At 41.4% G+C, this 144,179-nt stretch overlaps 1 protein-coding gene and 1 pseudogene across 2 annotated transcripts; one reads left to right on the top strand and one right to left on the bottom strand.

The window, feature by feature from the left end:
* Positions 1-40,996: 40,996 nt before the first annotated feature.
* RALA (RAS like proto-oncogene A) lies at positions 40,997-110,725 on the bottom strand. 2 transcript variants are annotated; one of them, XM_046670070.1, is made up of 6 exons: positions 110,550-110,725; positions 90,994-91,081; positions 57,069-57,221; positions 54,686-54,894; positions 48,981-49,155; positions 40,997-41,182 (listed from the first exon to the last, which is right to left on the bottom strand). In XM_046670070.1, exons 3-6 carry the CDS (start codon positions 57,180-57,182, stop codon positions 41,060-41,062), a joined length of 621 nt encoding a protein of 206 aa, XP_046526026.1. In that variant the 5' UTR covers positions 57,183-57,221; positions 90,994-91,081; positions 110,550-110,725; the 3' UTR covers positions 40,997-41,059. The 2 variants fall into 2 exon arrangements, with proteins under 2 accessions (XP_046526026.1, XP_046526025.1); XM_046670069.1 differs by lacking the exon at positions 90,994-91,081.
* LOC124243295 (cell division control protein 42 homolog) lies at positions 76,596-79,033 on the top strand (annotated as a pseudogene).
* Positions 110,726-144,179: the final 33,454 nt, after the last annotated feature.

The raw sequence follows: 144,179 nt of genomic DNA, 5'->3' as shown, positions 1-144,179 counted from the left end.
GACAAGGAAAATGTACAACTTTTCTTCTGACAAGAGGAAGAAAGGAAACTATAAGAGGAAAGCTACAAAAAGATGCATAAACAGAAAAGTTTAGTGATGAATTCGCTTCAAAAAGCACAGGGAATAATTTGGATGCCTGTGATATTCTCGGCCATCTGTGATATTCTTGGTCAGTCAAAGGTAAGGGTACCTGCTTGATGAGTGGCAGGTCAGGGGCGTAAATGGTATTCAACTGTTGGAACTGATGTGATGGAGACATTTGATAAAATCAACCAGAGATGAGATGTGGTAATATTCCAAGAATGTGCAGCAAAATTAAACATAATTGTTTTTAATCATCGTTTTATTCATAACTTGAAGTCATTATTTACTTGTGTTGCTTTACCTTTTTCCAGAAAGAGAAGACAGAGAGTGAAGATAGTGGATAGACGAGAAGCACTGTGGTCAAGAATTGATGTAGTGAGGATTGTGGGCTGTCTGGATGGGCACTGTTGAAATGCTCTAGGAAAGCTCTGAATCGGTCTCACAAGACAGTGGAAGAGTCACAGGGTATAATGAAAGGGTGTATGCTCCAAATGTAAAGCAGGCTCATAAAACATTCTCTGAGAACCAATGAATTGCTATTTGACAGGTGGATAAAAGGTGGTGGATAGCGTCTCAGAAATAAAACTGAATAATTAATGAGTGTGCCACCCTAAGCGGGCTCACTTTCAAACTGGCTTCAAATATATGAAACATGCCATATGTTAGTACTAACACGGCGTGCTAGCATAAGTACTACTGCTGGTCATTACAAAACACAGTTAGTGATGAATAAAGAGAATTCTCTCAAAATACAACTTTCTGCATCATGAGGTCACTTATACTAGGGAATCTTTTATCTAAACTAAAGAAAATGAATATTACATGTTTGATAAAACTGTGCATTCTGTATTTACATTATTATCTATATACTATACATATATAAAAACAACGTTATGGGGAAACCCTTTGACTACCAAGGAAAACAGTAAAACTTAAACTTCATAACCCTTTCCATACTTAAATTGGCTCTTAACATGTTCACATATTATTTAAAGAGATTAATTAATGAAAATGCTTCCCCTTTGAAACATATCTTTCGAATTGAGACTAAAGTAGTTGATATTTAGTAATGTGATTCAAATTTATTCCACGCTGGTTTTCCAGAGGAGATTATTTTTGGACCAACTTTCCAATTAAGCCTTGAAGTACATGGTGGGCAATTTGTACATGGGGAAATCATGCCATGTGAAATCCGTGCTCTGAAAATGGCTATGCTAGTGTTGGCCTGTACAGTGACGGCACGGCCTTCAACAGAGTGTCTGACAGACGTCGATGCAGTAGTTTATTTAATCAGTTGATCACAGGCATGTGGTTCTAACGACAAACTCAACGTAGCCAACTGCACTCTACCATGGAGCACAGCTTCACTTTCTGTAAGAATTTTAATATTTCATATCATCTTGAACGACTTGGAAATGCCTCAATTTGGAGTCAAATTATAACTACTCAGTTATTTTTAAATGACTTTTTATTCACCAAAAGATAGCTATGTGTAAATTACCTGTCTGAAAAAAATTAATAATAAAGGAATATGGAGAGAATCATTGTTCAATTATATTGGTTCTAAAGTGGACTAATCCTTGTAAAAGAAAAATAAAATTACTAAGATATATCAGGAGCAATATTTAATCTTTTTTACAATTCTAATCTCTAAAGTTGAATTAAGACATTATTTAAGAATTGGACTTTCCAAACCCCAAAGAATCCATTGGAAAACACTTAGAAGTAATCAACAACTACAGCAAAGTTGCAGGGTATAAAATCAATTTGCATAAATCAGTAGCATTTCTATATTCTAATAACGAACTAACAGAAAAAGAACTCAAGAACACAATACCATTCACAATCGCAACAAAAAGAATAAAATACCTCCGGGTAAATTTAACTAAGGAAGTGAAGGACCTATACAACGAAAATTACAAGGCCTTTCTGAGAGAATTGGATGACGACATAAGGAGATGGACATTCCATGCACATGGATTAGAAGAATAAACATAGTTAAAATGTCCATTCTACCTAAAGCAATCTACAGATTCAATGCCATTCCAATCAGAATCCCAATGACATTCTTTACAGAAATAGAACAAAGGATTCTTTGTTCATATGGGGCAACAAAAGACCCTGAATTGCTAAAGCAATCCTGAGAAAAAAGAACAAAACGGGAGGCATCACAATCCCTGACTTCAAAACATACTACAAAGCTACAGTAATCAAAACAGCATGGTACTGGTACAAAAACAGGTGCATAGATCAATGGAACAGAATTGAAAGCCCAGAAATAAAACCACACATCTATGGACAGCTTATCTTCAACAAAGGAGCTGAGGGCAAACAATGGAGAAAAGAAAGTCTCTTCAACAAATGGTGCTGGGAAAACTGGAAAGCCATATGTAAAAGAGTGAAAAGTGACCATTCTTTTTCACCATTCACCAAAATAAACTCAAAATGGATCAAAGACCTAAAGGTGAGACCTGAAACCATAAGGCTTCTAGAAGAAAACATAGGCAGTACACTCTTTGACATCAGTATTAAAAGGATCTTTTCAGACACCATGTCTTCTCAGACAAGGGAAACAATAGAAAGAATAAACAAATGGGACTTCATCAGACTAAAGAGCTTCTTCAAGGCAAATGAAAACAGGATTGAAACAAAAAAACAACCCACTAACTGGGAAAAAATATTTGCAAGTCATATATCTGACAAAGGCTTAATATCCATAATATATAAAGAACTCTCACAACTCAACAACAAAAAATCAAACAACCCGATCAAAAAATGGGCTGGAGACATGAACAGACATTTCTCCAAAGAAGATATATGGATGGCCAATAGGCACATGAAAAGATATTCATCATCGCTGATCATCAGGGAAATGCAAATCAAAACTACACTAAGATATCACCTTACACCCATTAGAATGACAAAAATATCTAAAACTAATAGTAACAAATGTTGGAGAGGTTGTGGAGAAAAAGGAACCTTCATACACTGCTGGTGGGAATGCAAACTGGTGCAGCCACTATGGAAAACAGTATGGAGTATGCACAAAAAATTAAAAATAGAATTACCATACAATCCAGCCATTCCACTACGGGGTATCTATCCAAAGAGCTTGAAGCCAGCAATCCCAAAAGTCCTATGCACCCCTATGTTCATTGCAGCATTATTTACAATAGCCAAGACATGGAAGCAACCTAAGTGCCCATCAACAGATGAATGGATAAAGAAGATGTGGTATATATATATATATAATGGAACACTACTCAGCTGTAAAACAGAACAAAATCATTCCATTTGCAATAACATGGATGGACCTTGAGGGAATTATGTTAAGTGAAATAAGCCAGTTAGAGAAGGATAATCTCTGTATGACTCCACTCGTATGAGGAATTTAAAAATGTGGACAAAGAGAACAGATTATTGGCTACCAGGGGAAAGGTGGGGTCGGGGGTGGGCACAAAGGGTGAAGTGGTGCACCTACAACACGAATGACAAACATTAATGTACAACTGAAATTTCACAAGATTGTAACCTATCAACTCAATAAAAAAAAAAAAGAATTAGACTTTCTAGATTTAAGTTGCATAATGAAACCAAAGCAAGACAATTTGAAAGAATTCGGTTTTTAAAATACTTATTTGAGTAAAACAACGTTTGACTAAAAGAATGAGGAAAAGCTCTTTTGGTCTAATGCATAGCTTCCTTAGTCAATAATTGTGAACTGGGATAAACACAGTCTTAAATATCATACAGGTGACTCACAGCCTTATATTTAACTGTACGTTCACTATACATTTAGTCTCTAGCAAATGCTTTTGTTCACAGAACCCCACATCATTTTAACCCATGTAGGAATAAGGCCAGAACAACCTAGTGTAGACCGATGTTGGTCTAAAATGAAACTGTGATTTATTAATTACATAAAATTCTTTTCAGCAAAGGCACTTGGCATCCTGCTTCATACATCTCCTATGGGATGTATCTCATACAAGTTTACCAAATTTGAAAGACTAATAAGAGATTACTTAAAATAGATTTGAGAAAGTGAGTTTATACTGCAATATTTCTATAATTTGGAGCAAATATTATGAATATCTTACATTCCAAGTAATTACGAAATTACATCATTTTTCTTTCCCCTATATTTTGCAACTTTTCCATTCAGAAATATATACATATATTGAGTTGAAGGCAAAAGTCTATACATTAAGTAACTTGGCTGGAAGGAATCAAGTGTAAATATTTTGTGTTTAAAAGTCTTAAAACTTTTTTATGGCTGTTGATGATATTTCCAAGTTTTTACTCTAAAATACAGTTTTAAGAAATCTTTGACACTGACACCAAAACTAAGAATGGAAAATTGTTAGACTTACCTCTGTTATCCTCCCTCTGTTCAAATAAGTACAGACGGAGCTGAGGCGCCACTCCCACAAACATGCAAATGGGTGTGGCTGGAAGTCTGAATCACCTGGCCCAAGGGCCCACAGCCACGCTAGAAGCAGATGCGAATGAGCAGTCAGTAACCCAACGGCTTTCTTCCTCTTTCTAAGTATTACCGTGATGCTCTGCTGCACATTTTCCTTTCTGCTCGAATGTTTTTGTTCTTGTTAGGAGATAATATGAAAACAACATGGTGAGGCTGGCCCCGTGGCGAGTGGTTAAGTTCTCACGCTCCCCTGCAGGCGGCCCAGTGTTTCGTTGGTTCGATTCCTGGGCGCGGAGCTGGGACTGCTCCTCAAACCACGCTGAGGCAGCGTCCCACATGCCACAACTAGAAGGACCCACAACGAAGAATATACAACTATGTACCGGGGGGCTTTGGGGAGAAAAAGGGAAAAAAAATCTTAAAAAAAAAAGAAAACAACATGGTTTATTCCATTGGTTTGTTTCAGGAGAAAGGTAGTCCAATTTAGATAATGAGTAAAATGATATGTCTCCCTCATTTCAATATTTTATATACTGTGTAAGTTTTTATGTTCTGAAAATTTATGAACTTACTCTTTCCCTGAGGAAGTTTAGAAATTGAGAAGTATACCAAATTGTTTCCTCGAAACATTATCCACATACGCGTTCTATAAACATGCTTCGAATGAAATTGTGCTCGGACAGAGTCCATATTGTCATCAGAACACAATGGGAAACACGACCGACCTTTACAGTTGGTGAATAAAACAAATCTGAAACAAAATGCCAGCATTGTGCTTTCTATGAAAAATCATGCAATCATTATCTCTCTGCCCTTGGTTCCCTAAAATACTTTTCTCTCCCCCAAAATCTCCTTTCTCACCTGCTCCCAGTCCAACCAATGGAAAGGGTGTCAAATATTCACTCAATGAAATGCAAAATAATTATTGTAATTCTAAGTTGACGATGACCTTGCAGAAGTCCATAAACACGGTCAGCACCAAACACAGATGTCTGTGACTGAATTAATCACTGCATGTTCTGCATCTGCTGGGCTCGCTGTCCTTTGCTGACCACACATTAATTAAGCCTGAGATGGACTGTTGTTTCCTTAACAAACTCGTTTTTCTCACAAAGAACGTTAAAAATAATGTTATAAATTAGAGGCATATTTTTTTATAAAGGAAGATATCAAAAGGTAGCAATTGTTTCCCCATGGGTGATCAGACAGCACATATACACATACATATATATATATTTTTTCTTTTTCACGAGGAAGATTTTGCCCAGAGTTAACATCCATTGCCAATCCTCCTCTTTTTTTGCTTGAGGAAGATTAGGCCTGAGCTAACATCTGTGTCAATCTTCCTCTATTTTGTATGCAAGATGCCTCCACAGCACGGCTGATGAGTGGAGCAGGTCCACACCCAGGATCCGAACCCACAGACCCCAGGCCACAAAGCAGAGCGCACAGAACTTTAACCACTTGTCCATGGGGCTGGCCCCCAGCATATTTTTTTTTCTCTTCAAGCACCATATATTTTACTATATTTTTATAGTGCACATTTATTATTTACAGGATTAGAAAAGTAAAAAAACCACTTTGTTAAAATAGAAGTTAAATTTAAAGTCAATATTATTTTATATTTTCTCATCATTTTCTCCTCTTATATTCATTGTTACTTGCCAGCAAATATACACTTTTTTCCTATGTAGTAATTTTATACATATGTTTCTATTATGGAGTTTTATAATCAAATAATCAATCATTAACACTGTTGTCAAAGAAATTAATCCTTATAGACCAGACTATACACTTTATTTTTATTTTAAGACATTAAGGAGTTTTGTTAACTATATAGTGTCCCTGTATCATGGCCCTGCTTATAGAAGTACCTGAAAATTGACTACATAAACGGAGATGATAACGTGTTTCTCTGGACGAAAAGCACAGATGAAGTATGGTGTATATGCCATATGTCTATGTTAAGGGTATCTGTGAGCAATGAGACTTGTGTTTATTTTTTTCACATTCAAGTTTAGTCATTCTGAGATTCTGTATACAATATTTTCCCACAAGACATGAATTCAGTCCAGTTCTGTTAATGATAGGTTATGCCCGTCTTAAGTTTTGTAGATATTGATATTGGTAAAAAGAAAAGAAGTCACTAATAGCTCTTTTATATTTCAAATACAATTCATGTCCATCCAGAAGCCACGAATGTGACCTTATTTGAAAATAGGGTCTTTGCAGATGTAATCAGGTTAAGACAAAGTCATATTGGATTAGGGTGGGCCCTAGATTCAACTATTGGCGTCCTTATAAGGAGAGGGAAATTTGGAGACAGAGATACGAGACACTGACACAGAGACAAGAAGGGCATGTGACCTTGGAGGGGAGGTGGCAGTGGTGTAGCTGCAAGTGAGGAAGCCCAGGGATTGCCAGCAACCAGCAGAAGCCAGAAGAAGCAAGTGCTCTCCCGGACAGGTTTCAGAGGGAGCTGGCCCTGCCGACGTCTTGATTTCAGACTTGTGCCTCCAGAACTGGGAGAGAATAAACTATTGTTCTAAGCCATCTGGTTTGTGGCACTTTGTTACTGTAGCCCTAGAAAACTAACACAGCATCTTGAAAAAGCTTCCATTGGAGAAAAGCCAGTGCCACTAATTCTGAATAGCTCTTAGATATCTCTAGGCCTGAGGGTGTGTGTTGGCTGGAAACACGGCCCTGTGGCAGTGACCATTAATTAAAGGTGTCCGTTTTAAAAAGATAACAGTGAAAACCCATGCCACTTAAGTCAGGGAGGGCTCATAGGTATAAGCTGTGTTTTCTGACCCAGGCCGTGGGGTCCAACTTCCTGGAGAGAGCCATTCTCCCCACACAATTTCAGGAGGCCCCAGAGTGCGCCCTGACTGGGGTGAGGCGACGGGGGCAGCGTGAGTGCTTCCCTGAATGCTGTGCCCAGGGCTTGGCCTGAGTGCACACCTGCCCCAGGGTGCTCACAAGTGTGCCCGAACAAAAAGACGTATTTGGAAACCATGCCAAAGATGCCCCGGATGAGGCTTCCCTGGTGGGCACACGGAACCTGCGTTTCATGACGCTCCAGCTGACGCTGAGGAGGAACCAGGTGAGGGGGGCAGGAAGTCTGTCACAGCCAGGTCCAGAAATGTGACTCAAAATGTTTCTCTTTTGCCTTATACCTGCTTCATTCCTGTGGGTTTAACAAGCAAACACTCCAAGGAAAGTTAACACAGCGTCATACTTTGTAGCAGGAGAGTGTTGAGGATCTAGGGGCAAGGAGAAGTTGAAAAGGAGGAACAAATGCATTGAAGACTGAAGGATAAGAAAGGTAAAAGAATGAATAAGATTCCATTTATATTAAATGTCCAGAGTAGGCAAATCCGTAGAGACCAAAAGTAGATTAGTATTTGCCAGGGGTTGGGGAGAGAAGAGAATGGGGAGTGAGCACTTAATGGGTACAAGGTTTCCTTTTGAGGAGACGATAAAGTTCTGGAATCTTCAGTAGGTGAATGGATAAATAAACTGTGGTCCATCCAGACAATGGAATATTATTCAGCACTGAAGAGAAATGAGCTATCAAGCTATGAAAGGACATGAAGGAAGCTTAAATGCATATTACTGAGTGAAAGAAGCCAATCTGAAAAGGTGACATACTTGATAAGTCCAACAATATGACATGCTGCAAACGGCAAAACTACGGAGACATAATAAAGATCAGAGGTTGCCAGGGGTTAGGGAGGAGAGAGAGATGAATGGGTGAAGCACAAAGGACTTTTAGGGCTGCGAGGCTGCTCTGTATGATAATGGAATGGTGGATACACATCATTATAAATTTGCTCAAACTCACAGAATGTGCAACACCAAGAGCGAACCCTAATGTAAGTATGGACTAGGCGGGTCAAACGCCCTGGTAAACTATTAAACAAACTGAAACCAGAGTCAATGCACTGGAACCCCAGAAAATGAAATTGAAGAACAAACAGCCAATCAGGCCATGCCAAATAAGGCAACCGCTCAAGCTGAAGCCAATCAAATAATTGCTTTGCTTTGCTTCTGCTTCATCTCTAGGAAAACTTTCTCCCAGCTCCTGTTGGTGGAGGCTGCGAAGTACTTTTGCTTTGGTACTGCCCAATGCAAACTGATGTTTGCTCAAATAAACCCTTCAAAATTTTAACATGCCTTTCTTTGGCTTTTAACAATCACCCTGTGCTGGGTGCGCACATCACAGTTGGGAGGTACAGCTCTAAGACATCCTCCAGTTCCAGGATGCCGTGAGGAAAGTGACCAGACAATCAACAGAAGGCTCAGAAGAAGTCCCAGGTTGTTAATTAGGTATCCTGAGCCCACAAACACTTTCTCAGCCAGCCCACTGAGAGGTGGCACTTTTTTTTTTTTTTTTGCACTTGGTCTTCTTTTTTTTACTTTACAATTTATTTTAGAGAGATTTCCACATCAGCACATTCTTAATGACTGCATTACAGTCTTATAGCGGTACAGTTAGTTTGCTATAAATAATGTGAATTTGTTCCAGTGCAATTGACACATTAAAGACCGCTCTGAGCATAATGGGAGTTTCACATTTGCTCATGAGTGATTTCTTTGGCAGGAAATGCTGAGTGAACTCAGAAAACGGCACCCTGCTAAACTGAGCCATGGAAGGGATCCACAAACCTCACACAGGTACGCACCTCAAACCTCCTCCAGGGACCACGGCTGACTGCCGTGTCAGGAGCCACATCCCTGCAGGAGATGTGACACTTTTAAAGAAACGATTCCACTCCAGGAAGAAGAGCTCCACCCAATCTGCATCTCACTTTTGCAAACTAAATGCCTGAGCCGCTTTTTTGGGTGGCTCGTTCCAAAACACTGGAAGAGCAAAGTCACAGATAGTTAAGACATTTACAAAGACATTAAAGCTTCTCAAATTCAAGAGAATCGCATTTCCTCCTGCCATTGCAAAGATTCAGAACACTTACGTGGGAGGATCTGATTAACACAACGGGAGAAAAAGAGTGACGAAACTGTGTTGCCAGGAGGTGGCGCCTGGCGTGCAGCTGGGAACCTAGCAACCCAGAAGTAGTCTTCTGGAAAAGCGAGGCTGGTGAGACGTGGCCTTCCGGAGAAGTGAGGTTTCCCCCACGATGCTGGCAGCGGAGACCGAGGGCCGAGGGGAAGGGGGGAGGTCTTAGTGGCCCAACACCAAACCAGAAAACTGAAGAATGACTTTTTTCCATCTCCCCATTCACTCCTCGACATAATTTAGTGGTTCTCAAACTCCTTGGGGTACACCAGAGTCACCCCAGAGGTGTTGAAAATGTAAATGTGACGACGGGCTCCAACTCAAAATTCAGATCTACAGTCTGCTTTATAAGAAGCATTCCAGGGGATCCTGAAGTGATGTGGTTCTGTCACAGCCATGATTATTCTAGGCGATGCAAGCACATTTTGCAACTCTAGGTTTGAGCACAATAATAACTGACGTTGACTCTCACCTCTCAGTTTACAAAGGGCTTTCGCATCTAAGGTCTTATTTGAGACTCAGAATTACCCCTTTGTAGAGTTGGAAACTGAGGAGTCAGGCCAGCCTGCAACCAGAGCATCCTGCTTCCGATCCCACGCCCTTTGCTCAGCCCTTGCATCCTCTCCAGGGCCCCAGGGCAAAGCGAGACCCGGCACGGGTTCCTTAGTGGTTCTCAGAACGTGAGAATCAGATCACTGGGGAAGCGTTACAAGTCAATTTGGAAGCCCCACCACACACCTCTGGACTCAGAGATTCTGGAGTGGGGCCCAAGAATCTGTGTTTAGCAGGCCTCCCCAGGCGATGCTGAAGCTTGAGAACCACTGGGTTTCCTCAGCCAGACCCTAAAAGCTACTGGCGTCCTCAGTGTCCAGATCTCCACCCCGCTGAGCAGCCAGCAGTTGGAGAAATCCTGGAGGCTGGAGTGGGGTGGGGGGCGGGCAAGGGCAGGCCTGTTTCCAAACCTTTTCCTCTAGTCAAACATAAACCAGTGCCTCGGGGCCTGCCTGTTTTTTCCGCTTCTCCTCGTGGCCACCCTCTGACCATATTTCCACCCTTCTTCCCAGGAAGTTTATCTGATAAAGCTAATCAGAGGCTGCCTGGTTCTCAGCCCCACCCCATCCCTACCGCAGGCCATCTGGATGCCGCTGACCTTCAGCCCCAGCTTCAGCTCAGGTCCTGGCACAAGCCAGGCCTCACCCAGAAGGCTGGAAGGAGCACCAGCCCCCACTCCAGCAACTACATCCTCTTTGTCTTGCCTGGGTCCTGCTGCTGGCTCCCGCAGACTTCTAATCTTGGCTCTTGAAAGCTGAGAACTCCCTGCCCACCCCACCCCCTCCAAACACGGAGATATCTGACACCTTGTCTTGCCTGCTGAGCCAGGCTCAAATAGCTCCTTTGTGATGGCTCTCCCAGTACCCACCCCACCCCCTTTCCAGGGAAAGTGAGCCAGCTCTTGCTCCGAGCACCTTGAACTTCCCTCAAGGGCTTTTCCTCACTGTATTACAGATCTGTTTACTGTCTTGAAATCTTTTCTGGACTCCCAGTGTCTGTGTCTGTTTCTGGCCCAAAGGAGGGCATCAGTAAACGTTCTGTAGATGGAGCGAGTTGTTTGATTTCCTCCTCACCACAGGCTGCCACCCGTGTTCCGTGCTTCAGGCATCTGGGCACCTCCGAGGTGGAACAGCAATGTGGGCGCTCAAAGAACTAGGGTGGCGGAGACATGGGGGTGAACAGAGCACAGATGCTCACCTCCTGGGTCCCTCCTGTATTAGGCTGAACAGTTTAGACTCTCCCCTTCGCTCTCTACTCCTTTTCCCTTTGGGGACCATCACAGCATCCCTGGACCCTTGCTCTCCAACTCTAGGCTTGCAAGCCTTGCCCACTGTTGAGGTAGCTGACCCCAAGCAGGTTCTCAATAAGGAGAACACATCATTTATTCCCCACGTTGCGGCACGCTGCAGAGTGAAAGGGGCAGTATTAGCAATGACACCTTGATACTGGGCATAAATGGGGAGTGTAGTCACCCGTCTCTGAGCCCCATACTTGGCTGGGCCACTCAAGCTCAGGTGCTGGGTTGGCCAGGCTGGGCCCAGGTGAAAGCTGGACTGGGGGTGGGGAAAGGGGCCTCATGCGGAGGCAGACAGTATTTTCCCACGGAAACTGGTGCCGAATTTTGAACTGTGGGCAGCTCGGCTCTGAAAAAATTAAATTTCAAAGGTCTTGTTTGACCTCCAGCGGCCTCTACTTTCTCAATGGGCCACTCCTCAGCGCCCCTTATCTCCTGTTTCCCCAGATGCTCGGGGACCCCAGGATGTCCCCTGACCTAATTATAACCCCCACCCTGAGTAACTCTTCAGTTGAAAAGCATTTTCACACGCTTATCTCTTTTGGGCCACACAGTGGCCTTCTGGGAGGGGAGCTCTTGGAATGACCGGGTGTCTGTCACAGGAACACAGGACACAGCAGAGTGTGAATAAAGGAATTCTGTGTGTATAAACATACACTCTCCCCCACTGGGCGGTCTTGCACGTGATAAGCAGAATGCTCATCATTTACTATCCAACTGCATCAAACTAAAGGGTCAAGTTATTCCCACGACAAAAGGATTCCCCATATTTCAAAAGGGTTCTTTTAAGAAGCAGGTTCCCATGTGTATACTTACAGACAGTGAAACGCTTAACAGAGGCAGAAACCAAAAGCTGAAGTATTCCAACTTGGTGCTTATTAGATCTATTTAAAAATTAAGATAAAGTTAATGTGCAGTTATGATGCTAAAAAAACGTATTTTCATGTGTTTCATTTCATATGTTTATCTTTAAAAGGCCATTTCACCAGTAATGTGTTTGACTTTACTAGGTAGGAAGCTAAAATGCCAGATGCCCAGCTTAATATTGGACCCAGGGAGAGTCAGGGGACTGGCCCTCGTTCACACAGCTAGAAGGAGGCAGACCTGGGGTCCCACTCAGTCTCCCCAGGCCCACGGGGTCTCTCAGCCAGGGCTGCCCGACCACCCACCTCCAGCCTCCAGCCCATCATAGCCACGGCCACTGCGGCCAGAGCGGGAAGAGCACTGTCTCAGCAGATGATCCTGCAGGCACTTCCCCACGCATGACTGGAGGCTCATCTCAGGGCACGCCCCTCACTCACTACATCGGCCGCGCATCTTTCCCTTCTCTGAATGCGCTAAGCGCCTTCACACCGCAGAGCCTTTCCCCAAGTGGTTCCGCAGCCCCAGAAGTTCTTGCTGCTCTTGCTGGATTATCTGCTCACTCTCTCTGTATATATATATATATATATACACACACATGCTTTTTAAGATCATCTGCCTGGCTTACGACTCTCCTCAGCGCTTAGTGGTACCTACGAAATGAGCCAGCCTTCAGGTGCTCTTCCCTGTCAGCCCGCAGAGAAACTTCTGCAGCGACTCCTGGACTGGGAAAGCTTCCAACACCACCATGCAATCTGGGATTTCTCCAGAATTCTGTCATCTTTGTACCACCATGAAATCAAAAGCCAAGGGTACACGTTACTAAGCAACGAAGAACATTCCAAACAATTGTTTACAAACAAAAGAGACAAGTATAATTTCTGCAAGATACTGACTTTCCAAACAGCTCATTTATTTCTTTTGCACAGTGTCATTTAAAGACTTCCTGGGAGAAGATCCTATTCACAAAAGGAACTGAAGATCTAAACTACCGAGGAAGAAACTTAAAAATAAATGTGCAAAAATGATATGAAGAAAACTATAAAACTTTGCCAAGAAACATAAAGATTGTAATAAATACTGAATGAGAATTCTCAAAATTAAGATATTAAATTAACCTACATGTTTTGCGCTATACTAATCAAAACACTAACACTAACTTTTCTGAGATGTTTACCAAATGATACTGAAGTACATCTATACATAAGAATAACATGTAAAGATAGCCCAAAGATTCTGAAAAGGAGAAATAATAAAAGGGGGACATGCCCCCTCCAAACATTAAAAGACATGCACAAGAATGGTCATTGTAGGATTGTTGATTATAGCCAAAAATTAGGTAAAATCTAAATGCCCATCAACTATAGAATGGATAAATAAATTGTTGTATATTCATAAAATGATCTATACAGCAATAAAGAATGAACTCCAATAGATAAAACAATGAGTGAAATAAGCCAGTCATCAAAGAGTGCATACTATATGACCTATTTACATACAAAGTTCAAAAACAGGCAAAAAAAATCAAGGAAGATGGAAACCGGAAGAGAGGCTACCTTTGGGTGAAGTAATGACTGGTGGGCACACACAAGAGGCTTCTGGTGTGTTGGTTACACGTGAATGTTCACTTTTTAAAAATTCAATACCTATTAGAATTGACCAAAAATGCACCAATGAAAATGCATGAGCTACCGCTATACTCAGCAGCATGAATAAGTTCACAAAGACAGTACTGAGTGAAAGAAATCAAACACAAATGAGTGCCCGCTGTATGACTGATTCCTTTTATGTAATGCTAAGAGGCAGTCAAAATCAACCGATGAGGTCAAACGTCAGAAGAGTGGCCATGTCAGGAAAGGTGACAGCAGTGAGGTTGGGAGGAGGCATGAGAGCGGTTCTGGGTGTTCCTATTTTTCTATTTTGTGATCCGCGTGGTATTTACACAAGTGGGCTCCCTTTGTGATAGTTGGTCAAACTGTCCACTCATAATTTGCGCGCTTTCTGTGTATAAGATGTACTTTAATCTAAAAGTCTGTTCTTTAAAAAGATACATGCATTCCCTTTAACTTTGTAGTTTCACTTTTAGGATTTTTTTTTTCTAAGGAAACAATAATAAAAGCACCCAACGACGTACTGAAGCGCTGTTTATAATAAATAAAAATTAGAAATAAGCTAAGTGTCTATGGAGAGGTTGTGGAGAAAAAGGAACCCTCATACACTGCTGGTGGGAATGCAAACTGGTGCAGCCACTATGGAAAACAGTATGGAGATTCCTCAAAAGATTAAAAATAGAACTACCATACGATCCAGCCATCCTACTACTGGGTATTTATCCAAAGAGCTTGAAGTCAGCAATCCCAAAAGTCCTATGCACCCCAATGTTTATTGCAGCACTGTTTACAATAGCCAAGACGTGGAAGCAACCTAAGTGCCCAGCAACAGACGAATGGATAAAGAAGATGTGGTATATATATACAATGGAATACTACTCAGCTGCAAAACAGAACAAAATCATTCCATTTGCAATAACATGGATGGACCTTGAGAGAATTATGTTAAGTGAAATAAGCCAGCGAGAGAAGGATAATCTGTGTATGACTCCACTCATATGATGAATTTAAAATTATGGACTAAGAACAGTTTAGTGGATATCAGGGGAAAGGTGGGGTGGGGGGTGGGTACAAAGGGTGAAGTGGTGCACCTACAACATGACTGACAAACATTAATGTACAATTGAAATTTCACAAGATTGTAACCTATCAATAACTCAATAATAAAAAAAAAAGAAATAACCTAAGTGTCTAATGATAGGGGAACAGATGAATAATTTAGGAGACGTACATACACTGAGACACCATCCAGCCAACTGTGGATGATCTCGATCATAAATCCATCTAGATTTACGGACCTAGAAGGCTCAGAGGACAAAAGAAGGTTAAATACATTGATGTTTTCAAATATAACACCAACATGTTTTGTATAGTAACTTTGGATGGGAGATTCCATACGATTGTTTTTCTCTTTGCTTCTATATATTTTCCAACTTGTCTATAAAACCCATATCTTTCCATACATTTAGTCATTTTATTCCCATTAAGACAGCCCAGCTATTGGGAAACAGAAGAATTGCCTCCCCTAAGAACTTATACTCTGTGGACAGACCCAGAATGCTGTTCCAGCCCCCACGACACAGCAGCCATGTTACTCTGGAGGTGTAACCTCAATTTAAGAGCTTCCTTTTCCAGACCAATAAAAATGAAGATAATTAACATTTAGAGAATTTAAATGATTCAACATATGTAAAGCATTGATCATTGACTAACACACAAAAAACACCAATAAATATCACTGCTCAGCTTTTGATATATTCAGGGAACTTAATTTCAGAATTTGGATTTCAGATATAACAAATCCTTGCAAAAGATGCCCAGTGTTCCAGAGGATTAGAAAATAGCCTACAGTCTCTCTTGTTCTCATGAAACATTTGTTTTTCCTTGTGTCAGTTGCTTTTGACCAAAATTCTTGATAGTTCCTGGGCCTTTTTCCTTCCGGGGGACAAAAGAAATGGCATTGCTGGGGGAGAGCAGAAGATTCTCTAACCCTGTCAGCAGGCGGAGCAGGTGCACTTGTGCTCCGAGTTTGACATCTGAAGGGTCCACACTCCAAGGGGCTAAGGAGACGCTCTGGTGATGCAGCAGCCCTGACTCCAGAATCCCTGGAGAGCAGCAGGTGGGCGCCTTTGCTGTCTTCTATTCAGGATAGATAACCTCACACAGACAGGGCAGGCCACGCCCAACTGTCCCTGGCCCTAAGTTTCAGCCTCCGAAGTGTCCTTTTTCCAATAAGCTAAACCAGGTGGATGGGCCATAAGTATAAGCACAGCATTTGGTTGGTACAGAGAGACCTGGGGTCCCCCCAAACGTCACTCTATGCCCCAACATGTTAAGACGTGCCTTCCCCAACATGACAAGTGCTAGTTCAAACCACCATGTCTTGCTGACGTTCCAAAGGAGGAAAATGCAATGATCAGAAGTTTGCCAGAACGTGAGCACGTTAGCACATGAGAACTACATAACTTACGAAACAGAAGTTCACTTGTCCTGTGACAGTGTAAACATTGCAATTTTTTAAATTAAGATAGGAACTAAAAACAAAGTAAACTGTGAACACCTTCATATGAAGAGACCACACTGGCGGGAGATGTGTGTGAAAACTCTTGCTATTTTATCCACTGAAACAGCCACCCCACTTCCTCTCCTCTCCAAGCAACAGCAGTAACTGCTAAGACATAGCACTTAGTCACCCTTCGCATACAGTAACTCCCAGCACTCCTCATGGGGCTGGTAGCATTTTTATCACCAATTTTCAGATGAGGAAACTGAGGTTGCCAACCAATCAGACTGGGCAGCGCAAGCCTTGCTGCTCCTCTTTGTCATCATCCGGCTCTTTCAGTGGCTTTTGTGGTCTGCTGAAGGACCAGTCTCCCCTGTGCAGGCCTCTTGGTGATGAGATCAGGGCTGCCAGACTTTGATCCACCCCAGAGATGGCTTCCTGCCACCAGTCAAGATTGGTGGTGCTGGGGTATCCATAGTTGTCTAGGGCTGCTGTCACTGAGATTGCTGTCAACACTGCCAGTCAGATTGCCAATCCAGGTGATGTGCGACCCAGGTGGAGACTCACTTCATTGTGCCCTGAGGCTACTCCTGCCAGCCTGCTAGGAGGCGACACTGATGATGCTCGACTTCAGATCTAACAATGATTCTCAACTTTGGCTGCAGTTGGAATCCTTGGGGAACTTTATTTTATGTTATTTACTTTATTGATGTCGTATCGGTTTATGACATTGTGTAATTTCAGGTGTACATTAATATAAGTGTCTTATAGATTTCCTCATGCTCACCACCAATAGTCTAGTTTTTATCCCTCACCATATATATGTGCCCCCTTACCCCTTTGGCACACTCTCCCCTTCCCCTCTGGTAACCACTAGTCTCTTCTCTTCATCTGTGTGTTTATTTATCTTCCACATATGAGTGAAATCATACAGCATTTGTCTTTCTCTCTCTGGCTTATTTTGCTTAACACAATACCCTCAAGGTCCATCCATGTTGCAAATGGGACAATTTTATCTTTTTTATGGCTGAGTAGTATTCCGTTGTGTGTATATATCACATCTTCTTTATCCATTCCTCTGTTGATGGGCACTTGGGTTGCTTCCATGTCTTGGCTATTGTGAATAATGCTGCAGTGAACATACGGGTATGTAGATCTCTTTGTATTGTTGATTTCATGTTCTTTGGATAAATATCTAGTAGTGGAATAGCTGGAGTATATGGTATTTCTATTTTTAATTTTTTGAGAAATCTCCATACTGCTCTCCACAGTGGCTGCACCAGTCAGCATTCTCATCAACAGTGTATGAACATTCCCTTTTCTCCACATCTTCTCCAACACTTATTATCTCTCATCTTGTTAATTAAAGCCATTCTGAGGAGTGTGAGGTGACACCTCATTGTAGTCTTGATGTGCATTTCACTGTTATTACTGACGCTGAACATTTTTTCTTGTGCCTGTTGGCCATCTGTATATCTTCTTTGGAAAAAAGTCTGTTCATATCCTCTGCCCATGTTTTGATCGGGCTGTTTGTCATTTTGTTGTTGAGTTGTATAAGTTCTCTAAATATTTTGGAGATTAATCCCTTGTCAGATATATGATATGTAAATGTTTTCTCCCAGTTGGTGAGTTGTCTTTTTGTTTTGTTTATGATTTACTTTGCCTTGCAACCTCAGTTTCCTTACCTGAAAATCGGTGATAAAAATACTACCAGCCTCATAAGGAGTGATGGGAGTTACTGTATATGAAGGGTTACTAACTGGTATATGTTAGCAGTTACTGTTGTTGCTTGGAGAGGAGAGGAAATGGGGTGGCTGTTTCAGTGGATAAAATAGCAAGAGTTTGCATACACATCTTCTCCTGCCAGTGTGGCCTCTTCATATGAAGGTGTTCACGGTTTACTTTGTTTTTAGTTCCTATCTTAATTTAAAAAATTGCAATGTTTACACTGTCACAAGACAAATGAACTTCTGTTTTGTAAGTTATGTAGTTCTCATGTACTAACGTGCTCACGTTCTGGCAAACTTCTGGCATTTTCCTCCTTTGGAACGTCGGCAAGACATGGCAGTTTAAACTAGCACTTGTCATGTTGAATACTGTGAGAAGGATAGGTATTAAATCTTCATTGAATGTTTGGTAGAATTCTCCAAAAAAGTCATCTGGTCCCAGACTTTTGATTTTTAGGAGGTTTTGATTACTGTTTCAATCTCTTTACTTGTAATTGGTCTATTCAGATTCTCTGCTGCTTCTTGATTCAGTTTTGGGAGGTTATATGAGTCTAAGGATTTATCCATTCCTTCCAGGTTATCCAATTTGTTGGCGTATGGTTTTTCATAGTATTCTCTTATAATTCTTTGTATTTCTGTGGTATTCATTGTAATCGCTCCTCTTTCATTTTTAATTTTATTTATTTGAGGCTCCTCTCTCTTTTTTTGTAGTGGGTCTGGCTAAGGATTTGTCAATTTGTTTATCTTCTCAAAGAACCAGCTCTTAGTTTCATTGATCATTTCTACTGTTTTTTGGTTTGTTTGTTTTCTATTTCATTTATTTCTGCTCTAATTTTTATTATTTCCCTCCTTCTGCTGACTTTGGGCTTTGTTTGTTCTTCTTTTTCTAGTCCTGTTAGGTGTAGTTTAAGATTGCTCTTTGAGATTTTTCTCGTTTGTTAAGGTGGTCCTGTATTGCTATGAATTTCCCTCTTAGGATTGCTTTTGCTGCATCCCATGGGAGTTGGTATGATGTATTTTCATTTTCATTTGTCTCCAGATATTTATTGGTTTCTCCTTTAATTTCTTCATTGATTCAATGGTTGTTCAGTAGCATATTGTTTAGTCTTCCAGCTATTTTCTTGGAGTTGGTTTCTAGTTTCATGGTGTTATGGTCAGAAAAGATGCTTAATACGATTTCAATCTTCCTAAACTTATCCAGGCTTGCATTGTTTCCCAACATATGCTCTGTCTTTGAGAATGTTCCATGTGTATTTGAGAAGAATGTGTATCCTGCTGTTTTGGGATGGAGTGTTCTATATATATCTATTAAGTTCATCTGGCCTAGTTTTTCACTTAATTCCACTATTTCCTTTTGACTTTCTCTCTGGATGATCTATCCATTGATGTGAGTGGGGTGTTGAGGTCATCTACTATTATTGTATTGCTGTCAATTTCTCCATTTAGGTCTGTTAATAGTTGCTTTATGTACTTTGGTGCTCCTGAGTTTGGTGCATATATATTTATAAGTGTTGTATCCTCTTGGTGGAATATCCTTTTTATCATTATATACTGACCCTATTTGTCTCTCATTGCTTTTTTTATCTTGAAGTCTACTTTGTCTGATATAAGTAAGGCAACACCTGCTTTCTTTTGCTTGCCATTTGTGTGGAGTATCGTCTTCCATCCCTTCACTCTCAGCCTGTGTTTGTCTTTAGAGCTGAGATGTGTTTCCTGGAGGCAGCATATTGTGGGGTCTCATTTTTAAATCCTGCCAGACACTCTGTGTCTTTTGATTGGAGAATTCAATCCATTTACATTTAGAGTGATTTTTGATATATGAGGGCTTAATGCTGCCATTTTATCTCTTGTTTTAATCATCTGCTCTGATTTTTTGTTTAGTGGTTACCATAAGGTTTGTATAAAAGGTCTCATAGATAATATAGTCCATTTTCTGATAGCCTCTTATTTCCATTAGCATAAGTAAGTTCTATGTCTTTCTTTTTCCCCTTCTGAGTTATTGTTGTCACAAATTGTTCTTTTCTGTGTTGTGACTAAATTGAAGTGTTTGTAGTTATTTTTGATGCTTTCCTTTCCTTTGTCTTTTATCTCATAATTAAGCATTTACTGACCTATTCTGATAAAGAGCTGCAATTTTCTGATTCTGTCTGTCTGTTTATGTCCTTGCTCAAGGTTTTGTGAACCTTTGCGTTTTCATTTCAGATGGGAGGGCTCCTTTCAATGTTTCTTGTAGGGTCAGTCTAGTGGTGACAAACTCTCTCAGCTTTTGTTTATCTGGGAAAGCTTTTATTTCTCCATTGTATCTGAAGGATAGCTTTGCCAGTTAGAGTATTCTTGGCTGGAATTTTTTGTCTTTCAGTATTTTGAGTATATCATTCTATTCTCTCCTAGTCTGTAAGGTTTGTGCTGAGAAATCCACTGAAAGCTTTGTAGGACCTCCTTTGTAGATTATTTTCTTCTGCCTTGCTCAGTGGATACTATTTAATTTTCTTTGTCATTGACTTTTGCCAGTTTTAGTAGTATATGCCTTGGAGAGGGTCTTTTTGTGTTGATATAATTAGTTCTATTGGCTTCATGTACTTGTAAATCCAGTTCTTGCCTGAGGTTTGGGAAGTTGTCAGTTATTATTTCTTTGAACAAGCTCTCTGCTCCTTTCTCCTTCTCTTCTCCCTCTTGAGTACCTATAATCCTTACGTTGCTTTTCCTAATTGAGTCAGATATTTCTTGAAGAATTTCTTCATCTTTTAAAAAATTTTAGTTCTCTGTCCTCCTCCATCTTAAGCATGTCTATATTTCTATCCTCTAAATCACTAATTCTGTCCTCTATAATGTCAGCTCTATTTTTTATGGATTCTACATTATCCTTTTATCTCATTAATTGTGTTCTTCATATCCAGATTTCTGTTTGGTTTTTCTTTTCAGAATTTCAATCTCTTTGGTGAAGTATTCCTTCTGTCCATTGACTTTATTCCTGAGCTCATTGAACTGTCTTTCTGAGTTTCCTTGTAATTTGTTGAGTTTCTTTATGACAACTATTTTGAATTCTCTGTCATTTAGATTGCAAATTTCTGTGACTTCAGGATTGGTTTCGGAGACTTGTCATTCTCCTTCTTCTCTGAAGTGTTAATGTAGTTCTTCATGGTGTTTGATGAATCCATCCTTTGCTGGCACATTTGTGGGAGTATCAGGTCACAGAGCCCACCTGCCAGCACTGGGGGCGGGGGGGGGGGGCAGGAGCTGTGTTTTCTGATCCCACCCCATCTGCTGGAAGTTGTGCAGGTGGGGCTGCTCTGAATTTGCCCAGGCTAGCCACAGCCACTCTGCACTCTGCACTCACATGTGCAGGGCCTCTGTGCTGAGTGGGCAGGTGGCTTGGGCACCAGAGGTTGGGTCTCTGTGTTCAGCAGGGGACCTGCTTAGCTGCTGTGTGCTAGGTGGGAGGGGTGCCTATGCAAAGGCTGACCCAACCGCTACTTGGTGGGTCCTGTGGGCTGCTGTGCTCTGTGGCGGGGGCACCTTCTAAGTGGGTGAGGTCCCTTCTCAACTGTGCTGTGCTAAGGTGGGGGTGCCCAGACAGGGGCTGAGCCACTGTCATTTGGTGTAGTGCATTTCCATAGGTGGGGCCTTGGTGGCAATTTGGGTGCTTCTGTAGGCCAGATTGCAACTCCAAAAGCATTCACGCAGGCCAGGCTGTCCCCATCTCCTCTTACAGTCATGCATGGCTGCTGTGTGAGGATCCCTGAACTGGCTCACTACTGCCAGGGAGAGAGAAGGGTGTGCTTGCTTAGTTCCACTGCCTCCTGGGGATCCGGTCCACCCGCTTTTTGATGTATAGCTGTGTGGATCTCTCAGAAGTCCTGTTACGCTGTGCAGGGAATCCTCTGCTGGTTAATGAATGTCCATTTAGTTATAACTTAAAGGGGAGAGACAGAGGGAATGATTCAGTCCACCACGATGCTGATGTCACTCTCACGTGGGGAACTTATAAGACTCCGTTGCCCAGGCTACACCCTGGACCAATTGTATCAGAATCTCTGGGGGTGGGGCCCAGGCATCAGTATTTTTAAAACTCCCAGCCGAGGTAAGGTTGAGAACCACTCTTAGCTGTCTGTCATTGGAAATGGGGTCTTCATGGAAACAGTCTTCAAACTGAACAGTTAGCAAACCCAACACCAGGCTATGATCTGGCCTTACTTCTTTTCAGTTTGTTAATTAAAAGTCTAAAACTTCTAAATGGACTGGATTCTATTTTCCTGTTACAGAGAACAGAAAGATAAGCATTCTGTAATAAACATATGGTTTGTGTTATTCCTTCAAACTAGGAGGGCCTGAATAAAAGATAATGCTGTCTGCTAGGTAGTCATTACCAGAAAAAGCAGTCACAGATTGATTATTTTTTTATTTAACAAATATTTATTGAGCATCTATTCTATACTTGATACTGGGGAAGACAGACAGACAGACAGTTATAGTTCAGCATGATTTCTATGATGGAGAGGAATTCTGTGGAAACCATAGAAGCAATTCTTGCCAAAGACAAAATCTGGACAAGTAAGGAGACTAATTTTATTCAGTCTATTGCACTAGGGAAAGCCTCTCAGATCTGAAGATTGGACTGTCTGGGCATGGCAGTTATGCCTTAGACATTTATAGGGAGGAGTAGATAGGCTACAGGTGTGGGAGATCTACATTTGGGATTGTTTTTCAACCAGAAAAGTCTCAGTCAGTCAGCTGAACAGGAAATGTTTATCTCTGTGTCTAGGTAGTTTCAAGGGTATGAACAGTCCTAATCTTAGCTAATCACTCACGAGACAAAGAACAGGGCTTTAGCCAGAGTGGAAGGGTCTGTGTCTGGCTTGTCACTCCTCAGCAAGATTTTGTGTATATGTACAAGTGCTTTCCCTTTCTTTTTTAAATTTCTAAAATTTGGGGGCCCACCATGTTGATTAAGTTCACACGCTCTAATTCAGCAGCCTGGGGTTCGAAGGTTTAGATCCTGGGTGTGGACCTACACACTACTCACCATAAAGCCATGCTATGTTGGCATCCCACATACAAAATAGAGGAAGATTGGCACAAATATTAGCTCAGGGACAATCTTCCTCGAGCAAAAAGAGGAAGATTGACAACAGATGTTAGCTCAGGGCCAATCTTTTTCACCAAAAATAATAATAATAATAAAATGAAATAAAAAATAAATGGGTAAAATTTCAAATATATGCAAAAGTAGAGAGAATAGTATAATGAATCCTCATACAACAATCCTCCAATTTAAATAGTATCAAAATTTGGCCACTTGACAATTTACCCTTCTTTTCTTTTCTTTTTTTTTTTTTTAAAGATTTTATTTTTTCCTTTTTCTCCCCAAACCCCCCTGGTACATAGTTGTATATTCTTCGTTGTGGGTCCTTCTAGTTGTGGCATGTGGGACGCTGCCTCAGTGTGGTTTGATGAGCAGTGCCATGTCTGCACCCAGGAACTGAACCAACGAAACACTGGGCTGCCTGCAGCAGAGCGCGCGAACTTAACCGCTCGGCCACGGGGCCAGTCCCTATCCTTCTTTTCTTTTTTTCTTTCAAGTATTTTGTTTTATTTTTTTATTTTTATTTTATTTTTTTGAGGAAGATTAGCCCTGAGCTAATGTCTGCTGCCAATCCTCCTCTTTTTGCTGAGGAAGACTGGCCCTGAGCTAACATCTGTGCCCATCCTCCTCTACTTTATTTGTGGGACGCCTACCACAGCATGGTTTGCCAAGCAGTGCCATGTCCACACCGAGGATCTGAACCGGTGAACCCTGGGCCACCAAAGCAGAATGTGCGCACTGAACTGCTGCATCACCGGGCCGGTCCCTCTTTCAAGTATTTTAAAACAAATCTTAGACATTGTGTTGCTTCACTCCTACATCCTTTGATATGCATCTGTAAATAACAACCAGTTCTTGAGGTTCAGGAAGGTTTCCTAGAGGAAGCGACGTCTAAGCTGAGATCAGAAGGACGGACAGCAAATAACCTGGTGAAAACATCAGCAGCAGGGTTGGAACAGGAGCAGGGCATGTTCTAGACAGAGGGAAGAGCATGTGCAAAGGCTTCAAGGTACATTTTGAGGAGAAAGGGATCCATGAGAGAGGAGTGGGAAGACACAACCTGCGGCCCTTTCATAAACGCTTTTGTGAGCCTGGGGTTCCAGAAGACCTAAATTAACTAGAGAAGTGAGAAAGGAGAAAACAGCATATCAAAAACTTTCTCTAGCCCACCCATGTGGACTCCTCTTGGACCAAGCCTTCACTGCTCTGGGGTTCACTTTCAGTTCTTCCCTGAGGTGGAACATAGAGTCTAGTGGGTCTCAAGGTCTCATCAGAACAAGCGAAATGTATATTTCAGGGGCTGGGTTCTCTCGCAGAGCATCCTCCATTCCTGCTGGCAGGGGTAGGCTGGTTCCTGCCTGGTCCAGCCCCTCCACCCCCAGGCTGTTAGATCAGAAGCAGGAGCTTGTCTTTCACTGGTTTATTCCTTCTGAGACCTACTCAGAGAAGTGGAGAGATCCACATTCTTGAATGAAAGATGAAGACATTACACAATACACAGCTGAGTGCACAGGTCAGGAGAGATCTGAGCTGGCAACAGAGATTTGGGAACGATCTGCAGAGATGGCACTTGAGGTGAGAAGTGAGCCAGTACCCAAAGGGATGCCAAGATTTAAGTGCCTGGCAGAGGAGTCATGTTGCATCTTGATATTATTTCCCTAAGCTCCATAATTGCCCCTGGGTCCTTATTAGTTTTTTTTGCACTAAACTGTGTTCCTATAGTAAAAACTACTAAACTCTTAATTCTGGCAAAGTTTTGTGCCCTTGTCTTGGCGGATAGTGAGGACAGGAGGAAACTAGGAGAGAAGGTCCCATTCTAGAGCAGGTTGGGGTACAGAGCTCAAGGAGGGGATAGTGAAGTGACAACGATGAGAGAGAAGCTAGGTGAGTCCCTGGGAATTACAGTAAGGGGGAAGGGAAGGGGAGAAGTGCAGAGGAAGCCAGACAGGCCAAAGGGGGAAACAGAACAAGCATGGGGACCCAACACAGAACACACATTTAATAAGAATTCATTTTCTTTATCAAAAATTAATTAAAGACATTATAATGATCTTTTATTAAGTGCTAGGCAGTTGGAACCCTTGCTATGTTTTTTCACCTAGGGACACCCCACTGAAGAGGGGTCCAGAGTGTTCCATCTACAAATGAGGAAATTGAGGCTCTGAAAGAGCACTTGATGTCTTGCTGGTTAGACGCGCTGGAAATGATCTATGTTCTGACTTGGCCACTTCCTAACTGTGGGACCTGGGGCAGCTCCCTTCATCTTGAGTCCCTCACAGACACCTGGCAGTTGAGAGACCCTAGGCTTGGAACCACAGGCCCAAAGGGGCTCTAATGCCCCTGGAATCCTGCTCCCGCGTTCCAAGTCTCAACATCCATATTTTACAGTTCAGGAAACTGAGGCCAGAGGCAAGGCCAGATCTAGAATCCAGGATCCTGGTTAAGAACCTGTTACCGAACCCTAGGTTCATTTTTGCCCACTGAACAGAAAGACGGCGAAAGCCAAACAGCAAGACGGTGAGACTGCAGCAGAGAGAGGGTTTAATCACAAGGCAGCCAAGCGAGGAAGTGAGAGAGTGTCTCAAATCCACTTCCCCGAAAACAGGGACTCAGGGATATTTATGGGGTAGAGGGGCAAGACGGTCTGAAATGCGGAGATAGATGATTGGAGGTGAGGTAACTGATCTGCCCAAGCCTAGTCAGAGTCCACGCCTCTTCAAAGGATGCACGTTCACAAGATGGCGTGTTAGCATGATCTGAGGGTGGAGTTTTTAGCTTCTTGACATCAAAAGGTCACTTATCCGACATCTGCGTGGGCCCAGTTGATGGGCCGGTGGTCTCCACCGGCCTAAAGTGCACAAGGGGTTCTAACTCCTGAAGAACAGCTCACACACCCATTACCATGATGACCCAGGCTCCAGGGAGAAGTTATCTACAGGAGCCTAGTGGGCTAAACAGCACAGTTAACAATGGGTGGGTAAACAGCTAAAAGCTATAATCAGTAACTGCAAAAAGGAAAAACCTTTAGTTCCTAACTACTTAATCATCACCGGCTAACTGCCAGTTTCAAACGTCTCATTGTGAAGCTAAGCTGCTTGCGGAGTATCGCGGACAGCGCTTTCTCTCCAGTTCTACATTAAAAACAAAATGAAAAAAAAAAACAAAAAAACATGCAGAGACTAATCCAAGTCCGTGATGTAAAAAACAAAGCTAGATGCCACCAGATTCGCAGTTCTGATGGAGGCTGAGCGCCGGCCTTCCCTCTGGCCGCTGCTGCGGGGCGAGTCGGGAGCAGAGACAACCCGGTTTCCGGTTTCCAGGCACAACGGATGCAGCCCCCTGTGCCCTGGGGGATCCCCTCTCCTAGAGCAGGCTGGAGGAGGCCCACGGGCGCCCCCACATCAGCCAGCTTGCAGTCGCCAAGGAAACCGCCTCCCTGGTCTCCAGGGACCGCAGCTCTCCCTTCTTCCTACGCAAGGGCGGGAGCAAATGCCCACCAATGAGATAGCGGGAATCCCGTGACGTCGACAGTATCTGGGCGGGGCTCGAGGACTTGGCAGAGAGCGGAGAGCCACGCCTGGAGCCTCCCGGCCTGGGCTGGGAAGCAGGGTGCCGGGTGGGGAGCAAGCTGGGGACCGGAGACACAGCTTCCTCCCCTCCTGGGTACCCCACAGGCACTCCGTCTCATGTTCTCCCCAAATTCACCTCTCCCCCGACCCCCACCTACTTCTCCTGAATTCGGATTCAACGCCAGCAGCAGCGTCTGCTCCGGGAGTGGGCCCGCTGGGTGGGGGAGGGCGGAAGGGGAGCGGGCTGTCAGGGAGGCCTCGCCAGGAGCCTGGCGCTGACTTTTGATTCTGCTTGGAGAGGCTGAGGGGTTCGGGCAGCGATGGGAGGTAAGGGCGAGAGGACTTTTCCTGATGGAGCGGGGAGGGGGAGAGAAATGACACCCTGGAGTGTACTCCACTGAGGTGTGCGTCGGGGAGGGCAGGCTGGTTAGAGCCCAGGCTTAGGGAGCCTGACTCCAGCCCGACTCCACTTCCTCCTGCTGGAGATGGCCAGCAACAGAGGCCAGGCTGGACGTTCCTAGCTGACAGGCATCTGCTCGCTGGCGTTTGTGGATGGGGAGTGTCTTTGTCAAGGATTCTTTGGGCCCAGATGGCCCAAGTGTTTTTGCTCGGGCAGCGATAGAACCTGGCTCAGGCTCTCAGCTCCGCTTGGGGAGGCTCCCTGGGAGGAAGTCATTCCTCCTTCCCTTCATTTCCTTTCCTTTCCTTTCCCAGTATGTGTTAAGGGCTGACTCTGAGCCAGGCCCTGTTCGGAGCGCTGGGGATACGGTACGGAATAAGACGACAAGCTTCCAGCCCTCAAGGCGATTGTGGTCTAGGAAGGAGTCAAACCCGAATTCTAGACTCTGCACCCCAGCCTCTGCTCTGCAAGTGCTGAGTTCTGCTGATCGCACTGAACAGATCACGACCAGACATGGCCCTAAAAGAAGGTTATCCTTTTCTTAAAAAAAAATTCAGCTTTATTGAGGCATAATCGACATATAAAATTGTATTATATTTAAAGCGTCTATCGTGATGATTTGATATATGTATACATGTGAAAGGATTCCCCCTGTCGGGGTAACACATCCATCACCTCACCTATTTATCTATTTATTTTTTTTTGGTAAGGACAAGTTCTACTCTCTCAGCAAATTTCACTTATACGATACAGTATGATCAGCTCTAGTCACCATGTTTTACATTAGAAACTCAGACATTATTCATCTTATAGCTGAACGTTTGTACCCTTTTACCAACCTCTCCCTATTCCTCCACTCCCCAGGCCCTGGCAACCACTTTTCTACTCTCTGCTTCTATGAGTTTGACTTTTTTTTTTAAAAGCTTCTACATATAAGTGATACAATGCAGTAGTTTTCTTTCTCCATCTGGCTTATTTCACTAAGAGGGTATCCTTTCTTGATGCCACCTGACCGTATCCTGAACACTGCCCTTCCTCAGTGTGAGGGCTGAGCCCCAGGGCTGCCTCGCCAGGTCCCTGGTGGTGCCTGTCCCACCCCTTCTCTCAGAGGGTTCTCTCTCCTTCGCTCTCCATCAGAGGTTTCGCCCAGGAACAGCAGGGCTGGGTTCAAGGGGGTTCCTCAGCTTGGGCCCCAGGCAGGAGTAAGTGGGGCGTGGGACAGGGACGTGGTGTCCAGGTTCCCAGGATTTGAGGGCTGGTCAAGGAAAAAGATATAACCACAAGAGCTGGTAACACACAAACCTAGCAAGGTTGTGCTTGAACAAGATTGCACGGGAGAGGAAGTCCCTTATAGCAGAAGACCATTAGAGAGTTGGCCACCCTCTAGAAGGGGAGGAGGGCAAGGGAAATCCTGGGGGATGTGGGCCTCTGAGAGGTGGCTCCCACACTCTAGGTGGTGGTGCTCAGCAGAGCGGGGGGGGGGGGGGCGGGGGGTGTCTGGGTTAAAGGGCAGCTTGGGGTCTTGTAACTACCAGGTTCTGCCTCACTGGTGGCTGGCAGATGGGAGGTGAGCCACTTCTCACAGGGTCTGGAGAGCAGACAGGCTCTAAATGGCCAAACATCTGCTCATTTGGACTATCTGTAAAATAATTGGAAGTGTAAAAATTTGAGTTTCTTGCTGGTGGGCTTTTGCACTAATGGGTCTCAGCCCACAGTGAAGAAAGAAATAACTGAGGGACCAATACAGAGAGGCTATTTTGGCTCATTTATGTAACATGTGAACTGAAGGAGGATAGAAAGTTCTGCTGCTGGCCTTCTCTCCAGGCGTGAACTCGACCCAGGGTCCTCTCCGAGGGCATCTCATTACGGGTCATTTCCACCCTCAGAGGACCCCTAAGCCTGCCATTCAGTGTCCTTCAGGATCTGGCCCCTGCTGGCTCCTGTCCCCGTGCTCAGTGTTGTAATGGCGTAATGGGTGGACAGTCTCCTTAGAGGACAACTTTCCTTATGTCGTTATCCCACTTGAAAACCTTAATGGCTCCCTGTGGTTCACTTTGTCCCACAAACTGGGGAGCTGAATACAACAGGAATTTGTTGTCTTGCAGTTCTGGAGGTTAGAAGTCTGAGATCAAGGGGTCTCAGGACTATTCTCTCTTAAGGCTCGAGGGGAGGAATCCTGTCTTGCATCTTCTGGCTTCTGATGTTTGCAGACAATCCTTGAGTCCCTTGGCTTGGAGGGGCATCGCTCCAGTCTCTGCCTCCCCTGCCACATGGCTGTCTTCTCCCTGGGTCTCAGTGCCTGTGTCTCTTCTCTTCTTACAAGGGCACTTGTCATATTGGATTGGGGCCCACCCTTAATGACCTCACCTTAACCTGATTACATCTGCAAAGATCTTATTTCCCAATCAGGTCACATTCACATGGATGGGGATTAGGACTCCAACATGTAATATTGAGAGACACAATGGAACCCCTGATACCAGATGACCAACTTCTGGGTAAACGAATGTGATGGAAATATGCGGGGGCTTCCATAGACCTTTCTCAGGGAACCACATGTGGGTTTGCTTTGCTCTTTCTCTGTCCTTTCCTCCATCCTGCTGCCCAGAACTGGGACTCTGAGGTTGAGGCCACACGAGGTAACGAAACGATATAGAGGAGCCTGGGTTTTTCACAGTGTGGAGAACATTTCCAGCCCTGGATGGCCAAGCTGGACTTTTACTTTAAAGAGAAATGCATTTCTAAGTGTATCAATTGCTTATTGTGGAGTTTCTATCACTTGCAGTTGTAACCAGTGCATTTTGTGCCGTCCTCGACTTGAGGCTTCTCCACGAGGTTCCGTTTCTCCTTGGAGTCATCAAGGGGAAGCGAGCAGGTGTCCTCGTGCTTTTAGATCTTCACACTAATTTGGGGATTCTGTCATTGACTCTCTTTCTCAGGGACACTCACCAGGGCCTAATCTCTCTCTTCTCCTCTGACTTTTTTCTCCCTTCCTCAATTCAGAAGGTCTCAATCTCTCCTAAGGCATGAAAAAAATTAGTCTCTTACCTTCATCCAAATCTGTGATTTCTGCCATAACCCACCTGCCCTGAGTTCCTTGGGGCTTTGAGTTTTGAAACTCAAAACCTTGATCTCTCATTCTGTTGTCTCAGAGATGGAGTTTGAGAGTCAGAAATCCAGAACGGACACTTTCGTCTTTCTGTGCTCCCTGTTCTCTGGGGCTGTGAGCCCAGAATACCATGGCCGACGCCTGAATAAGGGAAAGGTCACAAGGGACCAGGAATGATCAGGAATGAAGACGTGTTGGCTAATTTGTCAGGTACGACCCTGCCACGTGAGCATTCACCTAGATGTAGTATCAGAAAATGCCGGTATTAGAAGAAGTCTTTAAGAATCTCCCCCAAAAGAAGTGTTCTCTGTTCAAGCAAGTTTGAGCAGCATTCAGGGCTTTGACTATGCTAATGTGCACTGTGAGTAGATAGAGTGCAGTATATCCTAAATTAATTTTTCTCCCAAGAACCATTTACAAACCAAAGCACATGAGGGTTCTGTGTTCTAAAATGCCTCTGCATGAGTATACACGTATGTGTTGTTGCAGAGATAGCGTCCAGGAGGAAGCATGAACTGGCACAAATGGTGGCGTCTGGGGAGGCGGGTGGGACGTAGATTTCCTTTTCACTGTACAACTTTTGGTATTTTGGGCTTTTGTTTACTATGTGCATGTCTTAAAATAGATGCAATAAATTGGTGGAAGCCTGAGTGAGCCCAAAGCTGGATATCCGGTTGACATCACTTTTAACTGAAGCCTATTTAGGAATGATAGCTGCCACCCTCTACTGAGGGTTATCATAGGAAATATCCCTCAGAAACTCATCATTGTGCCTGATGTAAGAATGACATTGAGGATGCCATAAATAGGGAAGCAACGAAGACAAAAACAAAAAACTGATTTGACTGCTTTGGTGTGGAACTGGATCGACCAAATTTTTTAAAGCTCTGATGTGCAACCAGAGTTGAAACCCACTGGGATTGAGAGGGATCTCCAGGAGGTCCTCCTTTAAGAGCCCTTTCCCTTATGTTGGGCAAGGCGCTAGGCGGGAAATTCAAAAGTGAGTAAGACTCAGTCTCTCTCTTCAGATGGCTCCTGCAGCTGGAAGTTGCTCTATTTCTTATCAAAGATTTGTCCCGAAAGAACCTCTTTCTTCCCTGGCTCCCACCCCAGCTTCATTGTGCACCTGCGGGGGCTGGGGCTAGGTTTGCCCAGAGAGAGGTGAACTGAGTTTATCGAGTCAGCCTTAGAAGATAAAGAGCTTTGAGTCACCTGGAGCCCTGAGGGCAGGCTGGCCCTTCCAGGCACCTCTGGGAGACCCCACGTTCCAGACCACACTCTCAGGTCTAGGAGATACAGGAGGGGTCCTCCGGCTTGTACAGCAGCAAGTCCAGATTTTGCCCCAGAAAAGCCTTTCCAGGGACCAGCCCTCTAACCACATTTGTTTTTCAGCATCCCAGATATAGTCACCCAGCCTTTATTTTAAACTCCAACAGTGGAGAAACCATCATTTCATGGGAGAGGGCGTTCTAATTTTGGGCAATTCCAATCTTATTTTACCCGAAAAGTTTTCTTTTGAAATAATCACAGGCTCACAGGAAACTACAAAATTAATGCAAGAAGTCGCGTATAACCTTTGCCTACCTTCCCGCAATAGTGACATCTTGTATGGGTGCAGTACAATATCCAAACCAGGGAACTGACCTTGGCATGTTCATGTTCCAGACATACAGGCCTCATTCAGTTTTCACCCCTTTTTAAAAAAACCTGCCTTCATTTGTGTGTCTGTATATTCTGTGAAACGTGATCCCCTGTAGAAATTCCTGTAACCACCACTTCAATTAAGACACAGGACTGCTTCATCACTGAAAAAGAGCTCTTCTGTTCTCTCTTTGTATTCACACCCACCTCTTCGTACCCCTCCCCTCTCTGGAAACCACTAATCTGTTCTTCATCTCTACTTATAGAATGTTGTATAAATGGAATCATATAGTAGGGAATCTTCATTTTAAATATAATAGCTTGATTCATATATAATTCATTTACCATACAACCCAGCCATTTAAAGTGTACAGTTCACTGGTTTTTAATATATTAAAAGAGTTGTGCAGCTATTACCGTAGTCAATTTTAGAACCATTTCATCACTCCGAAAAGAAACCTCATGGGGCTGGCCCGGTGGCATAGTGATTAAGTTCGCACACTCGGCTTTGGTGGCCTGGGGTTCACAGGTTCGGATCCCGGGCATGGACATATACACTGCTCATCAAGCCATGCTGTGACGGTGTCCTGCATACAAAATAGAGGAAGATTGGCACAGATGTTAGCTCAAGGACAATCTTCCTCAAGCAAAAAGAGGAAGATTGGCAACAGATTTTAGCTCAGGGCTAGTCTTCCTCACCAAAAAAAAAAAAAAAAAAAAACCAGGAAGAAACCTTATACCTGTTAGCAGCCAGTCACTCCCTATTTCTCCCAAACCCTAGCCCTAGGCAACCACTAATCTACATTCCACTTCTTTCTTCTCACAGGACTTTTTCACACCTTGATAGCACTTCCTAGCTTATTTGACACTGCTCACAGAACTTTTCTCTCTTGTTTCTGGTCTGAAGGCTCCTTGCGGCTGTTTTATCTCTGTATCAACCCCATTCACTCCAACAAATGTTTGTTGAGCAACAATTTGTATCAGGCCCTGTGCTTCTGGGGGGACATGATGATGAGTAAAAGCAGACATGGTTGCTAACTCATTGAACTTATAGTCCAGGGGGCCAAAAATATTAAGTAACTGTGGCAGTAAGCGTACAGGTGCTACTCAGTGTTATGTAGGAGAGATACACTCAGATAATAGGGATTTGATCTGTGGGGAAGCTCAGGCAGGCCTCCCCAAGAAAGTAGCATTTAAGGATGAGAGGGAATTAACCATGTGTATCAGTTAGGATGCTTTTGGCTACAAATAACGGAAACCTGAATTCAAGGGACTCAATATAAGGAAAATGTATCATGCCATGTAAGATGCCCAGAAATAAGGAAACTTCCATATTGGTCGACTCAGCATCTCAACAATGCCGTCAAGAGCCCAGGTTCCCTTCGTTTTCCTCCTTGCTGTCATCGGCGTGTCAGCTTGTCTCCCCTCATTGTGAGATGGCTGTCACAGTTCCAGATGTTATGTGCAGATACAAACACGGCCAACAGAAAGGAGCCATTACTCCCTGTGCATCTATTTTTGGCAGAAAACCTTTCCCTGAAGTCTTGAAGTGGGCATCTCTTCAAGCCTCAGTGGCTAGAATCGCACGGTGCCTAATCCAGTCAATGACAAGGGGAATGGAACCATACATACTGTTTGCTAGGGCCAATCAAAAGATTCACTCCCTGGAGCTAGGATTGAGACAAGAGAGTGGATTCCTGAACCAAACTGGGCTCTGCCAGAAAGAAAGAGGGGTGGTGGAGGGTTGGACTGGGATAGGAAACCAATGGTGTTTGCTGTGTAGCCAAAGAGCAAAAAGGAGGAGCTCTCATGGCAGTGGGACAAGCACGTGCAAAGGCCCTGAAGTAGGAAAGGCTAAAAGACACCAGTGTGGCTGAAACGTGGAGTGCCGGGGGAAGGAGCATGGTGTACGATGGGGAGACTTGTCGGGACTGGACCCCGTGGGACTTAGTAAGCTTGGTGCATTCGTTCCCTTTTGCTGCTCTAACATATTACCACAGATTTAGTCTCTTAATACAAATTTATTATATTACAGTTCTGGAGGTCAGAGTCCAAATGGGTTTTTTGGGGCTAAAATCAAGGTGTCAGCAGAGCTGGGTTCCTTTGGGCCCTAGGAGAGAATCCGCTCTTTGCGTTTTCCCACGTCTAGAGGCTGCCTGCATTCCTGGGGGCGTGGCACTGCGTCACTGAGCCCTCTGTTTCTGTTGTCCTGTCTCCTCCTCTGGCTCTAATCTCACCTTTCTGCTTCCCTTTTTCAGGGCTGTTGTGATTACATTGGGTCCACTAAGATAAGCTGGGATGATCCCCAATTTTATCACATCTGCAAAGTCTCTTTTGCCATGTCAGGTAATAATGCATTCACAGGTTCTGGGGTTAGGACATAGACATTTTTTTTTTTTTTAAAGATTTTATTTTTTTCCTTTTTCTCCCCAACACCCCCCGGTACATAGTTGTGTATTCTTTGTTGTGGGTTCTTCTAGTTGTGGCATGTGGGACGCTGCCTCAGCGTGGTCTGATGAGCAGTGCCATGTCCGCGCCCAGGATTCGAACCAACGAAACACTGGGCCGCCTGCAGCGGAGCGCGCGAACTTAACCACTCGGCCACGGGGCCAGCCCCAGGACATAGACATTTTTGAAGGGGCATTTTCCAGCCTACCACAGCATTTTTTGGAGTCCTGTGTTTATCCTAAAAAGCATGGGAAGTTATTGAGATGGTTTAAGCAAAAGGAGGACATGATCAGGTCTGCAGTTTGCTCTGGCTGCTGTATCAGGATGGATTGGGTGTGGAGAAGGACAGGCGCAAGCGTGGGTGTGGTGTGAGAAGCCAGGAGGCCACGGGAGCCGCTCAGGTGAGGTCAGTCAGCTTGGATCAGAACGGAGGCAGTAAAGATGGAGAAAAATTAAGAATTAAGTTTGATGAATGAATGAGTGAAGGAACTTGCTCCCCAGCTTAGACATTTCCACTCTAGAAGCATGTGCGCCACCGCCCTGCTGAGGAGCTCAGACCCTGACCATCACAGGCTGGGCTCCCAGGGCCCACTTGGTATGGCGACCTCTCAGAAGGTCCCTGCCTTCTCTCCTAGGACATGGTTGTCTTGGACATCAGGACAGTGACACAGCTGAAGCCTTTCCCAGCAGAGGAGCAAACTCACAAAGCAATTGCTGATTGTCTTGAACTGAATGTTTCCATCTCTACCTGGCAGGTACACGGTGGGGCAGGGGGTCAGGGAGAGAACCTAGATGTGCTGCTGGCTGGGGCAGGCCTTTCCACAAAGGCCAGCACATCATTTTCCTGTTTTTCTTTTTTTTTTTTTTTAATCCTGTGTTGATACAAGCTCATGAATGTTACTCTGTCTCAGAATAAATACAACTGCCATTGAGGTCTCACAATTAGATGATTTCATCATGTATCATTTTCATTTACTATCCCTTTTCTGAGACTTATCATATTTTCCTGGTGGGATTTCAGGAGCATTATATGCTGGATGCAGGATAAGAGGCAAGATATGATGCGTGTACGTAGGCGTACGTGCCATTCCACCCCCACACTGCACTCGTCCTATTGGCCACTCAAGAAGGTTGCCTTTTTGATGCAAGTCAACCCCCAAAATGAAGAAGGCAGGCTGGTCTACTTTTGTGGTTTCAGTCAGCAAAATACCCCATAGCTCCCCAAATGCGACTTCACTTACATCCTGTGTGATGGGGTAGGTTAGTCAAGCCTCACAAGCTCTTAGAGCTGGTACCTTGGGTTGCTCTAAAAATATTGTTTGGGAATGAAATTCTTCGGCACTGCTCAACCATGTGCTCCCTGCAAACCACGGGTCAAAGCACTGAGTGACTGGATCACCCCTGTCTCCCAGTCAATGAGGACAGTGTACGGAAGGCCTCCTAGAGGATGAAGCATTCCTATCAGGAACCAGAGAGTCTTCATGCCCACATTAAGGATCCCCGGGTTGGCCCCTCCCCGTGTGCTGCAGGCCTCCAGGGAGGCTGGGAGGACCCTGTAGCTGTGCCTCTGACCTGGCCTTCCCTCCAGGGTCCTCCACCTTTGAAGGGTCCCCCTTTCCTCACTGGCAGGAATTCCTGATTTTCATGAGCTGCTACAGTAGGATAGAAAGAACATGAAGCGGGACTCAGCCAGCAGTGCTGGATTAAGTCCTGATGCTGCCCCTCCAGCTGTGACCTTGCACAGGCCACCTGATCTCTGCAGACGTCACTTCCTGTCCCTGTGACTTGTCATCTGAGGGTCCTTTCAGTGCTAAGCTTCAGTGCGTACAGAGGTGAGGGGACCTGTATCTCGAGCTCCTTTAACCAGAGTCTCCTGGTTCCTTTTCCTCACATGCCGACATAAAATATATGGACTCAGGAGGTATCTGCATGGTTTGCTCAATGCCAAACAGAATGTCACACAGAAACTTTTTATTGAGAACAGGGGGCCAGGCGTGGTTAAAACTTTTCTCTGCATTTAGAAAATATACGCCCTGTAATAAACTAGCTTAATCTCTGTGCGATCCTCACAATAATCCTGGGAGGTAGACAGGAATGCGTGCTTTTCAGTCAAGCACCTGAGGTTTGGGGAAGTTCCCCAAGGCCAGTGAGAAGGGATGGAGGCCGAATTTGATTCAGGCTCTGGGAATCCTGTTTCTATTGTGCTGTCTCCATTCAAAGCCCCGCCCCCCAGCCCCCAGCCCCCAGCCCCGCCCCGGAACTCGGAAGGGTGAATGGGAAGAGCTGGAATTAGAAGACGGAAGACCTGCATTCTAATTCTGGTTCGTTCATTACTCGTGTGTCTCGTGCAAGCTATTTCTCTCTTCTGGCCTGAAAACGAAGGGAACAGCTTCTAAGGTCCCTTCTAAGGCAACATCCAGGATTATAGGAAAGCCATCTAATATCTTTCTACCAAATCTGTCATCCCTTACAAAGACCAGTCCATAAACAGGCAAACAGTTGGCAAGTAATGAAGCAACTCCAGGGGCTGCAGCCTGGAATTCCTTGCACTTCCTCCACGTGAGTCCCATTCCGCTGAGGCCCAGGAGAAGCTGGCTCTCAGACCTGCTCCTTTCTCTCCTGATTCAACCAGGCTTGACTCCGATTTTTTGGCTGTTTGAAACACTCTGCCCTGAGGAGCATCTTCTCACTGCTAGGCGCCTGCAGGCACCTCCACACTCTGGCTGTTTGTTTTCCTCAGGCTTTTGATGAAAGCAATCTTGTCCTTTCAGATTAGCCCTGCGGGTTTTCAAAGCTCTCAGAGCCCTTGGGAACAGATGTTAAATGGCCCCACCCCCTCTCTATCCCCAGAAATGGTGCTTCTGTAAGGACTGAGAACACAGAAGGCCAAACCTTCCGCCTTGCCCTCTCCAGGCCTCTCTAGGCAGTCGTCCCGCAGGGCTGCTAGAGCAAAGGGCTGGGGAATCAGTCCAGTTAAAAAAATAGGGAAGAGGGCTTCTGGCCTGCCAGAGGAATGCTGCCTCTTCACCGGTGTGATGGAGAAAGCACTGAGGCCAGAGCCCACAGTTGAGCTCTGCAGTTTTCCCTCTCGGCACTTGCACTTCCTCTTGGCAACCACGCTGTAAGCACGAGGCCTCATCTCCGTCCACAGCACCCCTGGGAGCCATCTCAGGACAAACATCGACTAGGTGGTGCAACTGTGGGGAAGCTCCCCACCTTAGTCCAGGCTACTGCATGATTAATTCGAGTCTCCACTCCGCTTCTCCTTCACTGCGCAATGACCAACAGCGTGGCCTTGGGAGCCAGACTACTGTGCTTCCAATCCAAGTCAATAATTAATAGCTTGGTGGCCCTGGGCAAGTTATTCAACTGCTCTGTGCCTGTTTCTCCATCTGCAAAACAGGGGTTAATGAGTGCACCTACCTCATAGGGTTAATATTAATTGAAATACATATATGGATAGAGTATCTTGCATACAGGATACACTATGTGTTTGCTGCTATTATTGTTATTATAAGGATTGTTATAAAAATTGACAAGCATAATAGGGGGGCCTGGGCCGGCCTGGTGGCGCAGCGGTTAAGTGCACACGTTCTGCTTTGGCAGCCTGGGCTCTGCCAGTTTGGATCCCGGGTGCGGACATGGCACCGCTTGACGAGCCATGCTGTGGTAGGCGTCCCACGTATAAAGTAGAGGAAGATGCGCACGGATGTCAGCTCAGGGCCAGTCTTCCTCAGCCAAAAGAGGAGGATTGGCAGCAGTTAGCTCAGGGCTAATCTTCCTCAAAAAAGAAAAGAAAAGAAAAGAAAAAGAAATAGGGGCCCTACCCAGAGTAAGGAGACCTGGACATAACCTCGACTCTTTTTAAAACTGCCTTTCCTCCTTTCGCGTGGAACACAGACATCCTTGCCTCAGGGCGCATCTCCGGAACCGCCCTCACTCACACAGGTCCTTCCCCTGGGACATTCCCAGCAGGGCCCGCGGTGGGCAGTCCGGAAACATCTGAAGCCAAAGGCGTGAATGAAGACCTCTATGGACCTGCCACTCTCGACTTCCAAAGTAATTTGCTGAAGGGAGACTTCTAACACTGGATTAAATAAAATGTACTCCTTTGAAAACTTGATGGGAACTTTTGGTAAATGCTTGGCTAGTTTTACTCTGAAGGTAGGAATATAAGGTTGCCAAATTTTAAGTTCTACATCCTTGTCACGGTTTTGAGACATGACATTCTGCTCCACTGGAAAACTAGAACTTCACCTAACTTCCACTTGGTACATAATTTTTCACATCATACTCCATTGGTGTTAAAAATGGTCCATACATTGAGGTTAAAATTTTGCCAATTATAACCTAAACGTGTGAATTTGGGCACCGCTGAGTAAAAAATTAAAATACACTCGATTTTGAAAGGTTATGCTCAATGTTGGGCCAGACTGTTCCTGCCCCCCAGGCTGTCTGACAGTTTAATAGGCCATTCTTTCCCACCAGACACCAAAGGTGAAAGAGAATGGCCTGCAGCTTGGTGAAATGCTATCTGGGTGGTTACTCCTGCCACAATTTGGAAATTAAATCGTCTCTGGGGATCATTCTGGTTAGATGAATATAAAGCTGTCACCTATTCATTCTAGAGTTTAGTAGTATTCTAAAAGTAGAGTACACATTTGTGACTGTCATGACAGCTTAAGAGTATCTTTTATGTAACCGTGCATACAGCACTCTTCCATTTCTGAGCCTTGATTAAACCTGGGCCTGACAATACTGTTACTTAGGAAATCTGGCATTACGCAAAAGAAGTCCCCAAGTGTCAGCTGTTTTTAAATCTCTGGTTAAGATGCCAGGTTGATAAATCTGAATTTTACATGTTCTATTGTAAACATCAAGTAACACCACAAACATTTTAAAAAAGGAAGTTTATTGGTCTTTAAATGGCTCAAATTGCAAATAAACCAATCGGGTAGTGGCATCAGCCAAAGACATGTGATGCATCGTTGTCAGCTGGCTTCATAGCACCTCAGTACCCAGGAGAGGAAAGGTCTACAGCAAAGTCACAATGTCAGTGGTTAGGCCCCCTGGTTCAGTAAGACTGCAGCGAGCGCACACGGAGGGCGCGGGCCCGCGGGACATCGGGAACTTTAATTCCGCACATGGCGTAGCCTATGAAAATACAGAATGAAAGATGTACACCTCAAACCCTTTAAGGACAAATATTTAACGTGACAAGCCAGATGTAATATCTAAAGAGTTGAGTTCCTAAAAAGCCTATTTTTGTCAACTTTACATACACATCTGTTACCTGGAAAGCCTGAACACATCTTTGACTTGTTGAAATTAGGACTGGGTGAAAAGAAAGGAAAACTTTGTTGAATCAACTGCCCCAGCCCCATTCCAAAGGAGAAAAGAAAAATCTGACAGTGGTATATTTCCCATTGAAATTATGTTCCAAATAGCGTGCACACCACACAGCGGCGCCACAGGCCTAATCTTCGGTCTGTGCACGCCAAACACGCTTCCTGACTCTACTTGGGTTTGATTGCTTGATGCTGACTTTAGGAAAATGTAGCTGCAGTGTTCTTTACTGTGAACACAGACAGACTACAGATACTCCTAAGACCTCCCATAGAGCCGACTCATGAATACAGATTTAGAAATGAACAGGTGGAAAGCATGGATATTTTCCTGAAGTGTTCTAGTGCAAAATGCATTAGCACTGTTGACATCTTTCCTGGGCCCTGCTCCGAAGAGATCAAAAACTTAACACAGGCTCACCACTTGCAGAAAGGATTTCCAGGGACCAGCATCTTAAAGAAACAGAGGGTTCCTGAAACATAACTGGTGCTGAATGCTCACAGTCGAGAATTAGCTTACAGAGAGATGCTGCCCCCTCGCTTTAAACTACCGTACAGTTAACTAGAAGCAATCACGGAGCTCTGGAACCTTACTTGCAAGAACCAGAGTATGGCACACATTTTAAATTTGATACACTCCCAGCAGACAGTTATTTCTCAAGAACCTTCTATACAAAAGTTGTACTCCATACTAGGCATATATTGTCTCACCAGGACACATGGGACAAGGGGCCCACAGCGCCAGTGAGGACACACCCAGAATGATGTAACCGGGTATTTTTCAGTTTCTAAATTAAGGCATAGTCAAAAGTTTCCATGTACAAGTTACACCACTTTTCTAATTAATCACCAGGTAATTAATGCAGGTTCACAGATGAATCACTCTCAATTTAACTATATGCAACAATCATGCCAATAACTTTTCTTCTACATTTTGCATAACAATGGTTAAAAAAAGTGGTACAGTTTAACTATCATGTTCACAATTGTCATTTTCCAAGGCAAGAGAAGACCCCGACATTTTAAAATGATAGAAATTTAAGCTTTATAATCAACTGGAGGAAGCAGCCTCCCCCCCTCCCCCCCACCATCTCGCCTCTTCATCAGTTCAAGAAGGACCGCCCACGACACACGAGCTCACACACGACATCCAGGACCGGAATAAATGTAGGCAATTATGAAATAAGGTGAACTTTGCTTCTCGATGAAGCCACATTAATTTCTTTTTTAAGTGAATTTGACTTTCAGCGCAGTTCCAATTCATGCTTTTAGAGATACATAACAATTTCCAAAATGTTAAAGTAATTTCAGTCAATTGAGCCTTCAGTGGCAATGCTTATAAATTATATTTATTAGTATGGTCAAGATAAGAAAGGAGTTTGGGCTTTGATTATAAAATGCAACATCTTTCTCTGATTCTCTTGGCTAAACTTTTCCTCTTCTTTTTTCCATTCTTTTCTTTGCTGTCTTCCATCTTTCTGGCTCGAATTTCCCTCATTAAATCAAAAAATACCTAGAAAAAAGAAAATAGGGTAAATAAAACAAATACATAATATGAGCTTGGTACTTCTCTGAATCACAGCATAAATCTTGGGAATCAGGTAGTAATAAACATTTAAGAGCTCTTATTTGGGGGGCTGGCCCCCTGGCCGAGTGGTTAAGTTCGCACGCTCTGCTGCAGGCGGCCCAGTGTTTCGTTGGTTCGAATCCTGGGCGCGGACATGGCACTGCTCATCAAACCACGCTGAGGCGGCACCCCACATGCCACAACTAGAAGGACCCACAATGAAGAATATACAACTATGTACTGGGGGGCTTTGGGGAGAAAAAGGAAAAAAATAAAATCTTTAAAAAAAAAAGAGCTCTTATTTGGGGATTATAAGGGGAGGAAAGCTCAAAACTAAAGTCTGCTTCTCCAAGTATACTGAGAAAGTGGGAAAATGGGGAAATTTTCTGATTTGACTTTTTGGTAAAGATGTTCACATAATAAACCTGATCTTTCTGTCCCAATTTTCAAGATAAAAATGAAAAAAGCACAAGTGATGACAGCTCCAAAGATAAAACAATGGATTACATTTGAGTAATTTATTATTAGTAAATGTATTTTGTCAATTCATACTTTAAAGTAGTTAATGCTTAATAAAATTTATATTTAATAACTCATTTTTCTTCAGCTCCATTTCAGAAAGAGAGCTGAGGAAAATGAGTACTTCCTTTACCGTTTTCATACCAGGCATTAAAAAACAATTTTGTTTCTTGCACCATATTTGAGAATTTATCAATTTTTGTCTGATGTCTAGAAAGTGGCAAGTAATGAGAAATATTAGCACAATAATTTAAAAACTACTTGCGTAACAATTCCAAAGTTAAATATCAGTAATAAATGCGTGGGTGCACGCAGAGAAGGGCGTGAAGGAGGGGACCCGCCCTGTACACAAACAGTTATGGGTGAGTATATGATAAAGAGAGGAATCACTGTTATGGCTCACACTCTTGCATTTGGGATTAAAGAAAATTTCAGTTATTATTTTTGTAATAAAAAAACTCACTAAGATTAAAAACAAATATAAAAGAGCTAAAGAACGCTGTAAGTAAATAAACGTATGCCATGTAATGACATGACATGCATGACGCAGGCAGAGCCCCTGCGTGTGCGCAGGACGGGAGTTACAGGTATTTGCTTGCATTTGAAACAGAAACAATGCAATGATAAACCAAACACTAATAAACAATTTTCTTTTCAGGAGGAAGGGAAAAGGGTAGAGGGAATAGTGAGGCATCTCTGAATATACCTTGCTATATAATTTCTACTTTGGAAATGTAAATGTTTTACATATTCAAAAAGGAAATGAAAAAATTACACAAAAGCAGTTGCTAAAAACTGAAAAGCAAACTAAAACAAGTATGACTAACTATATGTCAAGTTGATAACATAATCATACAGAGAAAAGAATTATTTCAAGAGACTTTAAAACACAGATATGGTATATCTTACAATAGATGCTAAGAATAAAAATAAAAACAAAACCTCAACAAATTAAAAACAAAACACAACAAATCTTAAACTTCACTCTGTAGTTTAGGTGTTAGTGGTAACAGTGGTATGCGCTTTTGGAATGACTTATATATATATATATATATATAGCAGGGTAATGCAAGTAAGTGATTATGTTCAAGTAGGTTAGGAACCAAGACTTTCAGTGTAAGAGAGAAGATATAAATACAGAACCAAAGAGATAAAAGTTCTGAATGCTAAAACTAAACTGGAAAGAACAGTACAATCTCATGATTTTTTTTCTTTTATTAATACATATTTCCTGGCACTATTCACTGAAAGGCCATGAAACAATGACAACTCACTAGCAACGAGCAAATTAGTCCCCAGGTTGTGGCTGCTAAATACCATTGCTCCCAGTGGAACCAGGGATCCTTAGAAGAATGGCTGATTCCTGGTCTGGAGCAAGAAATAGTAAGGCAGAAAGCAAGGAAGTGATCAAAGCTTAATGGGCTGAGTCAAGTGGACAGAGGGCCAACACAAAGGGGTATGACTGGTTAAAGAAGGAAAAAACTGAGCAGAGAAACCCCGAAGAGAATTCAACAGACGGGAACACACGGCTCATAAAGCCCCGAGTTCCTGCCCTCCTGCTGCAGTCTGACTCCCCAGAGAGTGGAGATCCCGGAACGCCTCTGCCTCAAGTCCACAGCTGACCAGCCAGGCAGGAAGCTTCGAGCTGCCCACGTGGGATTATTAGGGTACCCCAGCACTGCCTTCTGACGCAGATGCACCACTACAGAATGGACACCAGAAGGCTTAATGTCTAATTTTAGATGAGTACCTGCAATAAACTTCAAATAAATCCCTATTAGAAACCGCCAAGGTCATCTTAACTAGCAAACGCAGTGGCAAACTTTTAAAGTCTGCATCAGCTAATGTAATGAATTAACACTGAAGGAAGCCCTGTTTCAAGTGCCAAGTGGAAGGAAATGAGCAAGGAGGGATACAAATAAAGAACCGGTTTTGATGAACTCAGACAAACGATAATGCCCAAAGCACAGGGCTTCTTCAAACCTCTTTTAATACAGACACTTTCAAAATGACTTTTCTCCCTCATTTCCTCCCACCTTCTTCTTCTCCTCCTGTCTCCCTCTTTCTTTTTTCCCATTTGAGGATAACCCGGTATATACAAAATTTGGCTCTTCTAATTTCAGACTAGAGATCACGGTAAATCCCTCTTCTTCTCACAAAAATCGAGATAAGACAAAACTAGACAAACACACACACAGCCTCAGAATGCTTAGCTTAGAACATTTACAGTTAAAAACATATAACAATTCTTAGACATGACCAACATCTCTCTTAAAAGCATCACGGGGCCACTGGCTTAAATCTCAACCTTTGCCTTCACCAGTTTCCTCATTTTAAGTACTTAGCAGCCCCTAGCTCACATCACAGACAATATCAAAATCTCAAATGGATTAGGGATCTACGATGAAAGCCAACACAAAAAGAAAGCACAAAATTATAGAAAAGTTTTTTTAACTTCAGGATGGGAGAGAGCTTTTCAAAGGAAGCCACAAAACCCAGAAGCCCCAAAGGAAAACACTGACAAATCTGGCAGCATCATCTCGAATGTCTTTCCACAGCAAAAGACAAAAAGAAGCAAAATTAAAGACATGGTACAGATTAGGAGACAACACTCACAACAGCTATCAATGGACAAACGGCCAGTGTCCTTAATATAAAGTGGGCTGACGAATTACAAAGAGAAACAACCCATTAGATCAATGAGCAGAAGAAAAATAATCTCAGAGTTCACAGAAGATAGACAACTGGCCCATGAGTCACCTGCAAGATGCCCGGCCTCATTAGTGTCAGGAAACACAAATTAGAACAGTGATGTACCCATCTTGCTGGCGACTTCCAAAGGCTGCTTTAAGCAGCGCTGGCAGGCAGTGGAGAGGGCCCTCATGCTGCTGGAGGGACCCAGGACAGTCCTCCGCAGGACACTTGTCACCACAATGTAAACACGCCCCTGCTTTACCCTTGCACGGGCACACAGACAGAAAGTTCTCCGCAGTGTTGTGCGTAATAGACAAAACTGCAGACAATCTAAATGCCAATACTAGGAAAGTGGCTGAATTATGAAAAAGCCTGACTATGGAACACTTTGTAAATTTTAAAAAGAACGTGGCATATCTCTATGCAATGACATGGAAAGAACTACAAGATCTATTTGTTATAAAATTTAAAAAGCAAACCACGGAAATTGTCTATCTATCTATCTACACAGAAACACTACATATATAGGACATGTATATACACTATAAAGCCCTATTTGCACGGGAACAGCAAGCAGACACAAGCTTCCCCCGCCCGTACACGGAGGTGAACGTCTGGAAAGACCCCTCGAGTCAGCACGTTACCTACGGGCAGGGGAGTGGCATTTGGGTGAGGGGACTCAATCTTTCCTCCTTATAGTTTTTCCTTTGTATCATGAAATTTTTTTTACACAACATGCAAGTATTCATGGATTAGCTATACAAAAAAAAAACCCCAAATAACAAGTAAATGCAGTACGTTTCTACTAAAATTCTTTCCCCAACAAAACAGTGGCTCTCTTGACATAAGAAATCAAACTCCCCTTTTTGATATCTACTCGTTCAACTGCTTCCCATTCCTCCAAGACGTTCCTTAAAATTAAGAGGAAGCTCGGAGCTAACGATTTAAAGGGCCAGAGCACTCAGCTAGAAGGGTCCTAACAGGGCAGATGCACCGGGCCCCCAGTGAGCACACGCGCAGGCGTGCCTGATGGTCCTCCAGCCTCTGGGCAATGCCTGTGCAGCAGGCCTGGCCTCCTGAGACAGGCTAGGCCCCAGTTCCACATTCTGACGGCCAGGAAGCTTCTTCACGGGTAGACTTAAAGTCTGCCTCTTTGGAACTTCTACCCAATGATCTATTTGGAATCCAGAGGAGGATGAGCCCGTAAGATCTTGTAGGGACCTGGTATTTGTTTTCTGTGAGAACTCACGGTACTTTCCAATTTAACAGAAGGAGACAAATGAACACTTGCTACCCCAGAAAATCTGTATCACGCTTCTAGTAGCGGATGACATACAAGATGGGAGATACCACACATATTCCAACCATTGTTTTGAGAAAAACAGTGAGGAAAGACCAGGGTAGCAGTTGGCCACACCCAGAGGCAGCAGACGCCACCACCAACCCTGTGAACTTGAGTCAGGCCTGGAATCTCCCCATATCTCAGTGTCCTCATCTAAAAAAGCGAGCCTGATGACATGGTTAGGGCCCGCCACAGTGCCCGGTTCGCCTAAGCACAAATGAGTATGAGCTCTTGTAACCATTACATTATTTCCTCAGCAAAAAAACAAATATAACCTAATTCTAGAAACTGAATAGTTGCTGCAAGTTACTTTTATTCAGCCCCTGAGGTACTTTATCTCATTGCCGGTCTTCAGGACGCAGCGGTACGTGAAATTATAGTTTTCAGTATGAGCTTGTACCTCAGTTTACAGCAGTGGCACTTAATGTAATTCTGCTTTGGAGATGAGACCAGTGACTGCAGACTGTATTTTCCAAAAGTGACCACAGCAGTACTTCCTCCGTGCTTTTCCAGAATCTTCCACTGTCCATCAAGAGGTGGAGTCTACTCCCCTCCCTCCTGAACCTGGGGGGACTTTGTGACTACCTTGACCGATAAAACGAGGTGGAAATAATGCTGGGTAACTTCCCAGGCTGGGTGTCATAAAAGGCAATATGGCATCTGCCGGGTTCTTGTTCTCTTGTGACACTTGCCCTTGGAACTCTGCCACTCTGCTGTGAGAAAGTCTAAACCAGCGCACACGGAAAAGGTCCTGTGGAGAGGGACGGAGGCATTCCTGGACAAGAGCCATCGTCACCTGGCTGACGCAGCCCTGTGGGGACGAGCCTTTAGACCTTAAGTTCAGATGCTGCCAGTGCCCAGACTTCAAGCTTTTCAGCCGAGACACCAGACACTGGAGCAGAGACAAGCCGCGTCCCCTGTGCGCTGTCCAGTTCTCGGCCCACAGACTCCATGAGCGCAATAAAGAACTGTTTCACCCTTTAAACTTCTGGAGCGTTTGATATACAGCCGCAGAAACCAAAATAGCTCTATATCTTTTACTTTTCTCTTTTGAAAAGTAATACATGCCCATGGCAAAAAATTCAAACAGAAGTCCTAACAGGTATTTACAGTGAAAAAAGCACATACCCGTGACTGAGCTCTCTGGTGGCACCACGGGTACTAGATTCCACACACCCTCTGAAGCGCACACACGTGTGTGTATGAGCGAGTATTTAACACACAGATGGCAGCAAACTGGAGACACGGTTCTGCACTGTGTTTTCACTGACTTTATGTAGAAGATCCTTCCACATCAGCACACTGAGCTCCATCTTCCTTTCTGGCTAAGGTCGCAGAGCCCTCGGTTACGGGACGCACCATAATCTACCCGAGTCCGTTACTGGACACTCGGCCACTTGCAGACTTTTGATTCTACAAACCATGCTTCAGTGACTACCACTGAAGAGACATTTATGCGAGGATGCATGATTCTTATCTGTATAACATATTTTTAAAACTTGAATTGTTGGGGTCACAATTTTGATAGAAAACTGTCAAACTGCCCTTGCAAGAACATACGAGTGTTCCTGTTTTTCTACACTCCTGTCAACAGTATAGTATGAACCTTGTTGCTTTTTTCCAATGTGACAGGTAAAAAAATCTATGTCATTATATTTTTCAATTGCACTTCCCTTTTTATAAGTGAGACTAACCCTCTTTTCAAGTTTAAAAGCGATTTGCATTTCTTTTCTGTGACACGCCTTTTGCGGTTTTTCACCTTTTTCCCTGGGTTGTTGGTCTGCCTCTCACTGTCCTGTGACAGCTCTGATAACGCAGACTACCACTGTCCCAGGGCCTCTGACGCCAGCAGAAGACACCACAGGACTGTCACAACAACAGCTTCATAGCTTGGACGGTTCCTGTCCGCCTCTCCTCCCCACCCCCCTAAGCTGGAGCAGAGTTTAGTGTGTGTTCCACAAGCTGCTCAAGACATCAAACAGGAAGAAACAAAGGATATATATGCTGTGACAAAGTTCAATGTTGCCTTTCAAAACTTTCCAACACAACGAACCTTCAAACATTTTCATTAGTACTTTAAAAAACGTTTGCCATAACTTTAGAGGAAACTGCTATACTGAGTACAAATCTTGTAGCATTCATATCGTTCAGGTACCTTGGACTTAGAGGAATCTGGCCATGTGACTAAAAAAAAAATTAATCAGCTTAAGATAGTAATGACACTGTCTTAAGACCTACAGTGAATGAATAGAAAAAATCTCTAATTTTTTTTTTAACCTAATGATTTCTGGATCAGAGTTATAAATCTACAGGCACAAGCAGACCAGGTCACTGAAACTTGAGGCCGCCTGGAGCAGTGTTGCTCAAAGTGCATTCCACCCATCCACCGTCTGCGCCCCCTGGGAGCTTGCTACAAACGCAAATTTTCAGGTCCCACCCTAGACCAAATGAATCAAAAACTCTGGGCGTAAGATCCAGGAATCTGTGTTTATCAGACTCCACAAGCAAGTCTTCTGCAGGTCAGACTCTGAGAGGCACTTCCTAGAGCCGATACTTGGGGCTGAAAAAGGGCCCACCTGGAGGCTCGAAGACTTGGCCTGAGCCCCAGGCAGCCTTCCCAAACCCTCGGGCGGGTGGGAGACGAAACGCCGGGGGAAGGCTCCTCCAAACCAGGTAAGGTGCTCCTCGCCTGGTCTCCGAAGCGCTGATCTGAAAACAGTGGGAAGACGGGAAGAGGGCAGAGGATTCCCTTTCCACCGAGGGAAAAGCAGAGGCTGGGGGGAGTGTGGTTGTGGGAATGGAGGTTTTAAAATCCTCTTATGTGCGGGCTCCTTCATTGTGGGAAGCACTTTCACTTTTGAGAACTTAAATGGGCTGGGCAGGTGTCAGGTTGGAGGACTTAAATTCCTCCTAAATTATCCAGCCAATCAGGATATGGAAAAAAAAGAGGCAGGATTCAGGTCAAGAGTCCTGTCAGTGCTAACAAAAAAAAAAGTGCATTGAGCGACGGCATCTCCTGTGTCACCGTCTCACTCAGGAACCTAGGGACACAGTCAAATGAGAAATTCCCAACACCCTGTACTAGAGCACGCGGGGCTGGTGGGATCAACACGCATGAATCTCTATCTGAGAGTCTCAGGATTTCGACAAGATGGCCGAAGGAGAGCCGAGTGCCGCCGGCCTCCTCACCTTGTCCACGTTGGCTCGCGTCTTAGCCGATGTCTCCACGTAGTTGACGTTCCACTGATCGGCTCTGGCCTTTGCCTCTTCCACAGAAACCTGCCTTTTATCTTCTAAGTCTGATTTGTTACCAACCAGCAGAAACGGAACATTCTCATCTTCTTTTACTCTTAAAATCTGCTCCCTGCATAACAGAAAATGAGAAAGAAACACTAACATTACCTCTAGATGCTAAAATAACAAATACCACCTGACATCAGCACTTATTTATAGGTTTCTACACAGTGACAATGAGCTCAGTCCTTACACGGTTGGAAAGAAGCAGCTTCCTCCCTGTTTCACATCATTCGAGCTACACGTCCACTTCACTGACGAAGGAAAAATACCCCGACGCAGAGTATAAACACGGCTGTACAGGCACGAAATCAGTGCCAAATGCAACTTCCCCCTAAGCAGTTTTCTTAAATTTTTTACATTAGAAGGGTTTTAGGTTTGTATAAAAGCTGTAGATAGTACAGAGTTCCCGTATACCCTGCACCCAGCTTCCCCCACTGTTAACATCTTTCGTTAGTGTGGGATGTTTATCACAACGAACGAATGAATACTGACACATCATTGTTAGCTAAAGTCCAAACTTTATTCAGATGTTCTTCCTCTTTCTGTTCCAGGGTCCCATCCAGGACACCACGTGACATTTCGTCATCATATCTCCTGAGAGTCCACGTGGCTGTGACAGTTCTCAGACCTTCCTTGTTTCTGATGACCTTGACAGTTTGAAGAGCGCTGGTCAGGTAATCTGTAGGACATCCCTCAATTGGGATTTGTCTGATGTTCTTCTCACAATTAAATTGGGGTCATGGGTTTTGGGAGGAGGCTCACAGAAGGAGAGAGTGCCATTTTTATCATATTATATCAAGAGTCCCACTAAATGTTACAGCCCCACACATGCCAGAAATATCTGAAGTCAGCTCTTGAGTAGAGATTTTGCATTTAGAGAAAAGTCATACAATGTGAAAGTGTCACCAGTAGTAAAGGCATCTTGACTCTGCCCCTCCTCCTCCAGTGACTGAGCAAAGTACTTCTTTGCCTCAGTTTCCTCATCTGTAAAATGGAGTGAACAATAATAGCCTTCTTATATGGCTGCTATGAGGATTAAGGATAAAGTGTTTAGAATTGTGCACATAGTAAATATGCACTAAATGTTAGCTGTTCTTCACGACTATTATTAATCTACTGGAGAAAGAAGTTCTCTTGTAAAATCAACAGACAAAAGAAATCTGTAAGACTAAGGTTTACTATCTTGCTATCTTACAGATGCCTCAGCTCTGAAGTTATTAAGAGATGTTGAAACTAGAGGAACATAAATATTTTAGACTATGAGAAAATGAGAAAATCGAAGGGACTATTAGAATGATAGATGAGCAAAGCACACTGATTTGCAGGGTTCTCAGAGGGAGGTTTGAGACTGCGTGTAAATCTCTGCGATGGCTTATTTTCAGATGAGTCTATTTTGTGCTTCTTAGACAACGTCTCCAGAATACCACCTCACCTTCATTCCTGCTAACACCTTACTGAGTGCTCACAATGTGCCAGGCACTGTTTTAAGTGTTTTACATACGTTATTTTAACCCTCATTCCTTACTACAGATAAGGAAACTGAGGCACAGAGAACTGACATAACTCATTCCGAGTCACAGTTAAGTAGAACTGAGATGTGAATGTGAGAAATCTAACTCGAGAGCACAGAACAACCTCGACACTAACTAGCATGGGGACTCCCCATAACGGAATATCTAAGGGAACAAACTGTCCAAGAAGGTTTCGTTCCCCCAACTTCTTCATCACGAGACCCCCCTACCTCCGAATGCAGTGAACACAAGGTGTCCACCGGGCGACAGGGTGAGGTTCTCCACGTTACATGACGTTTCCCCTGCATGGCAAAGTTACAGACTGACAGAGGGAAACTTTGTTCTTATGTCTAGCGATCGGATCAAACCCGTGGGAGAAGATGGGGTACAAGAAAGGTGGAAGGAAGGAGTGGATCATATAAAAACAATTTTACTTTTCTGGAAAAATGTATTCAATTAGTTGTTTCATTTGAGGGTTAAAATTGATACTAACAAAGTAACTAGTGGGGGTCAGCCCTGTGGCCGAGTGGTTAAGTTTGCGCACTCCGCTTTGGTGGCCCGGGGTTTCACCGGTTCTGATCCTGGGCGCGGACATGGCACCACTCATCAGGCCACGCTGAGTTGGTGTATCACATGTCACAACTAGAAGGACCCACAACTAAAATATACAACTATGTACCGGGGGGCTTTGGGGAGAGAAAGAAAAAGAATAAAGAAAAAAAAAAAAAGTAACAGTGATATTATAATGTGATGTCACAGAATAATTACATAATTTTAAAACAATGCCCTAAGTAAACATGCTTAATACATTAAAACAAATATACGGTAGGGAAAAGGGCTATATTAAAAAGGAAATTTACCATATTTAACATGAATTTCGTTTAACAACATGAAACGTGGTGGCCATATGTTGTTATAAAAGAGCCATGACTCGTTTAACGAGAGCCAGTGCAGCAGGGCTGTTGAAGGAAGAAGATGGAGGCAGAGCTCCTGGATTCCCACTCTCTGCCATCCCCAACTGCATGGCCAGGGGCAGGTCACGGAACCCCCCCGTGCTTCAGCTTCGTCATTTATCAATTTGGTACTTTTTTAAAAAAAATCACATTTAGGAAGAAGTCACTAACTGTGAGCATTATTTTATGCATCACTAAGAAAAAGTGCTGCCAATTTTAACTGTAAGATGTCATACTGTAAGACACAGCTCTGATTTTAAGAGATGACAAAATGTAAAACAATTTGTCTTCGAATCTATGAAATACGGTAGCATCTACCTCGTCTGTGTTAATGCTTAGAACAGTGTGTGGTATGTGTTAAGTACTGCGTGAGCATTAGGTGGTGGTGGTATTTGTCCTATTACTTCATTCCCCTGATTACTGATGCAGCAGCCCAGCAGCCAACAGTCCAACAGACTCAGTGCTTGCAGGAAGTTCTCTAGACCTGAATTGTTCATTTTTCTAACACGAATAAGCTATGGCCCACTCTACAGTCACTTCCACCCTTCACTGATTTGTACTGGCCTTAAACATCCTCTTGGAAAGCAGAAGTGTTCCTCGAGCCCGGACCTGGGTGACACGTGCTGAGCTGTACAGCACTGCCGAGTGCCCACGTGTTTCCTACCACTCACACGATCTCGCAAAAAGCTTGCCAACACTCACCGTTATTGCTATTAAATTTATGATGTATTTGTGAATAGGATTTTGGCCCATTGCAATCTTTTCCCAGTGCTGATAACAACAAATTTGCTGTTACTTTCTTAGCCTACTTCCTTTGTGATCAATAGCCTGAACTAAGATGTTAATAACAACTAACTTACCACTCAGTCTCACTAACCACCAGGAATGCCAGACTGACTCAGATGTTTGTGACCTCAGAACTTCTGGTCATACGTACGTATAGTCATTAATTTACTTCTTGATAAACACCTATTCAGCCACTCTGAGTCACATGCTTCAGGAAGACCAGTACTGAAATTGCAGTGTGATTAATGCTATCAGAAACATGACCATGGAAACTTGGACCTATTGGGTTCAGAAGTGAGAAGAAGATGTTCTTTAGAATTAATAAGTTGGTTTTATTAGCTACTTTCCTGGATGTCAGAGAAAGAGAATGCTGTCTATAGCCTTCAGATACGCTTTGCTAAATAAAATATTTCCCTTTAAACAGAGTTTTAGAGGCTATTATAGAATTTTAGAATAGGAAACTGGTCCAACTTCTTCATTTTTGACATAAGGAAAGTGACAACCAAAAAAGCTAAAAGAGTTTTCTAACACTTCTATCAAACATTTACTAATAAGCATGTCCTATATATTATACGGTAGCAACTGTGACAAGTACGAGCACTACGGATACTGAGGTGGATAAGAAGTGGGACTTGCTCTCAGGAATTTCTACCTTATCAGGAAAAGCACATATAAATCACGCTCAGTGTAAAAGTGTGGTAAGTGTGCTACTGGAGCTGGCGCAAGTACATTGCACACACAGAGGAGGAAAGCACGGAGTCTGCCTTGGTGAGGGGTGGACCAGGAAGACTGAAGAGGAGCTGACATTCGTGCTACACTTTGCAGGTTAGACCACATCGTCTAACAGGGAGTGCCTACTGTAACCATTCAGACTTTCTCAAAATGCCTTTCCTACTGCTGGTCAGGCACAAGAACCATCTTTATTGATGGGAGAGGCAACACATTGGATGTAAAACAGACGAGTAATGAATGATTCACTTATTTTCTGTAACAGCACGAGCCCCAGATTCTTTCTGTTGGCATAAAATACCTTATTCCCTCGAGATACCACTTTGGCTTTGGTGACTATGGTGACAAAATTTATTCCATCACCCAGAACAGGTCCTGCTACCTAATAAGCACTCAAAGATTTGCTGAATGAATGAATAAGCACTGACGTTTACGTAACTTCAACATGTCTCCCAGGATTACAAACCACCAGCATCTGCCGCCCTTTGCACTTTAGCACATACAAATCTCCTTCCTTAAAGAAACCAACAAACCTAATTTTACAAATAAATCTATATTTTAACAGTTTCTCAATGACATGCTTTTCTGCAAAGAATGTTCTCTTAGAATCCTTTAAGTTCTTGAGACTTTCAAGTGTATATAAAAAAGAATGCTTTGTATATAAGCTTGAGTTTTTCGCTTAACCACCTGGAATGACTTCTTTCCTCACTTGTGGAAATCCTTCCGGCTCATCCGTTTCCTGAAGACCTCCCAGCTTTTCTCCCCTCCTGGATCCCCTGTAATGGTCACTGTCCATGTCTCCTACTTTGTCACTGGCTTGCTCTTAGTTTCAAGCCTTATTCAACCAGGCTGTGTGAATCTTGAAAATACAGGGTACACATTACATGCCTCTTTCATGTCCCTGATACCAAAGCAAATAACAGAGAAATAAAAGAACATATCAAGAATATTTTTGATTATGCGTGTAGTATTTAAGAACGACTCAAGAACTTACGTGAGCCATATTTCTCTGACAAATGGAGAGAATCCCTCTCCTCCTCACCACAACCTCCCTGCTCAAACACAATGGTTTTGATTTTGCAAAAACTTTTTGATTAAGCAAACAGTAAATAAGATGTAAAAATACTGTGTAACACAACGTAGTGTGCCAATGTGTGGTATTATTTCTATTAAAAAACTTCAGTCCATGCTGTCAGGGCATCTATAATGTGAGGAGGATGCCAATGCGCCTGCTGAGCATCACAGAGGTGCTGAGAAACCAGTGACGAACAGAGAAAGACTTAAAATCTGGGTCAGAGCCACAGGTTGTGATCAAGTGTCAACTATCGTGGCAGCAGTAGTACACTACTCCAAATAGAAATGCTTCAGTAATGCACAGACTCTGGGTACTGAGGCTCCGATCCAGCTGGCACTGGGATGGCTAAGATGATGCAAGGTGTGCTGAGTATCTGAGTGTCAGCACACAGGGGACAGAGCTATCTACTGCCATCCAAGAGGGAATCCACACAATTAGACAGAGTGAAAGACCAGCACAGAAGAACCTCTAGTGGTCCCCTGGTCTCTGGGGAATAAAGGGTTATGCAGCATGTCGAAGCAGCAGCACGACTCCCTGACGCACCTGAAGTCAGCCGTGGCTGCGAAGGATTCCATTTCTGTGATGGAGAAGACGCAGAGGAAGCCCTCCCCGCTCCGGAAGTAGTTGTCTCTGATGGCCGCGTAGTCCTCCTGCCCGGCGGTGTCCAAGATGTCAATCTGCACCTCCTCGCCGTCCAGCACCACCTTCTTCCGATAGCTGTCCGCCTTGGTGGGCTCGTAGTCTTCCACAAACTGGGAGAGAGCAAGAACGCGGCCATTTTTAAATCATCTTTACTTTTCAAAACTTCCTACTTCAAAATACAGATTCAAATAAAGTCGCCAAAAGCGTACAGAGAAGTCCCCTGTACTACTCTTCAGGCAGTCCTCCCCAGTGGTAGAAACTACATTAATTTAAACTTTCATTTTGGGAAATTTAGCAGCTTCCTCATTGGCCAAAAGCGAGGGTTGAATTATTAGCTCTGGGGTGTCTACGACTTGAAAACTGTGCCTTTTTTCTTCCTTAAAACAGTATACCTGCAAAAACTGTTACACATACATTTTATTGAACGTACAAGAACTCCTTTCTACATGACTCTAAGCATAAATTTTCATGTCAGAATTGTGGAAAAAACTTGAAAGTCAGTCAATGTTTAGGTAAGCATTGAAAGTGCTGTTCAATTTTTTCTTTCTCCAAAATGAACCAAGTCAATGCAGTGGCTTATACTACTCAGTAAATGTTAAATCTTGAACTTTGAGATTTCTCCCCAAACTTCTGACTTTTTTTAAATAGTACAATTAAATAACTTTACATTGCCACTTCTATCTTGAATACCATAAATCTGACCTTGATATTTTTGCTCAGTGTATCATTGTTAGCATGTGTGTATGTATAACACATACATTTTGTGTCTTTTTTAAATTAGTTTCTAAAAGTATTTTCATTATCTGATATTTTCTTATATATGTGCTCAATGTCTATATCCCCCTCCTAGAATTTAACTCCTGGGAGCTGGGACCCTGACTCTCCTACTCATTACTGTATCTCCAAAGTGCAGGACAGCGCTGGGTACATGGTAGATGCTCAATAAATAATTATTTTTAAAAATAAACATGGTGTATCTGTAACTGTAAAAGCTACAGAACATTCTATGATATTTACATGCTAATATTTTATAAATATTTATGAATATTTATGATAAATATAAATATTCAGATATATCAGATAATATGAATATTAAATGAATAGTGCATATTTATGAATATTAAATGAAAGCTTAACAATTCATCAAATGTCAGGCATGTGAATATTCTTACTTTTGACCTCCTTATTGTCAAGAAAGGGACTGATTTAAGGATTAGTTTGGAAGAAGACTAGCCAGTAAAATCAATATGGAAATGAGTATGGAAAACAGAATTGAATAGATAAATGAGTAATATCATTTAAAGCACCATTTCATCTCCTCTTGCTACAAATTTTTTATCACACTCATCAACAGGACAACTGATGGATTTAAGAGTTTTGTGTGTGTGAAAGAAATGCTGATGAGCAGGCAACAGAAAGAGACATGGAGAGGTAAAAATCTGCAGTATTTTTTGTCAGAGACCAGGCTTAACACTTGGTTGCTCAACAGAGATCACTCCTCTTGGGCGGGTTGGTTAACCTCTCTGAGGTTCTGTTTGTTTTCTCCTGTGTAAAATGGGGATATCATCACCTACCATGCAGGACTGTTACTGAGGATTAAAAGAAAGAGTAACCATAAAACCATGCTCCTATTGGGAGGAAGAAGAATTGAGGAGAAATGCTTAAACTGGATTACCAACTCTTAAATCACTTAGACTTGCTAATAGTCCTCCAGGGAAAGAACATATTGCTGTAAATAGCCTGAGACCTTAACTCTGGGCAGTCAAGTCTAATATAATTATGTGCACACAAATCTGTATCCTGTCTAGTAATTATATTTAGGGACACAGTCTTTCCTTATTTAATGGGGACTGTGGCGACACGCCAAGCACACAATAACTGACTTTTTCACTGAAGTTATTAAAGGACATCTTATGTATGTTAACCTCAGGTCTCAAATAGGTAATATATCCACCAATTAGGTGCTATTAATTTAAGGTGGGAATCTCTACTAAACACTAAAAATAAAAAAGCCAAAGTTAGATTGCTCAAAAATAGGTACTGTTTCCAGTCTTGCTCTGTTTTTTAAAGCATAAGGTTTTTAAGAACCTTGAGTTCTTCCTTGCTAAATTGAATTATGTACAAATGTTGGCTCTAAATTTAAAAATGGAAAAAAAAAGATTATTAGCTTTCAAGGAATCCATCCAAAATAGCACCAAAACTAAGCTAGAGAAATACTCTCTGAAAGCCCAAACTTTGATATCCATCATCAAAATGGATAGCCATATCCAAAATCAGCACTTACCTCATCATACATGAACTGAAGAGTCAGGGCCGACTTGCCCACACCACCACTGCCCACCATGATGACTTTGTGTAAGGCCAAAGAATTCTGACCCTTGGGCTTATTTGCGGCCATCTTGTGTCACAGAGTTTTCACCAAAGGATTAAGAAGAATCTGAGAAGAATGAAAACATAAGTGATGTTCAGTACGTTCTTCTTCAGAATTCCAGTGTAGGAAAGAGATACGATGTCCTTAGGCTTCAAGATACTAGTTTTCATTCTTTGGTGATTTTAAACAGATGGCAAATGAGTGTGCTCCTTTCGAGGAAGAACCACTTATCAGAGAACATCATGGCAATAAAACAAGTATATGACTCAAGGGCATACCTCTTTTTTCTCTCTTTTTAATTGAAGTATAATTGACATACAATTTCCTAGAGTGTCAGGTGTATATCATAGTGATTTGATATTTGTATACATCACAAAATGATCACCATGGTAAGTTTGGTGACCGTGTGTCACCATACAAAGTTATTACAATGTTATTGACTGTATTTCTCATGCTGTTCACTACATTCCCATGACTTATTTATTTTATAACTGGAAGTTTGAGCAAAGGGCTGAGGACATTTTCTCTTATAAAAGTTAGTTTTCAGTAATGAGCTGTGACTACAAGTGAAAATTTCCCAGTGCAACCACATGCTGACAATAATGGAGTATTAGCTGTATCAGAATACAATCACGCAGATTATGAAAACAGGCTAAATCATCACTTTGTTTTCATATTAACCTATATTAGCAATAATCAAAGAGATGTTTTTTCTAATTCTAGTAATAAACAACTGACCAAAAGAAACACTGCCAATTAAAAGGTGTACTTACTGCCGGTTTACAAAAGAAACCTGATCCCAACAATCTGGGAGCAGAATTGTAAACAGAATCCAATACTGTATACCCCAGCTTCCAAACAGCATGTTACCCGACTGTGTGTGGATCCTGGGGTGGATGGCCATTCTAACTTCAACACCTGGATCTAGCGTGCCCTGACCTTCTTCAGAACGTGCCTTTGTTTACTACATTTACGTGCTCAGCGTGGAAACACCAGATTCCTCCAGAAGCTGTACTGGTGATGTCCACTAATGGCACCAGTTACCTTTGGCCCTGGTCCCAGGCCTTAGAAAAAGAGGTGGTGAGGTCACAACAAACAAGGAGTCTGTGTGGAAGCCCCAGCAAGGAGACTGTGTCACTAGAGGCTCGAAGGGGTTGCATCCCTCCTTCTCAGCATCTCTGACTCATTCCAGTCACAGTAAGGCTTCCCCAAGGTGCACAGGACCACATGCCATCCTGCCCACCTGTCAGTCTTGTGCAAACCTCCCACAGCGCAGCTGCATCAGACCCGCACTGGTCTCCTTCAGCGCGCTTCCCACGCTCTTCTCTGCCTTGGCCTTGGCCGTGCAGTTTCCTCCATTTGGCATCTTCTTCTCCTATCTGGCTAAATCCTCTCAGTTTTTGGGTCTCAGCCTTACCTGAAACTCTCAACCTGAACTAAGGCTCTCCCCTGCTTTGTGCTCTCACATAGGATCTGATTCTTTTCCTTCATAACCATTATCACAGTTGAAGTTGCCTGAGTGTGTTAATTATTTAATATGGGTCTTCTTCCCTATTACACCAGAAGCAACTCGAGTGCAGGGGCCATGTCTATCTGGTTTACTTTACACTTCATGTCACTAACCTGGCTTGGTAAAATCAGCCATTAGGTACCTATGTGTTGAATGCACAAAGAAACAAATGTTTGCAGTCTGACTTAACCTTGGGGGATGCCTTAGGCTGTACTGACATAAAGTAGCTGTTGCTATTAGAGATTCGATCACAAGTCTGGGAAGGACAGTCTGCCGTGGGTCTGTGCCTCACACACTGGCTGTACAGGCCACCCAAGAGCTGGGCACTGCCCAGGCCACACCCAGAAATCATGCCCATATGCCTGTTTGCCTAATACGGAAAAGTCTTCAGAAAGTAAAATCCAATACTCTCGCTATCCATTTAACAGCACGAACACGTTAAACTTCCTTTAAGACTGCTTGCAGTCAACATGGAGTGTAACTGAGGTCAGACCCTACATGCGATTTCTGATCCTGTTCTTATTTGATATCATAAACATTTTCGCAGAAGCAGCTTGGACTGTGAAGCGTATGGTAAAGAATCCACACTTGGAGGCTGGAAGTTCAATTCAACTTAATATCAAGGATTGAGTCCTTCTTTTTCCTGGGTACCAAGGAGATGATCGTTAGATTCTGAATGACTATCACTGCTCAGCAAGAGCGAAAATTAATAGTATACTTCAGATAAGTAACTAAAAGTCTGAAAGATACCAAGTCTAAGCAAGTTTATGAAGCATGCTGTTGCTGGTGTTCATAAATAAATCAGGAAATGGCTTCTTTCTCACTATTGTGATCCTTACTTGCCGGCAATTGTAATCATTTCACGGCTACATAACTACTGTTTTATTTTTAAAACAGTCAGCACCACATGAACTCAGGGTGTTACCAGATCAATTAATACCCTAAGAGCTGTGTGTGTGTGTTTTTAAAGCAAGACATTTAGCAGTTACACCGACTGGGTTAAAACACTCTTCCCTCCAGAACAGCTTGAAATGTAGTCAGTGACTTAGAAATGGAAAAGGCAGAGATTCCCAAAGACATTTTTCCAAACTGGAAACATTCCCTAATAAACATGGGCTGCACATCCATACTTCGAGGGGGCTATCCAGGAAAAGAGGCTCCCACCAAGGAGACACTCTTCTGCCCCCATTTAAAAAATTGGGCATTCCACAACTTAGCTCCCAATTCCTGGTCTAGATGTTGGACCTTCAGACACACACATACGTAAAGAAAATTCCGTCAGCACTCAGGACAATGAAGACAATAAGGGGCACTGAGATAGACAGTGGGGGGAGGGGCTCCTTTAGCAGGACGGCTGAGGATGACTCCTTTGGGGAGGCAGCATTAGGGCTGAGACTGGGATTTTATGAAGGAACCAGACAGCTCTGAGGGAAGAGCATTCCACACACAGGCAACAAGTACAGAGACCTAAGATGGGAGAGGGTCTGGCACCTTCTAGGGACCAAAGAAGGCCCGAGTGGGTAGAGCCTAGCGAGGAACAGGGAGTGTACAGAAGGTGAGACTGAGGCAGGAGAGGCCAAAGCACAAAAAGTATGGAAGGCCAGGAAAGGGGTCTGAATTTTAGTATAACTGTAATGGGAAGCCTCTGGAGAGTTTTTAAGCAGCATGGTGACATAATGCCATTTATGTGTTTGAAAAGATTCCCCTGGCTGGTGTGTGAAGAATGGACAGTTAGAGGTGCAACGGTTGAAAGGAGTCTATTCCACAGTCTATGAAGGGAGGACAGAGGCTTGGGCTACAGAGCAGCAGCACACATGGCAAGAATACCAGATCGCCCACTATAACCAGTACTGGTGTCACTACTAATACCACCCATCCCAGGGACAACAACAACAAAGCTTTACTGAGCACTCACGGAGCACCTATGCATATTAACTTAGTTGGGATCCACATTTCATGTTCGAACAATCCTATGAGGTATGTACTATCCTAACTTCATTTAAACAATGAGAAATCTGGCTCACAGAAATTGACTTGCTCAAGGCTGAGCCAGGACTCAAACTGAGGCAGCCCAGCTCTCCTAACCAACTACATGCTACTTGGGATACTTTTGGACAAACAGCTGACAGGACTCTCTGATCGACTGGATGGGAGAAAACCAGGGTAACTTTTAAAAAATATCTGAATGTGTGGTGGTCCCAATACCTACAATGGAGAGCGACGAGGAGGCAGGGGTCTGGGAAAGAACCCCTAAGCGCTGCCTGGGTGTTGGGTAACTGAGCAATGGGAGTTGCGGAAGAGGAAAGTGGATGTTCTCGTCTGGAGCTCTGGGGTGAGGGGAGAGATGGAGACAAAAATTTGAATGTCAGTTTACAGACGTATTTAAAGTCACAAAACTGGAGGGGCTCACTTGGAGATAAGATGGGGATGGACAAGAGAAGGCAGCAGAGGACAGATCCCCAGACAACTCAACAGTCTAGTTAAGGAGGAGGCGTGGCCACTTAGGAGGAAATCCAGTGACTGTACAGCCACAGAAGCTAGTTAACTGTCAAATCCTGCTGAAAGACCGAGATGAGACATGCTAAGAGACCAAGAGAGAACTGATTGCTAGATTTGGCAAGACGGAGGCTGCTAGCGATCTTGGGAAGACATCTCACCAGAGAGGTAGGAACCACAGCCTGGATGGGTGGGTCAAGGAGAACACAGGAGGTACAGAAAAGGACTTTTACTCTGAAGTCCAGTGGAGAAATGGGGCCACATATGGACAAGGCTTTTTGTTTGGTTGCTTTTTAGTTATTATGAAGGGGTGTTTATACAATAATCGTCTAACAGCAGAAATTAACGATGAAGAGAGGGCGCCTCCAGGAGTAGAGCAGAGGAGTTGAGACCAGGGCACACAGGAGTGAGGACATCTCTTTCTTCGTAATAGGAGGTAAGGTAACGCAAAGAACAGGGGTACAGGTGCAGGCTGCAGACAGATGGGCTATTGCTTATTTAACTGAATCTATATTTCCTCAATGAAGTACCATCACTCAGCAATTCAGTGAGGGAGCTGGAATTCAGAAGCAAGTCTGTCTAGATAGATCAACGGGACAGAATATACAGAACATACGGGAACATAGAGAACAGAAACAGATCCAAATACATACTATAGTTTAGTGTGTAATAAAGGTGGCATTTTAAATGGGGGGCCATGGAGGATAATTTAATAAATGCTATTGGGACAACTGGCCATCTGGGAAAAAATTAAGTTGGCTCCATTCTCCTCACACCAATATAAATTTTAAGTGGGTCAAACATTTAAATGATAAAATGAAATCATGAAAGCACTAGGAAAAAAAAAACTCACAAAAAATTGTTTTATAATTTTAGAATAAAAAAAGGCATAAAGTATTAAATAAAATTGAAGCCATAAAATAACTCTGATAAATTTTACTGCTCAAAACACTTTCTACAGGACACAATCACCTATAAGCAAAGTAAAAAGATAAAGACAAAACTGAGGAAAATATTTGCAATTCATGTCAAAGATAAGAGATAATTTCTCTCTATAAAAAGTTACTATAAACAAGATCAACAACCATAAGAAAATGGGCAAAAAATATGAATAGTCACAGAAAAGGAAATATAAATAGTTCTAATATGCTCAACCTTGCTGATAAGAGAAATACAAAAAATATTATATTGGGACACCACTGTGGTACCCATCAGATTGATAACACTATGTTTGCGATGGTCAGCAAACTACAGCCCCTGGTCTGCTTTATGTGTGGCCTGTGAGCTAAGAATGGTCTTCGGTCTCTTAAGGGTTGCAAACAAAACCAAGAAGCATATGCACCAGAGAACCCCGGGCCGCCGAAGCAGAATGTGTGCACTTAACAACTGTGCCACCTGGCCGGCCCCTAAATTGTTTATTTCTTGTACTCACTTGGCAAAATGTGAAATTAACTACCTTCTTGGCACTTTCTACAAACTAGGATTTGGAGGAATGAATCTGACCTTTAATTAAAATATAACTTCTCCATGTGTGTGCACAAATTCATGTTTTCCCCCGTCAAGTAATGTGATAGGGATCCTTGAATTTCAAATTGTTTGGTTTATTTGGTTCCTTCATTATTTTCTAACTTTTATGGTTCAATTTTTTAAAGTGATGTCCTACAATAATACTACAGAATCAATCTGGTTATGGGTGGGCTTCAAGTTTTCAACCTTACTGTTTTTTTCTGCTTCATCCAGAGACTAGACACCTACACCATGCTGGCAATGTTCATTTAAATTATGAACCACCTGATTTTTTTCTCCCTCCCTTCCTCTTCTTTCTCCCCCACCTTCAAAAAGCACATTGAGTGCCTACCTTGTTATGAAAGGCTCTGTTCTAGGTGCTGCGGACACGGCGCTGAACTCCAGAGGCCTAGGTCCCTGCCCTCATGTTTAGTTAATGGGTACCCATACTGTATTAGTTTCACGTTGCCTCTGTAAGAAATTATCACAAATTTATAGTGGCTTAAAACACCACAAATTTATCATCATCTAGTTCTGGTTGCCAGAAGTCCAAAATGAGCCTTAAGGGGCTAAAATCAAGGTGTCGGCAGGGTGGGTTCCCTCTGGAGGCTCTGGGGGAGAATCTGTGCCTTGCCTCTTCCACTCTACAGACTGGCTTTCCTTGGCCTCTGGCTGCATCCTTACAATCTGTGCTTCTGCAGTCTATTGCTTTCTCTGCTGTAGTCAAAGCTCCCTCTATCAGGAAAAAAAAAAAAAAAAAAAGATAGGGGCCGGCTCCGTGGCCGAGTGGTTAAGTTGGCGTGCTCCGCTGCGGCGGCCCAGGGTTCAGATCCTGGGCGTGGACATGGCACTGCTCGTCAGGCCACGTTCAGGCGGTGTCCCATGCGCCACAACTAGAAGGACCTGTAACTAAGATACACAACTATTTACTGGGGGGTTTGGGGACATAAAGCAGGAAAAAAAAAAAAAAGCTCCCTCTACCTCTCTCTTATGAGGACACTTGTGATTATATTCAAGGCCCACCAGGATAGTCCAGAATAATCTTCCCAACTCAAGATACTTAACTTCGCCGCACCTGCAAAGTCCCTTTCCACAGAAGGCAACAGTCACAGATTCTGGGGATCAGGACAAGAGGATCTGGTCAGAGACATCTCGTTCAGAGTACCACACACGGGAAGTGGGTAAAGGCACTTCAGAACACAAATCTCCAATCCAAATTCTAAATAAGCTCTCCATTTCAAACTTTAATAAGTTTTCTAACAATCAATCTAGTTCTCAATACCCAATAAGGAATACTTTACTAAGTAAGATTTCAAACACTCCTTGCCCACTAAAATAAAAAAAACAATGATTTTTATATTTCCAGTGTTCATTTTCTCTTTTTAGATTTTCACAATAAAGATGCTTATTATTAGGCTTTAGTCTAACAAAAATATTAGCTGGTAAAAGTCCTTGCTGAGAGATTCTTGTTAATAAAGAGATCAAAGGAAGTATTTCCCTCCTCACTAATCTGAAGAGTACGTTAGAGTCTTACCATTACTAAAGCTGAGTTCCTATCCAGTCAGCACAAACCATTACTCATCACAAGTAGGCAGAGGCCAAATCAGTGACTCCCTCGCAAAATGCAAGTATTTCACACAAACAACTCACACATGACACTCCCTGTGCACTTAAGAACATGTGCTCAATGCAAAAACCCAGGAATTCAGGATAAAATGAACAATTTTAGAAGAGTTAGAAGATACTCAACCAAGCAAACAAGATATACAATTTTATTTTGAAAGGGATTTAAAACTATTTAGGTTTATTACCAGGCACAGATAATATCACTGGTGTATTTTTCCAACTATTTAAAGAACAGATATTACCAATACTATTTCATGTTCTACAGCATAGACAAAGCTTCCTAATTCTTTTTAGAGAGCTGGTCTAACATTGATGCAAAGTCCCAAGAAAGAGACTAAAGGAAAGGTAGACGGACTGACCTATTGTGTGAATATGGTGTAAAAATTCTAAATAGAAAATATTACCAGATAGAATCCAGCACCGTAAAAGAATAAACCAGAATGACCAGGTGGAATTCAATCAGATATGCAAGAATAGCTTTATATTTTAGGACGTAAATATAATTCCATATTAACAGATGAGAAAAATCATATGATTATCTCTACAGGACCTGGAACGATATTTGATAAAATTTGAAGTTCACTGCTTACACAAACCCTTAATAAAGTAGAAATTTACTGGTGTTCCCTTTGTACAGAAACTGGCTATCTTAAAGCCAAAACCATAAAAATATCATCATGCTTAAGGATAAAATAAAAGCATTTCCATTAATGTCAGGAATAAGATAAGAATGCCCACTATCATCACTCTTACATGTTCTGGAAGTAGTATCTGAGGACATGAGAAAGAGAGATAAGAAGGCAAATGATCATTATTAACTGATAATATGACTACATACTTCGGCCAAAGGAATCAACTGAAAAATTGCCATAAACAAGAGATTTCAAAGGTAAATTGTTATATGATCAATGTATTAGATAAAAAATAAATTTCTTTTTAAAACAATCAGTTGGAATATACAATGGAGGAAAAGACACAATTTACAACAGCACTCACAAAGACCACAGAACTAAGAATAAAATTAATACAAACTGTATAAAATATACATGAAGACAATTTAATAACGATTCTCAGGTAACATAAAGGGCGACTTGAATAAATGAAGACAGATCTTGTTCTTGGGACGATACGATTGTATACTGGTAAAGGCACAAAACCCTAATAATAAAAAGATTATAAATTTTTAATATATAAAATTTCTTTATGATAAAAAAAAAAATGCCATGGAGTTAAAAGACAAAGGACCTGACTTAGGGGTCATCTGATCTCTCTCTCCGAGTTTTATTTACCCTTAAATTTGTGAAATAATTTCTGGTGCTGAAAATTGGCTTTAACCTTTTCTTTAAAGGTAGGCGGATTTATATACAATAAAATCCTCCTTTTAATGAGTTTTGATAAATGTACACAGTCATGTAAGCACATAATCAAGATACAGAACGACTTCCATCGCCCCTCAAGGTTTCCTCTTGCCCCTCTGTGGTCAGCCTCCTTCCACCACTCCACTCCCTCGAAGCCACCGAGCTGATTTTAATTCCTATTGTTTTGCCTTTTCCAGAATGTTATCTAAATGGATCATAATGTATGCAGCCTTCTGTGCCTGGTTTCTTTCACTTAACTAAGCCTTTTGAGATACATCCATGCATGCACCTTTTTTACTGTTAGATAGTATTCCATCTAACAGTATCCTGAATAAATATCCTGAATAAAACAGGATACGTAAAATGGCTAATACACATAGTAAGAATGGTCATGCAAACATTTAGGCATCTTTCTAGAAGTCCCTACCTCTATATGTAGCATATATTCAGCCCCCAGTCAGAGTAAAACTATTAGCAGCGGCACAAAGGCATAAAGTCCTCTCCCAAGCGAACCTGGGGTAATGGTGAGAGAGTTTCTCTTATTGATGTATTTATGAACTTGATATTGTCTACGAAAGCTTTGATAATTTAAAAAATGCAACCAGAAAAAATAGTTGAATTAACCATGCCTTAGTGATCCAAGCTAAAATGAATAGGGCATTTGGTTAACTGAGTACGACTTAGATCAAACCACCTATTAGAAGAAATATTGACAAAAAGTTTAACAGGAAACAGTCATTAGCAAACGAAATATTTTAAAAGAATCTAAGTATAGTCTGTCGTTTACACGGAGACATCTGTTAAATCCCACTTTTCAATATATGTTTTGTTATTAAATTAGCTCTTTCTATGCACAGTGGCTTCTCTGAGCTTTGGACTTGCTTTTTGGATTTCCTTTGTTTCCTTTTCCTATGCCCATATATTTGAGTCAACATATATTTACTGAGAGTCAGATACTGTGCTAGGCATTGGGAGGGGGTGGTGGGTGGGAACACAGATGAGCAAGCCAGAGTCCCTGATTTCAAGGATCTTCCAGTCAAGTACAGAGATGTGGGGCGAGAGGGTTATTAACTTGTAATACTCAAGTTTGTCTTCCACATCCATTTCCACTTAAGTCACACCTGCTTTTCTATGCTGTTGACTTCACAGCTGCAATTTTTAACGGCTATCTGCTATTTCTTCCTGTAGATGTAGAGCAGTTTACTTACCAAATACTACAACACATTACAGCTATTTAGAATTATTCACTATTATAATGGATGACCATCTATTTCTACATTTAAAATGCTTTTCATGAGGTAGGTTCTGAGAAATGGAAATGAATGAAAGGATTGTTTAAGGTTCATTAGGCATATTGTCCAAGTGATTTTCAAAAGTGCCACACAGCTATTTGCAGCATTCCTCTTAGCAATGGGTATTCTTTCAAAAAATCTGCTAATTATATACTGGGGGAAAAGATCTCATTATTTCTAATTACATCTTTATTACATGAAGAGGATGAACATTTTTCCCATGTATTAATTTATTTTGTGAATTAATTCATAGCCTTTATTAATCTGGCAATAGTATCTTGTATTACATTTTACATAATTGCATGTCACCATGGCAAGGCTTCCTTTCCTCTTACATCCCCCATCCACTGTAGCAGGTTTGCCCTGTTGCTGGGTGGCCCTGCCTCCCCTAACAGATCAGGAGAGGCAGCAGACTCTCTGGTCATTGGCATTTTCACGGACATGCTTCACGTCAGGGTTCAAGGCCAAAAAATAGGTTGACAGGTTGGATCTTTCTCCAAATATCAAAACAAGGAGAGTTTACCCTGGGTCACCCTTTCATTAGAACTCCTGGTCCTCCTTAGGCTGAGAGTTTAAAAAGAAAATTCTTTTGAAAGTAGATTTCTAAAACTAGCATGGGAACCAAGGCTGGTGCAAACTCTGTATGGGGTGGGTGTTGATGAGGATTTTAGGCTGCAGATGAGAAGGAGGCTCCCAGGAGTGGAATTTGCTTGCCCTTTGATGAGAGACATTTGCATTTGAGAAGGAAGTCTCCATCTGTGGGGGTTGTTTCTCTCTGCACCAGGAAGAAGGGGGGATGGCCTTATCTCTGGAAACTCTTAAGGGGGAAGGCAAGAACTTAAGTTGTTCACTGTCCGGCAACCTCATGTAACTGACCCCCCAACATCTTCCTTTGTCTTTAGCAGAAGATAATATTTAAGGTGGTGGCTTCTGCCATTTACTTAATCTGGTTTGATTCTTATCTAAAAGTTATAGGACTACCCAATAACCAGACCCTACCGGCACTGATACCATTTTAACAACTCTTTTTACATGTTCTTTCCTTTGTCTTGTAAAGAGATAACTCACATACCTATGCCTTAAATTTAGCCTTACTCTCCACCCATGTGCGCAGCAGCAGCGGCAGCACCAGCTCTGCCTGCCCATGGGTCCTGTCCCATGCTATTCCACACTATTCTCTAAATAAAAGAGCACTATTGCCAGAGCTTGAGAGTCCAAGAAATCTTTCTTTCGACTTCTCGGCTCACCAACCCCGCATCAGGTGTGTGGGTGGGCTTCCAGTTAGCTCTTAATAAATCTTCCTTTAATTAGTACCACGTCCTATTACCTCTTCTGCTCTCTGTTCCTACGGACTCGAGCCTGAAGTGTCTTCAGCACTCTGGGAGGGAAGAACACACTCTACTTACAGCTTCCCTCAGGGGTATGCTGGGTTCGTGCTTCCTCCACCCTAATTCATCCATCAACGCCATCTGTTTTCTGTCTTCTGGAACCTGGAAAGCCTCTGCTTTGCTGATGGTCACTCCATCTGTTCCCACTCCTAGTGCTGTTATGGATTTACAATTTCTGTCTGTAAATTTTTTTTTGTCTGTCATTTTACAGGGAGTTGGGGCTACAGAGGAGTAGGACACGTGAATTTAGTCTATTGGCTTTCACTGTAAATAAGTTTAAATTCTGAGCTGACTTGATTTGGAATCCCCAAATGTTTCAAATTTAGAAACTATGAAAATCTCAGTTAAAGACATCTAATTAATACTAGTCTGAGTTTTTTAAAGAATACAATTATTCAGTATCAGTTTTAAGAATAAATCAGTTTTCTGATATGGGTGACCAAAGAATCATAAAGAAAAAAACTATTAGGCAATATCTGGCATAAAAAGGAGACGGCAGGGCACAAAGGGGAGAGAGGAGAAAGGAGAGCCAGTGGTGTTCACCGCTACAGAGAAGGGTTGAAATGGTTTTTTTTTAATGTTTTCTTTACAGCACTGGGACAGGTAAGGTAAAATTAAAAATTTATAAGGCCAGATATTGATCAGTCATAGCCCTGCAAATTAAGTGCTGAAAATATTTTTACAAACCAGGAATTTAAAGCTAAAAATTAACTCTACAGCAAGAAAGGAAAATTCCTTTCGCCAACTAACAGCTCTTTTACAGACCACCTGCTGGGTGTCTACTTAGTGGAACTGTGGTTGAATAGACAATTCTTTTTAAGGAAATACAGGAAGCTGCTCAAAAAACAGAAAAAAAGAAAATATAAACTAGTAACCTCTGAAATTCTGACTTGCTATGCATGGTATCACAGATCCATCCAGTCAGGTTAACCTCTTGTTATGTACTATAAGATGCTTACTGTCTAGTATGTGACAAATAGAAATGGCAAGCAATGGGATATATTGGAGTATATGAGGAAGCCATTTGGTGTAAACCTAATTCGGCCTGACTTTGTTTTTCCAAAAGGGCCTGACATGGCCATCTAGGATGCACTGTATATCTGCTTTAACCATTTAGGATGGCAAGAACAAATGGCCTTAAGATAAAGGCGCAACTTCCCCCAGACAGCGGCATTTCCTTAAGGATAAGAATCTTTCCTCAGGCTAGGAACTGATTGCTGTGCTCACCTGTGACCACCCAGCTCAAGACAACAGACCTGCCACCCTGCTGTGTCCACCAAGACAGCAGACCTACCTGCTGTGTCCATCAATCACTGTGCCAACAGAGCAGTCTCGAGACTATCGTAAAAGGGACATTTCAATCATATATGAAACATCCTCTTTGGGGGTATATAACCACTCTGTACACCCCACTTCTTTGGTGCCCTTTCTTCCTTCGGGAAGAAAGGCCCTGGGCCATGGTCCTCACATTTTAGCTCAGAATAAACTCTCCCAAATTTTCATTTATAGATTGCTTATGGATTATTTTAGTCAACATAGGACATAGCAAATGTACAGGAAATATTGCTTTTGTTTTTTTCCTTGGTGAGGAAGATTAGCCCTGAGTCAACATCTATTGTCAATCTTCTTCTTTTTGCTTGAGTAAGACTGTCCCTGAGCTAACATCTATGCCAATCTTCCTCTATTTTGTATGTGGGACGCTGCCTCAGGATGGCTTGATTAGCAGTGCACAGGTCCACGCCCAGGATCTCACCCATGAACCCTGGGCCACTGAAGCACAGTGCACGAACTTTACTATGCCACTGGGCTGACCCTGGAAATACCAGTTTTTAATTAAAAACTTCTTCTGACACAATAAATGTAGGATCTGAACTTACGTTTAATGACAACTTGAGTATTATTAATGAAATTCTCCACTGCAAATTTGTTCGTCAGACTCATTTCCAAGGGCTATCTTGAATGCCGTTGATTACTCTTAATTTATCGTCAATGTTAATCACACCCCTCCCTACACACACACGCACACATGTGCGTACAGGACTTGAGCTCCTTCTTCCCTCCACAATTTTCATGATTATAAAAGTAACGTGTGCTCATCATATATAACTCGGAGAGTAAACGGCAGATGGGAAAAGTGACCTGTGTGGTCCTATCAGCCAGTGTGAATATTTTTGAATTTCTGTATTCTTCCAGAACTGTCTTATACAAAGCATTCAACCAATCATATGGCTCAAGAAGCTGGAAGAGGAATTCCAAGGAAAGCAAAAAAAAAAGCAGGTGATTATGAAAATCATAATACTTGGAGATAGGACAATAATACTGGAGGAAAATAAATATTATTTTCATTTAGTGTCTCATTCAGTATTTACTGTATGTCAGACATTTTCTCAACTAGTACTTGATAATCTCATGAAACTCTCCAAAGACATTTTAACTATTATCCACATTTTACAGGTAAGGAAATTGAGCCATACACAGCTTTTAAAAAATGCTCCACAATAAAATGGGCATAGAAGGAAAGTACCTTAACATGATAAAGGCCATATATGACAAACCCACAGCCAACGTTATACTCAACGGGGAAAAACTGAAAGCAATCCCTCTGAGAACAGGAACAAGACAAGGGTGCCCACTCTCGCCACTCTTATTCAACACAGTACTGGAGGTTTTGGCCAGAAAAATTAAGCAAGAAAAAGAAATAAAAGGAATCCAAATAGGCAATGAAGAAGTGAATCTTTGGCTGTTTGCAGATGACATGATTTTATACACAGAGAACCCTAAAAAATCCATCAGAAAGCTACTAGAAATAATCAACAATTACAGCAAAGTTGCAGGGTACAAAATCAACTTACAAAAATCAGCTGCATTTCTATACTCTAACAGACAAAGAACTCAGGAACACAATCCCATCCACAATCACAACAAAAACAATAAAATATCTTGGAATAAATTTAACCAAGGAAGTCAAAGACCTAAACAATGAAGACTATAAGATTTTCCTGAAAGAAACTGATGATGACGTAAAGAGAAAGACATTCTATGCACATGGATTGGAAGAATAACATAGTCAAAATGTCCATACCACCTAAAGCAATCTACAGATTCAATGCAATCCCAGTCAGAATCCCAATGACATTCTTCATGGAAATAGAACAAAGAATCCTAAAATTCATATGGGGCAACAAAAGAGCCCGAATTGAGCAATCTTGAGAAAAAAGAACAAAGCTGGAGGCATCACAATCTCTGACTTCAAAATATACTATACAAAGCTATAGTAATCAAAACAGCACGGTACTGGTACAAAAACAGGCACAGAGATCAATGGAACAGAATTGAAAGCCCAGAAATAAAACCACACAACTACAGAAAGCTAATCTTCGACAAAGGAGCTGAGAACATACAATGGAGAAAAGAAAGTCTCTTCAACAAATGGTGTTGGGAAAACTGAACAGTCACATGCAAAAGAATGAAAGTAGACCATTCTCTTGTGCCATTCACAAAAATAAACTCAAAATGGACCAAAGACTTAAAGGTTAAGACCTGAAACCATAAGATTTCTAGAAGAAAATACAGGTAGTACACTCTTTGACATCAGTCTTAAAAGGATCTTTTCCAAGACCATGTCTTCTCGGACAAGGGAAACAATAGAAAGAATAAACAAGTGGGACTTCATCAGACTAAGGAGCTTCTACAAGGCAATGGAAAACAGGATTGAAATGAAAAGACAATCCACCAACTGGGAAAAAATATTTGCAAATCATATATCTGACAAAGGGTTACTCTCCATAATGTATAAAGAACTCATACAACTCAACGACAAAAAATCAAACAACCTGATCAAAAAATGGTCAGGGGATATGAACAGACATTTCTCCAAAGACATACAAACGGCCAATACGCATATGAAGATGCTCAACATTACTGATCATCAGGGAAATGCAAATCAAAACTACACTAAGATATCACCTTACACCTGTTAGAATGGCTATAATAACCAAGACAAAAAATAACAAATGTTGCGGAAGTTGTGGAGAAAAAGGAACCCTCATACACTGCTGGTGGGAATGCAAACTGGTGCAGCCACTATGGACAACAGTATGGAGATTTCTCAAAAAATTAAAAATAGAAATACCACATGACCCAGCCATCCCACTACTGGGTATCTATCCAAAGAACGTGAAATCAGCAATTCAAAGAGACTTATGCACCCATGTGTTATTGCAGCATTATTCACAATAGCCAAGACATGGAAGCAACCTAAGTGTCCACTGACTGATGACTGATAAAGAAGATGTGGTATATATACAATGGAATACTACTCAGCCCTTAAAAAAATGACAAAATCGTCCCACTCACAACGCACGGATGGACCTAGAGGGTATTATGTTAAGCGAAATAAGCCAGATAGAAGAAGACAAACTCTGTATTATTCCACTCATTATGTGGAAGATAAACAAACACATGGACAAAGATAGCAGGTTAGTGGTTACCAAGGGGAAGAGGGGGGAGGGGTAGGCAGAAAGGGTGAAGGGATGCACCTATAAGATGACTGACAGGGGCCGGTCCCGCGGCCGAGTGGTTAAGTTTGCATGCTCCACTTCAGCGGCCCAGGGTTTCACCGGTTCGAATCCTGAGCGCGGACATGGCACCGCTTGTCAGGCCATGCTGAGGCGTCATCCCACATGCCACAACTAGAAGGACCCACAACTATGAATATACAACCATGTACCGGGGGGCTTTGGGGAGAAAAAGAAAAAATAAAATCTTAAAAAAACAAACGACTGAAATAATAATGTACAACTGAAATTTCACAATGTTGTAAACTATCATAACTTCAATAAAACATAATAAAAAATAAAAATAAATAAATAAAAATTTAACAAAAATGCCCCAAATCACTGTTGGTGTGGAGCCAGGATTAAAAAAAAAATCCAGATCCCAAGTGGTTACCACCTAAACTTTACTACCACTATGAGAGAAACTGGTAAGAATGATCTTTCTACAAGGCTTGAGGCCCAGACAGTTTTAGAGGCAATTTCTTATAAACATAAAAAGATAATTCTCATGGGTAGCACAGAAAAGCTACCCAAATCATTTCATTTGGGTAATAAAGTCAGTGGTACCAAAATAGCAATAGTCACAGCAAAAAAGAAAAGCCGTATTACAATTTCATTTATTAAAACAGAAATTTCATAAAATACAATAATAGCTTAATGTTAAGAAAGCTATAATATAATATAATCACATAAATCAGCCCAATGAGAAAAGCCACATATTTGACACAAGAGAAAAGAAAAAAGGCATTGGATGAAATTCAGTATTCCTTCCTGATAAAAATTTTTCTGCATTAAACACCAAAAGCTGCCCATTGTTAGTGCATATATGTATTTCTAAAGAAATGCTTCACATATTTGAGTCACTTTTGTACAGGAGACACACTAAACTCTCTATTTTAAAAAAAGTATATATGCCACTAAAGCAAGCACATTTCATTCTGAAGGAATGCAAATTAGAGAACGTGATAATGAGAGTCAGGAAAAAAGTTCAGAAAACTCTTTTCTGAGTTTTAATGTTCTTCTCTACAGTTGCCAACGAACCAAGAGAAAACTTCGCTCATAATTGTGTGCTTATCTAGAGCCCACTTACCCAGAGATTTAAAAACATTGGTTAATAATAAGAGCACAACACACAAATTAGCCCCAGTGAAGGGAGACAGCCACTGTTCAAAGAAACTCCCTCCACTTTCCCTTGGCTACATTGAAATTATGACTCATGAAGGCAAACTGCGCTGTGAGCCATGGCGAACTAATAGTGAACCGTGGCCTGCTTAGTACTGTTCACTCTCTTTTTCACGAAAAGGCAAAGGTGTATTCGAAAAGCGCAAAATCCTAAGTTTCAGTTATGTGAGAGATAACGTGAAATTACAAAGTAGGGAAAAGAAAGACTCGGAAATTCCTTGAAAATAATGAAAACATCTTGTAGCACCTAGATTTTCCTTTCCAACATTGGCTACTGATAAATCTTAGTTTGAGATTTGATCACATCTTAAAGTTGAAAATGACAGTAATTTGTGGAGTCACAAAACTAAAGTTTCAGTTCATGACCAGACAGCTGACTATTTAAAAAACATACAGGGGGGCCAGCCCGGTGGCGCAGCGGTTAGGTGCGCATGTTCGGCTTTGGCGGCCCGGGGTTCACCAGTTCGGATCCTGGGTGTGGACATGGTACCGCTTGTCCAGCCATGCTGTGGTAGTTGTCCCACATATAAAGTAGAGGAAGATGGGCACGGATGTTAGCTCAGGGCCAGTCTTCCTCGGCAAAAAGAGGAGGATTGGCAGCAGATGTTGGCTCACGGCTAATCTTCATCAAAAAAAAAAAAAAATACAGGTCTAAAAGAACTTTTACATTAAAAGAAAAATACCCTGAAGGGCAGATTCTTTCACAGGTGTTTTTTTTAAGAGTTTATTTTTCCTTTCTCTCCCAAAGCCCTCCAGTACATAGTTGTATATTTTTAATTGTGGGTCCTTCTACTTGTGGCATGTGGGACGCTGCCTCAGCATGGCCCGATGAGTGGTGCCATGTCCGCACCCAGGATTCGAACTGGTGAAACTTAACCACTCAGCCACGGGGCCGGCCCCCCTCAGGTGTTTTTAAGCAGGAGTATGAATTAGAACCACCTGGGGAGCTTTTTCAAAGTGCATTTACCGAGGACTCATGCATGAAGATCCTGATTCACTGGTCTAGGACGGGGACAGTGTATATATCTTTTATAAAAAGCTGCCTAGATAATTCTAATTTGCATTCTGGTTAAGAGCCAACACTCCATACATCTCTAAGGTTGAACCATATGGAATTGCCAACGTGAGTTTTTTTTACATATAAGAACAGCAATTTCATATGATTCATCTAATAAAAAGCAGCCAAAGATTAAAAACTGCTAACATTTACCAAACATACTACTTTGTACCAGGCACTAAGTTCTTTACACTCATTGTTAAAAGTCTGATAACATTAGGCAAGAGGTGGGCAAAGGTATACCTAGACTTTCTATGGGGAGATAAGAGGATCAGAGAGGCAGCTGAGAAAGAGGACCTGAGTCAGGGCCGATACCACGGGCAGATCATTGCGATGTTTGGGATAAAGACCACTGGGGTCACAGACGGATTGACGGTGGCAGAAGAACAGACCGCAGAACGTTAATTTAAAACAAATCCCACACTTAGCAACTGTCTATGTGCTCAAGGAAGGGACAACCCTCCTCAGTCATTTTCAACATGTGTAACAGCAAGAACATGGCCTAGAATGCATGTCCTATACTCTAAGGGAGAGAAAGGAGGAGGAGGATGTGTGTGGTGAGGAGCGGTGAGCAATCAAGAGAGTGCTCTAAGGGGCGTCCTGGGCACAGCCATGGCTCCTCAGGAATGGTGGGGAATCAGAGGCTGGGCAGCAGGGCCACGTACAAGTCAACCTCCAATCTGTTCCAACCGTATCACTAAAAGTCAATCATACATTTAAAATTAAAACATTAAACATGGTCAGCTAAATTCAAACTAGTGGTCAGAAGCAAAGTGTAGCACCTCATTACCATTTAAGGCCTACAGGCTTCAACTAATGTAGAGGACAATCTGATGATCAAAGAGGTAACACTGGGAAGGTCCAGGCCTCACGGAAAGCGAGATTTTTCCTGGGGACCGCACCCAATACAATATCCTTCAGTATACTAGTCTATTTCTTCCAGTTTTACATGTGATATGATTTTAACAAGTTACTTTCATTTTTACCTAGACGTTTCACTGCAAGATGTTTTTTCAGCAAATATAATGCAACTGAAGAATCACAGAAAGAAGTCTTAAAACAGTCTAATCCTCTCATTTTTTCATATGAGCAAATAAGAGCCTGAGAATAGTTAAGTCACTTGCAAGAAATTCCAGATAAAGTTGTGGTAGAGTTAAAACTGGATCTGACCCAGGATGCTATGATCCAGCGGATTCTATGTATCTGTGCCAGTGTGGTTAGATCAGATGTGAAATCACTGTGTATTCACAAGTGACTTTTTGAAGCCAATATTCCTTATCCTTCTTTTGCTCTATCCCCAAACCCAGGGTTCAGTTCAAGGGACGGGCTGAGTACGTTTGTTTTCCTCAGTAACTGGTACCCACTTACAGGCTTCTACATTCACCAATTCATCATACTGGAGGACTGAGTTTAACTAACCTCCTGAGGGACTGGCCTCAACGTAATCTACCAGTTTCATGTTATGCGCCATGTTCGGTCTCAGTTACACAGTGCCAGGTGCTGTATGAAGACAGAGACTTGTTACAATAGACTCTTTGTAACAACAAAACATTCTGGTTGCCAGATAATTGGCTGCCGCTCATAAACCACCTCTTTTCCTTTCTGGGTTCTTGCTGTCATCAAGCATCAGCAGTGCCTTCACAGAGAATCATAACTAATCCCAATTTAGTGAACCTTGACTACGGGTTTGAAAGGAAGAAAAAATATCAAAGCTCTTACAAGCTATTTTACAAGATTTCATATTGAGAAACAGCAAGCATGAATAGATGAGGCCTGCATTTAATTCCAGAAGGCTAAATTCTTAGGCCTAAATAAAGCTGTCATTCTCATAAATCCAAGAAACAGTTAGAAGCAAGTAAATTCAGGTAGGTCTCAATTTTGAATTGCTGGTTTTATTTCAGCTGACAAGATGCAACTATAATGTACAAAGCACGTGAACAAATTTAAGATAGCAGAATAGGGCTTTTGACTCTGCCACCCCAAAAACTATACATTAACTAAAATACTGAAGGGTCTGATAGAAAGCCCCTTATTATTGCCTGCCCTTTTACGTAAGTGCAACCTATCACCATAAAAAGTGAAATCACTTTGACATGGCTTACAGAAAATTCTTCAAAGACGCTGTATTGCTCTTAGGTTAAAATCTAAATTCCTTAATACTGTCTCCCTATGTTATCTGCCCCTGCTCATTTCCTTTTTCACTCTTCTCCCTTTAAACCTTATATCCTTGATCCCTGTAACCTTGATCCAGACGCATTTTTCAACTTCCACTAATGAAATATTGGTAGACAATTTAGGGAAGTTTGGGTTAAATGATTACAAGTAGATCTGCAGGTAGCTGAACAATGATACCAAGGAAGGTTAAGAGGCCGTGTAGGAACTGGCAGGCCAGAACGACCTGAATAAAGAAACAGAAGGTACACTTGAAGTGAGTTACTATGATCACATTTTCCGAATGCTACGTTCAGATCCACACACCATTTTTTAATAGGAATAATAAATGGAGTTACAGTATGAAGAAAAGATTAATGAGTGGGAAAAGAAAAAAGTTTCTGGCTATCAAAAGTTCACTGAGTTATTCTATGTAATTTTTTAGAATTTAATTTGTAACAGCTTTATTGAGATATGAAATATAATAAACTGCATATATTTATAAGTTTGCCCCATTGTAATCCCCCCCTTCCACACATTGATCTGCTTTCTGTAACTATAGATCAGTTTGCATTTTCCAGAGTTTCTAAAATTATGCACTATGTACTCTGACTTCTTGTGCTCAGCGTAATTCTGAGATGCATCCAGCTTGCTGCTTGTATCAATAGCTCATTTCTTTTTATTGCTGCACGGTATTCCATGGCATGGATATACAATTCATTTACCCATTCACTTCCTGATGGACATGTAGGTTGTTTACAGTTTTTGACACCTGTTGACAAAGGTGCAAAAGGCAATGCAGTAAAGAAAGGAGAGTATTTTCAACAATGATACTGGAACAATTAGATATCCACTTGCAAAAAAATGAACTTGATTCATATCTTGCACCATGGACAAAAATTAAGTCAAAATGGACCATTCCTAAATGTAAAACCTAAAACAACAAAACTTCTAGGAGAAAGCAGAGGGTCAGGCAATGATTTCTTAGACATAATACCAAAAGCATAATCCATAAAAGAACAAATTGATATATTGGACTACATCAAAATTAAAATTTTCTGTTCTTTAAAAGACAGTTAAGAAAATGAAAGGAGAGAAATGCCCCGGTGGAGGAGCTGAGGTCAACATCGAACCTGAAATATTTAAGGTGGATACAAAACTGTCTCAGTAACACAGACAAGTAATAATGTTGCTGTGGGAGATGGTGCTGTTGGTAAACCTGCCTCCTGATATCCTACACAACAAATTTCCACGCAAAGACGTACCGACTGTCTTCAACAACTATGCAGTCATAGTTATGATCGGTGGAGAGCCAGACTCTTGGGCTTCTTGATACTGCAGGGCAAGAAGATTATGACCACTGAGTTTTCCAAAGACAGAAGTATTTCCACTGTTTGTCAGTGTTCAGTCTGTCCTCATTCAAAAACACGAAAGAAAAGCAGCCACCAGAGATAACTCACCACTGTGCCAAGATGCCTTTCTCGCATGTGGGACCCAAATTGGCCCCAAAGATGACTCCTCTACTACTGAGAAACTTGCCAAGAATGAAGAGAAGCCACCAGACTGCCTGGAGGCTGTCGAGCATGTGGAGTGCTCTGCACTCACAGAGGGACTAAAACGTGTGTCTGATGAAGCGGTATCGGCTGCTCTGCGGCCTCCAGAGCGGAGGAGGAGCACAGGTGTGCGCCCGGTGGACGTCTCTCCAGAGCCCTTTCTGCACGGCTGGTGTCGGCATCAGACTACAAGCAATGTCTAAATCAAACTAAAGATTAAAAATTAAAATTTGTTTTTGCAATAAAGTAGCACCCCCCTTATCCACAGGGAATACTTTGCAAGACCCCCAGTGGATGCCTGCAACTGTGGATAGTACCAAACCCTCTATATACTATGGTTTTTCCTATACAAACACACCCAAGATCGTTTAATTTATAAACTAGGCACACTAAGAGATTAACAACAATAACTAATAATAAAATAGAACAATTATAAAATATACTGTAAAAAAAGTTACCATACATCTTAGCAACCTCAGCATATGATGTTTTCTTTCCTTATTAAGTAGAGAACTTGCACCTTTTCACTTAAAGGAAGCACTTTACGGCTTCTCTCTGGCATATCCGAATTGTCAGCATCACAACTCCTGGCTTTGGGGCCATTATTAAGTAAAATAAAGGGCTACTTGAACACAAGCACTGCGATACCACGACGGTTGATCTGATAACCAAGACGGCTACTAAAGGACTAACAACGGGCAGGTGGCTCCACATTTCATCACGCTACTCAGAATGGTGCGCAATTTAAAACTTATGAATTGTTTATTTCCAGAATTTTCCATTTAACAGTTTCAGACCGTGGTTGGCAATGGGTAATGAAACGGTGGAAAGCGAAACCACAAGTAAGTGGGGACTACTGCAATGACAAACGCCCTGCACCTACCACTCGCACTCGTGTGAGACAAGGTCCACAGGTACGGGCCCCCTTCCCTCTCCCAATACGAGTTAATTTTGAGTAACTGTGTTTGTCAGAAAAGTGATTAGTACTAGCTTTTGTTCCATTTCAAGAAATTTTTTCTGTTTGTTTAAAAGCAACGCATGCTTGTGACGACTGTAACAGATTAATTCAGATTGCTGAAGCTCTTCCACGCTCATGAGTAATCTGAGACATCTTAGTGGGTTTTTGTTTCTTTTGGGGGGGGTTGTTTTTATTTAGTCTTTGTAACAGTTCATTAGCCAGGAGACAGTCCTTAAGAGGAAGAGGACAGACTGATTCCATATTCCACTTCCTAGATGGAGTTTAGAAAACAGGTTCCTAGCCGGTGCTCTTCAAGGAGTACAGTAAATGCCTCATCTAGCATCGCAATCCTTTTGAAGGCTGCCTTTTCTCTGCACCATTGAGTAGGTCCGTTATTTGATGAAAGTGGGTGGAACCTGACTTGTCCCTCCTCCATTCTAGGGTGCACTCTATATGTGACTGTGACTTTCAAGGAAATTTGTTTGCCATTTGCTGACTTTTTTAAAGTTTAAATTTCTAACTTCTTTCACTCCTGAATGAAAAAAAGAATTGCACCTTGTGAAATACATCAAATGGATTGAGTTAATAATAAAAAACAAATTCCCTGTCAAAAGGAAAATGAAAGGATAAGCCACAGACTGGGACAAAATTTTTGGAATTTAAAACTAAAATTACTGAGAAAAAGAGAAAGAAAGGCAGATTTTGGCTCACCGGCAGGATCTTTCTGTTATTATAGTAAAAAATGGAATGAACTATCTGTAAGCTCCCATCAAAGAATTCAAACAGGGGGCTGGCACGGTGGCGTAGTGGTTAAGTTCCCACTTTCTGCTTCGGTGGCCCCGGGTTCACCAGTTTGGATCCCGGGTGCAGACATGGCACTGCTTGGAAGCCATGCTGTGGCAGGCGTCCCACATATAAAGTGGAAGAAGATGGGCATGGATGTTAGCTCAGGGCCAGTCTTCCTCAGCAAAAAGAGGAGGATTGGCAGCAGTTAGCTCAGGGCTAATCTTCCTCAAAAAAAAAAAAAAAAAGAATTCAAACAGAACGAAAAGGAGGTGGTGGAGACTGAGCTGATTAAATTTAAATTCCTTCTTACTCTATAAATACACATTTTAGCTATTTCTAAGATGAACAATTCAAGGCATATTTGATATCATATTAAATCAATGGTGGAAGAAGTTACTGATCCATATAACTTGATCAAAACATTTTCAATTAAAACATTTTTGCCTAATAGGGTGATGCGAATGTGTACGGAAAGGTAGAGAAAGCTGTTTAAACAGAACCTCTTCTGTGAAGCATTCCCAGCCTTCGGAATGCTCTCCAGGCCTGAGTGTCTAATTCCTTGGTGGTTCCAGAGCATTCTAGACATACTTCTCCCAGTGCTTCTCACCATATTAATTATTAGGAGCTTTTCAACAGTGTCAAAACTGACTATAGCGGTGCCATTTTAAAATGGAGTCAGAGCTGCCTTTCCAGAGAAACTGCCTTGCTATCTCGAACCTTGGACTGAGCCAAAACAGCAACTGTTTTATAAGCAACTGTTCGAGAAGTCAGCAGGAGAACGGACATCCTGGTCACAAAGACTGAGGATTACGGACTCTCTGAAGGTCGAATCAACAGTCAATGTTTAGCAAGTCTAGCTCTCTGCCTCCAGCTGCAATGAAAAGTCTTTGTAATAAACCTCCCCTCTTTGCCTTTAAAAGCCCCTGACTTTTACTTCCTAGTGGGACATTATATGCATTTGTACCTGAATCTGTGCTCCTTGAATTGCAATTCTTTGATTCCAAATAAACATTTTGCCTCTTACACTGGTTTCTGTTTTTGTAGGTTGACATATGGGGTCAGAAAGCAGGACCTGAAGCGATCTCACCTTTGAGGACCAGTGTCCCCTGGAAATAGGATCATATCCAACATGAACCCTTTGTGTGCTCAGCCGCTTGCGCGGACAGCTGACTCCTCTGATCGGGGGGCAGCGGGGGGGGCCTCTTCGGCTCAGACATCCCTCCCTCTGGTTGAAGCCAGTGCCCTCCTTTGGATCGGTGCGGCGGCTTTCATGCTCGCAGGTGAGGTTTCTCTCAAGCAGGCAGGGGATTCCCTGGTTACTCGACCTACAGGGCTGTTGCTGAGGGGAATCTCTTGGTAGAAATTTCTGCTTAGACAAACTCTGCTGTGGGTTAATACGCACATGAGGTAAAAGCTACTGCTAAGGGACATCTGTGAAGCCAAGGCCATAAAACTGATGGGCATGGGTGGGGCATTTAAGAGCCATTAGGGTGCTCAAGACCTCAAGAAGTCTCCTGTGATAGGATGAGTTGGTCATGGAAAAGCTTAGACGAGAATGGGTTCCATTGACACTAGATCGCTTGTCAACCTCAAGAAAACTGCTATGCAAGGAGATACACTGTAAAACCATCACACAGTCCCCAACCGCAGGCACATCCCTCTTAGGTATTAGTTTGGTTTGAAGAGACCAGGGCTTAGCTAACCCTGTTAATGTGCATACAAAAAAAATCCTATTGTCATGCTAGGTGGGTGATTTTCTTTCTTTCTTTCTTTTTTTAAGGAAGACTGGCCCTGAGCTAACATCCATGCCCATCTTCCTCTACTTTATATGTGGGATGCCTGCCACAGCATGGCTTGCCAAGCAGTGCCATGTCCGCACCCAGAATCCAAACTGGCAATCCCGGACTGCTGAAGCAGAACGTGTGCACTTAGCCGCTGCACCACGGGGCTGGCCCCATGGGTGATTTTCTTTACCATGGGACTTTCATTTTCTAATGTTTCCCCGAGAACTTCCTCCCTCAGGAACTCCAGCAGGTTTTACGTTTAAGAATTATGGCCCTCCCTCTTGGAAGGAAATGTCTATCTCAGTGGACCCATAAGGCCAGAGATGACTTAAAATTACAGTGGGCACTTTGGGGCTCTTCCCACTTTACAAAACTGGTCTTTTTGGACACTAGATTTGAGAACTGAGGACCAGACAAATTGAATTCAATCTTTAATTCCTGAGGAATGAAATGCACCCCCTTCTGGCATACCTGCTTAAAAACTATGGCCCCAGAAGCTACAAATATTTATGAAGAACAGCAAAATCTTACTGAGATTGTTTCCTGTCCTAAGAGCTTGGCTTGGTAACTGTCAGGTTGGGAGCCCAAAATACGGACAGACAGAAATGTGGGTTGCACCCCATTTGCGGCCAAATACGGCTGGGCAGAAATGGGGGTTAGGGTACATTCGTGGCTAGGGTGCTACCAAACTGCTACCAACCCTCAGGGAAATAACAACGGTTATTAGAAGGAATGTTCCAATTAGATAAGATCATTTAGGAAGGACACTTAAAAGCAAAGGCTTCCAAATTCCCAAACAGCCTTAGTGAAAGTTTCATTGCAAAAACTCTCATGAAAAGAAGATATGCGAGGTACCTTAAAAGACTATACAAAAGTTCACTCAGTTAATGGCTTTACAGCCTTATATCTACCTTCAAAGGAAGGGCTTGTACGGGTCCCTCCCAGAGTTAACAAGACAATGAGAGATTTTCTGGTAAATTGCTACATTATTCCCTTAAACAGCCAAGAGGAAACTAAAACGAAGAATTAATGGAGTTGTTTAATACTGCTAGAAATATTTACTGTTCATCTCGGCTGAAACCTGACAAGATATCTGAAAGGATTTAGTAACTTACAATCAGAAATTTAGCCAAATTGGAAGCTGACAGTGAGAGCCTGACAGGCTTTCCCCACCACTAAGCTAAAATAAAATTTTGTACTTTGAGGGAAAGAAATAAATGAAGGATAATGTAATTGGACAGGTATGTCAGGCCTTGATAAGCAACTAACTTCCCGTTTATGCCCAAAAGCTTGTAACCTCTCTGGGAGCTGTTATCTAGACCATTGTCAACTCCTAGTGATGAGGATTTTAGGCTGGTTAATTTTAAAACTGCAGATGAGAAGCAGGCTCCGAGGAGCAGAGTTTGCTTGCCCTTTGTTGGGAAACATTTACATTTGTAAGTGAAACCTCTATCTGTAAAGATGCCTCCTCTCTGTACCAGAAAGAAGGGGGATGGCCTTATCTCTAGAAACTCTTAATCAATGCCAAAGGCAAGAACTTAAGTTGGTTACTGTCTGGCAACCTCATGTAACTGATTTAGGGTGGTGGCTTCTGGCCTTTACTTAATCCGATTTGATTCTTAACTAAAAGTTGTGGGACCACCCAATGGCCAGACCCCATCTGCACTGATACCATTTTAACTTTTTTACATGTTCTTTCCTTTGTCTTCTAAAGAGATGGCTCACATACCTATGCCTTAAATTTAGCCTTACTCTCCACCCATGTTGGCAGCAGTAGCGGCGGCGGCAGCGGCAGCAGCAGCAGCAGCAGCACCTCCCCATGCCAGCAACAGCTCTGACTGCCCGTGGGTCCTATTCCCATGCCAGCAGCAGCACCTCCTCCTGCCCATGGGTCCTGTCCACGTGCTTTTCCACACTATTCTCTAAATAAAAGAGCACTACTACCAGATCTTGAGAGTCCAAGAAATCTTTCTTTTGACTCCTTGGCTCACCGACCCTGCATCACTAAGACTGAAGGAAAAAAAAGGGGGTAAAGAAGCTTTTGTGGACATAGCAGACTGCTATGGAGGCACCCTTGCTGGAAAATCTAAAAACAGAGGTTATAAGACATTTGTCTGCATGCGTGTGCCTATATATGCATGTTATAAATATGTAATCTTTTTCTACCTCTGGATGGTATTACAGACTAGTTTATAAGAGAGCTCTATTTAATTGGCTTAAAAACAAACAAGCGCTATATAAATTGGCATACTCTCAAAAGAAATACGACTGAAAGTAACCCAAATGCTTTTCAAGTTAACGCGATAGACAATAATCTTTGGAAAATAAAAGCTATTTTAAGTTTGTTGGGTTAATTAAAATGGGCATGTCTTTAGAGTTACCATAATTAAATATAAAACTTTAGTTCTACCTAGGTTTACCAAAAGTTAAACAGTTTCATGTTATCTCTGTTATAAAAGTTGGCAGCAAAAAAAATGATGGCTTACTTTGTCTAATGTCTCATGAAGTTTCTGTAGGTAATCTAAATATAATTACTGGGAACGAGTAAACTAAATAGATGTAAGTAAGACAAGAAGTCTTTGGGTGAACTTTTTAACAGTAATTATGTGTTATGGTAATGTATTTTAAAAAAATAACTCCAAGACCTTTTGGCAACTTGAAACCTTAGAGTTTTGCAAATAAGTAAAATGATAAAAATTTATTGAGTATCTGGATCATTTCCAAGTAGGATAAAATATTAGACATTATTTACTAAACATAGGTTCATTTAGATTCATCTACCTTGGGCTTATTACAGAGAAACTAAAAGATGTTTAAGTCTATTAATGGACATGCCTTGTGCCACATTAAAAAAAAATTTTATGCTACAAGAAAATGTATGTGTTCAGTGAAGAAGGTACAAGGAATGGAGATATTTTTGTTTCTTTTGTTAAAAAAGTAAATTTGTCCTAAGGAATAAGTGGTTATGGGAAAGAGGAAAGTAATTTTTGCTCTAAGAAGAGGCTAAGAAGGAGGGAAGGCATGGGACAAATTTTGAATGTAAAAAAGAAAATTACAGAAGGTTTGTGCAAGAGGAACCCTGAGAAGAGTTTTGTGCATGGGCAAGTTGGCTAAAATTGAAATGAATTTAACTAAGTGAATGAGTTTTAACATCAAAAAGTAAGCTGGTGAAAGTTAGAATTCGGTTTTCTTTCTCCTGAAAGGACAGTTTTCTTGGACTCAGTCTGCTCTTGGTAAAGAGATTATGAAAGATTTTTCTTTACTTTTCAGTAAGTCTACCTAAACGGCAGGGATTCCGCATGTTGTCAAAATAATTTCCTATGTTCGAAAAGCTGAGGTCTCTCTATTAAGAGAGCTAAGAGTTTGTTTCTTTTAAACTGTTTAACTCCTGTGTTTGCCATTAACATCTTCCGTTGTCACTTTGGTTAAATGGATAACTAAGTATTGTTTCACAGTGACCTATGATCCTATTTGACCAATTTTAAAACCTTTTGATATCTGTAACAAACTTCCCAAAATTCAAATTCTAAAGTATTTTTTTTACCTGAAAGTAACTGAGAATTTCCAGAGAATTTGTTCTCTCCTCCTATGAAAAGGGAAATATTAAAATAATTAGGCTTATTTGGGATGTTAAACTGTATGAGAAGCATTATCAAATAAGTGATGTGAAGACTCCTTTATGGATATCCTTGTATGCATATATGTTATTAATATTAATATTATAAAAATTATATGAAATTCCTAAAAATCTGATATGTCCTTGTGTAATGTTATTTGTCATAGTTCTAGTTACCTTAAAATGTTATATGCCACAGAAATAACCAAATTTCCTTGTCAACTGCATTGTAATCAAATGTTTACCCATGTAACTTTAAGTCTTTTGTCATTTACAGACAGTTATTGTTCTACTCTGATGCTTTCGCAAATATGCTTCATACTCAGAGAGTTTCATGGAAAGGACTCTGACACTCTAGAATACAGGCTTCTGATAAACTTTCAGATCATAATACTGAACTGGGTAAGAAATTAAAGAGTTCTCACAGGGAGGCTGATGGCTTCATAAAACTGCTAACAAAAGATCAGGAACAAATACTAATTACGTGGGACGACATGAACCGAGGAGAAGGCTCTAATGTGCTGTTTTTCCAGATTTAAAGAAATCTTTTCTCTTAAGCTAGCAACAATTTGCTAAGATATATCTTTGTGAACAAAGATGAAAGATTTACTTTTTCCTCCCTACCTGATCTAGAATTCAGGTAGAATTCAGAAACGTTAAGCATAATTTTCATTTAACCAGGCCAAGTTTTTGAATATAAACAAATTAGTTTTCCTGTGATTATCTTAGGTAAGAAAAGAACATTGAGGGTAATTGTGGAGAGAAAAATCACGTTTGCACCTTTGTAGACATTGGATTCCAGTCTTATGCTGACGACCAGCTACTGTGAGTCTCTAACGTCTTACACTCAAGCCCATCATCAACAGGCTAAGGAAGGGTTCTTGGCTTCCAATTTAAAGGATCCTCCTGGTCACAGTCTAGAGCCTGATGACCGAGCATTCTGGAAGCATCATCAGAGGAAGACAGCCCTTGAGCCCCACCAGAAAGGCTCTTACCAAGTGCTCCTAACCATTGACACAGCTGCACAACTAGAAGGCAATTCATCTTGGACACCTATCTCACAGCTAAAGAAGGCTCCACCTGACATCTGGTCCTGTACACACGCTGGAGGCCTCCAAAACAAATTAACTAGGACGAGAAGCAACCAACACCGGAGACAGCCAGCTTCTCCCAGATGGCCAGACCAGGCCTGTATACCTTTTACTTGCTGCTGCTGCTTACATCTTATTTTCTCCCCCTCTTCCTTGGAAAGACAATAATCTTATCCACTTCCCCCAATCTATTACAAAAGGGGGAAATCTTTCTGACTGTTGGGTTTGTCATCAGAAGCCTTGTTCTATACATGAATCTAGAGATCATTTAGTACATTTAATTACTAATCTCTCTGCCATTTCTCCCTTAAATCCTTGTGCTATGTGTCTAGAATTCCTTGGCTAACCCATCAAATCCTTGCTTTAGTTGATTTCATTATAATGACTCCGTGATTTGTGCTCCCTTAGGGTATACTGTCACTTATACTTGGGACAAAGACCTATGGGGAACACGCTATTTAAATCCCTATCAAACTAGAGGTCACTATGCAATTGGATTATTGGTTGCACCTATTTGTGACATGATCAATAAGAAACTCAGCACTGGGCATCACCTTTGAATCTACCTCACAGACTAAAATGTGAAACTAGTTGCACACATAGTCAAGAGTGTTCAAAGGGTGGCAGCATGAACCCCAGCGAAGCTACCAGTTTTGGAAAAAAACTTTTCCCTTGGGTAGGCACTGCCAGGAATGAATATATGATCAAAAATTTATCTAAAACCCTGGGGAATATTGCTAAATCTGCCGCTGAAACAATAGCTGCCCAAGATCAATCTTTGGATTCCCCTGCATGAGTCATATTAGATAACAGAACTGCTCTTGATTACCTCCTGGCTGAACAAGGTGGGGCTTGTTCTGTGATAAGCATCTCTTGTTGTACTTGGGTAAACACCGCTGGCAAAGTAAAAACGGAACTAGACAAAATCTGAGCACAGGCCAAATGGTCAACTGCTGTGCCCACTGACAGCCCATGATTCTTCCATCTCTTTAGCTGGCTACCCTCAGGAATGGCCTCCTGGTTCAGATCTATTGTCCAATTTGGACTTAGCGTTTTGTTCATTATTATAGGAATTCTTGCTGTTGTAAAACTTTGTCTCTTCTGCATGGCTCAATGTTCTAAAAACACCACTTGGATAATGGTCGCTCAGAGCTTTAAATGATTGCTAAGGCTTATGAGCCTTCACCTGAGAAATTTCCAGGTACTACAGAAAATGTCTGTCCTTAAAGGAATCTGACAGGCTTTGCTCTGCTCTGGCACTCTTGTTGCTCAAATGTGGCCTACGGCTCCTAAGAAAGCCACTTTCCCTCCTACATGGGACACGATACACTGGGAATGAGCCTTCCTAGCCACCAGGGACCAAGAATGCTTTGATGGCTGATCAGCAATGCTTTCCAATAGTCAATTAGCAATGCTTTCAAATGGTTGATCAGTGATGCTTTCGAAGTACAATCTCGATCAAAATGGAGAAATGTCAAAATTGACTATAGTGGAGCCATTTTGAAATAGAGTCAGAGCTACCTTTCCAGAGAAACTGCCTTGCTGTCTTGAAGCTTAACTGGGCCAAAATGGCAACTGTTTCATAAGCAACTGTTTGAGAGGTCAGCAGGAGAACTGACATCCTGATCACAAACATTGAGGATTATGAACTCTCTGAAGATAGAATCAACAGTCAATCAATGTTTAGCCAAGTCTAGCTCTGCCTCCAGCTGCAATGAAAATTCTTTGTAATAAACCTCCCCTCTTTGCCTTTAAAAGCCCCTGACTTTTACTCCCTAGTGGGACACTATTCGGATTTCTACCTGAATCTGTGCTTCCCAAACTGCAATTCTTTGATCCCAAATAAATACTTTGCCTCTTAAACTGGTTTCTGTTTTTGTAGGTTGACACACAGCAAGCTTTTTTTAGTTCCGTAATCCCAGCATCTAGTATAATATCTAGCAAATAACTAGTACATACAAACACATTTGAAAAAGAAATTAAACTCCACAAAATGACTTTGGAGAACAGGTAATCAGTATTGGTAAAATTCCGAGACAGTCCCCCAGGAAGCATAGGAACCCCAGATAAGAACTGCTGATCGAAGGGATGGGCAGGGAATGGAGAGCCAGCACAGGAGACAGGGGGACTGCTCCCACGTCTGACAACGCTATGTTGTATGATTGCCTGGAATTACCATGCATTAGGCATTATGAACAAATTGAACACTCGTCTCAGAAGCTAAGTTAGCTTTTACAAGCCTAATGTTCAAAAGAACCCCCTGAAAAAAATAAAATGGAATTGTCAGAGATAATTGTGCTAAGCTGAGCTGATGACTTCACGCAATTTTCTTAATAAATTAATACAACCATGTCACTGTTATATGACATTTGACTAGAAAGAAATCCAATCTTCTGATAATAAGTCATTTACTAAAATCATTATAGCAAGTGGCAAATCTCTGCCAAACTTCTTCTTGCCTTATGTATGTATTATAAGGTTTAGGAGATTGAGGGACATTAGATGTGCTATCTTCTTATATCCAACCCAAGAGCTTTATTTAAGATATGTTTATAGTGACCGAAATATTTTTGCCAATTAACTGAGAACATGAATATCCCAGTCGCCTTTGAGAACCCAATAAAGTCTATGGACCCTCAACATAGAAGCCCCACCATGGTCCTAGTTAAAAACTAACATAAATGTTACAAAATTTATACTTATAGTTATTGCTTTTCTTGAACTGCATGTGAATTATTAGTAAGAATTGATATTAGTAAAAAAAAAAGACTACCATAATCATAGTTGTGATCAGAGAATTAACAGGGATATGTACTGTAACATTATTCATAATAATAAAAAAATAAGGATTAAATTATGGATAGCCATATCATGGAATTATAATACAATCATTAAAAAAACGAGACCAAGTACTGAATGACAGTAAAAAATATTCACAAAATATGTGAAAGCAGCTTACAAATAGTATTTATGTATGAACTTTTTACACAGCTATACGTTAATAAACAGGAAAAACATTAGATAGCAAAAAAATATTTCAGTAAGAATAACCTAAAAAGAGGAACATGAAAAATGTTCAGTTGCCAGGGTTTTTTGCCTATCTGTACTCCAGTTTTCTACCATGAATGTCACTTCTGTAATCAGAAGAAAAAGCTTAGAAAAAGGAAAAAATACTTAAAACAGTGTTTGTGGCTGGGCTTTAATATAACCAAACTGTCACAAGTAGTTGCTGTGGAGCAATTATGAAAACACTGGTCACAGGGCAAAGCTGGAAGTACACAACAAAAGTAAGGCACCGAATTTCGTAGACAGTCAAGCAGGCCTGTGGTAGCCAGCCTCCGAGATGGCTCCCAACAGCCCACCTCCTGCTGTTCGGAGCCTTAGGCAGTCTCTTCCTGTCCGTGCCAGCCTCGACCTGTGGGACCAACGCAACATAGCAGAAGTGAAGGCATGTCACTTCCAGGATTAGGGTATAAAGGGCTGGGCACTCGCTCTCATCACTCTCTCCAGGGGAAACCATGCTGTGAGGAGTCCTACGTGAGAAGCCCACACAGCAAGGAACCGAAGCCTCCTGCCAACACCCACGTGAGCGATAGGAAGCGGACCCTCTGGACCCAGACGACGGCAGTCCTGGCTGACACCCTGAGGCAGCCTCACGAGAGACTGCACCAAAACCCTACGGCTAAGCTGCTTCCGATTCCTGATGCACAGAAACTGACAATAAACGTCTGTTATTTTAAACCGCTAAGATGGGGCTAATCTGTAATGCAGCAACAGCTGACGATAGTTTACTCACGGCTTTGCAGACTAGGGCTCTTCCAAGAAGTCACCTTAGGAAAAATCACTTAGGCTGTGAATCATTTGCTCTAAATTCAAGGTTCTGATTTCCTATCCGGTCTGACCCAAAGCAGAAAAGATATTTGAATACCTTTCCAAAATGTTCAGTTTCCTAGACTTGCCTTCTACTTCTTGCCTTCTCCCACTCATATTTCAAACGTAGGGTCGGCAAACTCCTTCTGTAAAGAGCCAGACAGTAAATATTTTAGGCTTCTCTGTAGCAACTACTCAAGTCTGCTGCTGCAGTTTGAAAGCAGTCATAGACGATATCTAAATAAATGGGTGTGGCTGTATTCCAGTAAAACTTTATTTCAAAGACAGGAGGCAGGCTGCATTTGGCCCCCGAACTGTGGCTTGCTAACCCCTGCTATGAATGACTGATCAAGCTCCTAGGAAGACCAATGCTTCCACTCAGCACTACACCCCGTTCCCTCTCGCCAACTCAACAGATCCTGCTCTGGAAATGCCCCGCCCCCAGCTGCATCAACTTGTCCCTCTCTACTGGAAGCAAACATGTTATTTCTTCTATCTTAAAAAACAAAACAAAAACTCTCAGCCCTGTTTCCATTTCTTGAACTCACTGTCTAATTCTGCTCCTCTCCTCCTCTCCTGAATCCACTCTTATCAGGCTTTTGTTAAGGTCGTGAAAGATCTTCACAAGTCATCAATTCCTCAATTGGACTCTAAATCCAATCACCAATTCTGAGTCTTCATTCTACTTCACTTAGCAGCAGCAGCTGACCCAGATCACTCCATGCTTCTTAAAGTACATTCTTTGCTTGATTTCCAGGATACCACAATCACTTTGTCTTCTTCAAATCTTTATGGCTGCTCCTTTTCCATCCGTCTCATTTTAAGTGTGGGAGGATCTCAGGCTTCAGCTTGGACCTCTTTTTTTCTGTCTAGACTCATTCCCTTCATGATCTCACTCAGTACACTTCCATATGGGATGACACCAAAATTTACACCTCCAGATTTCACCTCTCCTCTGAACACCAGACTCACATTCCAATGGCCTACTCAACATCTTCAACTGGGTATCTAGTAGGTACTCCAAACTTAACTTTCCAAACTCCAAAATGTCCAGATCGCAACTCCTACTTTCACCCATCTCAACCTGCCTCTCTCTCAGCCTTCCCTTCACCAGTAAATGGCAACCCCATCCCTCAAGTCACTCAGGCCAAAACCCTTGCAGTCGTTCTTGATTCTTCTTTCACAGCCCACCTCTGATTTGCTAGCAAATTTGTAAGCTCTACTTTAAAAATATACCCACTCCTAAGAAGATTTCTCATGTTACTTGGAATAAAACCCTTACAATGATCTATAAGGTCCGAAATTATCTTGCCATTCCTTCTACTGGAAGATTAACACACGGCTCACTCTCTCACATCCTTTAGGACTTCCCTCTACAGAATATAAGATCCGTGAGGGCAGGGAATTTTTCTTTGTTTACTGTTATATCTCCATTATCTTAGATAGTGCATGACACATAGTAGGTCCTTAAGAAATATTTGTTGAATGAACGAGTTAACTGTGAAAAGAGACAAAAAATACTAAGTTGATGGAAAATTTATTGGCAAAACAAATCGTGTATATTAACTTTCTTCATTTCCCATTTTCATAGTGTTTTTTAAACATAATCAAAGCCCCTGATAATTTATAGCTGACAGAAGACTAGAGTATGAGTCAATGGACCTAATTTCTGCCACATACTAGCCTCTAAGGACTTTAGTTTTTCTGACACTTACCAACCTCTAATGACCATGGTTTTCATATCTGTAAAATGAGGACTGAACCAGCAGCCTTGGACCCTTTTAAAATCTACAAATTTCCAAAATTTTGCATATGGCTTCAGAGGCTTACTCAATGACAGATGCTCCCAAAACCCACAAGGATCTGACCACAGCCCTTATAAAGGTGTGTTGATAGGGAAGTACAAGTCTGACTTCCTGGAAAAAAATATCATGCTGTATAGGAGAAGTGTCATACCAGCTGATAAACTGGTGACACAGAAGTGAAACAGATACTTATTTAAAGGCTTAGAATGTCCAAAGCTTTATGTTAGATATTGAAAAAGCTATCTTTTGGTCTTCAACAAAATCACTGGAAGGTAGGTAGGAGTTTTCAGTCTTTGTTTCAAACAAGATTTTTCTAAGAGACCATGTAAATGAGCTCGCAAAAGTTATATAACATGTCCAAGGTCATACAGCTAATAAAAGGCTGAGCAGGAATACAAATACAGGTCAATGAAACTCCAAACCTACGTTATTTCCAATGTATTCTATGCCAGAAGTTTTAGTTACAAGGACACAACATATATGAGACAGCCACAGATACAGAAGGAATCTTTTGATCAGAGAAACAACTAGCTAGACTCTATGTCTAGTATATTTACAAAAATCATCTTCATAGCTGACTCACAGGTCATTATGAAGGATAGTTCCAGAATTCACAGAGTAAGTCCCATAAGGACAGAGGCTATGTAGATTTCCTACGAGAAAGAATCTGCTCATAAGCTCAGTTATATTTCTTAATACAAACTAATAGATAGTCCTGCTTATTTTTAAAAGAAAAGAAGCTGAAATTCGTGGATGAATGCCTACTGTGTTCTAATCTTTTACAGTATTTATCAAAATGACCCTACAAGGCAAGTATCAGAGAGATGGAAAAAACAAAGACCCATAGGTCTGTGCAAGGGATTATGCATCTTCAATATTAATAATCAGCTGAGTGGAGATGTGAACAGAGTCCATCTGTTTCCAACCACCACTGCTCATATCTACCTGGATATTCAGACAACTCAAACTCAAAATGATTAAAACAACCTGCTCTTGGGGGCCGGCTCCGTGGCCGAGCGGTTAAGTTCACACGCTTCACTTTGGCAGCCCGGGGTTTCGCCAGTTCGGTTCTTGGGCGTGGACATGGCACTGCTCATCGGGTCATGCTGAGGCAGTGTCCCACACAGCACAGACAGCGTATTTTAGTTTACATTATCCAGGTAGGTAGATTTATAAATATTATCTAAGTTTTACCTAAAATATCCTACAAAGTAGACAATTTAGTAAGATTCCTGAAAAGAAATCATGAATTGAAGAGATTCATGAAAGCACAGGTGAGCAACAAGGCAACAGTAGAGCTTTAACTTATTTTCACTAAGTTCAACAATAACAAAGTAATCAGATCTGAGAAGCAGGCCACACTGAAAAGGAAGACTGTGCGTAATATGCATTTACATATCTCATCCTGTATTAGTTAGGTTTAGGTCTGACTGCTAATGACAGAAAACCCAAAACAACAGTTAAAAAATAGAAGTGAGGGGGCTGGCCCCGTGGCCGAGTGGTTAAGTTCGCGCGCTCCACTGTAGGCGGCCCAGTGTTTCGTTGGTTCAAATCCTGGGCACGGACATGGCACTGCTCATCAAACCACGCTAAAGCAGCGTCCCACATGCCACAACTAGAAGGACCCACAATGAAGAATATACTACTATGTACTGGTGGGCTTTGGGGAGAAAAAGGAACAAAAATAAAATCTTAAAAAAAAAAAAAAAAACCAGAAGTGAATTTCCCCAATGATACAAGTATATGGAGACAGGCAATCCAGGGCTGATACTGTGGCTCCAAAATTATCAAGCGCCCGGCATGCTTCCAGTTCTTTAGGGGGTAGTATGTGCAAGGTATGCAACCCTCCTCTACTTGAAGAGCCCTTTCTGGAAGCTCCACAAATCATTTCTACTTGATCTCACTGGCCAGAAGCGAGTCACCTGGTCACAGTTAACTGTGAGGCAGAGTGGGATACGCGGTCTCTATCCTAAGCACTCGGACGCCCTGCCAATAGCTGGGAGCTCCTTTTACAAAAGAAGGGGAACACTGGGACCAGCCATCCCCAACATATGTCGTAAACAATAAATCTCACTGCTGTTCCTTACACTGTTACTCCATAGCGAATCACAATATCAAAATATACAAAAAGCTACAAATTGAAGTTTTTCCCACGTAAATTTGGTGCAAACACATTTGAGGCAAAACCTGACCTGAGTAGACAGGAGACTATTTGCATTATTCATTTATCCCACTTAGTATGAACAGTTACATATTTTGCTGCAGAAATACTATTATTTGCTTAAAGAGTACTGCAATAAATTATGTAATATTTAGTGTATGCATGAAATTACCTTTCTTAAATTCTAAGAATTCTGAATCCTAAAATATATCAGGCCCAGGAGGCTTTACATAAAGGATTATGGAACTGCAGTATAAAACAATCAGAATTATTAAGGTATTTAAACACTAAGTATTCGGAACAAGAAAACGTCGACAGTTTTTAGTCGCCTTTAAAGTACTAATGGAATACTGAATCAAAACCTCATACAATTTCTCTGAACTTACTAAGTGTTCAGGAGCACCTACCGAGGCTTCTTACTTAATAATAAAATGCACATTACACTCCATTAACATTTGCTCTTCCTGCCATGGTAAAAATGGCTAAAATAACATGCAGAAAATAAAGGCAAAATTAAAATGCAGTACATATAGGTTTTAAGCAACAAGAACAAGATTCTTATACAGGTAGATGAAAGTACAAATGTTTCTAACATGTGTCAGCTAAAATATTCTCTGGATTCTAGAATAATATAATGTACAAGAATTGCTTTTTATTCACTGAAAAGAAAGAGGTACCAGAGAAGATACTCTTCAAAGTAAATTACTTCTTTCATAAAAACAATGTGCTACATGGAAAAACTACATAAATATATCAATGATGGAGCTATCTGAATCAAGAAAAGAAGGACTCTAGGGTAAGCACACAGAGACATACCACATTTGAAATTTATTCTCTGCATAATTCACAGCTATCGTGACAAAACTGAAACCGGAAATACACAAAATACTATGATGTCATTATGGTTCAATCTATAAAAATAAGACCTTTAAAATACAGAAGTGAAGCAAAAGAAGGACCACATCCCCACTCATTTTGTGACAGAACATAATCTTGATATGAAAACCTGAAAACCACCAAGAAATAAAATTACAGGCCAATCTCAAATGAACATAGATGTAAAAACATTAAAATATCGGCAGACCACACCCAATAATCTATTAAAAAAAGTTAATAGATCGTGATCCAACTGGATTTATTTGAAGAATACAGGTTGGTTTGCACATTCACAAGTCAATGTAATTCACAAAAAGGGAGAAATCATACGATCATTTCAAGAGATGTAAAAAAAATGCATCTGATAAAATTTAACACTAACTCACGAGAAAATTCTCAGGAACTAGAAATAGAAGGAAACTTCTATTGCAATTTATTTTTAAATTGCTAAATAATATTTACAAAAACTTTACTGATGAAATAGTAAAATTTTTCCCCATAAGATAAGGGCTAAGACAAGAATGTTCACTATCATCACTTCCAGTCAATAATGTCCTAGAGGTTCTAGTCAGTGCAACAAAGCAAGAGCAAGAAATAAAAGGTAAAATATCGGATAGGAAACAGCAAAACTGAGATTACTCACAGGCAACATCCCAAAAGAATCAAATTATCAATAATAACAAGTGAATTTAGCAAAATCACTAGAAATAAGGTCCTAATTGAAAACATTATATTTCTATATATAAAAAGGAATCACTGAATCAAGAACCTAAATGTAAGACCTAAAACAACAAAACTCTTAGAAAAAAACATAGGACAGAAGTTCACGACACTGGATTTGGCAATAATCTCTTGGATCTGACGCCCAAGGCCCAGGTAATAAAAGAAAAAAATGGAGAAATTGGACTTCACGAAAATTAGAAAATTCCATGTATCAAAAGACACTATCAACAGAGTAAAAAGGAAATCCACAGAATGGAAGAAAATATTTTCAAATAATGTATCTGATAAGGGATTAATATCCAGAATATATATAGAACTACTAAAACTCAACAACAAAAAAACCACCAAGTTTAAAAATAGGCAAAGGACTTGAATAGACACTTCTACAAAGAAAATAACTGAATGGCCGACAAGCACATGAAAAACCGCTCAACATCACTAACCATTAGGGAAATGCAAACCAAAACTACAATGAGATACCACATCACACCCATTAGGATAGCTACTATCAAAAAAACAGAAAATAAGTGTTGGCAAGGATGCGGAGAGACTGGTACCCTTGTGACACTTGGAAGGAATGTAAAATGGTACAACTACCGTGGAAAACAGTATGACCGTTCCTCAAAAAATTAAAAATAGAATTACCGTAAGATCCAACAATTCCACTTCTAGGTACACACCCAAAAGAACTGAAAGCAGGGTCCGGAAGAAAGATTTGTACACTCACGTTCCGAGCAGCATTGTTCACAATAGTTATAGCACGGAAGGGGCCAAAGCGTCTGTGGATGGATGAATGGGTAAGCAAAATGTGGAATATACATACAATAGAATATTATTTAGCCTTAAAAAGCAAGGAAATTCTGCAATGTGCTACAACAGGGATGAACCTTGAGCACACTATGCTAAGTGAAATAAGCCAGTCACAAAGAGATAAATACTATAAGATTCCACTTATTTGAGGTACTTAGTCAATCATAAAGACAGAATAAATCATAAAGACAGAAAATATAATGGTGGTTACCAAGGGGGTAAGGGGCGGGGAGAATGGGGAATTATTGTTTAATGAGTACAGTGTTTCAGTTTTACAAGATGAAAAGAGTTACGGGGAAAGATGGTGGTGATGGTTGCACAACAACATAAATGTATTTAATATTACTAAACTGTACACTTAAAAATGGTTAAAATGGTAAATGTTACCAAAAAGGCAGAAACAAACAAAAAAAGTAATTATGTAGAATTAGAAAATAAAAACTTAATGAAATATACATACGACTGTATTAGCCATTAACTGCCACATAACAAATTACCCTAAAACTTATCGGCTTAAAATAACAAACACGATCTCAGTTTGAGCAGCTCAGCAAGGTGGCTCCAGCTCGGGGACTCCCCTGAGGGTGCAGTCTAGATGCTGGCAGACTGCAGTCATCTGAAGGCTTAAACAGAACTGGAGGATCTGCTTCCAAGATGGCACCCTCACGTGGCTGCTGTGGCAGGAGGCCTCAGAGTTCCTCACCGCATGGGCCTCTCCAGCGGGCAGCTGGAATGTCCTCATAACATGACAGCAGGCTTCCTCCAGATGAGTGATCCAAGAGAGCAAGGCAGAAGCTGCACTGTCTTTTATGACCCAGTCTTGGAAGTCACACAATGCCACCAGATCAGCCCTATTCAATGTGTAAGGGAACCGAACCATATACAAGTGTCTGAAGACCAGGAAGCAAAGATCTTTGGTGGGCATTTTGGAGCATGGTGACCACAGAGAAGCTTACACAGAAAACTGTAAAACTGCTGAGAAAATTTAAAGACGATCTAAATAATGTTTTAGGTCATGTTTACGGAGTGGAACAGTCATTACTGGAAAAATGTCAATCCTCCCCAAATTTATCTATAGACTCAATGCAATCCCAATAAAAATCCCAGCAGGACTTTTTGAGGAAATTGATAAACTGATTTTAAAATTTGTATGGAAATGCTAATGCCAAGAACATTCAAGACAATTTTGAAACACAGCATCAGAGGGCAGGGGTTGGGAAAACTAGGCTGCCTAGATTTTTTTACTGTAATAAATTGATTTTATCTACTTTTAACGATACATTATTTTTAATGTTGAAACAATCTCAAATTTATAGAAAAGTTGCAAGTACAATACAAAAAAGCTTTTTCCCTGAGCCATTGAGAGTAAGTTACTGACATGACGCTCCACTTCACCTGAATACCTTTGTGTTTATTTTCAACAAATACAGACAATCTCCTACAGACCATAATACAGCTATCACCAACAAGAAATAAACATTAACACATTCCTACCACGGAATCCTCAAACCCTTTCCAAGAGTCTGCACTGAGTGAGAATCATGTGTTGCATTTTGTTGTCCCATCTCTTTGGTCTCCTTCAGTCTGAAACAAGTCCTCACACTTTCTTTGACTTTCATGAAGTTGACAATTTTGAAGATTATTGGCAATTATTTTGTAGACAGTCTCTTAATTGGGTTTTGTCTGATGATTAGATTCAAATTACGCATCTTTGGCATGAACAGCACAAAAGAGATGCTAGAGACTTTATGTAAAGCAGTTTTAGGTTTACAGCAAAATGTCTCTTTTTGTAAATAAAGTTTTATTGGGACACAGCCACTCCCATTTGTTTACGTATTACCTATGGCTGCTTTCTACTTAGAACAGCCGAGATAAGAAATAGTAACAGAGACCATATGGCCTGCCAAGCCTGCAAAACAACATTTAATATTTGTCCCTTTAAGAAAATGTTTGCTGACTCCCATTCTATTGACTATCAAGACTTCGTATAAAGCTACAGTAACTAAGATGGTGTGCTATTAGCAAATGAATTGATCAGGAGATGGCAAGCTTTCACTGTTATAAATGTAAATGTGTAAAATGTGCTCACTTTAAAAGATAATCTCACTGGAATACCAATTTGAAAATTAATTTCTAATCTGTTTAAATCTACAGTTTCACTGGATTTTGAAAACATTTCTTAAAAACACAAAAAAGGGAATACATTTTGATGAGTTTGCAATAAATGACTGACATCAGGGAAAACGAAAATTAGCAAGACAAATTTCATTAAAAATCTGCCCTTAATTGTTGGATAAAATGGAAAAACTGAGCACTATTATTAAGGAAATACAACGAACAACGTAACTCTCCCATTTTGATCTATATATCTTTATGAGGCACATAATTCAAATATGACAGCCATTAAAACAAATATAACACAGACTGAACCTAAAAGCAGGCCTTCAAATCACCATATCACAAAATGTTACTAACATCCCCCAGAATGACGACTCCGTGTGAACAGGAATTTTTGTGTACTTTTTGGTCTACTGTATCCCCAGCACTTGGAAGAGGGCCTAGATAACTGTTATTTATTTTTTCCAGCTTTATTGGGATATAACTGACAAACAGAAATTGTATATATTTAAGGTGTACAATGTGATGATTTAACATACTAATTATTTGTTGTATGAATGAACCAAGACTTTCAAAAGTTATAATAAAGTGCATTTAACTACACTGCTCTCATTAAACAATGTCCTAGTGCAAACAAAGTATTTTTATACTATTAAAAATAAAATTTAAAAATTCAAAATAGCTTATATAACCTCTCATTATTTTCTAATTTATATTTTATGATTTATAACAGACACTGTTTACCCGCACAGCAGTACATGTGCATGACTGAAAAGTAAATATACACAGGAGAGTTTCTGGAATTCTGTACTGAGGGGAACATGATCAAAAAGACACCCCTGCAGCTGAGGGACTCAAAGCATTAGCCAGGTCATGACCGGGAAGGAGCAAATCTGAGAGTAGACGTTGAGAAACTTATAGAGGAATCTGACAGTGTCACTTTAGTCTGTCCAATCTAATTTTTTAAGTGGGCTTATTTTCTGTCTTTTTAAAATTTCCTTTTTCTAGTAATTCATTTTTATTGTATTTTACAAAAGCATCAGTCTGCTAAGTACTGAAAATTTAAAAAACAGTCCTTCACCAGAGATTCTTTCAGAAGCACTGCGGTAGAGAAGGGTCAAAGGCCAACCAGATCAGAAGGCCTCCTAAATTTTTTGGATGGCTCCCCAAGGCCTGAGATGACGGGGCTTCAGGATGTGCCGGCCACCCCCCACCCCCCTCCTCTCAGGCTCTCCTCGCCTTCCGCCCCCTTCCCTCAGGAATACACCACATTCACTCTGAATTCAGGGCATGAACTTTGTTCCCTGGTCCTGAACACTCAACGAACAACTCAACCTGATGCATCTCCTTCACCAAACTCCTACTTACCCACCTTCTGGGCACTTCTGGAAAGCTCTTCCCGATCCTTTAGCCCAGGTTGCATGCCTGTCCCTTGTGCGTGTCTAGCACAGTGCCTGGCACACAACAGGTGCTTATTCACCCAACAAACATTTTACCAACAGAATCTATGCTCATCTCACCGCCCCAGACTGTCTCCCACAATGTTCTACACTTTTATTCCAAGCTGTACACCCTACTGACAACAAATGGATGTCTATCAGCTTCAAATATTAAAGACAAAACAAGCTATAATTTCTAAAGATAAAAAAAAAAAACAATCAATTACTATCATTCTTCCCTTTCTCATTTCATTTACAAGATTGTTACTGCCAACATGTCTCAGTTTTGGAATGAAGAAAACACACATTAGTAACAACTTTGATCTCAAAATTGCTTTCATATGACACCCTTAAAAGGGAATGCCTCTTTCTGACCCCTTCCGCCCCACCACCACACTGCGACACAGATTTAAAACACAGGTTTATTGGCTAATATAACAAAAATAAGCTACAAAAAGAAAATCTGCTGCTGTTTACCCTTGGTCCAAGCATTTTGATGTATGTGATAATATTTTACACCGATATTAAAAGTTGAAAAAAAGAGGGGCTGGCCCCGTGGCCGAGTGGTTAAGTTCGCGCGCTCCGCTGCAGGCGGCCCAGTGTTTCGTTAGTTCGAATCCTGGGCGCGGACATGGCACTGCTCATCAGACCACGCTGAGGCAGCGTCCCACATGCCACAACTAGAAGAACCCACAACGAAGAATACACAACTATGTACCGGGGGGCTTTGGGGAGAAAAAGGAAAAAATAAAAATCTTTAAAAAAAAAAGTTGAAAAAAAGAGCCCTGAGTTCTGAACTCAAATGATGTTACAACTATAATCTCAATATTTTAAACCAAAGAGCACTCAACATTTTTAAGGTTTAGGAAAGTCATCAAAAAGTCTGGTGTATAATACTTCTTAATCTATCTATGTAAGGAAACAGCAAAAAAGTAATTTATAAGTAGAAAATGGGTTTCCTGTATTTTGCACAAATCTCTTAGGTGATAACATGCATTCTACACTGCATGACAAAGCTGTTCTTAATATGAAGTTACTAAAATTTCACTGAAAATATAGATAAGCTTACTATTTCACAGTTCTCAATGGCAACAATGCTCTGACAAGGACTACTGCTAGGTTTCAAACAACCAAAAAAAGACTCCATAAATATTCTGGCACTACATTTTAACTAATCGTTTTTGGTTGAAAAACAAACTGTCAATATTTGTATCAAAGATTTAAAGATGTAATAAAATTAGATGCAATTTAAACTCATAAGAATAAAGGGCAGTTGCTCTTTGACTACTTACAGCAGAACAGCAATGAACGGCTGGGGTTTGGAGGAAAATAAGATGAAGGATGAAACCTAAAGTATTTCTGGAATAACACAATCTTCTTTTATTTCCTAATCTAAAAGAAAGCAACTGTTAACTAGATAATTTAAAAAGTATTCTCATACCTTTTTATATGAAAATTTAAACTATGTTTCACTTAGCCTAATAACAGCATTCTCTAAATATTTAACAACTGATAGCAGCAGACACGGAGCAGAATGTGCTACAAGACAAAGGGAAGTCAAGTTGTGATAAACCTTAACAAATACAAGACGGGAAAACCATGGTGATTGAGCCAAGGTTAGAAGAAATGATAAATTCTAACTGCATAGACTACCTCCCAAATCAATCATGAGTGAGTGAATACCTATTATTTACTGAGTACCTTATTACACTTAATGCGTAACACAGACACATTAAAAAATAAATAATCATGGAAATCTTCCAACAAGACGATAATCAATGAGAAACAAGCCACCAGATGCAGTATCCAGGTAGGACAGTATTTTAATTTTCAAGTTGTATTCAACAAAGATTTTGAGTTCAGAATTTTAAGGGTCTCACAAATTCCTCAACTTAACTGAATAATTTTTCTAAAAATTTCTTGATAATCCAGACTCATGAGGATCAACTATTATCCTATTCTCAGAGGCTATCATGAAGTCAGGGCCCTTTCCCCTGGATTCAACAGCCCTAGAATGTGGAGCTCTGAATTCTTCTATTGTCCTTTTACAGTCTTTCTGTCTCTTGCCTTGCTTTCACAGTTGTCCCTCACTGATGACCACTGCCTACGTGTGGCCCTCAGCAGCATCCCTTTACCCCTAAAAAACTGTCCGGGAGCAAATTACCAGGCTTATTGTAATTAGAAATAAGGAGTAAGTAGGTTCTGCAGCGTGGCCTAATTATTCTCTTGAGCATCAGATGCAAAATAGCGCTAGGAGCTTGCATTTCTACTCTGGACGCTCAAAGGTATGTTGTTTTTTCTTGTTTGTTTTTAAACTTTACTTCCTAATTCTTAATGGTGCAGCCTTACGTTTCCTCAACTACCTCATAAGGTTGTATGTGGGTGATTAAACAGAGATAATGAATCTGAAATTGCCTAGGTCAGGGCCTGGCCACAGAATGAAATCTACAGATTCTCCTCCCTCTTTAAGTGTGTTTCTTATTTTAAGTTGAAAAATTTGGCCTCCAAATAAGTGAAGGTTACTGTATTATTTTTAGAAGCTTGTGCTCAGGATGGTTGGAAACTAACTCAAGAAATGAGGGATGTACGGCCTGAACGGGCAGAGACCTGGGCAGCTGGCAAGGGAGCTGTATGACTGCCATCTTCAATTACTGAAGAAAGATATATGTAAAATGACTATTCTCAGTTCTGTCAACGGACACACTGTTTAACAAGGGCTCAAAAATATATTTGTGTACTAACTGCTTCTCCAGAGAGCAAACCAGGAACAAAGACAAGTCACAGGATAACCGAATTCAGTTCAAAACAACAACGGACTTTTAAATTAAATCACCCAAAAATGATGGAGATTTCCACAATATCACCACAACTGTTTAAGCAAAGGCTAGAGGGTAGGTAGTTTTGAAGGTATTTTCACAAAGGGTGGAAGAATATACTAGATGACCTTTGAAGGCCCATTCTAACATTTTATGTCCGAAACCATAAATTCTCATTTCTGCATTTAATTTTCACACTGAAAATAAACCCTGAGGACTAATGGAAAAGTAGAGAAGCAACACAAGGGCCACACAGCATCCAAAGTTATTTGTTCAACTTCATGATAATATTTACATATCAGTTATTTCTGTCTATTAAGAGTGTAGATGATCAACACTTCAAGTGATAAAAATGATTCCCTTTTTGGGGGAGAAAAATCACAATTGCATCAACAGCATCGTCACCATCACCACACACATCATACACCCGATGTCATGAAAAAGAACTGGGAACTAACCTTACTTTTTAAAAAAAATCACTTCAAAGATGAATCATGTAACATATGCACACTGACAGAGCTTGAGAATCCAAGTTAATGAAAGAGGAGACGAAGGAAACTAATTATAAAAAATTGATTTCAGCAATCTGTAGGAATGTAGGAACTCCAAGACAGTTGGATATAACCCACACTCAGGGAGCTAAAGAAAACTACATAAAAGAACGCTCAAGAGAAGCGCAGAAACGTCAGCCACAATTATCAAGTTGTCATCATTGTTAAAGGTAGGTTGTCTCCTCACCTCCATGGGAGGTGGGAAGAGGTATGAGCAATGCTTTGGCTGAAACCAAATATCATGTTGGTTTAAACAAGAAAAAGTGCTACCAGTAAAGGCTAATTTAGAGCTAAAATTAATCAGGTGACAAGCGTAATTTTTGCCAATACTCTAGATATTAACCTTCTATTCATTACTTTTGATTTAATTTTATAAAAGTGGACAAAAAAAGACATGAAGCCCCTAAAGAGGCAGATACATGACCTGTCTGGCCAGCACCTCTTCCTCTAGCGGGAGCCCCCCTCTCCTTAACGCATTACAACAGGGCTGTAAATGAGGACGCTCCACCTCCCTCACAAGCGGGGACAAGAGACCAGACCAGTCAGAGAATGACAGTCCTTGGACTTTTCTGGTAGGGCTAGTGAGGAAGACTGGCTCTTTTGGCTGAGCTGGGAAGTGAATCTAGAGGTGAAGGTGGCCACCACGTGAAGAGTCTGCTAGTAGAATGAAACAAGAAGCAGAACCGAGGAAGGGAGAGAAAAACACAAAACTCTATTTTGCTTAAGGTAGCCTAAACTGGCTTTCTGGCTCTTGCAACTCAAAGAGCTCTCTTACCTACAGTACCTCTATCTGCTTCTAGTGGTTCCGAAGGAAGTTTCTCATGAAGATGAAGGTGACTACCACCGTCTTTAATTACCGACTCTGCTTCAGTACTAGCCATGTGGAAGAACTAAGAACAGAAGATGCAGCTTTTATTCCAACCCTCCAAAAAGAGTCTCACAGCAAATTAGGAAATTAAGGCTCATGGTTAACATCATTACAAAAACCAGCACTCTCTGGGAGAAAATCTTTGCAAATCACATATCCGATAAAGGACTTATATCTGGAACACACAAAGAACTCTTACAACTCAATAATGAGAAGATAAACAACCCAATTAAAAAAAAAGAGCAAAAGATTTCAGTAGGCATTTCACCAAAGAAAATATATCAATGGCTAATAAGCACATGAAAAGATGCTCAACATCACTAGCCATTAGGGAAATGCAAATTAAAACCACAATGAGATACCATTTTATACCCACTAGAATGGCTATAATAATTTTTTTTTAAAAAAAGGACTATAACTAGGTCTTTATAAATGAATTCTGGAGAAAGAATTGCCTCAAAGGCAGATGATCCAGGCCTTACAAACTTGTCTAGAACCGCACGCACACAGAAACCACTAAGACTGTGAAAGCCATGGATTTTCATAGACGTATGGCAGCTCTAGCCTAGACGCCACCCTGTGGCATCCATGACTGGCTGAGTGAAGACCACAGTGACGTTGGGAAGAATTACGTGGAGAAGCAGGAAAAAAACTCAGGATGGGCTGTATGAAGTGGGAAACCACAGAGCAGTCTTCACCATGCTTATCACTGTACTCTGCTGCCTTTAACCGACAAAGTTCGGGAACTTTTGATTAAGGCCGGTGAAGGCTTTTAAGAGTGTATGTGGGGGGCCGGCCTGGTGGCACAGCGGTTAAGTCCACACGTTCTGCTTGGGCAGCGTGGGCTCCGCCAGTTCGGATCCCGGGTGCAGACATGGCACCGCTCATCAAGCCATGCTGTGGCAGGCGTCCCACATAAAAAGTAAAGGAAGATGGGCACGGATGTCAGCTCAGGGCTAGTCTTCCTCAGCAAAAAGAGGAGGATTGGCAGATGTTAGCTTAGGGCTGATCTTCCTCAAAAAAAAAAAGAGTGTATGTGTACATGTAGTTATGAGGTTACTGTGGACTGCGGTCAACAAAACTTACAAAAGGCTAAGGAAGGCACTGCCCAGAGCGTAGTAAGTGCTGTGACAGATTTTATGGCAGCATAGAAGAGAGGCAACTAGCCCAGCCTTGAAAGTTTTCTGGGTTTTTTTTTGAGGGATGGGGTCCAGAGAAAGAATCTAATCAAGACACAATTTTTGGAGAGGTATGACCTAAGCTGAGTTCTGAAGGACCCCAGTCAGAGTATACTAGATTGGGGGAAGGAGTGGCAGCTAGAATTCCACAAGGAGTGGGGGACTGAGAAGACGCTAGGACTCCAGAAGTTTGGTACTGCTGGGACTGAGTACCATGGAAGAAAAGAGATGAGGCTAGAGAGTTAGGTAAGGAGTAGATCTTGAGGTTCTGTATATGAGATTAAGGATAAAAGGAGCTTGGATTTTATCAATGGGCAAGAAGGAGCAGAGAAAGGGTTTTAATGAGGGGAGCATCATGACTGCCCTAATCAAGTGTGGAGACAAGATTAGAGGGGGGGCCAACCACAGGTAAAAGGCTGCTGCAGTCATCCAGAACGGACCCAGACAGAGCAGCTGAACTGAGCATCTGCAATCACTCTGTAGCGTGGCACCTCCATTTTCAATGGATTACTATGTAGCTACTCAACTGCATAAGAAAGGAGAGATCCTGTAGCTTAGATGACCACAGTCAAGATCTCTGTACAAAGTGGGGAACTTCACTCCACCTTCACAGAGCATCTGGGAGTAGAAGTCATTTCATAATCTTGCTGTGTTTTAGTCTCCAAGATGACATTGTCAAACCCTGACATTTAGTTTCAACAAGTGAATTCAGCAATGAAATTGGATCCCCGACCTCAAGGAGATTGTATTGAGCGTCATGGCTACTGCAACTAATACACACCTCTGGCTGGGAAGGCCTTCAAGCACAGTATCATACTATCTTAGGGAAGCCTGCTGTTTCGCTTGTACATTCTTGACGTTGAGGAATTAAGCCTTTGCCTTCAGGTATAGTTAAATCTAAGATGCAAATTTTCTTCTAAAATTTACTTACATGTCTTTTAAAAACCCACAGGGCTTCAATTTAATATTTTTCTATATTGTACCAAATGCTTATGAGTGCAATAAGGTCATAAAGGAAGGTGTCTTAGAGCTAAACAAAAAACAAAGAATACTTCTTACTAATGGGGGCTAGAGAATGAGCTGTTTTTCACTTAGAGCTACACACTTTTTTTTTAAACCAAGAGATCAACACACCCTTCAAAGTAAGCACATTGAAAAGTGCTTTTTTTTTTTAAAGACTTCACAGGCTCGGAAACAGTGAAGAGCATTCTACTAGCACTGAACAGCAATCAGACCCTCATGAGAGTTCTGTCACCTTTCAGCCTTCATACTAAACTCAAAGAGAAAAAAATATATGGTCCAAAATGGTTAAAAACAGACCCAGAACACCTTTGCTTCTTTTACCATTCTTCCCATTCCCCCAAAACCTGTCCCCCAACTCCTTAGTAAAACAAAGAACTAAAAAACAATATGATTTCAAGGAAAGGTCACTACAAACAGGTTTCCGATAGTCCTCTCAAAACGCAATTACTTCAGAGGTAAAAAGCAGTAATCAAACACCAGAGTTGAGTTCCTAACGCTCTACTCTTCCAGGACACTCACAGGTACATGTCCAACCATCTTCTCATCATGGCATACATAGGAGGTGATAACGCTGTATTTGTAGGTGATAAACAGAAGAGTGCCTATTGCCCAAGGCCATCTGGCCAGGGTTGCTGGTAATTTCACGCCCCACTTGATGGCCAGGAGTGCTAGGAGATCAGTATCTTAATTTTCCCGAAGCTCAGCTCAACTTTCTTCGGCCTTTTAGGATTAACTGCAATACCCAATGCTCTCAGAAATCATTACTTTCAAATCCAGACTCTACTACACTTCACTTAAGCTTACTAATGTATGGAAAACCTACCTGTCTTGCAGAGATATCGGGGAGTTAGAAATAACATACGTAAAGCTCTTATCACAGTGCTTGGCAGGCAATCAATGTATGAGGGCTGTTATTACCAAGAGAGTTGTTAAATTAAAAAAGAGAACTCTGTACGGAGGTAATTTCACTAAAATAAGAAATTGCGGGTTTCCCTTTCCTCAGTGTCTAAGAATTAAAATATTTTATAAAACAATGAAAATCATAAACTGTCTCCCTACTTCTTCAAAAATCCTAATCTTTTTCCTCATTAATAGTCACAGCCTCTGCTCCTGGTATTTGAAAAGTGACTGTCCTTGACACCCATCTACTAAGGATTACAGGTGCACCATTACACTGATCCACACATATACAAGAGATACTGGCACATGTATCTATGTTCTGAGCTTGGAAAAGCAGTGCAGGGCCACCACCAGACAGTTGGAGAGGAAAGAATATATCAGCTTTTTATGTGGACCTCCCTAAAGTGAAGATAACCCAACAATCTATAGACAAAAATTATCCCCCCACACAAATGGTAGATGAGATTCTTTCCTATAATTAGCCCCTTTCTTCCTGAAAGCCCTGTGAAGAAACTGCTGTATGAAGAACTACTTCAAAATAAATGATACAGATAACAGCACACTCAGCAGACACACTACAGAACAGCATCTGGATCTCCGAAAAGAAATGTGAAAGTGGCCACTGGTAAACGATGCCAAGGTCATCTAAGGATGTCAGAGCACTTCATGCACTCCTGGGAAAAATGAGCCAACTATATGCAATTCTGTGAGGTACCATGTCTTCCAAACAATGGGAACTCCCAATTTCCTCTTTTTGATTAAGATAGGTTATGGTTATCAACTGCAAACATAAACTCACCATCACCAGGAAATCGCTTCTTGATAACCTGGACAAACGTGTTCAGGCAGCAAAACATCTAACACTGGAATACAAATATAACGCCCAATCACAATACCCAGACATAATTTTAACCTTTTCAGAGGAGTACAGAATTTTGAAAGGAGGGCAAAGAACTCTTCTTGAATTGTCCTTTGACCACACTAAAGAACAGAAAGACACAGCATGTATGTGCCAAGAAACTGGAACAAAAACACAAGCAAAAAACCCTAGCCCAACAAAACAAATGACTCCTGGAAGGGAACGGTGAGATCACCTACACATTCACTCATCAGAGAAGAAATGCAGGAATGACTTCTATGTTCTGGGCACACCACATGGAAACACAGACATGAGTAAGACATGGCTCCTGCCTTGAAGAAATTCAAAGTCTAAAAATAATGTTTTCAGAGTCACAAGAGTAATTTTATAGTAATATTTTATTAATGGAGACAGAAAAACGCAAACCAGTAAGATATATTTAAATATATTAATAAACATCAGCTAAAAAGAATGTCTTCGGCTGTGAGTTTACTAATGACATTGATTATCCGATTTTTGGAACATGATTAAAGTTGTAATTTACTTTCAAGACAAGAATTAACTTATGACACACGTTTTACAAAGGTTTCCCACACACACACCATCACAATTTGTAAATTAGGCGCTCTTCAGCTTGACACTTAGGGCGTGGCAAGGGAGTTCTCACACAATCTCAATGACACTTGGATGAGCTCTTAAAAGTCTGGACATTCAGGTTTCCAGGAAAGGCCAGTCAACTCCCTAATTCTCCCCAAACCTTGAAACAACACTGCCACCTCTCTGCGCCGTCACCCCTGACCACTTACATATACCCAGGCTAAAGCATACCAATCACATCTTCCACACCTGGAAAACCTTTAGGAACGAACCACGGAGGAAAAACCCCCTCACTCAAAATATCTATATACTCTCTTCCTCCTTTTAGTGGCTGGATTACCCGAATATGGGCTAAACCTGTGCTACAGCATAGGACGAGCTATTCAGCGCGGAGCATCTAAATGACTTGAGTCCGAAAAAACCATTCCTTTAACTGGCACAACACCCTGGAGGAGATGCTTAAAAAGCAACTGCTCTAGTACAGGCAAGGACTGGAGGAAAGGGAAGAAGGGGAGAGGGGCGCAGTGAGGCGCGGGGACTGCGGCGACGGGTCCCCCCCAGGTCGCGGGCACCGCCCAGGCGGGGACCTCGGCGCGGCGGGCCAGAGATGCGAGGTGACCTTCCGACGAGGCCAACTCGAGGGGGTGCCCGGCGCGGGGGACCTCGCCGCTGCCGCCCGCTCTCTCGGCGGTGCACTCGCCCGCACAGCGGCGAGCACGGCGCCCCGGATGCCAGCCCGGGCTCGTTCCCGGGCCGAACGCGGGATGTGCAATCTCGGCGTCCGGGCCCTGCGCCTGGGCCTCGGCCCGCCGCCGCCCGGACACACCCCCGCCGCCGCCCGGGCGGCCCCAACCCCCCCCCGCGGGGCGGCCCGGCCGGGCATCGCTCACCTGCACCGCAAGCCGGTCCGCCGCCCGCGGGCTCCGGAAGCCGCGGCTGAGCTGGTTCCCGCCGGCGAGCGCTCGGCCCTTGTCTGGGCGGCTCCGCGCCGGAGCGGCAGGAGGAGGAGTCCGACGGGCGGCGGCGGAGCCTGGGCGGCAGCAGGAGGAGGACCAGGGACGCTCGGCTCTCCGGAGATACACCCTCCTCCTGGCCGCTCTGCAGCAGCCGCCGCAGATCACTTCCGGGGCGCTGCGAGCGGGGCGGGGCCGGCTGGGGAGCAACTTCCTGTCCGCGGCGGAGAGGAGGGCGCCGGGCGCCGGGGGCCGGGGCTGGAGAACAATGGCCGGGAGGGCGCGGGCTCCCGGCGTCCGCCCTCTGCGTGCCGAGGGCGGGCCGCGCTGCCTTGCGGCTGGCCCCACCCCTGGCCCTCTGCGCCTGGCGAGGTGAAGTCACCTCCCGGGGGCTCGGGAGTGGCCGCGGGCTTCGCGGAGGATCCCGGATCTCGGCGTCGGCGCCGCGACGTCCTTGTCTCCCTTCTGGGGACCGGGAGGGGGTTCTTGGGGGAAGGAGGGGAGGGCGGAGGCCGCCATCTTGCTTCCAGGGGGCAGCCCCTTGTCCCAGGCGTCCTAGGATGGAGGCCGCTCCGTCCTGTGGCTGGGGTTCTCCAGAGTGGCGCCGGCGACGTGGCTGATCGCGGGCCGAATCCGCGGAGATGGGTCAGTCGTCCGCCCTGGCTGGAGGGTCTCGGTGGCTGCCCTGGGCCTCGTTTCTAACTGCTGGTCCCTGGAGGGCTGGCCTCCGTGATGGTGTAGGGTCCTTTTCCGAGGGGGATCAGCGCCCTACGACACGGCAGGTCTGGTGCCTCGTGTGGCGCTGAACTCATCCTGCGGCCCCATCCTCTGATTTGATAGCTTAAATTACAAGTAGTTCCACAAATCGGTTGCTTTATTGAATCCACAGGTTCGAAATAGATCGTTTGCCTGCCGTCCGATAGCAGCTACAGAGTTTTATCTCTTGACATTTATTAATTCCCTATCCCCCCCCCGCCCCCCACCGCCCCTCGTCGAGTACCAGCTCCGTGCTTGGCACAACCCATTCAAGAAATGCACAGCCTAATGGGCAGACATGAAAGCAAATACTAGTGATTGGAAGTATGGTATATTAAGGTATACAGAGGAAAGAGCGGATGACCTTACAAACTCTGCGTTAGATTTTAAAGATAAATTAAGGATTTTTTTCGGCAGAAAAATAGGTGGGATGGCAAATCCAGACCCTAACAAAAAGGACATGCAGCACAGGGACGAAAAATGGGTGTTGGGAGTTGTGAATAGTAATTACAGGGTTTAAAATTTCAAGCCTGGGTTGCTGAAAAAGATGAATCTGGAGAAGCAGACAGGAGCCAGGTCATGAACTATCTTTCCTGCGTCGGTGAGGCGGTGACTAGAGGAATGACCCTGGGCGGGTTTGCAATTTAAGCTGTTGGTGGAGGACAGATTAGTTAAGGGGAGTAGCAGGGCCTCAGCTTGTAGACAACGGGCCGCCGTTACAGAAAGCCAGAAGGAAAAGGATAAGGACCTTTATGTGATTGGCAGTGGGCATCCGAAGAAGCTAGAATCCTAAAGTATTCAGGATGCCAAATCAACTGATTGTGAGAATTGATTACTGGGAACAGGTACTGGGGAGGAGAATGGAAATGGCAATAATGATGCTCTGTTTTGCTTTTTGAGGAGGATAAAGGTATATTTTACCAAATGAGAGAAGGAAGGGTTGGGATGGCATGGGGGAGGGGATGCAGAAAATTTTGGACCTGGTGAGTTTGGAGTACCAGTGGTGTTGTCTAATGGCAGTTGCTAGGTGGGTCTAGAGCTCTGGGGAGGATCTGGGCTGAAGTTGGAAACACCGCGGGCTTGTATTACCGCCTCTAAGCCAACGGTAGTCTCACTTCACTGAGCACATTTTCAAAACCACTTCTCCTTTCTCCCTCCCTTTTCTTGGGAAAATTGCCGAAATATTAAATTTTAAAAATTCCCATGTGGTGATATATGCCCATCTACAGGCTAATACTCAAATGCTAGTGGCCGCCTAAGGGCTGTAAAGGTCAGGCTTACAAGAAACTGAATGTGACAGTGGTAACTAGTAGAGCATCATAAACTTGTAAAATGAAATATTATATTATTTTAATTTAAAAATTTAATCATTGACAGTAGACAGCTTCGTTTAAACTGGCCACAGACGAAGGATTGAGGATGATAAGTTGCACGAATATCTGTTGAATGAGAACTAGAAGGAGGATGACTTCAAGAAAAGTGAGCAATGCCAGCACAATGAAAGACAACCTCAGCTCCTTAGTCCGCCTGTCTCGTCTGCTGCTTGGTGGTTCACAGCTATGCTAACTTAGCTTAAAGCAGTCAGAGAGAGTGGATCATTTTGAGCAGAGGCTTCAGAAAGCCACAAATAGCAAAAGCCCTATAAATAATAGCTACAGCTGCCAACCAAAGACTAGTTATTAGTTTTTATTCTATCTTCCTGTATAGCAGCGTTTTTGAACACAAAACATGAAGGACTCCCACTTGCCTTTAGTTCTTAGATTATTCAAATACATTATTCTCAATTTTCCTAGAATTGAAATACATTTAAGTGTATTAAACAACCATATAATAAATAATATACTGAACTAGAAATGAGAACAATGATCTTGAGTCACTGTTTTGCTCTTTATTCACTGTATGACCCTGGCAAAGTCACTTAACCTCTCCGTGCCCTAGTTTCTTTGCCTGTAAAATAGAGATAATAATAACTTTCTACCAGGCCGCCCCTCAGAGATGTTCTAAGAAATAACAAATTAATCTTTTAAAAGCTCTTTGAGGTACTTGGATGAAAGGGCATAATTGTAAGTACGTATTATTAATAATTAGCTCTAAGATCTAGTAGAACTCGTAAGCATTCGTAAATTTGCTGCCTGGGGAACTCGAGGAACGTGAAGGATTCTGTTTTAAAATACACTTAGGTTTCTTGACTTGTGAGTTTAATTTTTATTATTTATGATCCAACTGTATGTATCAACAAATATAGTATGAGCAAAAAGTAAAAGGAGAGAGGTTTTAGTAACTACAATTCTTACCTTTGCTGCTACTTAAGCTAATAGATGCTTTTAGGGGAAGTATGAGGTAGGTATGCTTTTGTCAAAATCATGTTTTAGAATTAATGATTAGTCTCCTGCAGTCATTTAACTGGAATTTTCTATTAAAGCATTACACATGTGTCTGTAGAATAATAATTTTACCTGCAATTACATGTTTGTCTGAAACATGAAAGTGAGCATTCCTGTGAATGTTCTGTCATTCCCATCATTGTTTAATCAGAAACAGAATAAAATATTTAATCCTGTGAGTTTTTATCCAATGTCTATTCCTAAAGTAGATGAAATTTTGCCCGTTAGATTGGTGGCTTCAATGTTTCTTTTTTGAAAGGTGTATGCACATATAAACACATACATTTAACTATATTCATGGCTATATAATATGCATATTTATTTTATACACATGCTTATTATACACCAATTCATAAAAATATGAATGTACATTAACTACATATAGTAACGACTGGTAACAACAAAAGTCTCAGGTGTATTGGGGGTCAGATTAGAAAGTAGTTGGTTATTAGCGATTTATCACTATTGGTGGAAAAACAACTCAAAATACATGTTATTAGTACAGTTAGAAACATTGTCTGTAATACTCATGACACTTTAACATTTGTATTATTTCACTTTGTTTTCACAACAACTTTGTGAGACTTGAGATGTTCAAAAATATAAGCTCAGAGAGCTTCAAGACTTGCTACGAATCGTCAAGGAGCACAGGCAAACTTGAACTCAAGCTTTATGTTGAGACTCTCAAATGCTCTGTTCCTTGTAAGACTTTATCCCGTGGTTACTAGCTTGATATGATACTTACGCCAGAACGTATTTATAATATGGACATTTCTGGCTTATCATTGATTGCCTGCAGAATCTCTAAAATTCAGCCAAACTTAAGTTTTTCAAACTTGAACTGCAATTGTGTTTATGGCTATGTCTTTACCGCCTTGAAGACAGGCACTTTGTTTTATTCATCTTTGTATCCTTCATGGTGTCAGGCGTGAGTACTCAAAATATTTTAGGGATGAAAATAAGAAATATTACGATGACTAGTTGATGCCTTTAAGGCAAAAAATCCAAATAATCACCTCGGAAACTTTTAGGTGTGTGTGCGCATTTTCTGCAAATTCAGGTAAAGATCATTTGTTTTATAATCTGAATTAGTGAGACCATTGCCTCAGTTTCCTGCTTCACTTTTATTCATCTCAGGCCTTGGAGGGGTAGGTCTGTAGATGACAGTCACTTGTGTGATAACTTTCCTAATGGTTCTGTTTGGACTTAGATCTTCTAGATGTCATTTTGGCTGTGGCCCCTATTGTGAGAATGCACAAAGAATGGAGGTCTGACAGTTTAGGCCTTTATAATTCTCCCCTTCATGTCCATCCTTGTGGACCACGTATTTGCATGCTTTTTCTGTCAGGCAATTGGAGGATGAGACTGTTAGATCAATGGTTCCCAAGTGTCACTGCTCATCCGAAGCGCCTGTATCTCTCTTTTTTATTTAAAGATGGGCACCTGAGCTAACATCTGTTGCCAATCTTCTTTTTCTTTTTTTTTTTCTCCCTAAAGCCCTCCCAGTAAATAGTTGTATATTCTAGTTGTAGGTCCTTGTGGTTCTGTCATGTAGGATGCCACCTCAGCATGGCTTGATGAGTGGTGCCAGGTCTGCGCCCAGGACCCGAACTGGTGAAACCCCAGGCTGCCGAAGCAGAGTGCGCGAACTTAACCACTCGGCCACAGGGCCAGCCCTGTCACCTGTATATCTTTAAAGGAAATTCAGATTCTCAAGACCCACTCTAAACAAAGTCAATTAGAAAGTCTTGGGTGAAGCCTTATATATATTGTCATGTAAAAATATAAAGTTATATATATAGTTATATAAAAATAGAACAACTATAAGTAGTTGTATTTGTAATTATAACACCCTCCTTCGAATTCGGATCATCAGGCAGGTTTGGGAAGTTCTGGTTTCGGTAACTTAACCAAGGTCACACAGAACCCTAAATAGAGTCTGAAACCAACTCAGATCTTAGGAGTCCAAGTTAAATATCTTTTCACTGGACTTTACTGTTCTTTTACTGACTACATATGATGGGGTAGGATGGAAAGATGAAAAGTAACAATTTTAATTTTTTAATTATTCTTTTACCATATTCTATTACATAGTTTTAAGATTAAATGAGTTAATATCTGCAGCATGCCTGGAACAGTATCTGGCATGTGGCAAGTACATGTAAGTCTTAAATGAAGAAGTCTGTTGTCTAATTACATGATTCACTTAGCCCAGGGTTAAATTAGGTAAAATTGTAGTAGATATAAACATTTTCTATATAGAAAAAAATGTATGTAAACAATGGAATCTTCAGCAAAAATCCTTTTTGTCATGGAATCCCTGAAATTGTATAGCTCAAAATACTTTTATATTGTTTCTTTTCATCTTTTCTGATATATTAAGAGAAATGTTAATAATACACTTATTAGATAAAGTTTTGGATTTGCAACTGTGTAGTCTTTTTATATTCTTTTATTTAAGATATAGTTAAGGTACATGGGATGAGATATTTTACATTGTCCTCCTATCACTGAACTAATTCCAAAGTTGGTTCTTCCTGTTAGGTAATCAAGTATTCATGTTTCAGAAGCCATTGTCTGCCTGGATTGATTTTCTAAAAGAAATATTTCCCTGGAACGAGATAAGAGATATGCTTGGTTCCATTTAATTTCCCTACTTCTCTAAAGGTTTCTTCATAGTGTTTCAACCTTGAGCAAGTGTTTATACTTGTTACTAATAAATAAATAAATACTTGTTAATATAAATGAAATTGTGCATTTTCATCACTAGTAAATGAAGACCCCAATGTGATATTTTTAAGGGCTCTTTGATACATTTTGACGAAGTCTGAAAATATGCCTCTGTTCGGCATCCGTCACTAGGAAAATTGATACCCATTTTAGTTTTTGTTCGGTTTTGTAAATGGTATTATTTTTCAGAGGAATTACCACATACCTAGCATCAGTTTCTAGTAGCTCCTATATTCTTGTGTGTGTGTGTGTGCCCATATACAGAATACCTTCATATCTTCATGCAAAATAGGAATTTAGTCTTTAATATACTTCATTAAAATGAATTATGCTATCATAAACTAATTGATTTGTCCTGGAAAAGGGTAGAGGTACAGATAAACCAGAACAGAAGGTATTTGTAGTCAGCAGGGATCTGGTAGGTAAAGAGGATTACACCAGAAGGTACAGATCTGAGAAGCCAGAAGGAAGAATTAGATGCCCTCAGTCATGAACCAGCTGCCTATTTGAGTCCAGAGTCTGCCAAGGAAAGGGAATTAAATTAGCATTTATTGAATATTTACTATATTCCAGAGATTGTGTCAGGCACCTTACAAAAGAAGGAATGTCTGGTTTGGTCCTATATATCTAAGTGGTTTAAGACTTGGGGGTCAGAGAAAATAGTATTAATAAGCAGGACATTTGAACAAGTTCTATTACTCTCTTTTTTAATGCTTTTACTGTTTATTATAAGAATTAAAAATTACATGTGGAGCCGGCCCAGTGGTACAGCAGTTAAGTTCCATGTTCTGCTTTGGCAGCCAAGCGTTTGCCAGTTCGGATCCTGGGTGCTGACTTACACCCCACTTGTCAAGCCATGTTGTGGCAGACATCCCACATATAAAGTAGAGGAAAATGGGTACAGATGTTAGGGCCAGTCTTCCTAAGCAAAAAGAGGAAGATTGGCGGCAGTTGTTAGCTCAGGGCTCATCTTCCTCAAAAGAAAGAAAGAAAGAAAAAGAAAAAAGTTAAAAAATTTCCTGAGATAGTGCATGTTAGTTATTATAATCAAACCTGCAACTTCTGCAACTGAACTATACCCATCCTTTTCTTTATTCTTTTCCCAATACAGGGCCATCACTCTGTCTATTCTGGATTTCAGCTCCTCCTGTCTACTTGAGGACCCTTCTCTGTCAATTCTCTTTTTGTTGTATCTTCAACCTCTCACTCTGCTGGTTTCTTGCCATTAGCGTTCTCATTTGTTTAAAGTGTCTCCCTCATACATATCCTGTCTTCCTCTAGCTTCTACCCAAATTCTCCTTCCTTTCACTAAAGGAAATTTTTGAGAAAATTTTGTGTGCTTGCTGTCTCCACTTCCTCACCTCCAAGTTATTCCTCAATCATTTGTAATCAGGCTTTCATTCCCAATGCTGCTCTGAAAATACTCTTGATTAAAATAAAATTAAACTAAAGTCACCAATATCATCCCTATTACATGAAATCTCTTAGTTCTTAATGTTTCAACAGCATTTGAAGTTCTTGACCATTCCTTCCTTTTTGAAACAATCTCTTAGCTTCTCTAATACCACACTTCATTGTTTGTTTCCTTTCTGGACACTCATCATTGTCCTTTGGACACTTCTGTCTTTGCTTAAATATTGCCGTTCCAAGGAATTCTAAGTTTTGATCACTCTAGTCTAGTCTACACATTCTTGTTGGATGATCTCATCCATGTGCGTGGTTTTACTTCCTATATGTTGATGACTTCTAGACGTGAGCTCACTCCTAAGCTTGAAACCCATATATTCAATTCCCTATTTGATATCTTTCAGGTGTTTTATAGGAGCCCGACTCACACACAGCCTGTCCAAACTGAATGGATGCCATCAGCCACTGAAATGCCCAAAGCCAGAAATCTAAATGTCTACTTTGAATTTTCTACTCTATCACCAGGCTCTGTTAAACCTTCCTTCTTCCTATGTTTCAAAAATCACCCATCCCACTCCATTTCTACTGCCACCTCCCTAATCCAAGCCTTTATCACCTGCTTACTATTACTACAATATAAATTCAATAGGTTTACTTGTTTCCTCCCCTAAATCCACTCTTCACACTGCAACCATCATGATCTTCTGAAGGCAAATAGGATCATGTACAGTAGCCCCTCCCCTTTAATCTTGGGGGATATGCTCCAAAACTCCCAGTGGATGCCTGAATGGAACCCTATATATACTATGTTATTTCCTATACATACATACTTATGATAAAGTCCAATTTATAAATTAGGCACAATAAGAGATTAACAACAATAATAAAATAGGACAATTATGACAATATACTATAATAAAAGTTATGTGAATGTGGTCCCTCAAAATATCTAATTATACTGTGTTTTTGGACTGCAGTTGACCACGGGTAATGGCAATCATGGAAAGCTAAACCCAGATAAGGGGGCTACTGTAGCTCCTCTGCCTAAACTCCTTGGTACTGCCATTAATCTCAGGATTGTCTGAACTCCTTTGTGGATCTTATGCAGGCTTGCACTATCTAATATCTGCTTAACTCTCTAGTCTCATCTCTAGTTACTTACCGTTTCCCTCGGTACAGATACACAAACACAGATCTAGCTCCGAGATTATAAGTAGTTGCTTGGTTTTGTACATACTGCAGTTCAAAAAAAAGTATGAAAGGTAAATGAGCAAAAGATATGGGATGTACCAGTTTTTTAATATTATAAGTATTATAAAATTCCCAATTATTGTATAAAGGTTTTCATTTTAAACCCCTGCCGTACGTATACACATATATTTAAAACATAGATTAAACATTAAATATGATAAATTAATTTCTTAACTCACATTCTCATTCTCTCACTCATTTGTGGCGATATTTAGTAGACAAAATTTATTTTCATGTTGGAAAGAAGTTGATGATGTAGATTTTGCGAAGTATTGATGCCATTTTTGTTAATGTCTTATGAACTTTGAAAAATTACTGAGAGAAATTTGAATTCCAGCTTTCTCTTAATAACAGATTCTTTAGCAAGTTGCATCCCTATTCCCATTGATACCATGTTCTTTCTTTCTTTGAATCATTAGAATATTTATGGGTGGTAATTATCAATCCATAATATTAACAGCCTCTCCATTTCCTTTGTCACTGAATTGTGTTTTAGACACAATTGTCAAGGATAAATTTCCAGTATTTCCTAAATGTGCTATAATATAGTTCTTTTCTTTCACATTTGAACTCACAGACAATCCACTTCAAGTCCAGTGAGCATCTGATTTAGGCTAAAGATTCACAACTGTAGGCAAATCTAATGATTGTTTTGGCCTTTGTCTCAATTATTCTGTTGTTAACAGCCGCACTTTCATTTTTTCCTTGATTTTTATAAAATATCAAGTTCAAATGCGGTAAAATATTCAAATAATTGCACAAACACTGCTGTACAAAGATGGCATTACTCTGAAGGTAAGCAGTGAGTTAGCAATTAACACCACTACATAACAGCTTCCCGTTTTTATCAGTGGGTATGTTGCGATCCCACTTCAGCCTAGAAAGAGTAGAGGGTGGGGTGGAGGGGGTTAATGTGTTAAAGTGGGATACCGCCTCTCTCTGTGTTCTTACCCCTGCTGTTTCTGTGCCTGGAGAAAATCTCTCCACCCCTCCCCCTCCGACCTCCTACTTCCCCTTCACACATCTTTCACGTCGCATCACAACTTCCACATCAACCACTCATCACTACTCGCTTCTAATCTTTGACATCACACCCTAGGTGTCACTCATCCAGGAAGCCTTTCCACATCTTCCCTGACTACACAGGCGTGTGCTCCCTTTGTGTCCTGCATGTTAGTTGGCACATACCACACAATATTGGAATTGCTTGTTTGTCTTTCTTATTCACTAGATAAGACAGGAATTCTATCTATTTCGTGTACTGTTATATCCCTATATTAGATCAATAGCAATTTTTTAAATGAGTGAATCACGGAAAAAATTATGAAGATGAGTGCCTTCTATGTTAATCAAGATAAGCTAGGTTATACTGCAGTAACAGAAAACTTCAAAATCTCGGTGGCACAACATCACAAAGGCTTATTGCTTGTTCATGCTCCACGTGCAGTGCCAGTTTGCTGGGAGTCTCTGCTCCTCACTGTCACTCAGGAACTCAGCTGTTGGATACAGCTGGTGACATGTGTTTCCACAGTCACTGCAGGCACAGAGAAGCTGGCAAATCTTGCACTGGCTCTGAAAATGACATATTTCCGCTGATAATTCATTGACAAACGAAGTCACATAGTCACACCTATTCAGAGCAGTTAATCCCACCATACACCCAGAGAAGAGGGAAACATGAGCATTTGCGTACAGCCCAATGACATCATACCCTCTGTCTTAATCAAGACTCTTGGTTGCACGTGACATAAATCTAGCTCACTCCAGCTCAGGAAAAAAGGGAATGCTAAGAGAGTAGATCATACAGTTGAAAAAAATTCAACCACTAAAAATTGACAATTGGAACTCTTTGTCCAGATCTTGTCTATTTCTTTCCATTGGTTGACTTCAGTCTCTTCCAGCACCAAAAGACTGACTGTTCATAAGCCCACTGATATCTTCCAATCCTCACACCTCATGGCTCTCACCAAGCCAGAGAGGGCAAAAGTTGTTTTTCCAGTTTCCTTAGGAAGTCCTGGGTAAGGCCTCTGAATGGTCTGGTGGGAGTCATGGGTCCACTCTTGAACCAGGCGTCTGTGAGCAGAAGTCACAGAGCACAAACATGGTGCCTGCCACCTACCGCTCAGGAATTGGGGGCTGTGATGGTTAATTTTATGCGTCGACTTGGCTAGGTTACAGTAACCAGTTATTTAATTAAAGCCTATGAAGGCATTTTGTAGATGTGGTTAACATCTTCAATGAGTTCATTTTAAGTAAAAGAGATGACTCTCAATAATGTGGGTGGGCTTCATCCAATCAGTTAAAGGCCTGAAGAGCAAAAACTGAGGTTTCCTAGAAAAGAGGAAATTCTGTCTCAAGTCTGCAATGTCAACTCCTAAGTTTCCAGCCTGCTGGCCTGCCCTGCAGATTTCAAACTCAAGACTATGGCATCAACTCCTGCCTGAGTTTCCAGGCTGCCTGAGGAATCTATGGATTTTGGACGTGCAGCCCCCACAGTCATGTAGGCCAATTCATTTAAATAAGTCTCTCTGTACTTAATTGGCTCTGTTTCTCTGGAGAACCCTGACTGATACAGGGAGCATTCCAGGATATGATAGAATCACTGGACTGGGAGCCAGGTAGCTATCCCAACGGTGTATCAGTGACAGGAAGAAAGAAGATAGCAGAGGAATGGGAAGGAAAAAGTGGGAGGGATAACGAAAAGTACACATGATAGAGAATATTAGAATGTGGCTAAGCATTGGCTCACGTATGACTAGCCTTAAGTTACCTAACCTCATCCTAATGCATAAGAAGTAATCACAGGGCTGGCTCCGTGGCCGAGTGGTTAAGTTTGTGCGCTCCGCCGCGGCGGCCCAGGGTTCGGATCCTGGGCGCGGACATAGCACTGCTCGTCAGGCCACGTTGAGGCGGCGTCCCACATCCCACAACTGGAAGGACCTGCAACTAAGATATACAACCGTGTACAGGGGGGTTTGGGGAGATAAAGCAGGAAAAAAAGAAAAAAAAAGGATTGGCAACAGTTGTTAGCCCAGGTGCCAATCTTTAAAAAAAAAGTAATCACATAATTGTATATTAAAATTATCAACTCTTTTTTAATTCCGATTAATTTATTCTTTCATTTTGAACTACCTTTGTCAGTAGATGGCAAGTTCTCTATAATTCATGTCTGAGCATGTTTTACCTTACATCTTTTTTTCTAAATAAATGTACTAATTTCCTATTGCTGCTGAAGCAGATTACCATACATTTAGTGGCTTAAAACAAAAACAAATTTATTATTTTACGGTTCTGGAGGTTGGAAATCTAACAGGGGTTGGCGGGGCTGTGTTCCTGCTGGAGGCTTCAGGGGAGAATCCTATTCTTTGCCTTTTCCAGCTTCTGGAGGTTCCTCACATTCCTTGGCTCCTGGCCTACTTCCATCTTCAAAGCAAGCCATCACATCACTCCAGCCTCTACTGCTATCATCACATCTTTCTGGCTCTGCCCCTCCTGCTTCCCTCTTACAAGGACTTTTATGATTACATTGGGTTTACCAGGAAATCCAGGATAATTTCCTAATCTCAAGATCTTTAGGGGCTGGCCTGGTGGTGTAGTTGTTAAATTTGCACCCTCCACTTTGGCAGCCCAGGGTTTGTGGGTTTGGATCCTGGGTGTGGACCTAGCACCACTCATCAAGCCATGCTGTGGCAGTGTCCCACATAAAATAGAGGGAGGTTGGCACAGCTGTTAGCTCAGGGCCAATCTTCCTCACACACACACAAAAAACCCAAAACAAGATCCTTAAATTAATCACATCTGCCAACTTTTTTTGCCATGTGAAGTAGCATATTCACAGGTTCCCAGGATTTAGGACACGAGCATGTTTGAGTGGGAGCATTATTCAGCCTACCACAATAAATAATTACCAAACTGACACAGACAAATAAAAATCAAATAATACTGAAACTCCCTCTCTCCAAGGCTAGTGTTTTTAGCTTTTGTATCGTTTCTTTTAGTATTTATCTTCATTTTTCTCAATAATGGGCCTACACTGTCGTTTCTTGTTTTTTCAACTACAGACATTATCTGCTGACTTACAATTTGATAGATAAAGATATGGCTCTATAAAACACCTGCCTGCCAACTTTCTCCATCCTCCCAATTGGGTAACATCATCATTTTTGATAAACCAATAGTGAATGTTTATATCATGTTGATGATGTAAATATCATTTACCATAGAATCAAATAGAGAAGTATGGTGGCATTTTCTTTTCTAAACGCTTGTTTGTCTTTGGATATTTGCCTTGTCGTTTCACCTGTGTAATTTGATGTCCAAGTGTTCTTAATGCTTTCAAAATGTTCATCATATTATCTATCAGATCTCCTTTTTCCTGGAGCCCTTCCTCCTGGGGCCTTCAATCCTCTTGATCTCTCAGGTTACTCAGGTTACTCTCAGGTCTGTGGCAGAGCTCTCATCCTGTGATTACTCTTCTTCGCTTCCTTGGTAATTTGCATTGAAAAAAGGCAGAGAGTGAGTAGAAAAGGTGACAACTTTTCTGAAAGTTAGATTTCTGACATGTTGGACTGACTATTGTCTATATCTTCTACAGTGATGAGAAGGACTTTAAAATCTGACTTAATCATAAATCATAAATCAGGGTTGAATTTCATATAAAATAAATCCTGATTCAGTATTTCTTTTTTTTTTTTTAAAGATTGGCCCTGAGCTAACATCTGTGGCCAATCTTTGTTTTTCTTCTTCTTCTCCCCAAAGCCCCCCGGTACATAGCTGTATATTCTAGTTGTAGGTCCTTCCGGTTCTGCTGTGTGGGATGCTGCCTCAGCATGGCCTGATGAGCGGTGCTAGGGCTGCACCCAGGATCTGAACCGGTGAAACCCTGGAGTACTGAAGCAGAGCACGTGAACTTAACCACTCAGCCACGGGGCCGGCCCCCTGACTCAGTATTTCTGACAACCAAGTAATGTTCAGAATGAGTATTGGTTGCGTTTTTTTTTTCCCCAGCTTTATTGAAATATAATTGACTTAAAACATTGTATAAGTTTAAGGTGATTACATAATGATTTAATATATGTATACATTGCAAAATGATTACCACAATAACACATCAGTTAACACATCCATCAGCTCACATAGTTATAATTTTTGTGTGTGTGGTGAGAACTTTTAAGTTCTACTCTCTTAGCAACTTTCAAATATACAATACAGTGTTGTTAACTTTATTTTATTTTATTTTGCTGAGGAAGATTTGCCTTGAGCTAACATACATTGCCAATCCTTCCTCTTCTTTTTGCTTGAGAAAGATTAGCCCTGAGCTAACAACTGTGTCAATCTTCCTCTATTTTGCATGTGGGGCGCTGCCACAGCATAGCTGACAAGTGATATAGGTCTGAACCTGGGATCCAAACCTGCCAACCTGGGCCACCAAAGTGGAGCGTGCTGAACTTAACCACTATGCCACACATAGTGGGCCCAGCCCCACGGTATTGTTAACTTTAGTTGCCATTCTGTACATTACATCCTCAGGACTTATTCATTGTATAACTGGAAGTTTGTACCCTTTGACTGCCTTCCTTTATTCCCATTTAACCCCCAGACCCCTGCCCACAACCACCAATCTGCCCTCTGTTTCTATGAGTTCAGGTTTTCAGATTCTACATATGTGAGATCATACAGTATTTATCTTTCTCTGTCTGACTTATTTCACTTAGCGTAATGTCCTAAAGCTGCATCCATGTTGTCACAAACAACAGGATTTCCTTCTTTTTTGTAGGCTGAATAATATTCCATTGTACATATTTATACCACATTTTCTTTATCCATTCATCCTTCAGTGGACTCTTAGGTTGCTCCCATGTCTTGGCTATCATAAATATAATGCTGCAGTGAACATGGGGGTGCAATTAGCTCTTCAAGATAGTGATTCCATTTCCTTAAGATATATGCTCGGAAGTGGAATGCTGGATCGTATGGTAGTTCTGTTTTTTCTCCAGTTACAAGTCCCTAAGTCTTATATAATGAATGAAAGAATTGTTAGAAGTATTTGTTTACATTCTGAATCTGATCGCTTTCTGAAGATTGGGTAGATTCCTTACCAGTAGATACTGAGAATTAGTAAAAAATTATTAAAGTCCTGTAATATGAAATGAAATTCTAGAAAACGTTAAATTTTAATTAGACTTTAATCACATCTAAGATGTATGTTAAATAGCGTTAACCTCTTCTTGGCTTTTCACTGAGAAGGAATCACAGTATACAAGTCAGTTCTTCGGTAAATATTTGTTGGGTATTATTCATGGTCAAGACACCAAGACTCCCAGGAGTCCTTATTTTTGCCACATGCTCCTCCTGTCTTTGTCTTCTGTCTTTCACTTTTTATCCATTTAAAAAATCATCCGTCTATTTCTCATTTCCTGTCTCTCCATCTCTGCCTCTTCTCCTCTCGGCTGACATTTGCCCAACATAGGTGTCTTCCACGTATTCCCAAGGACTTTGCCATATGTATAATCTCAATTTTTATCTTATCTACAATGCCGTGCTGAATATTTTATAGGCATTCAAGAAATTACTGGCTACTGAAAGATTTTAGAACTATCGGCAAATGGTATTTCACTTATATGCTTGCTTCTAAGGTCATTTTTAAAAACTGCATACCTTTATACCTTTATAACAGCAGGCATCTTTGTTGACTTCAGGATTATTCAGTAGTTTCATTAACTAAACTAATTTTTCTGACAGAAAGAAAGAAGGTCAGGAAGGGTGAATAGGTACTATGATCTTTGGATTTGGCCTGAAGGTTATTCAGGATTTCAATGGGAACGGAATCCGTGCAGAGGAAAGGCCAGAAACAAGACAACACAAAGGTATTAGTTTTTCATTGCTGCTATGAGAAGTTCTCACAAACTTAATGGCTTAAAACAACACAAATTTATTATCTTACAGTTCAGAAGTCCTACACGGATTTCACTAGGCTAAGATCAAGCCGTCAGCAGGATCATTCTAGAGGCTGCCTGATTTCCTTGGCTCATGCCCTCCTTCCTCCACCTTCAAAATCAGCTCCATCATATTGCCATCTCTCTGTTTCTCACTTCCAATTCCTTCTTCCACTTTTAAGGACTCTTGTGATACATTGAGCCAATCCGGATAATGGAGGATAGCTTCCCTATCTTAAAATCAGCTGATTAGCTGATGAATTCCATTTGCAACCTTAATGCCCCTTGCTGTGTAACCTAAGATATTCAGAGGTTCCAGGGATCAGGACATAGACATCTTTGAGGGGATGGGTATTATTCTCTCTGCCATAGTCAACAGAGGAGAGGATCCAGGTAGTCCTAAAAAAGGGAAAAATTGTGGCATTAAGGAAACACCATAATTTGCAGGAGTGGACGGAAACGAAGCAGCGCTGAAGACAAGCACCAAAGTCAATTTGTATTGGTAAAAATATTAAAATTTCGGAAAAGAATAAAAAAGTGTACTGCATCTCTTGAAAGACTCAAACTTGAAATAATGACAGTAGGCAACTTTATGCAAATCACCCTGGGACAAACTATATTTCTCTTAAGTTCAATAAAAGTTGCAAAAGGATTAAATTTCACAACTGTACAATTTGATGAACTTGGGATTGTAAATTGCTAAACAGTTTTATATGGCTTCTCATAACTACAGTGCAATGCTCTCTTGGATTTTAATTTTTTTAGTGCTATTGTGGTATTATGTCTGGGATTTTCTACGTTGTCTCTACACCTAGAAAGAAAATACTGGGCACACCCTTGTGTATGCACAAATATAGCAACTGGGGTTTTATCTGTATCCCACCATTCACCCGGGTCTACCTCCGTGCTCAGAAAAAGTCACCATGGTGGAGTACATTCATGCTGCTATGCATATATATATATTTATGCTGCTATGCATACATATGTATATATATATATATTTATGCTGTTATATCAGCTTCACTTTTCTTTTATTCTTGCTCGGAGCCACAAACTAATCATTGTCAAAGAGAGTGAGATTAAAAATCTCTGTTCCTGTTGAATTTGCCTGAGGTTTCTTAACGTTAATATAAAAATTTAATTAAATGTGGATATTTAATGCACTAGCATTCTTTTAGTTGCTAAAAATTTACTAAAAGAAATACGAAGTTTAAATTCCAAATGTCTCTATATTTTTGAAACTGCTGTCTTGAAATACAATCTATAGCTCTCTTCTCTCTTTTCTACTTCTGATTCATTGTGCTTAAATTTTCTCTTTTCTGAGGACAAAAAAGGAAAGCTAAAAGTCTTGCCCAAAAATTATGGAAGCAATAAATTAATATAGTAATGGAATTTTAATGTTGTAGGAGACTTTTGAAGTGAGAGAGAATTTCTCTCTTCAGAGACCAATTTCTCAAAAGTTGTTTTACTGTGACCCCTGAAGGAAGGGCAAAAGATCTTGTAGCCCACCTGTTTCCATTTTCTCATGAAAAGAGCTAAGTGATGGTGAATGGATCAACAAAAATTGGAGTAGAACCAGAATTGTAGTCATCCTCAAACCAGAAATAAGTAAAAAGAATAGTTTATAGAACATGAATTGCTCCCCTGTAAGAACTGAAGAATGGACTTGCTTTGGGAAAAGTTCTCAGCTCATGTATGTCAGGGTTCTCCAGAGACACAGAACCAATAGGATATTTAAATATATATATCAATCTATCTATTTCAGAAATTGGCTCATGCAATATGGAGGCTTAGCAGTCCCAAGATCTGTAGTCAGCAAGCTGGGGACCCAGGAGAGCCAATGATATAGTTCCAGTCCAAGTTCAAAGGCCTGAGAACCAGGAGAGCTGTGATGGAAGTTCCAGTTAGAAAGCCAGCAGGCTGGAGCCTCAAGAAGAGCTAATGTTTCAGTTTGATCCTGAAGGCAGAAAAAAAGCTGATGTCCCAGTTCGAAGGCAGTCAGACAGGAGGAGTACCATCTTACTTGCAGGAGGGTCAGCCTTTTTGTTCTATTTAGGTCTTCAACTGATTGGATGAGGCCCACCCACATTAGGGAGAGCAATCTGCTTTACTTGGTCTACTGATGGAAAGGTTAATCTCATCTAAAAACACTCTTACAGACACACTCAGAATGTTTGACGAAAAATCTGGACACCCTGTGGTCCAGTTAACACCCAATATTGACCATCACAACCCATGAGGTAGGGAGACAGCGCACAGTAGGTTGCACACCATTTTACCAAGTCACTTTGACTTGCTCTGGTTTCCCAAGAATCTGTCAGTATCATCGCTGCTGGATGGCCATGTTATAGTGACACCTGAAGGGCGTCTTGCTGTAATTCTAGCCATTTGTCCTACTTCTGTGAAACTTCTTAAAATAAGTCTATATTCTACATACTAGCTTTTCAAATAAATTGACTCCTCTTATATCCTCCCAAGTGTTTTTTTCTAAGTTAAATATCCCCAGCTTCTTTTTCTAATCCTTATAGTATACGATTGCTTTGATGCACTCTAATTTTGTCAGTTTTCATAAAATGTAATCCCTTAAACTGAATACATTATTCCAAATGTGTTCTAACTCCTTTATACTGAAAAAAAAAACCCAAAACTTTGAGTCTCCATTTGTGTTCTTCCCATAAAACAAAAGGAACTTTTTGTTGAGAGAACCACTGAAACCATAATTTATAACTATTATACGATCATGTGTCACTTAATGACAGGGCTATGTTCTGAGAAATGCATCGTTAGGTGATTTCATCATTGTGTGAACATCACAGAGTATATTTGCACAAACCTAGATGGTATAGCCTACTACACACCTAGTCTATATGGTGCTAACCTTATGGGACCACTGTCATACATGTGGTTTGTTGTTGACTGAAAGGTTGTTATGTGGCTCATGACTGTACTAATAATCAAATTAACCTTAATATAAGTTGTCCAAGTACTTTACATTAATGATCCCCCAAACTATATATATACATCACACATCCTGCAATGTATCATTTTCCTTGAGATTCGAATGTCTGTGGAGGTTACACTGTATACCTAACAATCCGGATTTTCTTAGGTATCACCCATCCCCTGGTGACTCTGGTGAAGGTGACTCCTCCCCAGCCCAGGGGTCAATCCTTATTGGTCTAAGCCAGTTAGGGTATTCCCAAATGGGAGCAATCCCCCTTGCCAGGAGGTTGGTTTAACAGCAGGCACGTGATACAGCTCTGGCCTATTAGACAGGTAGGAAAGTCTGCCGGAGTTGCTTCTTGTAAAAACGTCCTCATTCATAAAAAAGACATCTCAAGAAATGGCCTCTTTCCTCTCTCTGGAATATGGATATATATCCATATTAAATATGGATGTATTGACAGGAACCGCTATAGCCATTTTGCTATCAGCTGGAAATGTCAGAATGAAGATGTTGAAAGAACCCAAGTCCGTGATGTCAACCAACCCCTCCTCCATATTTTTTGCGCTTCCTCTATACTTCCTATTGTTACTGACCACAAACACAGATTCTTCACCTGCCACACAAGAGAGAGACCAAAATAAAAACTGGAATGCCAGGCTTATGGCAAGAGAAGAGTTTCCTCCAAAGGCAGCCAGAAGAGGAAATGGGAGGTAGAACTCAAATCTACCCCATCGAAGGGGAAAAGGTAGTGGTTTTTTTTCTGGGGTTTTAGGTAGGGGAGGGGGAAGCATGTGGCTGTGCTGGTTGACATCTTCCCACGAGCCTGTGTTTGGTCCTGAAGACTGAATTTCTTTTCCCTTGACTGTCTGGACTTTCATGGTTAGTTTTCATCTTCAACCTGTGTTTGGCCTTACGAGGCTGCTTGCAGAGTGGGAGATGGTGAGATAAAGGAATCTGCAGGCAGATATCCTTGGTTGTTGGCCTCCGTGATGGATGATGGCTTCTGGTGCCAGGAAGCTGAGGAGTTGGGGGTCTAGGAAGCTTCAGCTTCTTAATATCCTCTGGATATCAGTTTCCCTGTAACAAACCTTGAGAACCCGTAATTAGACAAAACTTCAGTGTGACCCCAGAGGGAGGCCACCTGGGCTTTTAACAATTTGTAACTTCTATTTGTGTTGTGTTGGGGGCAGTGGGGGTGGGGTGGGATACAAAGGTTAAAGGAACCAATATTTACATATGAATGTAAATAGAGAAGCAGGGAAAGCGGATGAGTGCTTTTAGTTTTAACCCCACATGTCCCTGTATGTGCTGGGTTTAATGTAGGTGAACAGATAATCAGGGCCGGTATCACTGTTATATGAGATAATGAACTCCCTTATTGTTTAAATCAAATTGAAGTAGGGTTTTCTGTTACTTGCAGCCAAAGTCATTTTAATTGATAAATTCTGCCCTTGAACATTTCAAAAACTGAATTAACCTTCCTCTTACAGTTGCTGGGAAATCTAATATCCTTCTATTATGCCTTTGAATTTCCTCAGGCTGATATTCTCTTGAGTCCAGCTTTTTGATTCCATTGAACTCTCGATCTCTCATCTCATCTCCTTTGGCAAAGCATTTACTTATACACTGTGTTGATCCTAGCCATAGGTGATGACTTCTTTTCTGCAATATAAAAAAAATCCATTCACATCAGATGCACAAAGCTCTGTGTGTGTGTGTGTGTGCGTGTGTGCGCATGCGTGCAAATGTGCCAAACTTTATTGAAAGTTTAGGGTAAGGGAATAGAGTTTACATTATTTCAGTAAAACATCTTAAAATGAGTTATTAGATAGCCTTGTTTTTAAACATCCTCAGCAACTCTATCGGAATTCTTCCACAGTTAGTAGTCTCTAATTTCATTCTTCAGACTAATCTCTTCAGGAAGGAGCACTTCATCACAATTCTCAGAACTTGTTTTCAAATCCACTTAGTTTTCCACCTACTTAGGGAGTCTGGTTTACTTTTGCATATCAAAACTCATTACATGCTCTGCTAAATTAAGAACCATCTACTTTGGGTCTTATTTTTGGGGGGCATAGAAAAATTGGCAGATACTTTGGAGTTACAGTCTCTCCTTTTCTCTCGACCAGCCTCTGCAAAAGGAAGGAAGCAACATAGAGAGTAAGTTTCCCACTGATATAAATTCTGCCACTCCACCTTAGAAGATAAAAGCAGATATCGTCACTCTGAGTTTTGAATAACAGCTTTTTTCCTGTGATACACAAGAATGCTAATATAATGAGTAATTGTGCTGGAATATTTGCAAAGTGAATCATTTCAGAAACTCTAAATCTTTTTGTGCTGCTAAAGAGCTCTGCAACATGGAAATTCCTCATTTCATCACCAGTTTCTATTCCTGTAAGACTTTCAATAAAATCAAATTCTCCTTTAAAAAAATCTTGGAAATGTATTGTCTAACCAGCTCTGCAAATCTCTTAAGTATCGAGGGAGCCAAGCTATGTCACTATTTTTGCTTCAGTGGTCTGTTGCCTGGATTGAGCTGGAATGTGATGCCTTTCTGGCATTAGCAGATTGGTGAATTTTCAGGGAGAGGCTGTATAGTCTCATCAGTGCTAAATTTAATTGTGCATCTCTAACCAGATAGTATCTTAGTCCTCTTACATCATTTCTGACTGGCTCTCTCTTTGAGACCCTCTAGGCTGCTTCTAAAAAAGATGGAGGTGGCAAACATGATCCCAGGACAATTTCTACTCCACAAAAATTCCTGTTAATAACAGTCATGTGCCAGCTAATGACCTTTCAGTCAACAATGGACCACACATACAATGATGGTCCCATAAAATGAGTACTCTATAGCCTGGGTGTGTAGTAGGCTATACCATCTAGGTGTGTAGATACTTTAGGGGAGGAAGAAATTTTCCTCCACGCTTCAAGGTTCTTTTGGCTGTTATAAGAATTATATAGACATGAGATAGATTAATAGGAGAAAAACAAACAAAAGTTTAATAACATGTATATATGGGAGAAACCCAGGAAAATCAAGTAACTTGCCAAAATGGTCTAAGCTCTCACTTTAAATACCATCCTCAGCTGAAGACAAAAGAAGATGTTTTGGGGGGAGAATCAGGGACCTCAAAGAGAAGGAAGGCAATTCACAGGTAGGTGAAAGGAGTAAACACTTGGAAAACAAGTTTGGCCACAGAAACAGAAGAACACAGAGGGAAGACCAAAAAACAGGCTTTTCTAGGTTCCTCCCTGTCTACCACCTCGTTCATGTTACGCTAAGGTGTTAGCTCACTTCCTGAGACAGGATTTTCTTTTTAGTCTGAATTCTTTTAGGCAGTGAAGGGGGAGGTAACAACAAAAACTTTCTGAGTCTTTCGTTTCTTAAAAATAATTAGCCTAAAATAATCCTCTTGTTAAGGAGACACATTTTGGGGTGACAAATTTTGTTCCCTTTCAGGACACTCTATGATGTTTGCACAACGAAGGGACCACCTAATGACATTTTCAGAACGTACCCCCATCATTGAGCAGCACCTGACTGTAGTCCTCTGTGGGTCGGTTTTCAAAAGTAATTTACTCTCTAAATCCTTTCATTTAATATTTATTGAGTGTCCTCTATATGCAGCTACTTACTGGGTACTCTTCATCATTATTCTCCTTAAAGTTAAAATATTTATGAAAATACTTCAAACTCTTCTCATTTCCTATCAATGTCAAATCTATACAATGCTCCCCCTAAGTGTCTGCTTAATTTAAATTGGATTCAACGCAGCAAAGACCAGTGAAGTCAAGGAAGATGGATTGTACTTTATAGTTTATGATTATGCTTATTGTCAGTCATCTTTGAGAATTCAGAATAACTACTCCCAAAAGCAGAAGATTTGTTTACTAGTGTCACTTGGCCCTGTAAACCTTTGAGAGTGTTTTTGTAAAAGTATTAAAGGTGATTACAGAACTTCAAATGAGTAAAATTAAACAATGAGAATTATTCTGTTGCTGATTTCAGCCTGCTTACTGTATCTACCAACTTAATCAGATGTCATGCAGAAATTAAGTATGCTCCTGGCATAAAACTTAGGAATATGATGACAATTCCAAAAAACTTATTTAGATAACATTTTAGAATCGTGGCTACCCAAAAAGCGATTTCATTTTGCACTTTATGTTTGGTTTGAATAATGCTTGCTTATACAAAGTAATACTAACTAAAGCTTCTCTTTCAGGATAGAATCAAACCACCAAAAACTATACTTACATATTAGCTTTAAAGCTATTTTAAAGATGATGATGCAACTAGCTTACTGAATTAGTTTCCCGACGCGGCGGTAACAAAATACCGCAATCTAGGCGGCTTAAACAATGGAAATTTGTTGTTTCACAGTTCTGGAGGCTAGAAATCCAAGATCAAGGTGTGGGCAGGGTTGGTCTGTTCCACGCCTCTCCCCTGGCTTCTGGGGGTTTCCTGGCAATCTTTGGTGCTCCTTGGCTTGTAGATGCATCGCCCCAATATCTGCCTTCATCTTCACATGGTGTTCTCCCTGGTGTATATCTGTCTTCAGATTTCTCCTTTAAATGAGGACACCGGTTATACTGGATTAGGGGCCTATGCTTCTCCCGTATGACCTCATCTTAATTATATCTGCACCCCCCTGTTTCCAAGAAGCTCACGTTCTGAGGTACTGGGTGTTAGGACTTCGACATATGAATTTGCGTGGGACACAATTCAACCTGTAACACTTGTAATTAAAATGATGTTTTAAATAATTATTCTGGGGCCATTCCTTTGGCCAAGTGGTTAAGTTCGCGCACTTCGCTTCGGCGGCCCAGGGTTTTGCCCATTTGGATCCTGGGCACAAACCTAGCACCGCTCATCAAGCCATGCTGAGGTGGTGTCCCACACAGCAGAACTAGAAGGGCCTACAACTAGAATATACAGCTATGTACTGGGGGGCTTTGGGGAGAAGGAGAAAAAAAATAAAGACGAAGATTGGGAACAGATGTTAGCTCAGGGCTAATCTTAAAAAAAAAAAAGAAAAATTATTCTTCTATTCCTTCAACAAATATTTGTGGTCTATGTACCAAACACTATGGTAGGTACTGGGAAAACAATAGTAAATAAGGTACAGTCTTTACACTCAAGAAACTTCAGTCCATGGATTCATGCCTCTTCATCTATAGCCTTTTCACTTTCAAGGAAATGAAATAAAAAGGAACCATAAATGATTAAAGACCATGTGGCAGGAGAGTTAAAAACAATAATAATGGTCAACATTTGTTGAACACTATGCAATGTCATCATGTAAATTATCTCATTCAATCCTTAAAACAATACTACAAGGTAGGAACTATTATCGTCTCTATTTACAGATGAGGAAACCAAAACTCTGAGAAGCATAGCAAATGGCAGAGTGAGGATTTAAACCTAAGATGCTCTGGCACCTGAGCTGGATAACCCTGCTATATAATCCTTACCTTGTATGTCTTCTAATGGTGGGAAGAGTTGAAACAATGTTTCCTCTAGTTTGAACAGTGGTGTAAAGCAATACCCATGGTCAATCCCAGGGTAGAGTTCTAATTTCTTGTCTTTCTCTTTGTTGCCTTCTTTTTCACCTGCCAACATTCACAAGTCCACTTGGTTCTTCTACCATCATTTCTTCCTACTGTATCTCATGTCTCCTTTCCTTCCCCATTCCTTAGAGGGCTTTCCTTTCTACCCAGAAATGGAATTTCCGTCACAGAATATGCGAATTCTGGGTTCTCTACTGGGAAATTGAGTGGGAATGTGGTTGGTCTACTATTCTAACACAAATAACAGAAGGCATCTCATCTTTTAGAGAGGAATCTTTTGGAAAGTGGAGCGGTAGGGTTCAGTTCTTTCCAGAATGGAAAATAATCTGTTTTCAGGCCATATCTATTGACCTCCTCCCTACTCCTGCATCAGTGCTGCTACTGACACAGGTTTCTCAGTGATGTGGTGACAGTAGATAAGGGTTTTCTGGTTGAGCAGAAGCATATTTTTTTTGGTCAGGATTTAAGGCTAAAACATAACTCAGCAATGCCACCCTTGTGAGAAAAAGTGAGATGTGATAAACTGAGGCCAGCTAGTTCTTAGAGCTGGTAAGTCTCCGAGATTAACCTCAAAATAAACAGGTTCCCAGTTGTACAGTCCACAGAGTCTTTTCTAATAAGTGACAAGATTATGAGTGTGAAACTCTTGTGTTTGACCATGTGGTGCATTGTGAATAATTACAGAAAGGGTATCTACACCAAATTTTTTTTACATTTTTAGAGACTTTAATAGAATCTTTTCCACTGTGAAGAAGCTATAGTTCAAAAATGACCCCATTTTAGGGACAAGGCTTGCATTTCCAGTCTGTTAGATGATGATAAACACCACAGTTACCATGACTCATTTCAGAAATGTCTTTTGAAAGTCTAGGTACAAATTGTCATTGGAAGCACAAATTGAAAGAAGGTCAATTCCAGGGATGTAAAATCGTACTTGTTCCTAAACTCTTTCCCATGAGATTTTTTCAGACATGATGTGTTTACTTAACACATCGTTAACATTCCTACATTAGCTGTGTCCTGGGCACAGTCATTCATTTATTCAACAAACATATATTGAGCATCTATTTTATTCCAAGTACTGATTTAAGGACCACAGATACAAAGCGAAGTGAGATGTCACAGCCTAAAGGAGCAGACTATCTAATGAGAGAGACAGTAAGTAGATGGGCCATTTCAATGTGGTAATTAATAGGATACAAGTATGCACAGCCCCAACCTAAGCCAAGTTGTGGGGTCAGGACACATTTAAGCTACCTCATGAGTAATATCTATTGTTAGAAGTGACCAACAGATTGCCAGATCTAGTAAGATTTTATTTGGTCAGTTCCCCAAATATTCCAAGTAATAAGTGCCTCTCTTTTGCAAACTCTAAAAGAAATAATTTTTTTTTTCCTGAGGAAGATTGGCCCTGAGCTAACATCTGTTGCCAATATTCCTCTTTTTGCTTGAGGATGATTGTCCCTTAGCTAATATCTGTTCCAATCTTCCTTTACTTTGTATATGGGATACCACCACAGCATGGCTTGATGAGTGATGTGGAGTTCTGTACCCGGGACCTGAACCCGCAAACCCTGGGCTGCCGAAGTGGAGCATGTGAACCTAACCCCTATGCACCGGGCTGGCCCTAAGAGAAATATTAATTTGATGATGGAGAATTTAGCCATATGTGACTGCCTTTGTCTTTTCTAGCTCAATTATTAAGGCCAAACATCAAGAAAAAGATGTAGTCAATGGGGAAAATTAACAATAGGGCAGGAACTTAGCTGCTTGAGTTAGGGAAAGAAATATGTTGGATATAGACTTGACCAGAAACAAACAAGTTTGATTTTTTGATGTCTCAGGAGGGCTTGATAGAAGACAATTTCCAAATAAGTTCCTTGCGTACTGAATCTCTATTTTTTCCAGCTGTAAACTCAACCATTCCAGGCTTCAAAGTCACCCATGTGTCTGTTTATTGCCTTAGCAATAACAGCTCTTAATAGGTATGAAGATGTCTCCAACAATTGTATTCAGGAGTAGGAGGTGAGAGCACTATTTCCCTCATCTATAATATAATAGTAGTTACTGAGAAAGTTGTTTAGGAACTATCCATTTATTCAGATATTATTCATTCTGAAAATGTATGGTATGGTGTAAGAATTATATCTTAATAAAACTGTTTAAAAAAAAATAGTGTACTCCAGTGTCTTTTCCCCTGAGAGACCAGCATATTCTGGCGCATAAAGGCTTCTTGAATTGAGTTGACTATGTGGCCTGGTTGTGCCCCTCTGCAGGTACTCCATCTCCTGTGGGACGTGTCTCAGGGTGACCATCCTTTCTCCTTTTATGATTATGCCATTGGATGTGAACTCAAATCCCCTTTATTCAGGAATTTCCTGTGAAACCCTCTAGAAAAACTCTATATAAATATCCTCATCAGTAAAAAGAGAATAACTAAGTGGGATGCTTAGAAACGTTCCAAGGCACTTCCTCAACCTTAGGAAAAAAATCTATAATGTCTATTATGGCATTAATGACCATCTATGATGTTTCTACTCACTAATCCACAGAAATAGAATTGCAATGGTAAGTCGGGAGAAGTAAAAGTCCTATTAGGAGAGAAGTTCTAGAGAAAAAATCGCTTGGCAGGTTCTTTTCAGCAGAGAAATGAGATAGGAGCACCAGAAGATGAGAGGGGAGGCATTTCTCTTTCCAAAAGGTTTATCTCTAAAAGGTAAAAAAATTCAAAGCATGTTTTGATGGTAAACAACAGGGTTAGTATAAATAAATACAATACAGATGTATAAATATGGAGCAGATTTTTCTTAGTTAAAGAAAAAATGACGTTCCACTCCCATTAATGGTTGGGTAGCTTGTATCAGACCAACCATTCCGTAAGCAACACTTATAAACTCTGGGAAAAATATAAGGAAACAACTATATGAAAGCCTTGAAAAGTGACAAAAGCAGGCAGAAGATAGAGGGGAGTCAACACTTGAAAGGAAGAGAGGAGAGTTGGGGAGTTTTCCATTTTTCAAATGACTCTACCTGAGGGGAGGCTCCAGTGAGCATTAAACAGGGTAGCTAAGGCTCAGAAACTTGTAATCTTATAGGTTAAGTGTTCAGAGTCAATGCTTGCAGCAACCACAGCCGAAACATGAAGGAGAATATTCCAGACAAGAGAGAGCCACAGAGGGGCCCCCAACTTATGAGTATAAACTCTGCCTGAAAATCTGGCTTACTCCTGTGCTATGTGTGTGCAGGGCGGAATCCAAGCAGCCTATATAAGGGTAGAGAACTCAACAGAGATGTCAGCTACTGCCCAACATAGAGGAGACAGAGTTTGGAGTTTGAGTCCTGCCAAGTTAATTGTCTACTAAAATAAAAATCAATATTCTTGAGGAGAACATGATGGAGTTTAGAGTCTCTACAACGTATTATTCACCATGTCCAGGATACAATCCAAAATTACTAGACAGAAGAAGAAATGGGAAAATGTGACCAATACTCATGTGAAAAAATAATCAAAAGACCCAACCCAGGGTGCTTCATCTGTTATAATTAGCAGACAAGGATTTGAAGACAGTTATTACGACTATACTTAAGGATGTAAGAGAAAACTTAATTTTAATGAGTGAATGTAGAAAATCTCAGCAGAGAAAAAGAAAGTGGAAAGAAAGAACCAAGTGGAAATTTTAGTACTAGATGTTAAAATGACACAAAAATAGAGTGGATAGGCTTAACTGCAGACTGAAGATAACGAGAAAGAATTAGTACCCTTAAAGATAGGTCAGTAGAAATTATGTAGTCCGAAAAAACAGAAGAAAGCCTGGGAAAAAATGAGCAGAGCTCCAGTGACTTGTTGAACAATATCAAGAGGTCTACCGTTATGTGTAGTTGTCCTATAAATAGAGAGAATGACCAAAAATGTAAAAGATCAATTAAACGCCAAAGCGTTTCCAAATTTTGTGAAATATCCCAGATACCTGGCAAACCCCAAGCTGGATAAGTACAAAGAGGACCACACCTAGGCACATTGTAATCAAACAACTGAAATCTGAAATCAAAGACAAATCTTTAAAGCAGCCAGAGAAAAACAGCACATTGCAGACAGGGCCACAATGATACTTAATGACAGCTGAGTTCTTATCAGAAGCCAGAAGGCAATTGTATGGTATATATAAAGTGCTGAAAGAAAAAAATCCTAGAATCTTATGTCTAGTTTATGTCTAGTAAAAGTATCTAGATTTTTACATCAAGCAAAAATATTCTTCAGGGGCCGGCCTGGTGGCATAGTGGGTAAGTTCACACATTCTGCTTCGGCAGCCCGGGGTTCGCTGGTTCAGATCCCGGGTGTCGACCAACACACTGCTTGTCAGGCCATGCTGTGGCAGGTGTCCCACATATAAAGTAGAGGAAGATGGGCACGGATGTTAGCTCAGGGCCAGTCTTCCTCAGCAAAAAGAGGAGGATTGGCGGCAGACATTAGCCCAGGGCTAATCTTCCTCAAAAAAAAAAGAAGATGAAAAAAAATTCTTCAAGAATGAAAGTGAAAATTTTAATATAAATGAAAATTAAGAGAATTTATTGCCAGTAGACCAGCACTACAAAAAGTGCTAAAGAAATATTTAACACTGTGTGCCAAACAGTACCCTCAGCATTTACGTAGTAGTCTGTTTCCCGAGAAGCCAGGCCTGGAACAAAGTCTCAGTTGAAGTAGTTTATTTAATAGATGTTACGAGTTGAATTGTGTCTCCTCGCAAATTTATATACTGAAGTTCTATAACCCAGTGCCTCTGAATGTAACCACATTTGGAGATAAGGTCTTTAAAGAGGTGATTAAATTAAAATGAGGTCTTTCCAGTGGGCTCTATTCCAATATGACTGATAGCCTTCCAAGAGAGGAAATTCGGATACGCAGAGAGACACTAGGAATGTGTGTGCACAGAGAGATGACCAGGTGAGGATACATTGAGAAGGTGGCCATCTGTGCCCAAGGAGGGGCCTCAGGAGGAACCTAACCTGTTGACGCCTTGATCTCAGATTTCTAGTCTCCAGAACGGTGAGAAAATAAATTTCTGTTGTTTGAGCCATCCAGACTGCTGTATTTCATTATGGCAGCTCTAGCAAGCTAATCCATTCAGTGATCCGAGGAAACATGGTAGAGAAGCGGGGAAGGAAGAAACGCAAAGAAAAGCAGTCAATAAAAGGTGGGTCATTAAGTTCTGTGGCCAACAACCAATGTGGGCATTCCAGTGTAAAGGCCTGAGGGGATGTTGCTAAAGATCATAGTAATTAAGAGGAGAAGCTTTGGAGTCCGCCAGATACGGGTTCAATCTTACTAGTGCTTTATCTTTCTGTAAAACAAGGATAAATATTACCCACTTAACGAGAATAAAATAACACGGTCCATGTAAAACCCTTGGCCAGTATTTGGCATATTTTAAGTGCTCAATAAGCATCATTATTTTATCATTTAATTTCATGACAACTCTGTGACATTAGTGGCAATAATGATCACTTTTTTTAAAATTTATTTTTATTTTTTTAAAGATTTTATTTTTCCTTTTTCTCCCCAACGCCCCCCGGTACAGAGTTATATATTCTTAATTGTGTGTCCTTCTAGTTGTGGCATGTGGGACGCTGCCTCAGCGTGGCTTGATGAGCAGTGCCATGTCCGCGCCCAGGATCCGAACTGACGAAACTCTGGGCTGCCTGCAGCGGAGCGCGCGAACTTAACCACTCTGCCCCGGGCCCAGCCCCATGATCACTTCTTTTAAAATCTCTGGGCCAGCCCGGTGGCGCAGCAGTTAAGTTCGCACGTTCCGCTTCTCGGTGGCTCGGGGTTTGCTGTTTCAGATCCCGGGTGCGGACGTGGCACCGCTTGGCAAAAGCCATGCTGTGGTAGGCGTCTCACGTGTAAAGTAGAGGAAGATGGGCACGGATGTTAACTCAGGGCCAGTCTTCCTCAGCAAAAAGAGGAGGATTGGCAGTAGTTAGCTCAGGGTTAATCTTCCTCAAAAAAAAAAAAAAGTCTCTAGTAATTAAAATGATTAAAATTTAAGTTATGTTGGGAATCATAAAGGTATTATTGTGGTTTGTAGTGTTCAGTTTACTGTCTTAGTAAACATGTAATATACTAAATACTTAAATATATAGTATATATTCAATAATAATTCACCTATATACATGTATGATCTTCATGTTGATGGGGCTGAGCTGTACTGAAATTATAATCGTGTTCTGAATTTCCTGCTCCCATGATCACATACTGCAAAGCATAATACATACATATTCTATTAGTGGCACATGTCAGGTGTCTTGTTCCTCTAAGTCCCAAGGTTCAGAGAGGGACTTTTGGTGAGTCAACATCTTGGTGTCTTGTGGTGACGCGTGACCTTATCGTCTGCCTACTGCCTCCGCGCCTGAATGGCTTTCTGAAATAAGGCTGCAGTTCCCTGAATGCTGGCTGGCTGCAGTGGCTGTGTTCCTGCCGTAGATGCTGCAGCCGCCTTCCTGGAATTGCCCTTGATGGGCCTCACGAGGCCTCCTGGCAAACAGCAGAGACGTCAGGAACTGAAGTAAGCTACCTTTAATTATGGAAAACACAGAGACTCATAACAGAATTACTGATCCAAATGGAATACTGTGTCCTTTATTAGCAGTAGTGAAGAGGAAGAAAAATTTCAATACAGAAGCTCTGTCTTCACATTAAAAAAATTTTCCAATCATATAACTGAAAGAGCCAATTTACTTTTTAAAAAGTTTATTCTTTAAGAGAATGTTGAAAACACATTTTAATAGTTTTATTTCTATTAAAAGCATGATTAGCACTTTATTGATTTCAATAGAAGAGAAAAATCAATTTGTGTATTATAACCAGTACTAGGAATTGGGAGATTAAAAAAAAAAGATTTGATTTAAAATGTTCAGTCATGGGGCTGGCCCGGTGGCACAGCGGTTAAGTGCGTATGTTCTGCTTCGGCAGCCCAGTGTTCGACAGTTCGGATCACGGGTGCGGACATGGCACCGCTTGGCAAGCCACGCTGGGGCAGGCGTCCCACATATAAAGTAGAGGAAGATGGGCAGGGATGTTACCTTAGGGCCAGTCTTCCTCAGCAAAATGAGGAGGATTGGCGGCAGATGTTAGCTCAGGGCTAATCTTCCTCAAAAAAAAAAAAAAAGGTCAGTCATTCATTTAACAGTTATTTATTAAGCACCAAGTATTACCAAGCACTAGTCCAGATGCTATACTCACAGGTGGGAATAAAATACACTAAAAAATAATAATAATAATACTCTCACATTTAAAATATTTCAATAAACAAAATATCCAGAAAAAATTATGAAAGACTAATAACCAAAACCAATTCCTTATGTTCAGCAAATGTCAAAGAAATAGTCATTTAAACCCCAGGTGATAAGTCAGGGATAGCCAAATTATTTCCAATTTGGAATGTGCTTTACCATAATCAAACCAAAGATAAAAATAGAAACAATCACACATTACATATAACTAAGAAAACCATGAAAATGGCTAAGGCAGTAACTGAACAGAATATCAAAGAATAGCCATTTAAAAACTTTCACACCCATGCACCAACAAGCAGTCCCAAATGGATCTATAAATCCATCAGATCCAATGAGATAAGATTCCAAGGACAGTTTAAAATAAAAGTTAAGATGAGAAAGAAGGTAACAGTCATCTGTGTTCCCACAGGCCTGCGTCTTGGTGGGTTCCTTTGGATGCCTGACAGCTTACTGTGTTCAGGAATTCTATTTCTTCTGTTAAACCAGAGCAATCAAGTTCTGCCAAGTTGAGTAGGATAAACTAAGTTCAGGAGACCTAAACAAGCCAGACTGATTATGTCCCTTTATTTGTTAATACCTTTACAGTGGACAGAAATCCTCCTAGACATTCAAGACACCCTCCCTCCTAAAAAAGGAACCTGGATGAATTTGAGGAAGTCTCCTCCAGACTGTGAGAGAGCTCAAAGAACTATCCTGTGGAATGCTGTTCATTCCGTGCAAGCATGTTGAGCAGTGTCTGGCACTGTACCAAATGCTGAGGATCCAGATTTTAATAAAATCCACCCAATCCTCAAACAGCCAACAATCTAATGGGGTGACGCTGAGGAATGACTGTAACACTGTGTGATGTGTGGGATATATTGGGAATTACAGAGCAGAAAGTTATTGCTTTAGCCCTCGGAGAATGAGTAATGGCTTTCTAGATGAGGTGATACTTTAGTTGAATTTAAAGGGGAAGATAGCAGAAGAAATTCATTCTAGGCACAGCAACAAATACTTCCAAGGACACGGCAAATTTAGGAAACAGCACATCTTACCATCGCTGACATGTGAGGCTCTTTGGTTGTACTGACGGGAGACACATTGGAAAGGAAGACTGGGACCAGTTGATCAGTCAGGAAGAGACTTGGAAGAGAATCTGATCAAACTTTTATTTTATTGTTATACTTATTGATTTATTTTTGCTGAGGAAGATTGGCCCTGAGCTAACATCTGTGCCAGTCTTCCTCTATTTTGTATATGGGTCACCACCACAGCATGGCCGCAGACAAGTGGTGTAGGGCTGAGCCTGAGAACCAAACCTGGGCTGCTGAAGTGGAGCAGAGGTCACTGAAATTAACCACTAGGCCACAGGGTGGCCCCAAGCTTGTGTTTTAGAAAGATCCTTCTGGCAATGTTGTGGAGGACAGGGGGGCTCCAGGAAGTAAGGAGACAAGTGAAGAGGGTATTCCAATAGCCCAGGCAAAAATGGTAAGGCGGTAGAATGGACTTTCCAGCCATCCCTGGGCATGATTGAGTGCTCAGCTAAAGAATTTTTTTCTAGGACGGTGTTGGATCCAAACCAACAAATGTAGCTGTACTGATTTCCATTTTCTCAAATCTATCCAAACTATCAGCAAACAATTAACTCAACATGTTTATCTCCTGTTAGACATTAGATTTCTGTCTCCCCATGGAGTTCAGGAGATAACCTAAACCACGGAGAAGATTTAAGAGTGAGTCGGCTGCAGCAATACTAATCCTACCTATCAGGTATTGAAGTCTAACCTGCCTTACTGGACGGGAAGGCCTTTGTTACACCAGGATCCCTCAGTTTGGGAGTCCTAGGGGATTGCTACCTTGGGGAGGGGAGGGGGATTTTGATCACTCTGGTTAAATGCTATAGAAAAGAAAACAGGGTTTCTTGCACAGCTAAGAGCCGGGTTTGAGCTATACACCCTTTGTCAAAAAAAATATGGGAATTTTGGGGCCAGCCCGGTGGCGTAGTGATTGGGTTTGCGTGCTCTGCTTTGGCAGCTTGGGGTTTGCAGGTTCGGATCCTGGGTGCCGACCTAGCACCACTTGTCAAGCCACACTGTGGGGGCGTCCCACATAAAATAGAAGAAGACTGGCACAGATGTTAGCTCAGTGACAATCTTCCTCAAGTAAAAAGAGGAGGATTGGCAACAGATGCTAGCTCAGGGACAATGTTCCTCAAGCAAAAAGAGGAGGATTGGCAACAGATGTTAGCTCAGGGACAATGTTCCTCACCCAAAAAAAAAAAAATGGGGGGTGGGTGGGGATTTTTATG

The sequence above is a fragment of the Equus quagga genome, chromosome 8, assembly GCF_021613505.1.
Source record: "Equus quagga isolate Etosha38 chromosome 8, UCLA_HA_Equagga_1.0, whole genome shotgun sequence".
NCBI classification, from domain to species: domain Eukaryota; kingdom Metazoa; phylum Chordata; class Mammalia; order Perissodactyla; family Equidae; genus Equus; species Equus quagga.
Note: the sequence above shows the minus strand (reverse complement) of the source record. Positions and strands in the feature narration are given on the sequence as shown.

Excerpts from the sequence above, each read along its gene's own strand:
- RALA (XM_046670070.1), bottom strand. The coding sequence starts at position 57,182 with ATGGCCGCAAATAAGCCCAAGGGTCAGAATTCTTTGGCCTTACACAAA. Across the intron at positions 54,895-57,068 it reads TTCAGTTCATGTATGATGAG|TTTGTGGAAGACTACGAGCC; the intron begins GTAAGTGCTGAT and ends GCTCTCTCCCAG. Across the intron at positions 41,183-48,980 it reads CGCGAGCCAACGTGGACAAG|GTATTTTTTGATTTAATGAG; the intron begins GTGAGGAGGCCG and ends TCTTTTTTCTAG.